Below are 144,179 nucleotides of genomic sequence, written 5' to 3' on the forward strand. Positions count from 1 at the left end.
CAATTAGGGGTAAATAACCCACATATATTAACGGTATCATGCACCTAAGGAAGGTACGAATCTACATAAAAAAACAAACATATATTAGTGATAAGTAAAAAGTAATCGAGATACATTACCATGAAATATTATATAACTCAATAAAAGAAATATGTTATACCACGCAACCTAAAGCCACAAAATAGAATTGAAAGCGGTTGCTATCTGTTTTCTTAATGGCTGTGAAGGTATTAGGATTTATTATTTGAATATTATGCAAGAATATTGGTAGATGAGAAAAGCTTCTTTCGGTGTAAGTACTCATATTCACAACCAATGAAAGTGTTTTACAATCATCACACAAATGCAGTTATAATTATATTGAAATTAGTGTTTCTCTACAGTTCATACTTCATAGTTCAACTGTTTAAATTCATAGTCAAAACAATTCATTTCATAGTCAAAAATCACTGACCGACAAGACAAGACAAGACAATGTACTGCAGTTCATAGTTCAACTTTTTGAATTCATAGTCAAACCAATTTATTTCATAGTCAAACATCATTAATCGACAAGACAAGGCAAGACAATACAATGTACTTGTCTGCATTTCGTAGTTCAAAATTTTCAATTCATAGTCAAACCAATTCATTTCATAATCAAACATCATATATTGACAAGACAAGACAAGACAACACAATGTACTTGTCTGCAATTCATAGTTCAACTTTTTGAATTCATAGTCAAACAAGTTCATTTCATAGTCAAACATAATTGTCTGTAATATAATTTCTTCTATAAATGGGTGTAAGTCGTTATGAGAAATTTATCTGAGAAAGTAACTCCTATTTAATAGAAAAATAAGGCTAATTGCATACTGCAATTGCGGAGGTGAACATATCGTTAGGATTTTGGGTACATCTAAAAACCCATGAAGATTGTTTTACGCTTGCCCATATTTGGTATCATGTTCTTAACGTCATTCATATTTAAACCCTCGTGTTTATATGGCAACAATTCTTACTGTCAATGTTTAAATTTACAGGGACCAAAATGCGGGTTTATCAGTTGGGTTGATGAAGAGATGGACCAATCATCTATGGTAATAGCTAAAGTAGCTAACTCTAATAATCTCTTTGAATCAGAAAATAAGAAGTTAAAGATAGCGTTGGTTTGTAGTTGGGTGTTGTTCTTGGCAGTTCTTGTTTACAAGTTGTAAGCTTTTTAATATTGTTTTGATAGTTTTGAAGTTGTTAGGTCAATAAATTGCTGTATTTGTTATTATGTTTACAAAAGTGTACTTGTAATGTTAAAACAAATGTTGTTGTCGTTCTTATGTTATAAGTATTGACAAATTATTAGTAGGACATTAATTTGTTGTAATTATTGTAACGTTAAAACTAAAAATAAACTAATAATCAAATCCAACATTAATTTACATATACAAAAATATAATCCAACTACATAGGACCAAGACTCGACCCCCAATAAATTTTTGTCATCCGTTGGCGAAACTCTAAAGCTGCGTTCTTTGGGTCAATAAGTTCACGTATTGGTTGAGCTGAAACTAATTGCTCCATAAACATACAAACAAAAACACTGCAATCTCCCAAATGACTACTTTGTTGGGGAACATTTTCTTCATAAATGAATTGCATATTAAACGGAATCCTTGGGATGTTCCTTCGGGCCCAATAGTTAATCTTGTCCAAATAATTTGCCACCCGAGATCCAAATTTGGTAAAGGTTCCATCAGATTTGAATTTTTCATAACTCACTCTACCGAGATTGTCATAAATATGGACTTCCATTGACGCCAATCGTAGTTCCCCAAATATCCAGTGATTAGGGTATGAATGAATTGGCAATAGGACCTGTATAAGGATCAGAAAATAAAATTGTGTTTTTGTATCACAATACAAAAACATAACGACAATAACAATAATATTTTCAATCTAAAAAATTAAGTTTACCGTATCGACATCCCACCAAGCAACCATGAAGTTGGGGTACGTAGCAATACCAGCCATAAACGCCCTCCAATCCCGCCCTTCTTCCAAAGCATGGCAAAGAAAAAAATTTGGAGGCATTATTGTATGTCGGTCGCTCTCAAACCGTCTCTCCATCAATGGTCTATACCAAATGTTTATATGTTGCACAAAATTATGATACTTTTGTTATTGACTAAAAAACAAATTACTTTTAAAATAATAAATTAACAATCATTTTACCGATGACTCCAACCATCCGTCGTGTGTATGCCCAAACAAGGCGCTCCAAAAATCTCTAACACGAAATTAAACAAACGATGTTGGACATCTTATGAATGAAATAAATAATTGTGGATGACAACCTCACCACCTGCTACATAAGGTTGCAGGCGCAACACGGAAAAGTCGTGAGCAACAACAAAAGCTGGAGGAGGAACAGGGCTTGTTGATTTAATATCAACCTTCTTTTTTGCTCTTCTTTTTTGCTTCGGTGTCGTGTGCAACTAAAAACAATATTCAAATGTTTAAATCTCTATCTTTCAAATAATTCACATAAACATAAAATTCTATTATTACGATATAAGTTTATAAATTAAACGAACACATCGGTGTAAGGAGGGCACAAATATTGTGATGGTTTTCGAGTCCTCGGTTTATCGGGTGTAACTTCTTTGCCATCAACACCATAAGCATCATAATAATCTACATTTCTCGTAATTATTACTTCATCTTCCTCCGACACCTAATTTAATAAGCAATACTCTCTAATTAAATAAATGTTTCAATCTACTAAAAACAAAATTAAAATAGATGTAAGTATAAGAACCTCTTTAGCTTCATTATAATCATTTATATCAAACACATCATCATCAAATTTGTTCCCCACATTGTAATTCCTCTCCTCCAAATCCTACATTAAAAATAACACATTATACTTATTAACAAAGACACATTAAAAATTAATTATTAAAATCGTAAATGTTATATTCTTAACAACCTTGTCGTCTTCAATATCACCAAAATTATTTTTAGTTGTATTATTTTTATTCATCACTTCATCTTGTACAACCTACATTTTCAAATATAAACTATGAACACAAATATTCATATATGTTAATAAAATAAAATAAATAATGTAGCATGTAACTAACCCGTTCATCATATTTTGTTTGGAATACTACAGGTTCCTCAAAACTGATGTCATTCTAAAATTCTTCATTGTTCAGTTCTTCAACAAAAACCTCTCTAGGTTCTCGCTTCGTAAAGACATGCTGCTCCAGTGCATGTAGCCGTTTCAACACCTTGTCTAGGTTGTGTTTCCCACTGCCCCTACCTCTACCATAAGAGCGACCACTGGACGACATACTAAACGAAGATTCGTCTTGTCTCCTGAAATGGTCTCGTATTAGGGATGAAACTGATTTCCGTTCACCATATACATACTCATGAAATGACATATAATAACAAGATGTCATCTCACCATCACTTGGTAACATGTTTTGTCTTGGTGGTTTTCCCTCATAAAAAATTTAACATATTATAATAAATGCATATAAAAGTATAATAATGAAGTTATTAATAATAAAAAATATTTATAAACCTATATCTTTGAAAAAATCTTGTTCACATCAACCCATTTCAATTTTTTTGTCCCACTCCATCGTTTCATCCGAGGCATGTCTCTATTTTTTCTCAATACAAATCCACATGCACGAACAGCCGGAAGCATCTCATATATCCATATCTACATTTTTTACAATTATAGTAATAAAAGTTAAAATTAAAATATAAAACATAACAATAAAACAATTTAAATATAAGAAAATTTTTATACCCTTATTGGAGCCGTAAATCCTGAGACGGAGTATTTTAAAGTTTGACGACGCTCAGGAAGTGATAAATATTTATTTATCTGTAGAAGCAAAATTGTAAAAGTCGAATATTGTGTTTGTATAGTTTCGCTTTTTTATGTTATTTTACTAAGTCAATTTTGTGCGAAGTGTAATGTTTAGACTTAGTATATTTTTTGTACACTCATGTTCCCTATAAATAGGGACCGAGGATAGAAGTAGACAAGGACTTTAAAATCGCAAATATCCTTTCTGCTTATTCTGTAATCAGTCTTCATCAATATAAGATCTGATTAATATTTACTCTTCGTGTTCATACTTTTTGATCACTCAAATCATATCTGTTTTCTAAATCTCGATAACAATTCTCATCAATTGGTATCAGAGCAGGATTCAAACTGCATCGATCTGATTTTCGTGTTAGAATCATTTGCTTTTTGAGTTGCAACTTTACTCAAAATTTTCCGCGCATTTTGGTTTTGAAAATAAAAATTGATCTTCAGATTTGAATTGATTTTGTCTTTGAATTGTTGAGTCGAGTAATCGATTAGTGATTTGTGATCAATTCAATAGATCAATTCTCAAATTCATCAAGTTTTTCAAGCTTTCTAAAATTTTCTGTGTTCATCAATGGTGAACTTCAACATGAATACAATGACTTCCTTCTTTCATTTGCTTGGTTCCTCAACCAAAATTCCGATGTTAATTCCAGAATACTATGATCGGTGGGCTGATAGAATGGAAGATTACTTAAATGGAATTGATGAAGAACTTTGGAATTGTGTCGATGGAACAGTGCAAGCTCCTGCTAATGTTCAACCAATTGGATCTTCTACTACATCTGCTGAAGTTGCTGATCAACAAAAACGGTTGAAAAATAATGAAAAGAGGTGCATGAGGGAACTAAGAGGTGCTCTTCCTCCTGTGGTTTATAATTACATTCGTAGTTGTAAAACAGCAAAGAAGATCTGGAACACTCTAAAAGAGAAGCATCAAGGTAGCGAAAAGACGAAGATCAATTCTGTGAAGCAATGTCTAGTTGAACTGAAGGAATTCAGACAAAAGGATGCTGAAACTCTTGAAAATTACTATGATCGTCTGAATGAGCTTATGTTTCGCTGTAATAGGTATGGAATCACTAGGTCTCTCATGGAGTTCAATTTAACTTTCATTATGCGCCTTCGCAAGGAATGGCGAAGTGTGAGCATGATGATTAAGAATCAACAGAGTTTTGATACAACTCATTTGAATGATCTCTACAATCAGCTGAAAACACATGAAAGTGAAGTTTCAGAAATGTATGAAGAATGAAAACAGAGTATTGGAGGTCCTTTGGCTCTTGTTTCAAAGATACCAGAAGTTGATGTTAATGAAAAAGATGGTTCAGATGATGAAGGATTTTTGATGAACTCTGATGATGAAGCTGTGGCATTCTACTCAAACAACAGAGTTAAGAAGTTTTTCAAAAAGCCTTTTAATCCAAAAGGAAAGGCTAGTGATGCGAAGAGTGGAGTCACAAAAACTGGAGGAGAGGAGAGGAAGAAAATGGAGAAAGCTGATGAGAAACAAAAAGATGCGAAAGAAATAAAAAAGCTGAAAGGTGACTCAGGAATCTACTGTCACTACTGCAATGGTGCGAATCACTTCGTATCAGATTGCATGTTGCGAAAGAAAGAAGAGAAGAAAGAAAAAGTTAAAGATGAAGCATACTATTCTGAAAAGATTGAAGAGTTGCGCGCTAAGACAAAAGGAGTGTCTTTAGTTGCGAAAGATGAATCTGCTAATGAAGAAAGTGGAACGTATCAGATCTGGTCATCAGGATCTGATGATGAAGAAATGAGGCACCCCACACATGGAGCCATGTTCGCAAGTTTTGAAGATTGCAAAGAGGACATTTCAGGGAGATGCTTCGTATCCAAATTCACAGAAAAATCACCCATGACCACCAAGGTACGTGCAATACTCGAATCTTTTAATATTCCTTTATCTGCTTATGATGCTGAAATCATTTGATGATACTGTGACTTATTTTGATTCTGTTATTGTGTCTGCTAGTACTGAAGCTCAAAAATTAAATATGCAACTAGGTGAGACACGAAGAGAATTAGAAATAAAAAGGAGCAGAGTAGAAAAACTTGAAATGCAGATCAAAAATGTAGATTGTGATAGGAATAATCTTCCAAATGATGTTAGGTTGTTGCTAGCACAGAGAAACATATATTGTAATTCTGCCAAAAGATTGTATGCAAAATTAATTGCTTTACATCATTCTTCTGACATTAGCAAAGAACAACATAGGAAACTTTTACCTTTTCTTGAGTATGAACGTGAAAAAGTTGATGTTGTTTCTTATGATTGTGAAAGTACAATTGCTCAATTTGACAAAATACCTGATGATAGATAGCCATATGGTATTGTCAAAATTGATGAATTTCTGAATGCTGATGAGTTGGTTAACATTGTCAATGAAAGTTTGACAAAGAGTGAACAAGTGAAAATCTTAAAGAAAACAGAAACTTCAACTCTTTCCTCTCAATTCAATTATGCTGATATTGATGACAATTCAGATAATGTGAGTGAAATCAGTGAGATAGAAGAGGAGAAGAGGTTGATTGTTCTCAATTGTCAATCATTAATATCACATCTAAGATCAAAGGTAAAGAAATTATTGTGGATTCGATAGTAGAGGATGAAATTGATAAACCTTCAACTTTGCAACTTTGTAAGTTTGATAATGTGGAAGTTGAAAGCTGGAAATCTGATGATACTGATGAAAACAAAGAAGAAGTGAAAGATTCACTTGAAACACCTCCACGAGTTGTGGTTGATCAAGTGTTTGAGAATACAAAAGAATTTGACAAAATTTTAAATGAAAAAGGCGCACATTATTTGGAAACCAATACTGTGGTATATCCAAATTTTGTATGTACTGATAAAACCATTTTTCCAAATCAAGTTTTTGTCACTACTGGAAATGCTGAGAAAATTCATCTTGAATTCAACAAAATGATTGGAAAAGATAATCTAAGGTCAACTACTGAAGGTTTTTTCGCAAATCAAAACACTGAAGAAAACAATTTAACTCAAAATCCTTATGTGTTTCAAAAACAAAAGTCATTACAAAAATGGGTGGTTAAAAGTGAAAAACCAAACAAAGTTTTTGAAAAAATTGAAAAATCATAGGCTGAAGTGAAATTAAATTCTCATGAATTCAAATTGATGGTTGGAAATTATTCAACAGAAAATAATGTTTCAAAAAGAAAAGCAAGAAAAGCAATTTTCTGGCAAGTTGTGTCAAATGAAAAACCAAGAGCTGAAAAAAAACAAATTTCAAAAACAACATCATCAAAATTTCAAAGCAAAAATAAACAAACAAATTCAAGTTTTCATAAACCAATAAATTCTGTTGACAAAATTCTATATGTTCGCAAATATGACAACAATCGAAAATTTGAGAATTCGCAAAAATTTGTAAATAATCAAAAGTTTCAAAATGTTTGCAAATTCACGAATACTTCATCAAGTTTGAAAGATTCGACTCAAGCAAAAGTGAAATTTTCACCAAAACAACCAAATTTTCCAAATCCTTCAGTCTCAAAACCGACCAAAGTTTCATATACAAAAGGAAAATCTGATGTAAGTACACTCAATCGTTGGTTTGAAGGGAAAGGAAGAAAATATCATAGTGGGAAGTTTTCAGAGCAACGAATCAAGAATGCATTTGACAAGTTTGCAAATAACTCTTCCACTGCTAGTTCCTCATCTCATCATTCGCAAGTTTCGGTTCAAAAATGGAAACCAATTATCAAAAATGCGAATGTTGTGAAGGATAAGATTACAATCAATGGAAATCCAAAACTATTGAACGACTATATTTCAATATCTAGATCTGATGATGTTGATATAATGGATTCTATCACAAACAAAGTGAAAACATGGTTTTTAAATTCAAAGAATTTGTTTCATTCTATTAATAATGGACCCAACAAGTCTTGGGTTCCTAAATTTTTCCAATAAATGCAGGTGATGTGTGACGAACAATATGATACGAAATGGTATATTGATAGTGGTTGCTCTCGTCATATGACTGGAAGAAAGGAAAACTTGCGAGATTATAGAAGCTTGGAAAATGCAGGAGTAGTAAAATTTGGGAATAATCACAAGTGTCAAGTGAAAGGCTATGGGAAAGTCACAAATGGACAATTCACTGTGAATAGAGTTGCTTATGTTGAAGGACTTCAACATAATTTGATAAGTGTGTCACAACTTGTTGTTGGTACTGGAAACCAAGTTGTATTTCATGAAGAAGGAAGTATCATTTCAAATGCGAAGTCAAATGAAGTACTTCTCAAATCCAAAAGATATGGTGATATGTTTACACTAGACATCAAACCAATCGTGGGAAAGCCTGCTGTGTGTTTACTATCAAAAGCATCTAATGATGTCAGCTGACTCTGGCATAGAAGATTGTCACACTTGAACTTTCGCAATATTAACAAACTTGTCACTGAAGATTTAGTTCGAGGGTTACCTGATGTGACAACCCCCATATTTTCCAAAAGCAATGTAACACTCAAAAGACAAATACAACAAAAACTATTTGGAATCAACGAAATTAACCTAAAAAAAATAAAGTGTTCAAATATCTAAATTGGGATGCATCAAATATTAGATATCGTGCCAAGGTTTCCAAAAACATAAAGAACATTCGAAACCGAGTTATATTGAAGAAATTATAACCACTCGAATATTTACGGCACACCGTTAAAACATTATTTAACGTAAAAAGTGAAATTAAAATAAAATGCATTTTAGCCTTAAGTATCTAAACAAAAGTTGTAGAGTTCGTTAAACTGTAAACGTACATAAAAAGATCGCCCAAATTGGACCTCGTATGAAGAAGTTACAAATTTTCTAAGTTTCGTAACACTAGTAGAGGGCTGAAAACTCGAATTGAAAATCGAGCGTTATTTAGCTATCGCAACCTAAACGAAAGTTGAAGACCTCCACAATAGGAGTAAAATGATAAAAAGACAAATGAAAACCGACGTCGAATAAAGAAGCTATGAATTTTTAACGAACTTTAGCAATCCCGGCCTATTAAAAATATATCATTAAAAATAAAGTCAAAACTAGCCGACGGAGTCTAAATGAAAGTTGTAGAGCATAATCTGACCTATGCGTGGATATAAAGAACACGAAAAACGAAGCCCGTACACGAAAGTTACGAAATTAAGAAGACTGAAGCCGGGATTACACCCAACGTAATATAGGAGTACGCCCAGTGTACTTAGGAGCAGGGTCGAGTCCCATCGGTTGCAGCTCTACGCCTATCTAGACTCGAGTCGTAAGCCATGACACAAAGTTACGCCCAGCGTAACCGAAGTACGCCCAGCATAACGCGTACGCCCAGCGTACTCCCGTGGTACGCCAACGTACTCGACTTTCCAGCACTATAAATAGAAGGCATGAGCTACGGGTTTTAGCACACCTTCTCTAAACTCTCAATCACTCTCTCATACTTTCAAGCTCCTGAAGATGTCCCAACGCCCTCGGTTTCCGCACCCGAGCCCCCGTAGAAGATTCTACGCTACTGAGATCCCCGAAGAGCTCGAAGACGCAGCTTTCCACGGTCGAAGTTCTGCTCGACTCTAGCCCCACTCTCTTCAAACCAAACAAGTGAGTTCATACCCCTACCTTTCAAATCTTTTCATGTTTTAGGGGGGAAATACAAGTACAATACAAGTAAAAGTATCGTTTTATAAACATAAATGTAACATCTATCTTATTGAATTATCGATACCAACATCTTTACGTATAAAGGGCTAGTATATCATCAAGTTATTTTCACTAAATGGAACATACTTTCTGAAAAACTATAATGGGTATAGTTAACAAGTTATTCATACATTTTTACATATACATCTTGAAAAACGAAATACTTTCAAATGAAGTAAAGTCTTTCTTATCGTAAATCTATTTATACTAAGCAATGTGAGATATTCAAACTTCAACGTACTCTTATGTATGCATTTCAAGTCATGTATTATATACCATAATCTCTTGGCGGGAGAGTGTGATACTTGTGTATATATATATATATATATATATATATATATATATATACGGGATTGACAACCCCGCACCTAAGCTGTTAGCTACAGTTAGACCGGCATGTCTGGGGTGACAAATGTCATAACACTACAACACCTGAAGAATGTTGTTACAATTAGTCAGTGTCAATAGTATGGTTATAAAACTCGCATGAAAGTATAAAAACAAGTTTGATTTACGAGATTCATATATGCATTCAGTTTTCTACATTATTTTTGAGCACAAAGTGTATCATTATTATTCAAGTACGAAAAACACTAACGCACTCCAACTCTGGGAACTTTTCAAACTATTTATAGAAAATATTGGATTTTCTGAAAACCTCTTTCATCGATTTGCTACCAAAGGGACATACTTTTCAATACAAAACACTTATGAACTCACCAACTTAATTGTTGACACTTTTTCGAAACCACTTGTATTTCTCAGGGAATCAGTAATACAGGTAACCCCCAGCTTTTGAAGAAGGAACGCTAAGGACGTTTATTATTAAACATTTACATCATCATATTGTAATATTCTTTTGGAAATATGAATAACGCAACAATATATATTTTTATTATATATATGATGGTTGTGTTACTTTATTTACAATATTGAATTGTTATGACACTACGTGAAGTCATCCACCCCCGAATGTTTCCGTCATTCTGGTTTGGGGGTGTGACAGATTGGTATCAGAGCATTGTTTATAGTGAACTAAGTATATCGAACCACATAAGATATACAAACTATAAATGCAAAGGGGACCATAAACCCTCTGACAAAACGTTTTCATAAACAATATATTTTCTTTTAAATATATATATATATATATACATTTTTACTCACATGTATTAGTCTCGTATCATGACAATTTTTCTAAAAAGTATTAAGGCAAGTTGCGACACTACGATTGAGCCTCGGGGTATGTAATCAAATCGAGAATAAATATAGCCTGATCAACTATATTTATCCTGGATTTGACCAATGTACGTCGAGGAATGGTCGTAGTGGACAACAAGTCAAAAACTTACCAAATAAAATTATTTTAGATTCGTCAATTTCAAATGCTATAGGAGTATTGTTATAAATAATAGTACAATGAAAAACTTGCGCCCCGTAAGATATAGTTAAACGTAGGATGTGGTTAAATAGAAATTTCTTTTCTTATAAAATTCTCATACCTCTATCCTAGTACAGACAAATGGCCGGATTCCATTTACCGGGAGAACCCTACTACCCAAACCAAGGCAACGGCGACTAGATAGAAGAAGACCCAGAGGAAGACCCGGAGGAAATCGAAGAGGAAGTCGAAGAAGAATTCGAAGTCGAAGTCGGAGAGGAATTCAAAGTCGACGAGGAGGTCGAGGAAATTACTAGTGGAACAGACTCCGAGCCGGAAGTAATCGACCCTCCCATCCCTCATCCTCCCGAAATCAGACCATATCAACCGGGACCCATTCCCATGTGGGGAAGCCACCTCTACTACTGGAGTCACCAACTAGGTGTACGCCCTCCTTTCGGCATGTGTCGAGATTTTTACAATGTCAGTGGGGGAGGCTCAGCTAACTGAGCACTTCCTGTTATTGTGGGCACTATAGCTACCAAGAACTACCATGCGGACAAGCAAGCAACCAGAGTTCGTGAGATCAATGCTGCTACACAGGGTAACGCCGCAGACATCCGTCGTCTAGAAGGACTACACGAAAATACCCAAATCTACATAGGGACACTTCATAATCAAATGGTGACAGCACTAGCAGAAATAAGAGAGGTGAAAGAACAACCAGCAGATCTTGAACGGCGCCTGATGGGGGTCAAGCAGTCGGATGCCGAATGCAGCTCCAAACGTACAACACGCCGCAAGTAGAACTTGCTCAACTCAAACAATTTTGATATAGCATAGGACCTCGGATAAAGTTTTTTTTTTCTTATTTCCTTTGTATCTGTAATCGGAGACCTCTAGATAGGCCGAATTTTCCTAAAACATGAAGCATAATGTAACACACCTTAGGTGTAACATATATATAAATATGATGTACTTCTTTATATACCTCTCGAAACTTATGGGATTAACTAAATTGCTATACCTACCTTGAAACCATAAACTAAAGTCAACACAAATTACAAAATACAACTAACCCTCTAGCACACGATTGTCAAAACATTAGAAACTTATAGTATTCATTCTTATTTTCTCTAACAGAACATGCCTCCTCGTAGATCAGCACGCGGAAACTCAACTCCAACACCACCTCCACCACCTCCTCCAATTATGGATGCCGCTATGTTCCAAACTGCTGTAACCGCAGTGATGGCTCAAATGAGCAACAACGGGTCGGGAGGAGGAACAAACAGCTTTACAAATGGCCAAGGTCAAGGCTGTTTAGGGGTATGCACTTACAAAGACTTCACCAATGGAAAACCTATTCCCTTTTATGGGACTGGGGGAGTATTGGCTCTATCCCAATGGATAGAGAAAATGGAAGCTGTATTCGAAATTTGCGCATGCCCTGAAGAAAGCAAAGTAAAATTTGTTGCTTTTACTTTCTCTGAACGCGCCCTGACATGGTGGAACGGCCACGTCAAGACACTAACCCTAGTGGTGGCGAACTCCATGGGTTGGGAAAAATTGAAACGAATGCTCCTTCGAGAGTACTGCCCAAGAGGCGAGATTCAGAAGCTCGAACAGGAACTGTGGGGCCTTTCGATGGTAGGCTCGGACATTGCAGGCTACACCAACAGATTCAGTGATTTGATAACACTTTGCCCAGGGATGTTGATCCTGGAAAGCCAAAAGGTGGAGAGGTACATCTGGGGACTATCACCCCAACTTCGAGGAAGTGTGTTAGCTTCCAAACCCATGACCTTCGACAGCGCCAAGGAACTGGCGCAATCTCTCGTTGATCATGGTGTCTGTTAAGGAGTCATGGATATCATGGCTGAACCAACCAAATGGAACAACAATGTAACAACCCGATATTTCAACTCTTTGTATTGACCTAAAAAGTCAAGTATTGTAACCATCTTGGGGTAATAAAATTTACTTTGGGAATAAAATGCCCCAAAAAGTATCTATTTAAATTCTTATTATGTGTAATATCATTAAACCGGGATCATACTTAAGGAGAATGCTCAAATCCGACTTCGTATATTGAAGTTATGATTTTTCCAAGTTCAGCTTAGCAACAGACAGCTAAAAACTCGGATCGGAGATCGAGTGAATTTTGGCCGGAATGACCTAAATGAGAATCGAAGGTCTCGACAATGGTATTTCAACAATGAAAAGTCTGTGTCACAACTGGAAATTTTGTGTCATGTAATCTATACATTCAAGCTAATGTGAATCAAAAACTTAAGAACATGTGTAACACCTATGATTATGACTTCAAAAACTTCAATCAAATACATTATACAAGTACTACAAATAGTCATCAAACAATTGGAGACCCTAGAAGTCCTAGTTTAAGACCATTTTGGACTAGGACTCCCTTATTGGATCCAAATGGACCAATAAGCTTCTAATTAGACTATCATGGGCTTAGAACCCTAATTGGGCTCTAATTGGACCCACATTCATTTATTTCAATATTATGGGCCATATTGGGCCTAGAATGAAATAAATTGAAAGCTTTGATCCATGATTAACCTAATCTAGCTTATTAAAGCATAAAAATCACAATTTTATTTTATAAGGCCAATAAATACCCAAGATTAACTCTAATAGTGGTCTTAGGGGCAAAGGCCCAATTTTTTTTCTTTCCCTCCCAAAAATCTCGGCCCAAGGCCCAACTCCAAGAAGATAAGAAGAGAGTTGACTTTAGTATGCCACCTCATTATTGTCCCTTGGATATCCATGCAATTTAGTCCATATTTCCATGCAACATCACTTCAAAATCACTTCTATCCTCTCCTCTCTCTCACTCTCGGCCATACTCACACACACACACTCACAAAAATCTCTCAAGCTCTCTCAAGAACATCCCTTCCTCTCCACTCAAAATCTCGAAAATTAGGAGGCTTTCAAGAGGATATTTCCACCAACTCTTCATCCAAGGTAAGGTTATGCTTGGATCTATGAATTAAATTCTTTGTTTTACCAAAATCCTTTCCTAATCTATGCAAAAATCGTGATCTTGCATCCTAGAACCATCTCAAACTCGAGATCTTCAAGAAAAGGGTGCTAAGGCCAAAAATCACCAAGTTTTCTTCCATCTTTTCTTCAAAAACCGAAATCACACACCAAGGTGAGCTTCATACTCCCTATTTTCTGTTTTTATGAGTTTTTTTTTTTTGGGGGGGGGGGGGGGAATACAAGTGAAAGTGTAGATCTATATGTGTTTTGTATGCTTTGTATCATTTCCATGCTTATAAGTGTGCTTTTGTGTGTTATAATGTTGGATCTAGCCATAAAATCCCTCAAAACCGAGATATACCTTAAGTTAAATGATTTTAGCATCAAATATATTTCTACATACAATATGTTTCTAGAAAAATAGCTACATGGCTTAGTAACAATTTCTTTGGGCTAAAAACACAATTTTTGGACTTAAAATGTGAAAAATACAAAATTTAAGGGCCCAAATTGATATATCACGAATTCTGATGAATGAGGTGTGTCAAAACAGTTTCAATAAAACAATTTCTGGAAATATACTCATTTAGAGGATTAAAAACATAAATTTCAAGCTTAATGGGCTAAAAATGACAATTTCGGCCCAATAAGGCCCATTATGCGAAATTTTCTGTTTTGGAGGGCCAAAACTGTATTTTTATGTAAAACAGTGGACTATAAGTGTTCCAAGTCCTTTTCAAAGGTTTAAATGCTTTTTAAATTTAAAAAGGACCAAAGTTGCAAAAATTTTACAATTTGGGCCAAAATTGTCAAAATTGCGAAAAAGAAGGGTATAACCGGGAAAACTGAAATTTCAGGGACTTAAGCTGTTTTCTATGAAAAATATGCTGGAAAATACTTATTTCAATAATTTTTGGTGTTAAAATGTCAAGAAAATTGATTTAAGGACCAAACCGGAAAGTATTTAAATAAAGGGTTGAAAAAGTAAATTTTACAAACAAGGAGGGGCTGAAAACAGAAAATTTTCAAGACTAATTCAATACATGCAATTTGACCAAATAATGGTACCACGACTATCGACAAAATACAATACATTACAACACCAAAAGTCGTTGTTAAACGAATTGGTTCGGTCTCGAACCAATAAAAATCCGAAACTACTAACACGACGACACTATGATACTTCAACACTACGATTCATACAAATAACGATTGGAAATTCATTATACATGCGAGTGTGCGCAGACGTCTACGCACCATCTTTGGGCCCCAAAAGTGTAAAATCTTGTTTGTTGAGCCTAGCTAGCCCAATGACCTGATCTTAAGGCCCGAAGACCTCTATCTTACGAAGTGTTGGGTTTTACCGATCGGACACGACGTAACCGGACTTTCAATGGTTTGTATACTACTGGTCCCCAAGGGTCCTTTGGTATCGCTAGTAAAGTCTACCTTTTATGCGAGGCGGGTCTGGGACCCCTCGTACCTTTTTATCCCCAACCGGCTAATGGAGTCATCGAGGCCTTCGTGTCCTCTTTCTCTTCGGATGTGGGACTACACGTAGTCAGGGCGGTTGGATAACGTGATTAGTACGGACGACGCCTACGGGATCGTTAGTATTGCTATAGACTAGTCGTTTGTGTAACGCGTGTTTGTAGCAGATAATCATGCTCAAAAATAATCCAATGTCGCCTGGTAATGATAACTTCATGCGTTGCAATGGTTTCAATGTAAATTCATGGAATTCAAAAAAATTAGGAAAACATCGGGTTTTCCTAGGGTTTTCAATACATACAGATTCGAAATACCTACAATTTCAATAAACAACCTTTTTTTTTTTTACAAGTATAGAAACAAACAAGCATACTTATGGATCTTCACAAACGTTTTCAAAAGCTTCTCTTTTCAGAAAATATCGGATTTTCTGGTGGTTTTCAAACGATACGAAACATTGCTTTTCAAATAAAACTTATGAACTCACCAACATTTCATATGTTGACGTTTTTCAAAATACTTGTATTCTCAGGGAACCAGTGAATCAAAGGAAATCGTATTCAGTGATGGCTTGCCGTTTATTTATGTACGAATCGAACAATTTATTTTGGGAATGTAATGGTTAAACAATGTACTTCATGTAAACTTTACTGGTTGTACAATATTAATGCATGGTGACGAATGTTGTTACGTTTCATATATATACAATGTTATGGTATTCAATTGAGTCACGACAGCCCCCGAACGTTTCCGCCGCCTGGTTTGGGGGTGTGACAGGTTGGTATCAGAGCTTTGTTTATAGTGAGCTAGCATGTCGAGCCACACATTGATATGCAACTATAAACCAAAAAGAGGGACTAACATAACTCTGAACAAAACAAGTAAATAAAACACGCTTGCTTGCATTAAGGATAACGACCTAACGCCGAATCAAACACAATAATGCTGGTATCTCGGTTAACTCGGGACTGTTCTTGGTGATACCAAGGAGTGAATGTAGCCTGATCAACTACATTCTCTCCAAAGTAAAACTAACACACGTCTTGATGAGATCGGGATAGCTAGGGAACCTAAAACTATACCCTTTATCATCAACAAGAGAACGTTTGCTTGGTCTGTACAATAGTCATAGCACCTAGGAATAATGTTAGCATATTTACGTACTCGCGCAGACAGCATGGCTGGTTTTCATCACCCTGGAGACCCCTATTTCCCTAATCAGGGAAACAACGGGTGGCTAGAGGAGGAGGAGCCTTAGGAAGAGCCTGAAAAGGAACCTGAGGAAGACCCCGACGAAGAATCTGACGGGGAACCGGAGGCAGAAGTCGAGGGCGAGCCTGCCGAACCCGAAGAAGACGAAGAGCATTTCGAAGAGGAGCTCGATGATAGAGAAGGGGGTGATTCGGACGCAGAGTCCGAGGTCATCGACCCCCCTTACCCGATCAGGGTGCCTGCTTATCGTGTGGGTCCTACTGGACCTACCCCTCCTTGGGGCATCGATCTTTGGAGATGGAGCAGACATCAGGGACAGCGACCCCCGTTTGGCATGTCACGGGAGTTCTTTGATCTGAGGGATGGAGGACCGGCCGACCGAGCCCTACCGGTCATGGTGAGACGATTACGGGACACCGGCGACCTTGCTCAGGGCACTGCTGATCAAGTGCGCCAATTGTGGACTAGGGTCGAGCGTGCGGAGCAGGAGACGCGTGACGTCCTCCGGGAGTTTCACATGAGGCAGGTAAGGTGGGAGTCTCGACTTCAGGACGCAGAACGCCTAGTGGCTCGTCTTCAGGGAGCATCCACATCTTCGGCACCACCTCCAGACGCAGCACATCGCGATTAGGGATGGACTTATCATGGTAGGACATTAGGAACCATATTATGTACTTCGGCTCTATGTTTAAGTGACTACACTACTCATGGAGCCGTTATGCTGTCGGATTAGTGTCACTTATGTATGCTCTTACGAGCAAATTTTCTTGTACTAAACGCGGATAATATAAAAAAAAAAAAAAACTTTTACGTGTTTTGCTATGATATTACAAGTCGTTATGTGTTGAGAAGTTATGATTGTATGCTTGATGATAGTAATGTTTAGATTCGTACCATACATCTAGTTAGTAGGATCACGACCTCACAGAGACCACATACACTCAACATCTCTCCGTTTCATGACAGAAAGATGCCTCGCCGAGCTACTTGCGGAAATCCCGAGCCAACTTCGCCCGAAGTCGACACCACTGCTTTCCAGGCAGCCGTGTCCGCTGCGGTCACCGCAGCTATGGCACAACTTCACCAAGGGAACAACGGAGGAGGCAATGGGCAAGGCTCCGGAAGTTCGAACAACGGGACGAATCAAGGACCCACTAAAACGTGCACCTACAAGGACTTTGCGAACGCTAAACCCCGGACTTTCAACGGCACTGGAGGGGTGATTACCTTGAAGCGATGTATCGAGAAGGTAGAGTCGGTGTTCGAGATATGCGATTGCCCCGAGGAGATGAAGGTGAAGTTCGCGGCCTGCACTTTTGTGGACCAAGCCCTCACTTGGTGGAACGGACACGTGGAAGCTATGACGCTCCCTGTCGCCAACTCTATCCCATGGGCAGAAATGAAAGAAATGTTAATGGCTGAGTACTGCCCCCGAGGCGAAATACAAAAGATGGAGCAGGAACTATGGAACCTCACGGTGCAGAATGCGAACATCGACGCCTACATCTCGAGATTCAGCGAATTATCTCTATTGTGCCCGGGTATGATCACGTCAGAAGGAAAGAAGGTTGAACGATTCATCTGGGGACTGGCATCCCCCATTCAAGGGAATGTGATAGCTGCGAACCCTGAAACGTTTGACAGTGCGAAGAGATTGGCCAAGAGGTTGTACGATCATAACAACAAAAGGGGCGAGAAGCCAGTAGAGACTGAGAAGAAAAAGGAGGGTGATGGCAGGAGAGGGAGGAACCCCAAGAGGAAGGGGCGTCAGGGCCCTGAGACCTCTAAAAAGCAGCAAACAGTGGCAGTTAACGCTGTCACCGCACCGGTTCCAGCCACACCACATGCTCCAGCCTCAGCTGCTTCAAATGCTTCAAGACCCTACTCCGGTAATCTTCCCAGTTGCAATAAGTGCGGCCTCCACCATCACGGCGAATGCAGGGAACTCCATTGCACCAGTTGCAACCGAAGGGGACACACTGCAAGGTTCTGCAGGACGTACCCTCCTCGGAACCAAAGTCAGGGAAACAACCAGAACAACAACAACAACTACCGCAATAACAACAACACTAATGCCGGCGGCAATAATGCAGGGCCTAGCCACACCTGCTTCGGGTGTGGAAGGACGGGGAATTTCCGCCAAGATTGCCCTAACAACAACTCAGGAAACAGAGGAGCAGGAAGAATGCTGACTATGGGTCAGAGTGATGCAGTTCAGGATCCCGCAGTTGTGACCGATACGTTCCTCCTAAACCACACTTATGCATGCATCTTATTTGATACCGGAGCAGAGCGAAGTTTCGTGAGCGAGAAGTTTAAACATTTATTAAAACAACAACCCCAGAAGCTAAATGAAACATATACGGTGGAAATGGCCAATGGGAAAACCGAATCCACTGAGGAGATCTACACCGGATGTACCCTAACCCTTAACCAGCACGTTTTTCGAATAGACCTAATGCCAGTATCAATTAGGAGTTTCGATGTAATTATCGGCATGGATTGGTTAAGCCCCCACCATGCTGAGATTTTGTGCCACGAGAAGGCCGTTCGCCTTCGTCTTCCGAATCACGAAACCCTAGTGATTTACGGAGACAAACCCAGTACGAATCTTCGCCTCATCTCGTGCATCAAAGCACAAAAACATCTGCGAAAGAACAATTTGGCGTTCTTGGCTCACATAGTGGATAGGACCAAAGAAGAAACTAACATCCAAGATATTCCGGTAGCGTGTGAATTCCCGGACGTGTTTCCTGAAGATCTTCCAGGAGTACCCCCAGAGAGACAGGTTGAGTTCCGAATCGACCTTGTTCCAGGAGCGACTCCTCACGCTAAATCACCATATCGGTTGGCTCCTGCTGAAATGCAGGAATTGTCCAGCCAACTCAGTGAGCTTCTGGACAAGGGATTTATCCGACCTAGCTACTCGCCGTGGGGAGCTCCGGTGCTCTTTGTCAAAAAGAAGGACGGATCTTTCAGAATGTGCATCGATTACAGAGAGTTGAATAAACTCACTGTTAAAAACCGCTACCCACTCCCACGAATCGATGATCTATTCGACCAGCTCCAAGGAGCTAGTTATTTCTCCAAAATAGATCTACGGTCTGGATACCACCAACTCAAGGTCCGAGAAGAGGATATTCCCAAAACCGCTTTCCGAACCCGCTATGGACATTATGAATTCGTCGTAATGCCCTTCGGTCTAACAAATGCACTTGCCGCATTTATGGACCTAATGAATCGAATCTGTCGACCGTTCCTTGACAACTTCGTCATTGTATTTATCGATGACATCCTCGTCTATTCTCGAAGCAAAGAGGAGCATGGCCAACATCTACGACAAATTCTAGACACTCTGCGATCGGAAAAGCTTTACGCCAAACTCTCCAAGTGTGAGTTCTGGCTTCGGAGTGTGAATTTCCTAGGCCATGTGGTTAGCCAAGACGGAATTCATGTGGACCCCTCTAAGGTCAAAGCTGTGGAAGGATGGGCAACTCCGACTACGCCCACAGAAATTCGTCAGTTCTTAGGCCTAGCAGGCTACTATAGGAGATTCATCCAAAACTTCTCTAAGATCGCCAAGCCGCTTACCTTGCTTACACAAAAGGGCGTGCCATTCAAGTGGACAGACCGACAAGAGATTGCGTTTCGAACCTTGAAGCAAGCTCTCTGTAGCGCTCCTGTACTATCTCTGCCTGAAGGAACGGAAGATTTTGTAGTCTACTGTGACGCGTTGAATCAGGGCTTAGGTTGCGTTCTCATGCAACGTGGAAGAGTGATAGCATATGCGTCCCGCCAACTAAAGACGCACGAGGTAAATTACACGACCCATGACCTAGAACTGGGAGCCGTGGTCTTTGCTCTAAAAATTTGGAGGCACTACCTGTACGGTACAAAGTGCACCATCTTCACGGACCACAAGAGCCTCCAGCACATCTTGAATCAGAAGGAGCTGAACATGAGACAGCGAAGATGGGTGGAATTGCTAAACGACGACGAATGCGAGATCAAGTACCATCCAGGTAAGGCCAACGTGGTAGCTGATGCATTAAGTCGGAAGGAGTACACTAATCGCCGTACGAAAACACACTCGATAACCATTCAATCTCATCTGGCCACTCAAATTGCATCAGTCCAGCCGGAGGCTATGAAAGCGGAAAATAGAATTAGCGAGGCATTGCGCGGGATGGAAAAGAACCTAGAAGCAAGAGAGAATGGGGTATACTACTTCATGAACCGTATTTGGGTCCCAAAAATCGGAGGATTTAGGGAGACCGTTATGAAGGAAGCCCACAAGACACGATACTCCATTCATCCTGGATCGGACAAGATGTATTTGGACATTAAACAACACTATTGGTGGCCTAACATGAAGGCGGAAATCGCGACCTATGTTAGTAAGTGCCTTACGTGCGCCAAAGTAAAGGTGGAGTACCAGAAACCTTCAGGATTGTTACAGCAACCGGCAATCCCTGAGTGGAAATGGGAGGGGATTTCTATGGATTTCGTGACCAAGCTGCCCAAAACGTCGGACGGACTGGACACCATATGGGTAATAATCGACCGACTGACGAAATCTGCCCATTTCCTACCAATCAAAGAGTCCTACAAGATGGAGAGACTGATGCGTTTGTACCTACGAGAAATCGTAAGACTCCATGGAGTGCCAAAATCTATCATCTCGGATAGGGACAGTAGATTCACGTCGCGCTTTTGGCAGTCACTCCACAAGGCAATGGGCACTCATCTCGATATGAGCACCGCATATCACCCACAAACGGACGGTCAAAGTGAACGAACCATTCAAACGCTTGAAGACATGCTTCGTGCATGTGTGATAGACTTTGGAAAGTCTTGGGATACCCACCTACCGTTGATCGAGTTTTCATATAACAATAGTTACCATTCGAGCATCAAGGTGGCTCCTTTCGAAGCACTGTACGGGCGTAAATGTAGATCACCGTTATGTTGGGCGGAAGTAGGTGACACCCAGCTAGCAAAAACGCATACGTCAAACAGGACACTAACGGGACCGGAGATCATTCGCGAAACCACAGAAAAGATCGTCCAGATCAGAGCTCGATTACAAGCATCGCGTGACCGACAAAAGAGCTACGCTGATAGACGGCGAAAGCCTTTAGAATTCCAGGTCGGTGATCGAGCATTGTTGAAGGTCTCACCCTGGAAAGGGGTTATACGTTTCGGAAAACGGGGAAAGCTGAACCCGCGATACATTGGACCTTTCGAAATCGTCGCCCGAATAGGTCCGGTAGCCTACAGACTACAACTACCCGCGGAGCTAAACGGTGTACACCCCGTGTTCCATGTCTCGAACCTAAAGAAGTGCCTATCAGACGAAACCCTTGTCATTCCTCTTGACGAAATCGAAATCAATGAGAATCTCCTGTTCGTCGAAGAACCAGTCGAAATCATGGACAGGGAGGTGAAGCGTACTAAACAGAGCCGCATCCCGATCGTGAAGGTACGGTGGAACGCAAAGCGTGGGCCAGAATTCACGTGGGAACGCGAAGATCAAATGAAGCAAAAGTACCCTCACCTATTCTAGCATTTTCAAATCTAGCTTTCAAACAGAATTTCCGGACGAAATTCCCTCTAACGGGGGGATGATGTCACAACTGGAAATTTTGTGTCATGTAATCTATACATTCAAGCTAATGTGAATCAAAAACTTAAGAACATGTGTAACACCTATGATTATGACTTCAAAAACTTCAATCAAATACATTATACAAGTACTACAAATAGTCATCAAACAATTGGAGACCCTAGAAGTCCTAGTTTAAGACCATTTTGGACTAGGACTCCCTTATTGGATCCAAATGGACCAATAAGCTTCCAATTAGACTATCATGGGCTTAGAACCCTAATTGGGCTCTAATTGGACCCACATTCATTTATTTCAATATTATGGGCCATATTGGGCCTAGAATGAAATAAATTGAAAGCTTTGATCCATGATTAACCTAATCTAGCTTATTAAAGCATAAAAATCACAATTTTATTTTATAAGGCCAATAAATACCCAAGATTAACTCTAATAGTGGTCGTAGGGGCAAAGGCCCAATTTTTTTTCTTTCCCTCCCAAAAATCTCGGCCCAAGGCCCAAATCCAAGAAGATAAGAAGAGAGTTGACTTTAGTATGCCACCTCATTATTGTCCCTTGGATATCCATGCAATTTAGTCCATATTTCCATGCAACATCACTTCAAAATCACTTCTATCCTCTCCTCTCTCTCACTCTCGGCCATACTCACACACACACACTCACAAAAATCTCTCAAGCTCTCTCAAGAACATCCCTTCCTCTCCACTCAAAATCTCGAAAATTAGGAGGCTTTCAAGAGGATATTTCCACCAACTCTTCATCCAAGGTAAGGTTATGCTTGGATCTATGAATTAAATTCTTTGTTTTATCAAAATCCTTTCCTAATCTATGCAAAAATCGTGATCTTGCATCCTAGAACCATCTCAAACTCAAGATCTTCAAGAAAAGGGTGCTAAGGCCAAAAATCACCAAGTTTTCTTCCATCTTTTCTTCAAAAACCGAAATCACACACCAAGGTGAGCTTCATACTCCCTATTTTCTGTTTTTATGAGTTTTTTTTTTTTTTTTTGGGGGGGGGGGGGGGGGGGAATACAAGTGAAAGTGTAGATCTATATGTGTTTTGTATGCTTTGTATGATTTCCATGCTTATAAGTGTGCTTTTGTGTGTTATAATGTTGGATCTAGCCATAAAATCCCTCAAAACCGAGATATACCTTAAGTTAAATGATTTTAGAATCAAATATATTTCTACATACAATATGTTTCTAGAAAAATAGCTACATGGCTTAGTAACAATTTCTTTGGGCTAAAAACACAATTTTTGGACTTAAAATGTGAAAAATACAAAATTTAAGGGCCCAAATTGACATATCACGAATTCTGATGAATGAGGTGTGTCAAAACAGTTTCAATAAAACAATTTCTGGAAATATACTCATTTAGAGGATTAAAAACATAAATTTCAAGCTTAATGGGCTAAAAATGACAATTTCGGCCCAATGAGGCCCATTATGCGAAATTTTCTGTTTTGGAGGGCCAAAACTGTATTTTTCTGTAAAACAGTGGACTATAAGTGTTCCAAGTCCTTTTCAAAGGTTTAAATGCTTTTTAAATTTAAAAAGGACCAAAGTTGCAAAAATTTTACAATTTGGGCCAAAATTGTCAAAATTGCGAAAAAGAAGGGTATAACCGGGAAAACTGAAATTTCAGGGACTTAAGCTGTTTTCTATGAAAAATATGCTGGAAAATACTTATTTCAATAATTTTTGGTGTTAAAATGTCAAGAAAATTGATTTAAGGACCAAACCGGAAAGTATTTAAATAAAGGGTTGAAAAAGTAAATTTTACAAACAAGGAGGGGCTGAAAACAGAAAATTTTCAAGACTAATTCAATACATGCAATTTGACCAAATAATGGTACCACGACTATCGACAAAATACAATACATTACAACACCAAAAGTCGTTGTTAAACGAATTGGTTCGGTCTCGAACCAATAAAAATCCGAAACTACTAACACGACGACACTATGATACTTCAACACTACGATTCATACAAATAACGATTGGAAATTCATTATACATGCGAGTGTGCACAGACGTGTCTACGCACCATCTTTGGGCCCCAAAAGTGTAAAATCTTGTTTGTTGAGCCTAACTAGCCCAATGACCTGATCTTAAGGCCCGAAGACCTCTATCTTACGAAGTGTTGGGTTTTACCGATCCGACACGATGTAACCGGACTTTCAATGGTTTGTATACTACTGGTCCCAAGGGTCCTTTGGTATCGCTAGTAGAGTCTACCTTTTATGCGAGGCGGGTCTGGGACCCCTCGTACCTTTTTATCCCCAACCGGCTAATGGAGTCATCGAGGCCTTCGTGTCCTCTTTCTCTTCGGATGTGGGACTACACGTAGTCAGGGCGGTTGGATAACGTGATTAGTACGGACGACGCCTACGGGATCATTAGTATTGCTATAGACTAGTCGTTTGTGTAACGCGTGTTTGTAGCAGATAATCATGCTCAAAAATAATCCAATGTCGCCTGGTAATGATAACTTCATGCGTTGCAATGGTTTCAATGTAAAATTCATGGAATTCAAAAAAATTAGGAAAACATCGGGTTTTCCTAGGGTTTTCAATACACACAGATTCGAAATACCTACAATTTCAATAAACAACCTTTTTTTTTTCAAGTATAGAAACAAACAAGCATACTTATGGATCTTCACAAACGTTTTCAAAAGCTTCTCTTTTCAGAAAATATCGGATTTTCTGGTGGTTTTCAAACGATACGAAACATTGCTTTTCAAATAAAACTTATGAACTCACCAACATTTCATATGTTGACGTTTTTCAACATACTTGTATTCTCAGGGAACCAGTGAATCAAAGGAAATCGTATTCAGTGATGGCTTGCCGTTTATTTATGTACGAATCGAACAATTTATTTTGGGAATGTAATGGTTAAACAATGTACTTCATGTAAACTTTACTGGTTGTACAATATTAATGCATGGTGACGAATGTTGTTACGTTTCATATATATACAATGTTATGGTATTCAATTGAGTCACGACAGCCCCCGAACGTTTCCGCCGCCTGGTTTGGGGGTGTGACAGTCTGGCAAAAACCGACATCAGATAAAGAAGTTATGAATTTTTAAAGAAATTCCTTAATCACGATGAGTTATAAAATAAATAATAGAAATAATTTCGGAATTTGCCAACGGAGTCTAAACGAAAGTTGTAGAGCGTAGTCTCACCTACACGTGGATATAAAGACCATCGAAAACGGAGTTCGTATGAAGAAGATATGAATTTTTGAAGTTTATTAAATAAATTATATATTTATTTAATTCAAAATTCGGACCTTATCCTAAGAGGAGTCAGCGTCCTCATCCGAGGTACGCGCTGCGTACCCCTGTACGCCCTGCGTACCCGAGAGACATGGCCCCTGATCGTCCACGTCGCCCTATCCGAGGCTTCCGACCCGTCCGACCCACCCGTCCGACCGACCCGTCCGACCCGCTGTCCCATCCGACCCGCCGTCCCATCCGACCAACTGCCCCATCCGACCCGTCCCATCCGAAGCCGAGGCAGTCGAGGCTTCGGTCATGCATGTCGTACGCGTACGCGCTGCGTACGAGCGTACGCCCCGCGTACGAGGCTTCTCAGACCCTCCTATAAATAGCATGCGAGGGCTTCCGAGAAAAATGCTCATTTCTCTCCTTTCTCTCACAATCTTGCCTCGTTTTCCGTGCCCGTTCAAACCCGAAGCTCTGGTCTTTTTGCTCAAGTCCCGAGGGTCGATTTTGCTCCCGAGATTCCCAAGAATCCCGAGAAAAGTCCGTTTCCCGAGGCGAAACTCTATCCGGTTTTCCATCTCGCTATCTTCAAAGTATCAGGTGAGTTCATATCCCCTTCGAACACTCTCTAAATACATTTTAAATGCTTTTATACTCTTTTAAGGGGGGGGGGGAATACAAGTAAACATACCGTTATTATCGTGTATTTCGTAAAAATCTCATTTACTCGTTTCTATCAAATGAATCACTTGTGATTTAGTTCTATTATGCGAAAACTCTTGCTATACTTTGCATGCAATAGATTTATACAGAGTATTTAGTAACACCAAAATATCTTTCGTTGTTAAACCGTTTCATATATTCTAAAAACTTGTGATTTATGTCGGTCAAACATTGTGAAAAAGGATAAACTTTGCATACAAAACTATCACTTTAATACAGACTTAGTTGAGAATCCATGAGACGTGTATATCTTCAAACACTGCCTTTTAGATAAAAGGTATCGCTACAAGTCCTGTCTATAACCAGAGTCTCCCGTTCGGAGAACGTGTCAAATGTGTATAGATCTATACGGGAAGTCATGATCCCGCACCCTGGCTGTTAGCTACAGTCCGTCTTTTGGGGTGACAGTTTGTCATAACGCTACGACGCCTGAAGAACGTCGCTACAGGCATATTATGTTCAGTATGGTTATAAAACTCATCGGATATACAACTACTATAGTACTTTTGAATAATGAATAAGTAGTTACTACGGTTATTCATTATCTAACAAGCTGAGAACTTCTAATAGGTTTATTATATAAATCTATGTTTAAAACTTTTCTAAAGCATGTGGATTGCTTCAAAATGTTAGCCTTGAACATTAAACAAACAACTATTAAGAAAATAAGGGATTTTCTTGTTTCAACTATCTACGTCTTTCTTTTTTTATATACCAATATTCTCATGCATTTCACACTTTTATAAGGAAATATGTGATTTTCTTGGAAGATATACACTCGCTTTTGAATGGCATTCAATGTTTCTAAATCACTTATGAACTCACCAACTTAATTGTTGACACTTTTTCTTTGAAATAACTTGTATTCTCAGGGAATCGTTAAGCAGGTTTGGAAAGCAACTTTTGGTGAATAACGCGCTGGCATTATTTACTTCTTTTGAAAGATGTTTATGCATTTATCTTTTGAACGTGTAATGAATACAACTATGTAAACATTTTTAAGAAAACCTTTATATATGGTGGTGTGTACTTTCCTTTCTATAAACTGTTATGATATTGAATATGACGTCCTCCGCCCCCGAACGTTTCCGCCATTCTGGTTTGGGGGTGTGACAGATTGGTATCAGAGCATCGTTTATAGTGAATTAAGTATATCAAAACCATTTTTGGTATACAACTATAAACTCAACTGGGAAAAAACACTCTGAGAAGAGTCATACTTTTGAAATTAAATTTATTTAGTTTTTGTAAAGTAAGCATGCATTCATTTCGTACTAATAACAGTTTCACATCGTACCATTTTAGAAGTACTATAAATAAGTTGTGCAGTACAGGTACGCCTTGGGACACGTAATCGGAACTAGGAAGGATATAGCCTGATCAACTATATTTGTCCGAGAGCCGACTAACGTGTGCCGAGGGGTGTCTGCAGTGGACAACAAACTTTAAAACTTACCAAACCGTTACTAGAATCAAACACAAGAATTTAAATACTATAGGAGTATTTGCTATCTAAACTAATTTAACTTACATGTTTTGCATGTTTCAACTTTATTCAATTCTTATAACCCTATTTCTCGTACAGTCAAATGGCTGGATTTCACCACCCCAATGACCCCTACTTTCCCAACCAAGGCAACGTAGGATGGATCGAAGATGATCCCGAAGAGGATGAGGAACCCATAGAATTGGGTGATGACTCCGGTACTGACTCAGAGCCGGAAGTGATCAATCCACCACCCATTCAACCTCCTGTCCATGTGAGGAACTTCCAAGGACCCACTCCCGTCTGGGGAAGTCACCTCCATCATTGGAGCCAACAACAAGGCATACGCCCTCCCTACGGCATGTGTCGGGACTTCTATGATGTCCGCGGTGGAAGTTCGGCTGATCGAGCACTCCCGGTAATGGTGGGTAAGTTAGCCAATCAGTCCTATCAGTCCGGAGTTCAAGCAAGCCGACTCCAGGATGTCAACGTGGAAGTGCAGGTTCACACTTCCGACATCCGTAGGCTGGACAAGATACAAGATAATGCTCAACTCCAGTCTGAGGCATTTCAGGCACAGATGATTGCAGCCCTAGCCGAATTAAGGGAGCAGCAAGCCGCTTTTGATCGGCGCCTAATGGAATCGAAGCAATCAGATGCGGAGTCAAGCTCCAAGCGCAACCTACGTCGCAAATAGTGCCTGCCAGGATTTCAAATTTTGTTATAAATTAGGACTTCGGATAAGAATATTGTTTTCTTTAAAACTTTCTGTAATCGGAGACCTTTAGAAAGGTCAAAAAGTTTTGTCTAAACTCGGATGTAACACAACTATATGTTTAATATATATAGGGCATATCTCTTTCTTGTTTTAATTATGTGTAGTCCGTTCAAATCATAAGTGCATCCATTCAAACGTTATTAATGAATCAAGCTCAAAACCCATTGTTGGTCAAACCAAATTATTAATCTATTTAAGGTAGTTAACTCAATATCATTCAACTCACCACCACCAAAACTCATAATATCTCATTTTTCTTTTGGCAGCGCAATGCCTCCTCGTAGATCAGCACGTACCAACGCAACCCCACCACCACCTCCACCACTAACTTATGATCTGGCAATGGTCCAGGCTGCTATCACAGCAGCAGTAGCAGCAGCCCTCTCTCAAATAAACTCCAATGCAAATGGAGGTACAGGAAGCAGCATGAATCATCCCAATCGTGGCACCGGCCAGGGCCATGTAAGGGAGTGTACTTACAAGGAGTTCTCCAACTCAAAACCAAAGACCTTTAATGGCAGTGGAGGAGTCATTGCACTAATGCAATGGTTTGAAAAGAACGAAACGGTCTTCGAGATCTGCTCGTGCCAAGAAACAAGCAAGGTTAAGTTCGCTGCTTGCACCTTCATAGACCGAGCCCTCACTTGGTGGAAAAGCCATGTGAACTCAGTGACGCTCACTATCGCTAACGCTATGAGTTGGGAAGAACTGAAGGTACTACTACTGGAAGAATACTGCCCGAGGGGTGAAGTGCAAAAGCTTGAGCAGGAGCTCTGGAATTTGAAAATGACTGGGTCTGATCTAGTCGCCTACACAGCTAGGTTCAACGATCTCGCTGCTTTGTGCCCTACCATGGTCAACCCAGAATCAAAGAAGGTCGAAAGGTACATTTGGGGGTTGTCACCCCAGATTCAAGGGCATGTCCTAGCTTCCAACCCTATCACCTACAACAGCGCTAAACGCCTGGCGCAACGACTCATCGACCACGGAGCGAAACAGAGTACCATCACAGCAGCCGCAAATCCACCTAGGGAGGCTCAGGGCCAGAGTAAGCCTTGGAACAAGAGGAGGGGACAAACCCTCCAGGAGAACCCCAAGAAACAACAAGTGATAGCGACCCACGCTATTACTGTACCTACCAACTCTGCCCCCACAAGTTCATACAATGGAAAACTACCGAAATGTAACCAGTGCAACTTCCACCACCACGGTCTCTGCCGTGACCTTCAATGCACCAGGTGTAATAAGAAGGGTCATACAGCCCGCTATTGCAAGGAGCCAACCCAACAATCCGCCCCCACTGCTAATACCGGAGTAAGCCACGCTTGCTTTGAGTGCGGAGACACAGGGCACTACCGCAAGGACTGCCCGAAGACAAACAACAGGAATACCGGCGGAAGAGGCCGAGTTTTCGCAATGGGACAAGATGAAGCCATTGCGGACCCTACTGTTGTTACGGGTATGTTTCTTCTCGATAACTCGTATGCATGCATTTTGTTTGATAGTGGAGCGGAAAGGAGTTTTGTGAGTCACGACTTTAAAAGCATGCTAAAACCAATACCAAAATCATTAAGTGAACCGTTCATAGTAGAAATGGCCAACGGGAAAACCGAAGGCACTAAGGAGATATACTTCAACTGCACCTTAACTCTAAACGATAATCTCTTTCAAATCAACCTCATGCCAGTCTCGATTAAGAGTTTCGATGTCATCATTGGCATGGATTGGCTGAGTTCACATCGTGCGGACATTCTATGTTACGATAAGGCCGTTCGCCTTAATCTGCCAACCGGTGAAACCTTCCTTGTCTTGGGCGACAAACCTAGTACCACACTTAGTATCATCTCAAGTATCCAAGCTCAGAAGTACCTACGCAAGGAGTGTCATGCATTTTTAGCGCATGTCGTAGACGTGAAACGCGAAGTCCGGGACATCAAGGATGTGCACGACGTATGCGATTTTCCCGACGTGTTTCCCGAGGACCTTCCAGGGATACCACCCGTAAGACAAGTCGAATTCAGAATCGATCTGATTCCCGGAGCTACCCCAGTAGCCAAAGCACCCTATCGATTAGCCCCGGCAGAGATGCAGGAGCTATCCAGCCAACTGAATGAACTACTGGGAAAAGGATTCATCAGGCCGAGCTTCTCACCTTGGGGAGCACCCGTGTTGTTTGTGAAAAAGAAAGATGGATTGTTCAGGATGTGCATCGACTACCGAGAACTCAACAAACTTACCATCAAGAACCGATACCCCCTACCCCGAATCGATGACTTATTCGATCAACTCCAAGGAGCCAACTACTTTTCCAAGATCGATCTGAGGTCGGGATATCACCAGCTGCGAGTCCTAGAGAGTGATGTTCCCAAGACGGCCTTCCGGACGAGATACGGACATTACGAGTTCGTAGTGATGCCGTTCGGACTAACCAACGCCCCGGCCGTATTCATGGATCTAATGAATCGGGTATGTCGTCCATTCTTGGATAAATTTGTGATAGTATTCATAGACGACATACTCATTTATTCAAAGAATAAAGAAGAACATAGTCAACACCTGAGACAAGTCTTAAAGACGTTACGGACTGAGAGACTTTATGCAAAATTCTCAAAATGTGAGTTTTGGATTAGAAAGGTGGACTTCCTCGGTCACGTGGTCAGCAAGGAAGGAATCCACGTGGACCCCTCGAAAATCAAGGCTATCGAAAACTGGTCTGCACCAACTACACAAACAGAAATTCGCCAATTTCTAGGTCTTGCTGGTTATTACCGAAGGTTCATCCAAAATTTCTCCAGCATCGCAAAGCCTCTTACCGCTTTAACCCAGAAAGGTGTGACCTACAACTGGGGAGAAAAGCAAGATGTTGCATTTCAAACCTTGAAACAAGCCCTTTGCAGTGCACCTATCCTTTCTCTTCGGGAAGGGACCGAAGATTTTGTGGTGTATTGCGACGCTTCAAAGAAAGGGCTGGGTTGTGTGCTAATGCAGAGGGGAAAGGTTATTGCATATGCCTCACGACAACTGAAAACGCATGAGGTCAATTGGAGCAGTGGTCTTCGCTCTTAAAATCTGGAGGCACTATCTTTACGGTACCAAGTGCACTGTCTTTACAGACCACAAGAGCCTCCAACACATCTTCGACCAGAAAGAATTAAACATGAGACAACGACGTTGGGTCGAATTGCTCAACGACTACGAATGTGAGATTCGCTATCATCCGGGAAAGGCAAACGTCGTAGCCGATGCCCTTAGTCGAAAGGAGTACTCTGGCCGAAGAGTGAAGTCATTAGCTATGTCGATCCATTCGCACCTATCAACGCAAGTCAAGGAAGCTCAAATAGAGGCCTTGAAACCCGAAAACGTGGCAGGTGAGGCCCTTAGGGGAATGGACAAGAACTTAGAAATCAAGAGTGACGGAGCACGCTACTTCATGAACCGGATCTGGACACCCAAGTTTGGTGGATTCAGAGAGGTAGTTATGAGCAAGGCACACAGGACCCCATACTCCGTACACCCAGGGTCAGACAAGATGTATCCAGATCTCAAGCAACTCTACTGGTGGCCAAACATGAAAGAGGAGATCGCTACTTATGTGAGCAAGTGTTTAACTTGCGCCAAAATAAAAATAGAACACCAGAAACCCTCAGGTCTACTCCAACAACCTAAAATACCTGAGTGGAAATGGGAGCAGATTTCCATGGACTTCATAACCAAACTGCCCAAAACTCAGAGTGGCCAGGATACTATTTGGGTAATCGTCGACAGATTAACCAAGTCAGCCCATTTCTTACCGATCAAGGAAACCGATAGGATGGAAAAACTATCAAGAACCTACATCCGGGAGATCGTACGACTTCATGGAGTACCGATGTCCATCATCTCAGATAGAGACAGCAGGTTCACTTCCAGATTTTGGCAATCATTGCAAAAATCCATGGGAACAAGGTTGGACATGAGTACAGCATACCACCCTCAAACTGATGGACAGAGTGAAAGGACGATCCAAACCTTGGAAGACATGTTGCGAGCATGTGTAATCGACTTTGGCAAGGCATGGGATATTCACTTGCCTTTGGTCGAGTTCTCTTATAACAATAGTTACCATACTAGTATCAAGACCGCTCCATTCGAAGCCCTTTACGGCCGTAAGTGCAGATCACCCCTGTGCTGGACGGAAGTGGGCGACACGCAATTGGCAAAAGGTCTAGTCCCTAATAGCACCCTCACTGGTCCGGAGGTCATCAGAGAAACGACTGAAAAGATCGTGCAAATACGAGAACGACTGAAGTCCTCAAGAGATAGGCAAAAGAACTATGCTGACAGGAGACATAAACCCTTGGAATTCCAGATTGGCGACCGGGTACTACTGAAGGTCTCACCATGGAAGGGCCTGATACGCTTTGGGAAGCGTGGAAAGCTAAATCCTCGGTACATTGGACCCTTCGAAATCATTTCGAGAGTTGGTCCAGTGGCCTACAAACTCCAACTTCCAATCGAGCTTAACAAAGTACATCCAGTATTCCACGTATCGCACCTGAAAAAGTGTTTGTCCGACGAAACACTTGTAATTCCACTCGATGAAATCGAGCTACACGAAAACCTTAACTTTGTGGAAGAACCCGTCGAGATCATGGATAGGGAAGTTAAACGAACTAAGCAGAGTCGCATTCCAATAGTAAAAGTTCGATGGAATGCTAAGAGAGGACTCGAATTCACATGGGAACGGGAAGACCAAATGCAACAGAAGTATCCGCACCTCTTCCTCAGTCCCTAAGACTACTATTTTGTATTAAAATTTCGGGACGAAATTCCCTCTAACGGGGGGATGATGTAACAACCCGATATTTCAACTCTTTGTATTGACCTAAAAAGTCAAGTATTGTAACCATCTTGGGGTAATAAAATTTACTTTGGGAATAAAATGCCCCAAAAAGTATCTATTTAAATTCCTATTATGTGTAATATCATTAAACCGGGATCATACTTAAGGAGAATGCTCAAATCCGACTTCGTATATTGAAGTTATGATTTTTCCAAGTTCAGCTTAGCAACAGATAGCTAAAAACTCAGATCAGAGATCGAGTGACTTTTGGCCGGAATGACCTAAATGAGAATCGAAGGTCTCGACAATGGTATTTCAGCGGTGAAAAGTCTGGCAAAAACCGACATCAGATAAAGAAGTTATGAATTTTTAAAGAAATTCCTTAATCACGATGAGTTATAAAATAAATAATAAAAATAATTTCGGAATTTGCCAACGGAGTCTAAACGAAAGTTGTAGAGCGTAGTCTCACCTACACGTGGATATAAAGACCATCGAAAACGGAGTTCGTATGAAGAAGATATGAATTTTTGAAGTTTATTAAATAAATTATATATTTATTTAATTCAAAATTCGGACCTTATCCGAAAAGGAGTCAGCGTCCTCATCCGAGGTACGCGCTGCGTACCCCTGTACGCCCTACGTACCCGAGAGACATGGCCCCTGATCGTCCACGTCGCCCTATCCGAGGCTTCCGACCCGTCCGACCCGCCCGTCCGACCGACCCGTCCGACCCGCTGTCCCATCCGACCCGCCGTCCCATCCGACCCACTGCCCCATCCGACCCGTCCCATCCGAAGCCGAGGCAGTCGAGGCTTCGGTCATGCATGACGTACGCGTACGCGCTGCGTACGAGCGTAGCCCCGCGTACGAGGCTTCTCAGACCCTCCTATAAATAGCATGCGAGGGCTTCTGAGAAAAATGCTCATTTCTCTCCTTTCTCTCACAATCTTGACTCGTTTTCCGTGCCCGTTCAAACCCGAAGCTCTGGTCTTTTTGCTCAAGTCCCGAGGGTCGATTTTGCTCCCGAGAATCCCGAGAAAAGTCCGTTTCCCGAGGCAAAACTCTATCCGGTTTTCCATCTCGCTATCTTCAAAGTATCAGGTGAGTTCATATCCCCTTCGAACACTCTTTAAATACATTTTAAATGCTTTTCTACTCTTTTAAGGGGGGGGGGGGGAATACAAGTAAACATACCGTTATTATCGTGTATTTCGTAAAAATCTCATTTACTCGTTTCTATCAAATGAATCACTTGTGATTTAGTTCTATTATGCGAAAACTCTTGCTATACTTTGCATGCAATAGATTTATACAGAGTATTTAGTAACACCAAAATATCTTTCGTTGTTAAACCGTTTCATATATTCTAAAAACTTGTGATTTATGTCGGTCAAACATTGTGAAAAAGGATAAACTTTGCATACAAAACTATCACTTTAATACAGACTTAGTTGAGAATCCATGAGACGTGTATATCTTCAAACACTGCCTTTTAGATAAAAGGTATCGCTACAAGTCCTGTCTATAACCAGAGTCTCCCGTTCGGAGAACGTGTCAAATGTGTATAGATCTATACGGGAAGTCATGATCCCGCACCCTGGCTGTTAGCTACAGTCCGTCTTTTGGGGTGACAGTTTGTCATAACGCTACGACGCCTGAAGAACGTCGCTACAGGCATATTATGTTCAGTATGGTTATAAAACTCATCGGATATACAACTACTATAGTACTTTTGAATAATGAATAAGTAGTTACTACGGTTATTCATTATCTAACAAGCTGAGAACTTCTAATAGGTTTATTATATAAATCTATGTTTAAAACTTTTCTAAAGCATGTGGATTGCTTCAAAATGTTAGCCTTGAACATTAAACAAACAACTATTAAGAAAATAAGGGATTTTCTTGTTTCAACTATCTACGTCTTTCTTTTTTTATATACCAATATTCTCATGCATTTCACACTTTTATAAGGAAATATGTGATTTTCTTGGAAGATATACACTCGCTTTTGGAATGGCATTCAATGTTTCTAAATCACTTATGAACTCACCAACTTAATTGTTGACACTTTTTCTTTGACATAACTTGTATTCTCAGGGAATCGTTAAGCAGGTTTAGAAAGCAACTTTTGGTGAATAACGCGCTGGCATTATTTACTTCTTTTGAAAGATGTTTATGCATTTATCTTTTGAACGTGTAATGAATACAACTATGTAAACATTTTTAAGAAAACCTTTATATATGGTGGTGTGTACTTTCCTTTCTATAAACTGTTATGATATTGAATATGACGTCCTCCGCCCCCGAACGTTTCTGCCGTTCTGGTTTGGGGGTGTGACAAACAACAACGAAATCAACGCCAACAACAACAGCAAGAAGAAATTCTGGAACAAGAGAAAGGGGCAAACTTCGCAAGAACCTTCAAAGAAACAAATGGTTGCGGTTCATGCTGTTACTGCTACCACCACAACTCCTGCTACCCCTGCGCCAACAAAACAATATGCGGGGAACCTGCCCAAGTGCAGCAAATGCAACTACCATCACCACGGTAATTGCCGCGAGATGCACTGTAAGAACTGCGACAGGAAATGGCACACAGCCCGTTTCTGTAAGGCACCAGCGTGACCAGTCACTCAATTTCCTGGTACTGGGATAAGCCAGGCATGTTATGGGTGTGGAGAAACTGGGCACTTCAAGAGGGACTGCCCCAAGACAAGGAACGTTGGCGGTGTTGGGAGAGTGCTGGCAATAGGTCAAAATGAAGCAAAAGCCGACCCAACGGTGGTTACGGGTACGTTTCTCCTCGACAACATTTATGCATGTATACTCTTTGACTGCGGTGCGGAGAGAAGTTTTGTGAGTCATAAATTCAAACACCTACTTAATCAAAGACCTCAACCACTCAATAAATATTCACTATAGAAATGGCTAACGGTAAAACGGAAAGCACAAGCGATATGTACGTAGGGTGCACATTAAATTTAAACGAACACTTATTTCAAATCGACCTTATGCCCATTTCGATAATAAGTTTTGATGTAATCATCGGTATGGACTGGTTAAGTCTTTACCGCGCCGATATTCTTTGTCACGAAAAGGCCGTTCGTCTCAATCTGCCCAACGGTGAAACTCTTGTCATATATGGAGACAAACCTAGTTCAAATTTACAAATCATCTCCTGTGTTAAAGCACAAAATATCTTCGCAAGGAATACCATGCCTTTCTAGCCCACGTAGTAGACCAGAAACAAGAACCAAAGAACATTAAAGACATTCCGGAAGTCTGCAACTTCCCAGATATTTTCCCAGAAGATCTTCCAGGAATTCCACCAGAGCGCCAAGTTGAGTTCAGAATCGACTTAATCCCCGGAGCTACTCCGGTAGCAAAGTCGCCTTACCGTTTAGCCCCAGCCGAGATGCAGGAACTGTCCAATCAATTAAACGAGCTGCTGAGCAAGGGCTTCATCCGACCGAGCTTCTCACCATGGGGAGCACCGGTCCTATTCGTGAAAAAGAAGGACGAATCCTTTCGCATGTGCATCGATTATCGGGAGCTGAACAAACTCACGATCAAGAACCGATATCCCCTACCGCGCATAGACGATCTGTTCGACCAACTGCAGGGAGCAAGCTACTTTTCAAAGATCGATCTAAGATTTGGTTATCACCAACTGTGAGTGCTGGAAGGAGACATCCCCAAAACGGCCTTCCGAACACGCTATGGTCACTACGAGTTTGTAGTGATGCCCTTCGGGTTGACAAATGCTCCAGCAGTGTTCATGGACTTGATGAACCAAGTATGCCGTCCCTTCCTGGATAAATTTGTGATCGTGTTCATAGATGATATACTCATCTATTCAAGAAGCCAGGAAGAACACAGCCAACATCTCCGCCAAGTTTTGGAAACATTGAGGGCAGAGAAGCTTTACGCAAAATTTTCAAAGTGCGAACTTTGGATCCGGGAAGTGGATTTCCTAGGACATGTAGTAAGCAAGGAGGGGATACACGTGGATCCTTCTAAGATCAAGGCAATAGAAAGTTGGACGACTCCAAGAACCCTTACAAAATCCGGCAATTTTTGGGACTCGTCGGGTATTACCGAAGGTTCATACAAAATTTCTCCAAGATTGTCAAGCCACTCACCACCCTAACTTAGAAGAGTGTGACCTTCGACTGGTGAGAAAAACAAGACGCCGCGTTTCAAACGCTAAAGCGAGCCTTATGTAGTACGCCCATCCTAACTTTGCCAAAAGGAACGGAGGACTTCGTGGTCTATTGCGATGCATCAAACCAAGGACTCGGGTGTGTCCTGATGCAACGAGGGAAAGTCATCGCCTACGCCTCAAGGCAACTAAAGACGCACAAAGTGAACTACATGACGCACGATCTTGAGCTAGGAGCAGTCGTCTTCGCTCTAAAGATATGGAGGCACTACCTCTACGACACGAAATGTATGATCTTCACCGACCATAAAAGCCTCCAACATATCCTCAACCAGAAAGAACTCAACATGAGACAAAGACGGTGGGTAGAACTACTAAATGATTATGAATGCGAGATTCGATATCATCCCGGAAAGGCTAACGTGGTGGCCGATGCACTCAGCCGGAAGGAATACTCGGGCCGCAGAGTGAAGTCTTTAACCATGACAATCCATTCACACCTGTCCACACAAATCAAGGAAGCCCAAATAGAAGCCTTACCATCTGAAAATGTGGCAGGGGAAGCCTTAAGGGGAATGGATAAGAAGCTTGAAGTCAAGAATGATGGAGTTTGTTACTTCATGGATTGGATCTAGATGCCAAAGTTTGGCGGATTCAGAGAAGTTGTCATGAATGAAGCCCATAAAACACGATACTCCATACACCCCAGCTCCGATAAGATGTATCTCGACATCAAGAAATTGTATTGGTGGCCGAACATGAAAGCCGAAATTGCTACCTACGTGCGTAAATGTCTGACATGCGCCAAAGTCAAGGTAGAATACCAAAAGCCCTCAGGATTGTTGCAACAACCAGAAATACCCGAATGGAAGTGGGAACGTATAACCATGGATTTCATAACCAAACTACCCAGGACGACAAGCGGACTCGACACCATCTGGGTGATCGTCAACAGGTTAACTAAATGAGCGCACTTCCTACCAATCAAAGAGACGGATAAATTGGAGAAACTAACTAGAACATACCTCAAAGAGATTGTACGACTACATGGTGTGCCCATATCCATTATCTCGGACCGAGATAGTAGATTCACCTCAAGGTTCTGGTAGTCACTAAAAAAAGCTCTAGGAACAAGACTAGACATGAGTACTGCCTGTCACCCACAAACCGACGGCCAGAGTGAGAGAACCATACAAACCCTAGAAGATATGTTGAGATCTTGCGTAATCGATTTTGGCAAAGCATGGGATACCCATCTACCCTTGGTCGAGTTCCCGTACAACAATAGCTACCATACTAGTATCAAGGTTGCCCCGTTCGAAGCCCTCTACGGCCGTAAGTGCAGGTCACCTCTGTGCTGGGCCGAAGTGGGGGACACACAACTAGCAAAAGGACAAGCAACAGACAACACGCTCACTGGACCAAAAATCATAAGGGAAACTACGGAGAAGATTGTTCAGATCCGGGAACGTCTAAAAGCATCAAGGGACAGACAAAAGAGTTACGCGGATAAAAGACGGAAACCCTTGGAATTCCAGGTTGGAGATCGAGTCCTACTAAAAGTATCGCCCTGGAAGGGATTAATACGCTGCGGAAAGCGCGGGAAACTGAACCCAAGATACATCGGACCATTCGAGATCCTTGCCAGGATCGGTCCAGTGGCTTACAAACTTAGATTACCTCAGGAGCTCCACAACGTACACCCTACCTTCCACGTATCAAACCTAAAGAAGTGTTTGTCCGATGAGACCCTTGTCATCCCTCTAGATGAAATTGCAATAAATGAGAATCTCCAATTCGTAGAGGAACCAGTAGAGATCATGGATCGGGAAATAAAAAGGACTAAACAAAGCCGCATACCTATTGTAAAGGTCTGCTGGAACGCCAAGCGAGGACCTGAATACACTTGGGAACGCGAGGATCAGATGAAACAAAAGTACCCGCATCTTTTTCCTAACCTGTAAACTCTATCTAAGATTAAATTTCGGGACGAAATTCCCCTAACGGGGGGATGATGTGACAACCCCCATATTTTCCAAAAGCGATGTAACACTCAAAAGACAAATACAACAAAAACTATTTGGAATCAACGAAATTAACCTCAAAAAAAATAAAGTGTTTAAATATCTAAATTGGGATGCATCAAATGTTAGATCTCGTGCCAAGGTTTCCAAAAACATAAAAAACATTCGAAACCGAGTTATATTGAAGAAATTATAACCACTCGAATATTTACGGCACACCGTTCAAACATTATTTAACGTAAAAAGTGAAATTACAATAAAATGCATTTTAGCCTTATGTATCTAAACAAAAGTTGTAGAGTTCGTTAAACTATAAACGTACATAAAAAGATCGCCCAAATTGAACCTCGTATGAAAAAGTTACGAATTTTCTAAGTTTCGTAACAGTAGTAGAGGGCTAAAAACTCGAATTGAAGATCGAGCGTTATTTAGCTATCGCAACCTAAACGAAAGTTGAAGACCTCCACAATAGGAGTAAAATGATAAAAAGACAAACGAAAACCGACGTCGAATAAAGAAGCTATGATTTTTTAACGAACTTTAGCAGTCCCGGCCTATTAAAAACATATCATTAAAAATAAAGTCAAAACTAGCCGACGGAGTCTAAATGAAAGTTGTAGAGCATAATATCACCTAAGCATGGATATAAAGATCGCGAAAAACGGAGCCCGTACGCGAAAGTTACGGAATTTAGAAGACGGAAGTCGGGATTACGCCCAGCGTAATATAGGAGTACGCCCAGCGTACTTAGGACCAGGGTCGAGTCCCATCGGCTGCAGCTCTATGCCTAGCTAGACTCGAGTCCTAAGCCATGACGCAAAGTACGCCCAGCGTAACCGAAGTACGCCCAGAGTAACGCGTACGCCCAGCGTACTCGACTTTCCAGCACTATAAAAAGAAGGCATGAGCTACGGGTTTTAGCACACCTTCTCTAAACTCTCAATCACTCTCTCATACTTTCAAGCTCCAGAAGCTGTCCCGACGCCCTCGGTTTCCGCACCCGAGCCCCCGACGAAGATTCTACGCTACTGAGATCCCCGAAGAGCTCGAAGACGCAGCTTTCCACGGTCGAAGTTCTGCTCGACTCTAGCCCCACTCTCTTCAAACCAAACAAGTGAGTTCATACCCCTACCTTTCAAATCTTTTCATGTTTTAGGGGGGAAATACAAGTACAATACAAGTTAAAGTATCGTTTTATAAACATAAATGTAACATCTATCTTATTGAATTATCGATACCAACATCTTTATGTATAAAGGGCTAGTATATCATCAAGTTATTTTCACTAAATGGAACATACTTTCTGAAAAACTATAATGGGTATAGTTAGCAAGTTATTCATACATTTTTACATATACATCTTGAAAAACGAAATACTTTCAAATGAAGTAAAGTCTTTCTTATCGTAAATCTATTTATACTAAGCAATGTGAGATATTCAAACTTCAACGTACTCTTATGTATGCATTTCAAGTCCTGTATTATATACCATAATCTCTTGGAGGGAGAGCGTGATACTTGTGTATATATCTATACGGGATTGACAACCCCGCACCTAAGCTGTTAGCTACAGTTAGACCGGCAGGTCTGGGGTGACAAATGTCATAACACTACAACACCTGAAGAATGTTGTTACAGGCAGTCAGTGTCAATAGTATGGTTATAAAACTCACATGAAAGTATAAAAACAAGTTTGATTTACGAGATTCATCTATGCATTCAGTTTTCTACATTATTTTTGAGCACAAAGTGTATCATTATTATTCAAGTACGAAAAAACACTAACGCACCCCAACTCTGGGAACTTTTCAAACTATTTATAGAAAACATTGGATTTTCTGAAAACCTCTTTCATCGATTTGCTACCAAAAGGACATACTTTTCAATACAAAACACTTATGAACTCACCAACTTAATTGTTGACACTTTTTCGAAACCACTTGTATTTCTCAGGGAATCAGTAATACAGGTAACCCCCAGCTTTTGAAGAAGGAACGCTAAGGACGTTTATTATTAAACATTTACATCATCATATTGTAATATTCTTTTGGAAATATGTATAACGCAACAATATACGTTTTTATTATATATATGATGGTTGTGTTACTTTCTTTATAATATTCAATTGTTATGATACTACGTGAAGTCATCAACCCCCGAATGTTTCCGCCATTCTGGTTTGGGGGTGTGACACCTGTACTAAAATTTGACAATGATTCTCTATGTGTAGCTTGCGAACAAGGAAAAAACATAGAAAAGGTCATTCGATTGTGATCGATTCAAAAATCGTAGAACCGTTGGAACTTCTTCACATTGACTTATGTGGACCGTTGACTGTTGCTACAATCAATAAAAAGCGGTACATTTTAGTTATTGTAGATGATTTTTCTCGATTCACATGGGTATTTTTTCTCAAGATAAAATCTGAAGTTGCTCAGAAGATGATTGATTTTATCAAAAAGATTGAGCTTACTCTGAAAAAGAATGTTCGCAAAATTAAAAGTGATAATGATTCTGAGTTTAAAAATCAAACTCTTGATTCTTTTCTCACAAGAAAAGCCATTTCGCATAATTTCTCATCACCATATACTCCGCAACAAAATGGTGTAGTTGAAAGTAGAAATCGATCTCTATGCGAAGCAGCCAGAACCATGTTAACATATGCGAATCTACCTCAATATCTTTGGGCTGAAGCAGTTTCCACAGCATGTTTTACTCAGAATCGATCATTCATTCATCGAAGATTCAATGTTACTCCATATGAAATAATTAATAATAGAAAACTTAATATCAAATTCTTTCATGTTTTTGGTTGCAGGTGTTTTATCATGAATCTCAAAGATAATTTGTCCAAGTTCCAAGCTAAAGCTGATGAAGGCATATTCTTAGGCTATTCGCATAATTCAGTTGCATACAGGGTGCTCAACAAAAGAACCAGAAAAGTTGAAGAAACTTTCAATTTAACATTTGATGATTACTATCTTAAACAAACAGATAGTAAATTTGAAAATAAATCCATTCTTGTTAATACAGATACACAAATTGATAATTCTGAAATAAATGATTTTGATTATGACTTAATTTTCGGAATACCTGACAGAGCAATTGAAGCGCAAAATAATGCTCCTGATAATCAAACGTTAGAATCCTCAAAACATACTGATGATTCGACAATTACTACAAGGTCAATATCTTGCGAAAGAATGCCTGATGCTCGTATGGAGGGGGAGCATACGATCAACAATGAATATTATCAGCCAACTTTCAAAGGGGAGAATGAAAATATGAATCATCAAGTTGAGGGGGAGCATTCGCAAAATCAACAGGACCATCATTTTGAGGGGGAGCATCAAGATGAATATCATGTTGAGGGGGAGCATGATGAAACAGAGACAATTAATCTTGATGAAAATGATGAGTTTCATGAACTAAATGATAATTTTTCTGTTGTAGGATCTAAAAATGAAGAAATGTATGAAGATGCACCGTTGGAATTTGATTCTAATTTTCCACCACTTGAGAAATGGACAAGAAATCATCCAAAAGAACAGGTCATTAGAAATCCACAAGATAGTGTGTTGACAAGAGCTCAAATTCGTACGAAAAATCAGGTACTGAATGCGAACCAAGAACTATGTATGTTTAATGTCTTTATTTCGAAAATAGAGCCAAAGACAGTAAAGGATGCTATGGAACACTCAGATTGGGTTGTTGCTATGCAATCTGAACTGGCTGAATTTGAACGAAACAAGGTTTGGAGATTAATTTCTAAACCTTCTGATGTTTCAATTGTCGGACTAAAATGGATCTTTAAAAATAAAACTGACAAAGATGGCAATATTATTCGCAATAAAGCAAGACTAGTGGTTAAAGGTTATTCGCAACAAGAAGGAATAGACTATGAAGAAACATTTGCACCTGTTGCAAGACTTGAAGTAGTTCACATATTTTTAGCTTATGTAGCTCAAAAAGACTTTGATGTTTATCAAATGGATGTTAAGTGTGCATTCTTAAATGGAGAACTAGAAGAAACAGTGTATGTTGAACAACCACCAGGGTTTATAAACGATGAACATCCTGATCATGTTTATATCCTAGATAAGGCTGTACATGGATTAAAACAAGCACCAAGAGCCTGGTACGCAACACTTACAAATTTCTTGAAACAATCTAAATTTAAACAAGGATCAGTAGACCCCACATTATTTCGCAAGAAAGTTGGGAATCATCTAATGCTTGTTCAAATTTATGTTGATGATATTATTTTTGGCTCAACTGACCCAGAATTGTCAATTGAATTTGAAAATCTAATGAAAAGTCAGTTTCAAATGAGCATGATGGGAAAAATTAATAATTTCTTGGTTTGAATATAAGATAGAACAGGGATGGAATCTTAATCAATCAAGAAAAATATACGAAGAACTTGCTTGAAAAGTTTGGAATGACAAATAGCACGAAACTAAGAGTACCAATGGCTGTAGGAACAAGACTAACTCCTTCGTTAGATGCTCCTGCTGTTGATTTAACACTTTATCGAAGCATGATAGGGTCTTTATTGTACTTAACTGCAAGTAGACCAGATATTATGTTTTCGGTTTGCAATTGTGCTAGATATCAAGCTAATCCCAGAGAACCTCATTTGACTGCAGTGAAAACTATTTTTCGCTATCTTAAGGGAACAGTTTCGTTAGGACTTTGGTATCCTTCGAAAACGGGGTTTATCATTCAAGCTTTTTTAGATTCTGATCTAAGAGGATGTACTTTGGATAGGAAAAGTACGAGTGGTGGATGTCAACTATTGGATGGGAAGTTGGTGAGTTGGCAATCAAAGAAACAAACTTGTGTGGCTATATCAACTGCAGAAGCTGAATACATTGCTGCTGCTGCTTGCACATCGCAAATTATTTGGATTCAGAGTCAACTTCGTGACTATGCTATAAACATGAAAAAGATTCCCTTGTATTGTGATTCGCAAAATGCAATTCGCATTTGTCATAATCCATTACAACATTCAAAGACAAAACACATTGCTCTTCGATATCATTTTATCAAAGATCATGTGGACGATGGGAATATTGAAATTCATTTTGTTAAAACAACTGAACAACTTGCTGATATTTTTACAAAACCTCTTGATGAAAAATCATTTGTTAGAATTTTAGCAGGTTTGGGGATGATCGATGCGAATTCAATTCCATAAATTCAAGCATGAAAGTTTTGTTCAGCTGTTATGAGTCAAACTTGTTCAGATGTTACTATTCATCCAGAGGCTTCGCATGGCTTCGCATCCACATCTTTTCGCATTTGCAATCATAACAACTAAGGTTAGGTTTACGATTCATTTTGTAGTTTTTAATTTTTGAAAAATCAAAAATCCAAAAAGATTTTATGTTTATTCATTTTTGTTTTTGAAAAATTAAAAATCCAAAAAGATTTTATTTTGTTATGTTTTTAATTTTGAAAAATTCAAAAATCACAAAAATATTTTTGTTTTATTTGATCTTTAAACATTGTGTGTTGTGAGTTTAGTACAGGGTTTAATGCGAAGAGGTCATGCTTATATGTTTCTACGGGAAGGTATCAATTTTATTTTAAAACTAGTTAGCATGTCCCTAGAAGCATACTGTTGTATGAAGACCAAAAGCCTCAACAAGACTCTATGTGTGAAAAAAAAAAACCTTAATGAAATTATCACATGAAAATTTCTTCCCAAAAGGCTTATATTCGCATAAGTCAAAAGAGCTACCATACTCTTCTCAAATGAGTTAAGAGTTTTCTGTTTTGTCCATTATAATAGAGGTACACTTCGATTCTTAACCAATCTTTTTATACCAAACCATTCTTTCAATCTAAATTGTCGAAGAGATTTGTCATTGAGGTCTTTGATCAAACCAATCAAAACCTAGATAAATCACAAGTCTGTGTTTATGATCTAACATCATGAGACCGTGATGGAAGTGAAACCAAAACATCATAAACCTTAAGGAATTGACGGGGAACATTGTTCCAGGTTTTAACGAAACTTTTGTTTCAGTACTAAATTTTCGAAACTCCAAATCATATTCAATTCGCATGTGTGGTCTTGATCATACATTCTCAACCCATGATGTTTGTTACCCGACAAGATCCAGTTCAAATTTTGTTATGAATATGATTTCGGTGTAAGTTTTATTCGCAAGTCCTAGTCATGATAAATATTTTCAAAAGTCAACTTGTCACTGACTACACTGGTCATACAAGTAATTTCATTTACAATTTCTCACCTTATGTTAAGGTTGATATGTAATGAAATTTAAAACCAACCCAAAATATCTTTTAAAAGAAGCCCTTCGATACTTATCTAAAAGTATTCGATTGTAATTCATGGGAAACTACACAAGCTGTTGATTATCTCTCTTGATGATTAACGAAGCAACCTTTGCCTGGGGTTTACCTGCATTCATGTCAAATTGAATTTTTGACATCACAGAATTCCAAAAAAGAAATTTCATCTTATTCTGTTGACACAATGCACACATGAAATCCTTGAGGTTCTGAGTAAAACCAACTCAGGCTGATGATTTCGCAAATCTGGCATATGACTTCACTTTACATCCCAAAAGTGAAAGAGCCTTGCTTCCATGCGAAGGGTTTTAACGATTCAGATTCTATAACGGGAAACTTGACAGGCTGTGTACTCAAGATGGTTGGTATTCAATCCGGTTTTCAAGGAGATGTGACAGTTACTTTTTGAAGCATGGTTATCTTTTGCAGTCATGATCCGATTTTCAAGGTGCCACATCGCATAACATTAAATGCATCCCGCTTTAATTTCAAATCAATTTGGGTAAACTATAAAAGGGGGATCAAGAACACTGTATATGGTTACGCGAACAGAATTCTCTCAAAACTCAAACGATTCAAACTTGTTTCAAACTTCATCTCTTTCAAACCCTAACAATGGTGGCCACTCAATCCAAAACTGATGAAGTTCTTTCTCAATCCCTAATGAAAATCCAAAGGACAAATTATCAAGTTGATCCGAATGTTTCTTCTTATCCTGAAGGCTTGAAGATGCTTATGGTTGCCCTGAAACGATCACCACTGTTAACCGCCATGTTTAGTTCATTCTCTGTTCCAATGACATGCTTATCCTTGGCAGCTTCAACGGCATCATACAACCATACTACTGATGTGATCACCTTCAACTTGATGAACAACAAACGGGTAAAACTTTCCACGAAGATGTTTATTGAATTCTTGCAGATTCCAAAAATTCCTCCATTTTTCAAACCTGTTAATTCTCAAATCATTCACATGTTCAATCAGATGGGCCATCAACCAGAGCTTGAGAAAATAAGTGACTTTCGAAAGTCTGGGTTGCTGTGCATATGGAATTTCTTGTTTGGTATTTTTCTCAGATGCCTAACAGGACGCGCAGTTGGTTTGGATAGGGGACGAATGGAAGTATATGCCATGGTTATGGGCTTGTACTATGATATCAGCGTCGATTATGCAACCCAGTTATGGAAGGAATTTGTTAAGAGTCTCGAAAATACAAATTTTGAAAAAGGGATTTCGTGTGCAAGGTATTGGAGCTTAATTTTGGAGAAGGTATATGAAAAAGAAGGGATTCCAGTCACGGAGGATGTTGAAGTTGCTGAATTTTCTTTATATCAATTTCCGAAGGTAGTGGAAGATGATGAAGAAGTTTTTACTCATGTTGCTCGCATTCCAGATGCGATGCTTCGCAAGGTTTCTCAAACTCACAAAGTCTTGGTGAGATATTTGAAAACAATCGATCAATCGATGCCTACTGGAGTGTTATTAGATGTTGCTGCACCATCAAAGAAGAAGAAGCCCACAAAGAAGGATGCGAAAGGTCCATCTTCGCAACAGGCTCAGGATGAAGATGTTCATATTGAAGAGACTTCATCTAAATCGAAGAAAGAAACAATAACTTCCAAGTCTGGGGTACTGAAAAAGATTCGCAAGACTGAGGTGAGCAGTAAAGGAGTTACCGTTCGCAATATTCCAGCTCTGGTCTCTCCAGGATCTAAGAGACAACGTGCTCAAGATGTTGCGAAACAGATGCAACAAACATTGCTGAAAAAGCAAAAGCTTATTATTCGCAATGCGTCCTCAGATGAAGAAGTGGTTCCTGACACCCCACTAATCTCTACACCGGTAACGGTTTTTGATCCTCCTGTTTCAAATTTCCAAGTTTTGCAAGGTTCTTCACAACCACTCGAAATAGTCACTACCAAATCAGTTTCTGAGGAGGTACCTATTTCTGATACGGTTGTCAACGTATCTGATACGGGGGCACCTATCATGAGTGTTGAAACCACTTTACCAATCACCTTACCCATTTCTTTACCACTTGTTTCATTTCTATCTAAAACTCTTTCCACAACCTCAACAATTTTTGATCATCCACTTCAAAACCCATTTACATCCCTTTTTCCCTCACAATCACCAGAAACTCCTCAACCTTTGCAACCTTTATCTGATAATGAAACTGAAGGAGGAGCCTTTGGAGGAGTATTTGAAGACATTCATTTTGATTCAGAGGAGAAGGATATCCCTGATCATATGCTTATGATAGGAAAGCAATTTAAAATCCTGAATCATAAATTGAATGCCATTATTCAGTCGCAAACTGATTCTGGCAGGATGTTTTCTATCTCAGCAATGTAGGTTGATATATTTCTTAAGGGTGCTGAGAAGCGTATAATGGAGAAGGTTGATCAGTCTGATAAAAACAATGAGCTTCGCATTAAAGCTCAAGGCAGTAATTTTTCTTCGGTGGTTCAGGACTTGAAAAATGTTGCAAAAGAACGCCATGTTCTATTTGTACAAGATGTGAAGAAAGTTTGGGAGGATGTCAACCTTTGAAGAATTGAAAATCGAACTTGCGAAGGAGCTAAAGGATATTACTTCTCAACATGTCGAACTTCAAAAGAAGATTGATGTGGTGGCTACAGAAGTGCAAAAGGTTGGTGTTGTCCCTATCCTTGAAGCAAATCAAAAAGAAACCCAGGAGAAGTTTGATCAATTGATCAAGTTGGTGACTGAACTGAAATCAGTGGTTTCGCAATCTTCATCTCCTCAGATTCTCACTCCTGAGTTCTTGTCTCTAAAGGTTAATACTTTAGAACAAGCAATTCAGAAAGCTCTCGCACCAATCGCAAATTTTACCTCTTTACTACCGAAGACTGCCCCACCTGCTTTCACAGGGGTGCAAGGGGGATAGAAGAATTCAAGTAAAGAAGAGGATGCGAAGACAGTGGGAAAAGTTATATCTACCCAGCTTAAATCTACTCTTCCAATAATTACTATGCCTATTTCCTCAACTACAATAACCACAAGACCGATTGCCAAAGGTATTTCGATTGGAGCAAAAGAAGGAGGTTCGAGTTCTAAACCTCAAACAGATGTTGTGGGAAAAGGAAAAGGGATATTGTACGAAAAATCGAAGGAGGAAAAGAAAGTTGAGGCTGAGGCAGAGCTGGAAAGGATGAGGCAAGTACAAAGCATCATGAGGCAAAGGGCAAGTGATCCTCCCACAATGAACAAAGGAGATCCTGCGAAGGTGTACTCTTACGAAACCATAGAGTCAAAAGTTGTGGGGAGGGAAATGTATGAATTAGAGAAGAAGCCGAAAAGAAGTTATGATATTGCGAATTCAGACAACTGTCAGCTAGATTTTCCAATCAACAAAATGCTCTTCATTACTGCTCAATACAAGATAAGTGAGAAGTTTGATAATGCTGATGATTATATACACATCAAAATCAGATTTCATGCTGTATTAGGGAAGAATCCGGATGAAGTTTGGTCTTTATTGAAAATCAAAAAGGTTTTAACAATAAAGAAAGATTCGATGTTTGAAGACATGCTTCAAAATTTCCGTTACTTTGTTATTAGAGCAGACAACAAGCAGTATGACTTCACTGCAGCTGACTTTCCTCTGATGAACTGCAACGATTTAATTCAAGTGGCTCTGATTTTGAAGCATATGGAAGAGAATAAGCTCAAAGGCTCTGAGACTGAAGTGTTTAAGATAGGCTTCGCACATGTTAAGACATTCATCGACAATTACTTCGATTGTTTGGCTCTTACTGATGAAGAATTGGTGAATGTGTTGGGAAGAGAAGTGAAAGTTCCTTGGGAAGAAACCTTATCCCAGTCAGCATTATCGAAATATGTTGTTGGGGAAATATTCCTGAAACCTTTCGGCATGGTGTTTTCAGGAAGAGATACGAAGGGGAAGCCCAAGAAATTCTTGTTTAAAGTCTCAGAGGTGGAAAGATATACTTCTTCGCAATATACGCACTTTATTGTTCGTATGAACAATTGCAAGAAGAACAATGAAGGAGACAAGAAGGATCTCAAGAATGTGATCTCCTGGTATGGAGAAGTGCGAAAGACAATTCACTCTGCTGTTCAAAAGCTTATGGATTGAATAGCTTCGACTGTTTACAAAGGGGGAGATTGTAGAAGCAAAATTGTAAAAGTCGAATATTGTGTTTGTATAGTTTCGCATTTTTATGTTATTTTACTAAGTCAATTTTTTGCGAAGTGTAATGTTTAGACTTAGTATATTTTTTGTACACTCATGTTCCCTATAAATAGGGACTGAGGATAGAAGTAGACAAGGACTTTAAAATCGCAAATATCCTTTCTGCTTATTCTGTAATTAGTCTTCATCAATATAAGATCTGATTAATATTTACTCTTCGTGTTCATACTTTTTGATCACTCAAATCATATCTGTTTTGTAAATCTCGATAACAATTCTCATCATTATCTTGTTCCATGTATCCTCAAGGTCATCATACGTAAAATCTCATAGATAGCTACCCCAAGCGAAACTAAGAAAACAAAAAAATTTAGTTATAATGTAAATTAACATTAATAATATAAAACTTTCAACGTAAACAAAAAATACTTGTTCCAGAAATCCAAATTCTCAGCAAAAAAAAAAAAAAAAAAAAAACCAATCTTCTAGCACCCGATCATTTATTTCTTTTCCTAAAAAACATTCACACAAAATGTATATCAAACATACTCTAACTGCATCGGCGTCGTCAACTTCTAAGAATGGTTGATTTAAAATAAAAAATTTCAGGTTGCCGATTTTCACCGAACTATTTTTATAGGTCGGAAATAGTAGCTCACGCAATAAACATCTTTTTTTACTAGTTACTATTTTTTCTGACACTTTTTTCCCGATGTTTTTTTGGATACTCCCCAAAATTGAAGCCGATTATCAAACAAAACTCTTCCGGCCCATATACCAATTTCGTATCGCCTACTCTAAAATATAACCGTTTATTCCATCGGGAGATAAAACAACGTCCGGCCGGATCTGATGAAGGTACATTTTGTGGAACAACAATCCGTCCCCTTGTATACGAGGGACGTCCAACAAGTAACCAAATACGGTATCTTTAAATATGTCACGACTGACATCATATAACACTTCAAATACTTTCCATATATTACACCCCGAGCCTTTTAAGTTTACAGTTGCTTTCACATTGAAATTATTAAAATCATGCTGCACAAAACACAATAACATATTAGAGAACTAAACAAATATTTTGTTTTAAAATAAATGATTATTGAGTGCAATAATAAAATAAACAATAATAACAATGCAAATACAAATATTTAATAAATAATTTATATATTTACGATAAAAAACAATAACATACACATAATATAACAATTTTTCAACATAAACAACAAATATAAAAACAATTTTCCAACTTATACGACAAATATACAAACAATTTTTATCTTTCTAATTATATAAAATAACATTTTCTAACCATATAAACAAACAATTTTTCAAATAAAACGACAACTAAATTAACAATTTTCCAAGTAATACGACAAATATACAAACAATTTTTAACTTTCATATTATATAAAATAACATTTTCTAAAGATACTATAAAATCTTTTCTACTAATACCACTATTGTAGACATATTATAAAATTTTCTAATGATACTATAAAAAAATTTATACTTCAAAAACAAATATATACAAAATTTCAACTTCAACGACAAATATATATACAAACAATTATTGTACACATACTGTAATTTAACCATTTTTCAATTTATAAAAACAACTACACAATAAGAATATACAATTTTTCAAGTTATACAACAATTATACAAACGACAAATAACCTATTATAACCATGCTATATCAATTTATCAACTTAAACCACTAACCAAAACATATTGTAAACATTATTCTAACAATTTATTTAACTAATAACTTAAAAAAATGAGTATATTCTAACCATTTTACTAAATGTACAACCACCCGATGCACACTCTACGTAGTCTCTACCTGTACATTCATACAACGACTAACAAAATAATATTTAAACTTCAAGTTTACTAATAACAAATATTAAAATTATCAAATACAACAAAATTACCCTATCACAAACAATATAATTTCATTTTTTTATACTAACTAATAAAATAAATAATAAATTAATAAACACATATACTAAATAAATGTTATTTAAAACATTAAAAGAGTTAAAATCTAACCATATTTGCGGGATTGTTGAAATAATCCTTCATTTTTCTCCAAACAATCGTCCAAAGGAATATCCCAGAGAGAGAGAGAGAGAGAGAGAGAGAGAGAGAGAGAGAGAGAGAGAGAGAGAGAGAGAGAGAGAGAGAGAGAGAGAGAGAGAGAGAGAGAGAGAGAGAGAGAGAGAGAGAGAGTTTTTGTGTATTGAAGAGTGAAAAATGAAGAAAAAAAATATTTTATAGAAATTTCTGTGGAAAATCGCAGATGAATAGTGAAAATCACAGATGGACTTTTCCATCTGCGAATGTACAAGTGCCTAAAGCACAGCTGTGTTGTGCTTTAGGCACTTGTACATTAGCAGATGGAAAGCCCAAATCGCAGATGAGGCTATTCCATCTGCGAAATAAGTGGCTAATTTTGCAATTTCAATTTTTTTGGGCTAAATTTATAAGGTCATTAGTAAATTAGGCTAAATTTGTCATTTTCTCTTTATTTAATTCGTTTTTATCCATATCGTTTAAACTATAGATACATTTATGGTCTCTCGTGTGTTTTTTATTTAACACAATATATCCTTCATACTACACTGTTGGTCCCTTTAACTATTTTCTAATAAAATCAACATACCCTTTCATAATAACTAGATGGCGAGCCCCGCATTGCTGGGGTCGGATGCGACAACTTTTTCCGTTGTTTGTTCTTTGTAAATGTTGTTTGATCAACTATTTGTTTATAGTTTGAGTATTATTATGGGGCAGTAATATTGTTTCGTCATGGATAATTTTTTTGTTGTCGGATAAGCTATTTATCGAAATATATACTTTATGGGTTTATCCTTTGGTTGATGGGATCGAACTGAAGAGCCGGATTCCACAAATCAAATACTTCATGGTTTTTTCCTCATTAAGTGTTGTCTAAGTATAACATTGGCTAGCTCAAAAAACATTTGATAAAATGACAACACACGTATCTAATAAAAGCAAAGTCACCACAGCAAACAAAAAAAATCAATTTGTTGATTAGTGTGTTACAGTATGTTAATAAGTTCAATTGTCGGCTTTCTTAGATCCATAAGCCCTGAGAAAAGAAAAGAAAAAAAACGTATCAAAACTTTGGGATGTTCAATCGTCGGGTTTGTTAGGTAACTTCTAAAATTGAAAATTAATCTAAAGTTCATGCATAACTTAAAAAATAAATAAATAAATAAATAAATAAATAAATAAAAATTAATCGGATGTTAAAATATGGTTTATTTACCTGATTCTTAGTTGAAGATTAGGCATCGAACAATATCTGTTGTTGCCCATGTGGCGAAATCTGTTGTAATAGCAACTGCAAACATTATATTTCAATGAATTACCAAACAAAAAAAAATATAAAAAAATAAAGTTCTATTTAATCAACTATTAAAATACATATTGATTAGCTGATAATGATGGTTAAATTTGTATCAAATAGGAATATATTTTTCTTTTTGGTAAAAAAAATGAAAACAAATTGCATAAACCAAATAAATGTGTAAATTCAAAGTATGTTGCTATTTAGTGTAGCTGTCAATTAAAAATGGGAAATTGACCAAATGGCAATGTATTTTGGTTTTTGGAAAAGGAAATGAAAACAAATCGCAAAAAACAAAAAAAAAAAGTTCAAATAGAAAATTTGCTGCTATATACTCTTGTTGCCACCTAAATTTGAAAAAAAAAAAACCTAAATCTAAAAAAGAATTGAAAGTGAGCCACTGTTAGATATGTATGGATTGAAAGTCAACAAAAACTTGTCATACTTTGCCTAAAAGTAACATCTAATATTTTATTAAGGTTATTCTAATGTAATTCTATTAAATTTGTTTAAGATTTTCAAATTCAGGTACTATAGTTAAACTGTATACACGGGAAATTTTCGTTAAAAACTCTTCAAGTCAGTAACTTTTACCAAAGAAGCTGTATGCAATGGCAGTTTGGTCAAAAACTATGAAATCATGAAGTTTTTAACCCAAAAAAGAGTATATGCGGTGGTTACCAACTTCCTTTGCCATTTTACATATTACATAAGAAAAAACATACCGCACACGTGTCATCAATATAGAAACATCTTTGCAAACAGAAATACCTCTCTCTAAGCATTGTTCAGTAACCTGTCATGAATGTAGAAACAGAATTGAAAAAAATAAAAAATAAAGATAAAAATTCTATTAATTCTAATAATCTTCATCAATTTTAATATGAGGTGTAACTCTACAAGTCGTTTTGTGGCTTCATCAACATTTCTACATAAAAATGTCTTTGAGGTATCAGCATGATAACCCTAATAAAAAGATGGATAAAAAAATATATAATATTTATATAAAAAAAAGAATATGATAATCTTACATCTAAGTAAACGGTGACATTAATATTTATAATATCTCCATCCTGCGACCTACATAAAAGAGTAACACCCAAATTGGAAGCAGGTGGAGAAAGCGAAGGAAGGCAGACGACAAATGCAGAAGAACAACATGCAGAATCAGTTAAAACACATAACCAAACCATTATAGCAGAATCGAGCAAAATTAACAATAAACAATTTGTGTTCTTAATATTGAATCTCAAATCACTAATCGAAATCAATAATTTTCTTACTCCTAGATTCAATAGAAAAAATTAGTTAAAGATAATCCTAAATTAATCACTCAAAATTGGAAACAGTAGACGTTTTTTACCTGCTTGTCCTTTTTCTATCCCTTGATACTATCGTTGTGTCGAATCAATTGTTGAAAGTCTAGCGATTCGTAGTCCTAGAGTAAAAAAAAAAACCTTTCCACAACTGTTGTGTTGAATGGAGTAGCCATATTTGTAGGGTGCTTCAAAATACATCTGAAAAATGTTACAGATAAAGCAAAATAATGACATAAAAATAATAGTATGTCACCTCTGGTTTGGAAGTCTAACCTAAAGCTGCAATTTTGGAAGTCGGTGTCAGTGGGATTTACCTGGTCGATTTGACGTGTATTTTGGCATATTTGTACCGCAAGAGGGCTATCAATTTTTATAAAATTGCAAGATTAGGGCAGGGAATATGAGAAACAAATAACCAAAAAGATTAAAAAAAAAAAAAAAAACAAAAAAAACAAAAGAGATAGAAGAGGGAGATGGTGTAGGTTTGGAAAAGTGTCCGATATTAGTAATGCATTTCACAACTTAAGGGATAACTAAAATCTTATTTCTGTTCATGCCTTCAACCTTCTTTGGCTTGGAATGTTTGTTGCTGCTTCTGTCCTGAAAGTTCAAACGAATCATATCTTTATCCGTTTGGTGACCTTCAAAGAAGGTTAAGCAACTGTTTATAGAACAATCTTTGTCATAATGGCTGCAAAGTATGTCCTTTCCTTGCTAGTAATGAAGAGAAAAAGAAAATAACGATTATTAAATTGTTTTATAGAACAATCTTGGGGTTCTCATACGTTGAAGAACCATATAGCGGCTGTTTTATAAGATGAAGATCTGAAAAAAAAACTCCATACAAAAATGAAACAAATTATCTATTCTTTTTTTTAAACAATTATAATTGTATAATCTTAATTCATAAATAACATAAAAATTAAATTAAATACTAAATAATAAGGACTGACAAATAGATACTTCCAATGGTGACAATTTCCAGTAGTTTTTTGTGACAAACCTGGTGAAATTAGGAGTATAGGAGAAGAAAATAGATGAATCAATGCCTCATGAAATTGGGTTCTGTAGCCGATATGGTAACATATCATAAACATTATAATTTTTAGTATGACAACATTGGAGGTGAACTGCAATGCCAAAATTTCAAGCTTATTAAGCAGAAAACAAAGTAGACAATATGTTTCAGCAAATAGAAGTTAATAAAATCTAATTCATATCCTCTTATGAGTCTCACATATCCCATGTACACTTTTCTTATCCCAAATTTAGTCACCACACTCAAGAAATACAACCCGACTACAATGTTTGATATCTGATCATTAAAAATATCACCATTTGTTAGTAAAAATGATCATATTTCTAAAGAATAAAAATGACATAAACTTACCCAATGCATTTTAGGTGATAAGGCAATTGCTTTTGCTCTAAAGCTCGAGGAAAAAAATCTTTGGAGATAACAGAGAAGGAAAAAGGCCAGAACCAACTGAAAATGATAGCATATACCAGAAGTATTAATAATAAATATGTTCACCTCAAAAAAAATTTGAAGGAAAAAAACATTTCTAACAATTTTATTGTACAATTGTTCTCTTTTTTTCACCAAATTATGATGTCATTTTGCAAAATAATCAAGTCATTTTGAAAAAAGTATTAAATTCTTTAATAAATTATACAGGCTGGAACATTAGCGTTTTAGAGATATGCAGCAACTAAGAAGCAGGCGTGGAAAATTTTATGGGCTTTTAAAAACGAAAAAATAATAAGATTCGGTTCAGGCATTTTATCGAGCAGGTGGTGTGCATGAATATTAGTTTCAAATTTCTGTGAAAATTAGATACATAGAAGAAAACCCCATTTAAGCTAAAGAAGAATATAGAAGAAAAAAACAAAGAAAATGTGAAATATACAGTCTAGCATCATCCTCTGATGTTATTTTAATATGTGCACATTCATGATTTCATCAGAATCTATCAACTTAATCACAAAGCTAATAAAATAAGGATCTGAACGGGTAATATAATATGCAAAACGTGAATAAAGTGTTGATGGAAACAATGAATAAATAATTAAATCTACGTATGAGTATGATCTGAATGGGTATGTATATAAGCATATACCAACTACATGAAGCATCAAGCTGTTATTTATTTCCACAACCGGGAGGTCTACCCCTTCGTCTCTTCCCTGAAGACGGTGTCGAAGATGAGAAGATGGCGGTGATGGAGTCCGAAAATCGACTTTGGGGAGTGGAATAAACCATCTATGGCTGTGGCTGATGGCAGTGATGGAGTCCGAAAATCGACTTAGGGGAGTGGAATAAACCGACCATATAGATTCTAAACCGAACCACTGCCCCTAATCGTGGAGGGTTGGGGTCAGGAGGTTGAAGAAGACGCACCAGACGAAACCTGATGAAGAAACGTAAGCAACGATGGTGGTGGCTGAATAGAAAAGACTGAAACAATTAGAAAGCGGTGGAAGCGGCGATTCACCTTCTCTAGCACCTCCGAAGGAAGAAAGAGAACGGAAGGTTTGGATGCTCATCTGAAAATTCGAAGATAAGGACGCAAGGGGAAAGATCCGGAAGGTAGAAGACGGATACAGATCTTTGAAGGCGGTGGGAAGGATCGGCAACCATGGTAAAGGAGAGTAACCCAAGGAATAGTAACCTGGTTCTGTTCCCCAACATTGTCCCTCTTCAATATGTGAAAAAAAAACACCTGCTAGCATGAGCACACTATTCCTAAGGATTGTCCAAGTTTAATATATATATATATATATATATATATATATATATATATATATATATATATATATATATATATATATATTCAAAATGAATATGTGTAACTTATAAAATATAAATCACTACAATATTAGAATACAATATACTGTCTATGTTATATTCGATAGTTAACGTCGTAAAATATACCTAGAAAATTATTTTCGATAAACGTATGTAATACAAAAATATCGTTACACTACTTGAGTGCACCATTGAATGTATTTAGACCAAATACATCGTATAACGTATATAGTGAGATTTTAAGTTCGTTATAACTTTTGTTAATATTATTTATCCTAAAAAATCTTCAATTTAAAAATGTTATTTTATCGATCTTCGATACTTTTATAACACGATTTATACAAATATTATATACTCATAATGCGTCTAAAATACTAAAAATTCATGTTAGGCAATTTTAAGCAAATCAAACACTAAAACCTCATATTACATGTTATCATGTTTCCGAAAATATAAAGAACATCCAAAACGAAGTTCTTATGCAAAAGATACGACAGTTCTAAGAAAACAAACAATAAAACACTCACTTTCATTAATTGCATAAAACAGAATCGATAGTTGAGGCACTTGCACACCTCCGATGGAAATTTCAAGAGCGTTTTTGGACTCAGACTATGGTCTAATATTTAATTTCATACTCAAAATATTTTTAACGAAAATATTTGCAAAAGTCTAAAAATCGAGCGTTACAGACCATTTAGACGCGAAACTTTAAACGAAATTTCCCAGAGTTCTGTAACTCAAAAATTTAATCCATTCAGGTTTTTCGAGTCCTTGAACCCGTCTCTATCTAACGACACTTTCGGAAAAATTTCATGACGTTGGGATCTCGATACACCAAAATATGATGATTTTGGGCAATTAAAGAGAATGTAACCTCAATGTGGAGCCACATGTGATACAAGAAGCAACAAAATGTGATCTTAGGCCTCTCCCTTCCCTCTCCCACACTTTCTTCCTTCCCTCCACCATCTTGGATTAAGTACATGGAAAGAGTACAATGCATGGGTGGAGGTATGGTCTCAAAGGGGTTGTGTATGTCTATTTCCTCCTATAAATTGAAACACATAAAACCTCATTTCTCACAAAAACTCAGCTACCATCTCTCTGTCGCGAGCTCTAAGTCTCTATCTCTCTTAATTTCTTAGATGACCACCACCCACAACCATAGAGCCTCCCTAATCCACCAACCAAACACTACCTTAAAACCTATCCCTTTGATCAAGATCACCACGTCAGCCCCTCTCCCACCCTTCGCTCATCATTTTCTGCCATGAAAAAAGAAGAAAAACATGGAAGCCATCTTGCTGCCACCATTCTCCACCTCAATGCCACCATCTCCCAACACCACCTCTGGTCGGAGTTGCTGCTATGTTGATGTCTTGGAAGGCTTCCCCACCATCGCCTCTGTAACGCTCTAAAAATCTCAACCAATTTAAAATTTTCAAAAACAGCTTAGGTTCATAAAGTTATTACAAAAAGGTTTTCAATACAATCATTATCAGAGTCTTCCCAGAACCACAACATAAAACATAATCATGAGGAGCGGTACGATCACGTCTTTGCCTTGCCACGATCTCCTGAAGAACCTGAAATACATTAAACCACAACTGTTAGCCCGAAAGCTTAGTGAGATACCCCTAAAATACCAACCACATATACCATACACGCACAACATGTCATATCATAACAGAACACAGAACAACCATGCACTTTGGGTCTACTATGTGACTGGTCCGCCGCACCGGCCTTCAGTCCACCTGGTCCACCCTCCGAGTCTAGCCATACATATCGAGTCTATAGTGTGATTGGTCCGCCCGCACCGGGCCTTCAATCCACCTGGTCCACTCTCTAAGTCTACAGTATGACTGGTCCGCCCGCACTGGGCCTTCAGTCGGCCTGGTCCACTCTCCGAGCCTCGGCACGTCTGGTCCGCCCTCTTGGGGCCTACAGCCTATCCGGACCACTCGCTGGGCCTTTGGGACAACCGGTCCGCCCTGGGTATGTTGGCCTATAGCACAAAGCAGGATCCGCCTCAACCCAACCTCAGTCCAACAACCATGTGCACATAAACATTCAATCATACAACAATTCACATTCAATCAAGCCGATCTAGCAGATCACATAACATAACATCATCCTAACCAGGATACCAACCTAACCGGTCACTAGCATAGCATCATCCTATATACCAGGGTACAAACATAGCAAATAAATAACATAACAATGATACCCGGATCATATTCCGATAAAGGGTCGGCCTTGGTGGCTTAGACCCTGTTAATATAGTGAGCATAACTCACCTCGCAACTGCCGACTGAAAAGATAAGACCAAGATGCTCCGACCACTGATACGATCTCCACCACTAGCCAACACCAACACTGAACTCAAAACAAATGCCAACAGTTACAAAATGCCCCTGGAAGTCAACTGGTCAACCCTTGGTCAAAGTCAAAGTCAACCTCCTAACTGACTCTGCTCGCCGAGTCAACCCGGTGACTCGCCGAGTCTCACAACTCTGAGTCCCCTCACAATCAACTCACCGAGTCCTCCCTTGACTCGCCGATTCATGGCTCAACCAGAAGAAGGTTAGGACCTCACGACCAGACTCGACGAGTCCAAGAACAGACTCGCCGAGTCCAAGGCTATCTTCAACCTACTCGCCGAGTTGTTCTTCCAACTCGCCGAGTTCCTGCCCATCCTCAAGCAACTCGCCGAGTACACCTTTGTGACTCGCCGAGTGCCTCTAGATCTTAACCCATACAGAAGCCTTCCAGGCCATGCAGTTGATCCAAACCATAGATCTACCATTCTACAACCCATCCATTACATAAAGTGGCAAACTTTACGTGAATCCAAAGAGATCTAGGCATTTTACACTCTAGGGCTAGGGTTTGGGACAAGATGGTTTCACCAAGCACTCATGAACAGGGACTTTAATGCACTCTAGACCTTCTCCATTCCAGCACTGAGGTAGCAACCTCAGATCCAACCTCCAAAGTCAAACTACCACAAGCTAATCTTTCCAAATACTCCAAAATGATGAATCTAGATCAATAACAGCCCAAGCAATGAAATAATACCTCAAAAGGAAGCTCCAACAGAAGAGAAATCTGAATCTTTGCAAAGCCCCTTGCTCCAAACCTCTTAACTCTCAAAGATCTCCTCCAAAATCCCTTCTCCAAGGTTCAAATGCTCTCAAATCCCTCACAAATGCGACTTAGGGTTTTCTGGACTTCAAGGGAGGGTAAAGAGGCTGGGGAGAGGGTATAATGTCCTTTAAATAGGGCTCATCCTCCGAAATTAGGGTTTTCTCCACTCAGCACCTACTCGCCGAGTCCAGACTCCGACTCGTCGAGTTGGCCACTTAACACGCGACTAGAGTCACGACCCTACTCGCTGAGTCCACCCATGGACTCGTCGAGTTGCCCTTCCACATTTACACTTTGAACCTTGAACTTGCACTCCTGAACTTGGGATGTTACAATTCTCCCCCACTTAAATTAGGCTTCGTCCGCGAAGCCTGCGACAACTCAACTCCAGAACTACTCCTGTAATGCACCACCTGGCATTAACCAGACCAGATTCGTCAAAACACAACCCCTGAAACTCAACTCTTCTCCTGCGGCATTCTGACCACCGCCTCAAGCCGGCCACCAGCCTCATCCTCAGATAACTCCACTTAACAGCCAAGTACCATTCCATGATACTTCACTTGCTCCAATCACGCCAATCACTTGACTCATTCGAGCTAGAAATAACCCTGAACCACCAGAATCCTGATCGGAGTCCAACTCTATCCACTATAGGTTGACAGAAGGACACATCCTTCAGTCTCAGAGCAACTCCCATGAGTTCTCCTCCGCAATCTCATACCCATGCTGGACTGGTTCTAACATCCCCGGGTTAGGAAAACCCGATGCACTAACGACACCTCCAAACATCCCCTAGGATGAATTACCACTACATACACAATTCCTTGATCAAAATCAAGCTGGGAATCCAAGACTCCATCCTTGCATCCCTTCCGAGCCTCTTGGCTCTACACCCTCGGAATTCCCTCTGTGACCTCGGCAGACATCCAAACCGGATGTGATTCCATACCACTGCCGCAAACACGCCACTCAATGACCATAATTGGATCACTCCAATCATAACTCCGCACTACTGCTTTCACTTCCGTGAATTTACACTCCCTCTCGGAGCTACATTGCTTTCCTTTTCCTTACCAAGGAAATCCACTTGGCTGCCTTGACACTATCACAAGTGCCACTGTGCTCACCCAATATTACACCATTTCTTATAGCATAACCGCTATCCCATGCACCACACATACTCTGAATCTGATCGCAAGGACTCTAGAGTCCATGCACTACCTCCACTAATCAAGATCAATACCCGGGGCCAAACCCACAGATGCTATCACATCATGACGTACTCATTCCATATCCTCATACAGATCTATCAACACATGCAGAGTCTTCAGCATGACTGGACCGCCTTACCAGGCCTTCAGCCCATATGGACCACTCTTAGAACCTTCAACAGGTCTAGACCGCCCTCTAGGGCCTTCAGCCTGTCTGGACCGTTCTCCAAGCCTTCGGCCTGACTGGTACGCCCACCGGCCTTCAGTCTATCCGGACCGCTCAACTAGCATTCATCATCCCGCGTTATCCCTCCAGAAAACTCTCCCATGCATACCGTTCTAGCCCTCTAGGGGTTCCGAACTCTATCTCCACCCTACATACTCAAACCCGGCCTGATCTCAGGCCTTCCACAATCAATCACCCTTGGTCTACATCCCGCCCCGTCTATCCGACACTTGCTCATACCAGCCTACGCTCGGTTGTCAAAACCGCTGTTAAATATCAACAGTTAAACAACCTCTCATGCTTATCGATCTTCTGGAGAATTCTCCAATTCTCCCCCACTTAGAGCACTGACTATCAACCACCGGTCGCTGTCACCGACCTCCCTCGACAACCCTACACAACACAAATCCTTACATGCGAACTGATTCCCACCAGAACGAGTAACCTTCACAAATTTACATAACAACAAAGATCATCCCGGGCTCGAAAGAAACTCGATCTTTAGCTAACCACTCCTCAGACTGCAGATGCTACCCAACATTTTGACAAAAAGCCAGATTCCCACTAATAATCCTCATGAATGCTAACCAACGAAATTTCCAACACCAAACCCATAACCATACAACAACCCTTAAGGAACAACGAATACCATACCAAAAATCACACAACGAGACTAGCAAAATAAACAATACTCCACAATAATCACCAAATATCAAGACATCAAGAAAGAAACATACCCGCAAGTGCATCCGGCACTGCCCTGACCTCCTTCGCTGTAAGCTGAAAAGAACGACCCTGAGCCCTTGGGGGCTCCGCTCCACCCTGACCTCCACCCGTAATCCTCAAAGTGGCCGGTGCTGGAGCCTGCACCGGTCCTGCAGCAAGCTGGGGACAGTTGACCCTCAAGTGTCCAACCTGATGGCAATGATAACAAATCCTCAAATCCCGAACCGGGGCTATCTGCCGACAATCCCTCGCATAGTGCCCCTCCTTTCCGCACTTGCGGCATGCACCACCGGACCTACAAACTCTGGTGTGACCCTTCCCACACTTCCCACAAGTGTGGTTGCTCGGATATCCCAATCTAGAATCAACGGTCTTGGACCGTTTCGGCGCCGGCTGCGACTGCACCGGAGCCTGCCTCATCTCTCACAACTGCCACTCAATCTCCAACTCATGCCGCCTGGCGGCCTCCTACAATTCTAACAAGGTCTCGCACCTTAGCGTAGACACAAACTGTCTTATATCCCTCTTAAGCATACTTAGATATCGGGACATCTGAGCCTGCTCCGAGGCGAACTCAGGGCAAAACATCGCCTTCTCAGTGAACATCCTCGTGATCTCCGTCACCGACTCCGAATCCTGCTCCAGCTCAAGGAACTCCTGAGCCAATCTCTCCCTCTCAACCCGTGGAACATAACGAGTGTTGAACATCTCCCGGAACTGATCCCATGAAACCGAAGCTCTGTGCGCATCCGAATATGACCCCGTAGTTAATCTCCACCAATCATTCGCCCCGAGCCTCAACAGGTTCAGAGCACACCTCACCCTCTGATCAGCAGGGCATGAACACGTGAAGAAACACCCCTCCACGTCCGACAACCATCTCATAGCAACAATTGGGTCCTGAACCCCATTGAAGGTAGGAGGCTTCGTATTATCGAATTCCCGATACTGAAAACCTCGACCGACTCCTCCCCCTGCCGCTACTACAGCCGATGTAGTCGCCGCGGCAGCCGTCTCTGTGAGAGCAACATAGCGCTCATCAAAATACTCAATCATGGCGGTCTTGATCGACCCGAACAGTTCCGGCAACTCGGCCCGGAACAACGCAGCAACCTCATCATGCAGGATCTCACAAATCCTAGCGTCTAACTCGCTTGTGCTCATCTGACCAATAACCTCGGGCGGTACTGACCCACCCTGACCGCCCTCTCCTGCTCCCGATCCTGACCCGGATCCGCTCCCAATATGCCTCGTAACCACCATACTGAAAAACACCACAAGATCTCATATACTTCCCACAAACCCGGGAACCAACTCCCAACCCAACCCTAGAGGTCATGGTTTCTTTGATATGCGTATGGGTCCTGTGCTTTCAGTAGTACGGGCCCATACTACCTTCCACACCTACCCATATTTGTATCAAGTATTACCACAACACCCTAGCAAAAAACATACATAACAAGCGCTCAACCCTCACTCCTAGAGGAACACCAGAGATCTCCCACAGAGGAACCCTAGGCTAGCAGGCATCATAAATCAGGCAACATTATCATGAAATCCTGAAGATCCCTAGCCTAGTACTAGCATGCTGTTCTATCAAAGCTCAAAAACAAATATCATGTATGGTATTTTGGGGTTACTTACTGGCTCCGGCTGATCGTACCTCCGCGTCCTCCTTTACTCATTTTTGAAAACCATTTTAAATTCTCTTTTAAAAACTCTCCCTGATTTGAGACTGGATTTACACGAATCGCAGATGAGCTTTAGGCACTTGTACATTAGCAGATGGAAAGCCCAAATCGCAGATGAGGCTATTCCATCTGCGAAATAAGTGGCTAATTTTGCAATTTCAATTTTTTTGGGCTAAATTTATAAGGTCATTAGTAAATTAGGCTAAATTTGTCATTTTCTCTTTATTTAATTCGTTTTTATCCATATCGTTTAAACTATAGATACATTTATGGTCTCTCGTGTGTTTTTTATTTAACACAATATATCCTTCATACTACACTGTTGGTCCCTTTAACTATTTTCTAATAAAATCAACATACCCTTTCATAATAACTAGATGGCGAGCCCCGCATTGCTGGGGTCGGATGCGACAACTTTTTCCGTTGTTTGTTCTTTGTAAATGTTGTTTGATCAACTATTTGTTTATAGTTTGAGTATTATTATGGGGCAGTAATATTGTTTCGTCATGGATAATTTTTTTGTTGTCGGATAAGCTATTTATCGAAATATATACTTTATGGGTTTATCCTTTGGTTGATGGGATCGAACTGAAGAGCCGGATTCCACAAATCAAATACTTCATGGTTTTTTCCTCATTAAGTGTTGTCTAAGTATAACATTGGCTAGCTCAAAAAACATTTGATAAAATGACAACACACGTATCTAATAAAAGCAAAGTCACCACAGCAAACAAAAAAAATCAATTTGTTGATTAGTGTGTTACAGTATGTTAATAAGTTCAATTGTCGGCTTTCTTAGATCCATAAGCCCTGAGAAAAGAAAAGAAAAAAAACGTATCAAAACTTTGGGATGTTCAATCGTCGGGTTTGTTAGGTAACTTCTAAAATTGAAAATTAATCTAAAGTTCATGCATAACTTAAAAAATAAATAAATAAATAAATAAATAAATAAATAAAAATTAATCGGATGTTAAAATATGGTTTATTTACCTGATTCTTAGTTGAAGATTAGGCATCGAACAATATCTGTTGTTGCCCATGTGGCGAAATCTGTTGTAATAGCAACTGCAAACATTATATTTCAATGAATTACCAAACAAAAAAAAATATAAAAAAATAAAGTTCTATTTAATCAACTATTAAAATACATATTGATTAGCTGATAATGATGGTTAAATTTGTATCAAATAGGAATATATTTTTCTTTTTGGTAAAAAAAATGAAAACAAATTGCATAAACCAAATAAATGTGTAAATTCAAAGTATGTTGCTATTTAGTGTAGCTGTCAATTAAAAATGGGAAATTGACCAAATGGCAATGTATTTTGGTTTTTGGAAAAGGAAATGAAAACAAATCGCAAAAAACAAAAAAAAAAAGTTCAAATAGAAAATTTGCTGCTATATACTCTTGTTGCCACCTAAATTTGAAAAAAAAAAAACCTAAATCTAAAAAAGAATTGAAAGTGAGCCACTGTTAGATATGTATGGATTGAAAGTCAACAAAAACTTGTCATACTTTGCCTAAAAGTAACATCTAATATTTTATTAAGGTTATTCTAATGTAATTCTATTAAATTTGTTTAAGATTTTCAAATTCAGGTACTATAGTTAAACTGTATACACGGGAAATTTTCGTTAAAAACTCTTCAAGTCAGTAACTTTTACCAAAGAAGCTGTATGCAATGGCAGTTTGGTCAAAAACTATGAAATCATGAAGTTTTTAACCCAAAAAAGAGTATATGCGGTGGTTACCAACTTCCTTTGCCATTTTACATATTACATAAGAAAAAACATACCGCACACGTGTCATCAATATAGAAACATCTTTGCAAACAGAAATACCTCTCTCTAAGCATTGTTCAGTAACCTGTCATGAATGTAGAAACAGAATTGAAAAAAATAAAAAATAAAGATAAAAATTCTATTAATTCTAATAATCTTCATCAATTTTAATATGAGGTGTAACTCTACAAGTCGTTTTGTGGCTTCATCAACATTTCTACATAAAAATGTCTTTGAGGTATCAGCATGATAACCCTAATAAAAAGATGGATAAAAAAATATATAATATTTATATAAAAAAAAGAATATGATAATCTTACATCTAAGTAAACGGTGACATTAATATTTATAATATCTCCATCCTGCGACCTACATAAAAGAGTAACACCCAAATTGGAAGCAGGTGGAGAAAGCGAAGGAAGGCAGACGACAAATGCAGAAGAACAACATGCAGAATCAGTTAAAACACATAACCAAACCATTATAGCAGAATCGAGCAAAATTAACAATAAACAATTTGTGTTCTTAATATTGAATCTCAAATCACTAATCGAAATCAATAATTTTCTTACTCCTAGATTCAATAGAAAAAATTAGTTAAAGATAATCCTAAATTAATCACTCAAAATTGGAAACAGTAGACGTTTTTTACCTGCTTGTCCTTTTTCTATCCCTTGATACTATCGTTGTGTCGAATCAATTGTTGAAAGTCTAGCGATTCGTAGTCCTAGAGTAAAAAAAAAAACCTTTCCACAACTGTTGTGTTGAATGGAGTAGCCATATTTGTAGGGTGCTTCAAAATACATCTGAAAAATGTTACAGATAAAGCAAAATAATGACATAAAAATAATAGTATGTCACCTCTGGTTTGGAAGTCTAACCTAAAGCTGCAATTTTGGAAGTCGGTGTCAGTGGGATTTACCTGGTCGATTTGACGTGTATTTTGGCATATTTGTACCGCAAGAGGGCTATCAATTTTTATAAAATTGCAAGATTAGGGCAGGGAATATGAGAAACAAATAACCAAAAAGATTAAAAAAAAAAAAAAAAACAAAAAAAACAAAAGAGATAGAAGAGGGAGATGGTGTAGGTTTGGAAAAGTGTCCGATATTAGTAATGCATTTCACAACTTAAGGGATAACTAAAATCTTATTTCTGTTCATGCCTTCAACCTTCTTTGGCTTGGAATGTTTGTTGCTGCTTCTGTCCTGAAAGTTCAAACGAATCATATCTTTATCCGTTTGGTGACCTTCAAAGAAGGTTAAGCAACTGTTTATAGAACAATCTTTGTCATAATGGCTGCAAAGTATGTCCTTTCCTTGCTAGTAATGAAGAGAAAAAGAAAATAACGATTATTAAATTGTTTTATAGAACAATCTTGGGGTTCTCATACGTTGAAGAACCATATAGCGGCTGTTTTATAAGATGAAGATCTGAAAAAAAAACTCCATACAAAAATGAAACAAATTATCTATTCTTTTTTTTAAACAATTATAATTGTATAATCTTAATTCATAAATAACATAAAAATTAAATTAAATACTAAATAATAAGGACTGACAAATAGATACTTCCAATGGTGACAATTTCCAGTAGTTTTTTGTGACAAACCTGGTGAAATTAGGAGTATAGGAGAAGAAAATAGATGAATCAATGCCTCATGAAATTGGGTTCTGTAGCCGATATGGTAACATATCATAAACATTATAATTTTTAGTATGACAACATTGGAGGTGAACTGCAATGCCAAAATTTCAAGCTTATTAAGCAGAAAACAAAGTAGACAATATGTTTCAGCAAATAGAAGTTAATAAAATCTAATTCATATCCTCTTATGAGTCTCACATATCCCATGTACACTTTTCTTATCCCAAATTTAGTCACCACACTCAAGAAATACAACCCGACTACAATGTTTGATATCTGATCATTAAAAATATCACCATTTGTTAGTAAAAATGATCATATTTCTAAAGAATAAAAATGACATAAACTTACCCAATGCATTTTAGGTGATAAGGCAATTGCTTTTGCTCTAAAGCTCGAGGAAAAAAATCTTTGGAGATAACAGAGAAGGAAAAAGGCCAGAACCAACTGAAAATGATAGCATATACCAGAAGTATTAATAATAAATATGTTCACCTCAAAAAAAATTTGAAGGAAAAAAACATTTCTAACAATTTTATTGTACAATTGTTCTCTTTTTTTCACCAAATTATGATGTCATTTTGCAAAATAATCAAGTCATTTTGAAAAAAGTATTAAATTCTTTAATAAATTATACAGGCTGGAACATTAGCGTTTTAGAGATATGCAGCAACTAAGAAGCAGGCGTGGAAAATTTTATGGGCTTTTAAAAACGAAAAAATAATAAGATTCGGTTCAGGCATTTTATCGAGCAGGTGGTGTGCATGAATATTAGTTTCAAATTTCTGTGAAAATTAGATACATAGAAGAAAACCCCATTTAAGCTAAAGAAGAATATAGAAGAAAAAAACAAAGAAAATGTGAAATATACAGTCTAGCATCATCCTCTGATGTTATTTTAATATGTGCACATTCATGATTTCATCAGAATCTATCAACTTAATCACAAAGCTAATAAAATAAGGATCTGAACGGGTAATATAATATGCAAAACGTGAATAAAGTGTTGATGGAAACAATGAATAAATAATTAAATCTACGTATGAGTATGATCTGAATGGGTATGTATATAAGCATATACCAACTACATGAAGCATCAAGCTGTTATTTATTTCCACAACCGGGAGGTCTACCCCTTCGTCTCTTCCCTGAAGACGGTGTCGAAGATGAGAAGATGGCGGTGATGGAGTCCGAAAATCGACTTTGGGGAGTGGAATAAACCATCTATGGCTGTGGCTGATGGCAGTGATGGAGTCCGAAAATCGACTTAGGGGAGTGGAATAAACCGACCATATAGATTCTAAACCGAACCACTGCCCCTAATCGTGGAGGGTTGGGGTCAGGAGGTTGAAGAAGACGCACCAGACGAAACCTGATGAAGAAACGTAAGCAACGATGGTGGTGGCTGAATAGAAAAGACTGAAACAATTAGAAAGCGGTGGAAGCGGCGATTCACCTTCTCTAGCACCTCCGAAGGAAGAAAGAGAACGGAAGGTTTGGATGCTCATCTGAAAATTCGAAGATAAGGACGCAAGGGGAAAGATCCGGAAGGTAGAAGACGGATACAGATCTTTGAAGGCGGTGGGAAGGATCGGCAACCATGGTAAAGGAGAGTAACCCAAGGAATAGTAACCTGGTTCTGTTCCCCAACATTGTCCCTCTTCAATATGTGAAAAAAAAACACCTGCTAGCATGAGCACACTATTCCTAAGGATTGTCCAAGTTTAATATATATATATATATATATATATATATATATATATATATATATATATATATATATATATATATATATATATATATATATATATATATATATATATATTCAAAATGAATATGTGTAACTTATAAAATATAAATCACTACAATATTAGAATACAATATATTGTCTATGTTATATTCGATAGTTAACGTCGTAAAATATACCTAGAAAATTATTTTCGATAAACGTATGTAATACAAAAATATCGTTACACTACTTGAGTGCACCATTGAATGTATTTAGACCAAATACATCGTATAACGTATATAGTGAGATTTTAAGTTCGTTATAACTTTTGTTAATATTATTTATCCTAAAAAATCTTCAATTTAAAAATGTTATTTTATCGATCTTCGATACTTTTATAACACGATTTATACAAATATTATATACTCATAATGCGTCTAAAATACTAAAAATTCATGTTAGGCAATTTTAAGCAAATCAAACACTAAAACCTCATATTACATGTTATCATGTTTCCGAAAATATAAAGAACATCCAAAACGAAGTTCTTATGCAAAAGATACGACAGTTCTAAGAAAACAAACAATAAAACACTCACTTTCATTAATTGCATAAAACAGAATCGATAGTTGAGGCACTTGCACACCTCCGATGGAAATTTCAAGAGCGTTTTTGGACTCAGACTATGGTCTAATATTTAATTTCATACTCAAAATATTTTTAACGAAAATATTTGCAAAAGTCTAAAAATCGAGCGTTACAGACCATTTAGACGCGAAACTTTAAACGAAATTTCCCAGAGTTCTGTAACTCAAAAATTTAATCCATTCAGGTTTTTCGAGTCCTTGAACCCGTCTCTATCTAACGACACTTTCGGAAAAATTTCATGACGTTGGGATCTCGATACACCAAAATATGATGATTTTGGGCAATTAAAGAGAATGTAACCTCAATGTGGAGCCACATGTGATACAAGAAGCAACAAAATGTGATCTTAGGCCTCTCCCTTCCCTCTCCCACACTTTCTTCCTTCCCTCCACCATCTTGGATTAAGTACATGGAAAGAGTACAATGCATGGGTGGAGGTATGGTCTCAAAGGGGTTGTGTATGTCTATTTCCTCCTATAAATTGAAACACATAAAACCTCATTTCTCACAAAAACTCAGCTACCATCTCTCTGTCGCGAGCTCTAAGTCTCTATCTCTCTTAATTTCTTAGATGACCACCACCCACAACCATAGAGCCTCCCTAATCCACCAACCAAACACTACCTTAAAACCTATCCCTTTGATCAAGATCACCACGTCAGCCCCTCTCCCACCCTTCGCTCATCATTTTCTGCCATGAAAAAAGAAGAAAAACATGGAAGCCATCTTGCTGCCACCATTCTCCACCTCAATGCCACCATCTCCCAACACCACCTCTGGTCGGAGTTGCTGCTATGTTGATGTCTTGGAAGGCTTCCCCACCATCGCCTCTGTAACGCTCTAAAAATCTCAACCAATTTAAAATTTTCAAAAACAGCTTAGGTTCATAAAGTTATTACAAAAAGGTTTTCAATACAATCATTATCAGAGTCTTCCCAGAACCACAACATAAAACATAATCATGAGGAGCGGTACGATCACGTCTTTGCCTTGCCACGATCTCCTGAAGAACCTGAAATACATTAAACCACAACTGTTAGCCCGAAAGCTTAGTGAGATACCCCTAAAATACCAACCACATATACCATACACGCACAACATGTCATATCATAACAGAACACAGAACAACCATGCACTTTGGGTCTACTATGTGACTGGTCCGCCGCACCGGCCTTCAGTCCACCTGGTCCACCCTCCGAGTCTAGCCATACATATCGAGTCTATAGTGTGATTGGTCCGCCCGCACCGGGCCTTCAATCCACCTGGTCCACTCTCTAAGTCTACAGTATGACTGGTCCGCCCGCACTGGGCCTTCAGTCGGCCTGGTCCACTCTCCGAGCCTCGGCACGTCTGGTCCGCCCTCTTGGGGCCTACAGCCTATCCGGACCACTCGCTGGGCCTTTGGGACAACCGGTCCGCCCTGGGTATGTTGGCCTATAGCACAAAGCAGGATCCGCCTCAACCCAACCTCAGTCCAACAACCATGTGCACATAAACATTCAATCATACAACAATTCACATTCAATCAAGCCGATCTAGCAGATCACATAACATAACATCATCCTAACCAGGATACCAACCTAACCGGTCACTAGCATAGCATCATCCTATATACCAGGGTACAAACATAGCAAATAAATAACATAACAATGATACCCGGATCATATTCCGATAAAGGGTCGGCCTTGGTGGCTTAGACCCTGTTAATATAGTGAGCATAACTCACCTCGCAACTGCCGACTGAAAAGATAAGACCAAGATGCTCCGACCACTGATACGATCTCCACCACTAGCCAACACCAACACTGAACTCAAAACAAATGCCAACAGTTACAAAATGCCCCTGGAAGTCAACTGGTCAACCCTTGGTCAAAGTCAAAGTCAACCTCCTAACTGACTCTGCTCGCCGAGTCAACCCGGTGACTCGCCGAGTCTCACAACTCTGAGTCCCCTCACAATCAACTCACCGAGTCCTCCCTTGACTCGCCGATTCATGGCTCAACCAGAAGAAGGTTAGGACCTCACGACCAGACTCGACGAGTCCAAGAACAGACTCGCCGAGTCCAAGGCTATCTTCAACCTACTCGCCGAGTTGTTCTTCCAACTCGCCGAGTTCCTGCCCATCCTCAAGCAACTCGCCGAGTACACCTTTGTGACTCGCCGAGTGCCTCTAGATCTTAACCCATACAGAAGCCTTCCAGGCCATGCAGTTGATCCAAACCATAGATCTACCATTCTACAACCCATCCATTACATAAAGTGGCAAACTTTACGTGAATCCAAAGAGATCTAGGCATTTTACACTCTAGGGCTAGGGTTTGGGACAAGATGGTTTCACCAAGCACTCATGAACAGGGACTTTAATGCACTCTAGACCTTCTCCATTCCAGCACTGAGGTAGCAACCTCAGATCCAACCTCCAAAGTCAAACTACCACAAGCTAATCTTTCCAAATACTCCAAAATGATGAATCTAGATCAATAACAGCCCAAGCAATGAAATAATACCTCAAAAGGAAGCTCCAACAGAAGAGAAATCTGAATCTTTGCAAAGCCCCTTGCTCCAAACCTCTTAACTCTCAAAGATCTCCTCCAAAATCCCTTCTCCAAGGTTCAAATGCTCTCAAATCCCTCACAAATGCGACTTAGGGTTTTCTGGACTTCAAGGGAGGGTAAAGAGGCTGGGGAGAGGGTATAATGTCCTTTAAATAGGGCTCATCCTCCGAAATTAGGGTTTTCTCCACTCAGCACCTACTCGCCGAGTCCAGACTCCGACTCGTCGAGTTGGCCACTTAACACGCGACTAGAGTCACGACCCTACTCGCTGAGTCCACCCATGGACTCGTCGAGTTGCCCTTCCACATTTACACTTTGAACCTTGAACTTGCACTCCTGAACTTGGGATGTTACAATTCTCCCCCACTTAAATTAGGCTTCGTCCGCGAAGCCTGCGACAACTCAACTCCAGAACTACTCCTGTAATGCACCACCTGGCATTAACCAGACCAGATTCGTCAAAACACAACCCCTGAAACTCAACTCTTCTCCTGCGGCATTCTGACCACCGCCTCAAGCCGGCCACCAGCCTCATCCTCAGATAACTCCACTTAACAGCCAAGTACCATTCCATGATACTTCACTTGCTCCAATCACGCCAATCACTTGACTCATTCGAGCTAGAAATAACCCTGAACCACCAGAATCCTGATCGGAGTCCAACTCTATCCACTATAGGTTGACAGAAGGACACATCCTTCAGTCTCAGAGCAACTCCCATGAGTTCTCCTCCGCAATCTCATACCCATGCTGGACTGGTTCTAACATCCCCGGGTTAGGAAAACCCGATGCACTAACGACACCTCCAAACATCCCCTAGGATGAATTACCACTACATACACAATTCCTTGATCAAAATCAAGCTGGGAATCCAAGACTCCATCCTTGCATCCCTTCCGAGCCTCTTGGCTCTACACCCTCGGAATTCCCTCTGTGACCTCGGCAGACATCCAAACCGGATGTGATTCCATACCACTGCCGCAAACACGCCACTCAATGACCATAATTGGATCACTCCAATCATAACTCCGCACTACTGCTTTCACTTCCGTGAATTTACACTCCCTCTCGGAGCTACATTGCTTTCCTTTTCCTTACCAAGGAAATCCACTTGGCTGCCTTGACACTATCACAAGTGCCACTGTGCTCACCCAATATTACACCATTTCTTATAGCATAACCGCTATCCCATGCACCACACATACTCTGAATCTGATCGCAAGGACTCTAGAGTCCATGCACTACCTCCACTAATCAAGATCAATACCCGGGGCCAAACCCACAGATGCTATCACATCATGACGTACTCATTCCATATCCTCATACAGATCTATCAACACATGCAGAGTCTTCAGCATGACTGGACCGCCTTACCAGGCCTTCAGCCCATATGGACCACTCTTAGAACCTTCAACAGGTCTAGACCGCCCTCTAGGGCCTTCAGCCTGTCTGGACCGTTCTCCAAGCCTTCGGCCTGACTGGTACGCCCACCGGCCTTCAGTCTATCCGGACCGCTCAACTAGCATTCATCATCCCGCGTTATCCCTCCAGAAAACTCTCCCATGCATACCGTTCTAGCCCTCTAGGGGTTCCGAACTCTATCTCCACCCTACATACTCAAACCCGGCCTGATCTCAGGCCTTCCACAATCAATCACCCTTGGTCTACATCCCGCCCCGTCTATCCGACACTTGCTCATACCAGCCTACGCTCGGTTGTCAAAACCGCTGTTAAATATCAACAGTTAAACAACCTCTCATGCTTATCGATCTTCTGGAGAATTCTCCAATTCTCCCCCACTTAGAGCACTGACTATCAACCACCGGTCGCTGTCACCGACCTCCCTCGACAACCCTACACAACACAAATCCTTACATGCGAACTGATTCCCACCAGAACGAGTAACCTTCACAAATTTACATAACAACAAAGATCATCCCGGGCTCGAAAGAAACTCGATCTTTAGCTAACCACTCCTCAGACTGCAGATGCTACCCAACATTTTGACAAAAAGCCAGATTCCCACTAATAATCCTCATGAATGCTAACCAACGAAATTTCCAACACCAAACCCATAACCATACAACAACCCTTAAGGAACAACGAATACCATACCAAAAATCACACAACGAGACTAGCAAAATAAACAATACTCCACAATAATCACCAAATATCAAGACATCAAGAAAGAAACATACCCGCAAGTGCATCCGGCACTGCCCTGACCTCCTTCGCTGTAAGCTGAAAAGAACGACCCTGAGCCCTTGGGGGCTCCGCTCCACCCTGACCTCCACCCGTAATCCTCAAAGTGGCCGGTGCTGGAGCCTGCACCGGTCCTGCAGCAAGCTGGGGACAGTTGACCCTCAAGTGTCCAACCTGATGGCAATGATAACAAATCCTCAAATCCCGAACCGGGGCTATCTGCCGACAATCCCTCGCATAGTGCCCCTCCTTTCCGCACTTGCGGCATGCACCACCGGACCTACAAACTCTGGTGTGACCCTTCCCACACTTCCCACAAGTGTGGTTGCTCGGATATCCCAATCTAGAATCAACGGTCTTGGACCGTTTCGGCGCCGGCTGCGACTGCACCGGAGCCTGCCTCATCTCTCACAACTGCCACTCAATCTCCAACTCATGCCGCCTGGCGGCCTCCTACAATTCTAACAAGGTCTCGCACCTTAGCGTAGACACAAACTGTCTTATATCCCTCTTAAGCATACTTAGATATCGGGACATCTGAGCCTGCTCCGAGGCGAACTCAGGGCAAAACATCGCCTTCTCAGTGAACATCCTCGTGATCTCCGTCACCGACTCCGAATCCTGCTCCAGCTCAAGGAACTCCTGAGCCAATCTCTCCCTCTCAACCCGTGGAACATAACGAGTGTTGAACATCTCCCGGAACTGATCCCATGAAACCGAAGCTCTGTGCGCATCCGAATATGACCCCGTAGTTAATCTCCACCAATCATTCGCCCCGAGCCTCAACAGGTTCAGAGCACACCTCACCCTCTGATCAGCAGGGCATGAACACGTGAAGAAACACCCCTCCACGTCCGACAACCATCTCATAGCAACAATTGGGTCCTGAACCCCATTGAAGGTAGGAGGCTTCGTATTATCGAATTCCCGATACTGAAAACCTCGACCGACTCCTCCCCCTGCCGCTACTACAGCCGATGTAGTCGCCGCGGCAGCCGTCTCTGTGAGAGCAACATAGCGCTCATCAAAATACTCAATCATGGCGGTCTTGATCGACCCGAACAGTTCCGGCAACTCGGCCCGGAACAACGCAGCAACCTCATCATGCAGGATCTCACAAATCCTAGCGTCTAACTCGCTTGTGCTCATCTGACCAATAACCTCGGGCGGTACTGACCCACCCTGACCGCCCTCTCCTGCTCCCGATCCTGACCCGGATCCGCTCCCAATATGCCTCGTAACCACCATACTGAAAAACACCACAAGATCTCATATACTTCCCACAAACCCGGGAACCAACTCCCAACCCAACCCTAGAGGTCATGGTTTCTTTGATATGCGTATGGGTCCTGTGCTTTCAGTAGTACGGGCCCATACTACCTTCCACACCTACCCATATTTGTATCAAGTATTACCACAACACCCTAGCAAAAAACATACATAACAAGCGCTCAACCCTCACTCCTAGAGGAACACCAGAGATCTCCCACAGAGGAACCCTAGGCTAGCAGGCATCATAAATCAGGCAACATTATCATGAAATCCTGAAGATCCCTAGCCTAGTACTAGCATGCTGTTCTATCAAAGCTCAAAAACAAATATCATGTATGGTATTTTGGGGTTACTTACTGGCTCCGGCTGATCGTACCTCCGCGTCCTCCTTTACTCATTTTTGAAAACCATTTTAAATTCTCTTTTAAAAACTCTCCCTGATTTGAGACTGGATTTACACGAATCGCAGATGAGCTTTAGGCACTTGTACATTAGCAGATGGAAAGCCCAAATCGCAGATGAGGCTATTCCATCTGCGAAATAAGTGGCTAATTTTGCAATTTCAATTTTTTTGGGCTAAATTTATAAGGTCATTAGTAAATTAGGCTAAATTTGTCATTTTCTCTTTATTTAATTCGTTTTTATCCATATCGTTTAAACTATAGATACATTTATGGTCTCTCGTGTGTTTTTTATTTAACACAATATATCCTTCATACTACACTGTTGGTCCCTTTAACTATTTTCTAATAAAATCAACATACCCTTTCATAATAACTAGATGGCGAGCCCCGCATTGCTGGGGTCGGATGCGACAACTTTTTCCGTTGTTTGTTCTTTGTAAATGTTGTTTGATCAACTATTTGTTTATAGTTTGAGTATTATTATGGGGCAGTAATATTGTTTCGTCATGGATAATTTTTTTGTTGTCGGATAAGCTATTTATCGAAATATATACTTTATGGGTTTATCCTTTGGTTGATGGGATCGAACTGAAGAGCCGGATTCCACAAATCAAATACTTCATGGTTTTTTCCTCATTAAGTGTTGTCTAAGTATAACATTGGCTAGCTCAAAAAACATTTGATAAAATGACAACACACGTATCTAATAAAAGCAAAGTCACCACAGCAAACAAAAAAAATCAATTTGTTGATTAGTGTGTTACAGTATGTTAATAAGTTCAATTGTCGGCTTTCTTAGATCCATAAGCCCTGAGAAAAGAAAAGAAAAAAAACGTATCAAAACTTTGGGATGTTCAATCGTCGGGTTTGTTAGGTAACTTCTAAAATTGAAAATTAATCTAAAGTTCATGCATAACTTAAAAAATAAATAAATAAATAAATAAATAAATAAATAAAAATTAATCGGATGTTAAAATATGGTTTATTTACCTGATTCTTAGTTGAAGATTAGGCATCGAACAATATCTGTTGTTGCCCATGTGGCGAAATCTGTTGTAATAGCAACTGCAAACATTATATTTCAATGAATTACCAAACAAAAAAAAATATAAAAAAATAAAGTTCTATTTAATCAACTATTAAAATACATATTGATTAGCTGATAATGATGGTTAAATTTGTATCAAATAGGAATATATTTTTCTTTTTGGTAAAAAAAATGAAAACAAATTGCATAAACCAAATAAATGTGTAAATTCAAAGTATGTTGCTATTTAGTGTAGCTGTCAATTAAAAATGGGAAATTGACCAAATGGCAATGTATTTTGGTTTTTGGAAAAGGAAATGAAAACAAATCGCAAAAAACAAAAAAAAAAAGTTCAAATAGAAAATTTGCTGCTATATACTCTTGTTGCCACCTAAATTTGAAAAAAAAAAAACCTAAATCTAAAAAAGAATTGAAAGTGAGCCACTGTTAGATATGTATGGATTGAAAGTCAACAAAAACTTGTCATACTTTGCCTAAAAGTAACATCTAATATTTTATTAAGGTTATTCTAATGTAATTCTATTAAATTTGTTTAAGATTTTCAAATTCAGGTACTATAGTTAAACTGTATACACGGGAAATTTTCGTTAAAAACTCTTCAAGTCAGTAACTTTTACCAAAGAAGCTGTATGCAATGGCAGTTTGGTCAAAAACTATGAAATCATGAAGTTTTTAACCCAAAAAAGAGTATATGCGGTGGTTACCAACTTCCTTTGCCATTTTACATATTACATAAGAAAAAACATACCGCACACGTGTCATCAATATAGAAACATCTTTGCAAACAGAAATACCTCTCTCTAAGCATTGTTCAGTAACCTGTCATGAATGTAGAAACAGAATTGAAAAAAATAAAAAATAAAGATAAAAATTCTATTAATTCTAATAATCTTCATCAATTTTAATATGAGGTGTAACTCTACAAGTCGTTTTGTGGCTTCATCAACATTTCTACATAAAAATGTCTTTGAGGTATCAGCATGATAACCCTAATAAAAAGATGGATAAAAAAATATATAATATTTATATAAAAAAAAGAATATGATAATCTTACATCTAAGTAAACGGTGACATTAATATTTATAATATCTCCATCCTGCGACCTACATAAAAGAGTAACACCCAAATTGGAAGCAGGTGGAGAAAGCGAAGGAAGGCAGACGACAAATGCAGAAGAACAACATGCAGAATCAGTTAAAACACATAACCAAACCATTATAGCAGAATCGAGCAAAATTAACAATAAACAATTTGTGTTCTTAATATTGAATCTCAAATCACTAATCGAAATCAATAATTTTCTTACTCCTAGATTCAATAGAAAAAATTAGTTAAAGATAATCCTAAATTAATCACTCAAAATTGGAAACAGTAGACGTTTTTTACCTGCTTGTCCTTTTTCTATCCCTTGATACTATCGTTGTGTCGAATCAATTGTTGAAAGTCTAGCGATTCGTAGTCCTAGAGTAAAAAAAAAAACCTTTCCACAACTGTTGTGTTGAATGGAGTAGCCATATTTGTAGGGTGCTTCAAAATACATCTGAAAAATGTTACAGATAAAGCAAAATAATGACATAAAAATAATAGTATGTCACCTCTGGTTTGGAAGTCTAACCTAAAGCTGCAATTTTGGAAGTCGGTGTCAGTGGGATTTACCTGGTCGATTTGACGTGTATTTTGGCATATTTGTACCGCAAGAGGGCTATCAATTTTTATAAAATTGCAAGATTAGGGCAGGGAATATGAGAAACAAATAACCAAAAAGATTAAAAAAAAAAAAAAAAACAAAAAAAACAAAAGAGATAGAAGAGGGAGATGGTGTAGGTTTGGAAAAGTGTCCGATATTAGTAATGCATTTCACAACTTAAGGGATAACTAAAATCTTATTTCTGTTCATGCCTTCAACCTTCTTTGGCTTGGAATGTTTGTTGCTGCTTCTGTCCTGAAAGTTCAAACGAATCATATCTTTATCCGTTTGGTGACCTTCAAAGAAGGTTAAGCAACTGTTTATAGAACAATCTTTGTCATAATGGCTGCAAAGTATGTCCTTTCCTTGCTAGTAATGAAGAGAAAAAGAAAATAACGATTATTAAATTGTTTTATAGAACAATCTTGGGGTTCTCATACGTTGAAGAACCATATAGCGGCTGTTTTATAAGATGAAGATCTGAAAAAAAAACTCCATACAAAAATGAAACAAATTATCTATTCTTTTTTTTAAACAATTATAATTGTATAATCTTAATTCATAAATAACATAAAAATTAAATTAAATACTAAATAATAAGGACTGACAAATAGATACTTCCAATGGTGACAATTTCCAGTAGTTTTTTGTGACAAACCTGGTGAAATTAGGAGTATAGGAGAAGAAAATAGATGAATCAATGCCTCATGAAATTGGGTTCTGTAGCCGATATGGTAACATATCATAAACATTATAATTTTTAGTATGACAACATTGGAGGTGAACTGCAATGCCAAAATTTCAAGCTTATTAAGCAGAAAACAAAGTAGACAATATGTTTCAGCAAATAGAAGTTAATAAAATCTAATTCATATCCTCTTATGAGTCTCACATATCCCATGTACACTTTTCTTATCCCAAATTTAGTCACCACACTCAAGAAATACAACCCGACTACAATGTTTGATATCTGATCATTAAAAATATCACCATTTGTTAGTAAAAATGATCATATTTCTAAAGAATAAAAATGACATAAACTTACCCAATGCATTTTAGGTGATAAGGCAATTGCTTTTGCTCTAAAGCTCGAGGAAAAAAATCTTTGGAGATAACAGAGAAGGAAAAAGGCCAGAACCAACTGAAAATGATAGCATATACCAGAAGTATTAATAATAAATATGTTCACCTCAAAAAAAATTTGAAGGAAAAAAACATTTCTAACAATTTTATTGTACAATTGTTCTCTTTTTTTCACCAAATTATGATGTCATTTTGCAAAATAATCAAGTCATTTTGAAAAAAGTATTAAATTCTTTAATAAATTATACAGGCTGGAACATTAGCGTTTTAGAGATATGCAGCAACTAAGAAGCAGGCGTGGAAAATTTTATGGGCTTTTAAAAACGAAAAAATAATAAGATTCGGTTCAGGCATTTTATCGAGCAGGTGGTGTGCATGAATATTAGTTTCAAATTTCTGTGAAAATTAGATACATAGAAGAAAACCCCATTTAAGCTAAAGAAGAATATAGAAGAAAAAAACAAAGAAAATGTGAAATATACAGTCTAGCATCATCCTCTGATGTTATTTTAATATGTGCACATTCATGATTTCATCAGAATCTATCAACTTAATCACAAAGCTAATAAAATAAGGATCTGAACGGGTAATATAATATGCAAAACGTGAATAAAGTGTTGATGGAAACAATGAATAAATAATTAAATCTACGTATGAGTATGATCTGAATGGGTATGTATATAAGCATATACCAACTACATGAAGCATCAAGCTGTTATTTATTTCCACAACCGGGAGGTCTACCCCTTCGTCTCTTCCCTGAAGACGGTGTCGAAGATGAGAAGATGGCGGTGATGGAGTCCGAAAATCGACTTTGGGGAGTGGAATAAACCATCTATGGCTGTGGCTGATGGCAGTGATGGAGTCCGAAAATCGACTTAGGGGAGTGGAATAAACCGACCATATAGATTCTAAACCGAACCACTGCCCCTAATCGTGGAGGGTTGGGGTCAGGAGGTTGAAGAAGACGCACCAGACGAAACCTGATGAAGAAACGTAAGCAACGATGGTGGTGGCTGAATAGAAAAGACTGAAACAATTAGAAAGCGGTGGAAGCGGCGATTCACCTTCTCTAGCACCTCCGAAGGAAGAAAGAGAACGGAAGGTTTGGATGCTCATCTGAAAATTCGAAGATAAGGACGCAAGGGGAAAGATCCGGAAGGTAGAAGACGGATACAGATCTTTGAAGGCGGTGGGAAGGATCGGCAACCATGGTAAAGGAGAGTAACCCAAGGAATAGTAACCTGGTTCTGTTCCCCAACATTGTCCCTCTTCAATATGTGAAAAAAAAACACCTGCTAGCATGAGCACACTATTCCTAAGGATTGTCCAAGTTTAATATATATATATATATATATATATATATATATATATATATATATATATATATATATATATATATATATATATATATATATATATATATATATATATATTCAAAATGAATATGTGTAACTTATAAAATATAAATCACTACAATATTAGAATACAATATATTGTCTATGTTATATTCGATAGTTAACGTCGTAAAATATACCTAGAAAATTATTTTCGATAAACGTATGTAATACAAAAATATCGTTACACTACTTGAGTGCACCATTGAATGTATTTAGACCAAATACATCGTATAACGTATATAGTGAGATTTTAAGTTCGTTATAACTTTTGTTAATATTATTTATCCTAAAAAATCTTCAATTTAAAAATGTTATTTTATCGATCTTCGATACTTTTATAACACGATTTATACAAATATTATATACTCATAATGCGTCTAAAATACTAAAAATTCATGTTAGGCAATTTTAAGCAAATCAAACACTAAAACCTCATATTACATGTTATCATGTTTCCGAAAATATAAAGAACATCCAAAACGAAGTTCTTATGCAAAAGATACGACAGTTCTAAGAAAACAAACAATAAAACACTCACTTTCATTAATTGCATAAAACAGAATCGATAGTTGAGGCACTTGCACACCTCCGATGGAAATTTCAAGAGCGTTTTTGGACTCAGACTATGGTCTAATATTTAATTTCATACTCAAAATATTTTTAACGAAAATATTTGCAAAAGTCTAAAAATCGAGCGTTACAGACCATTTAGACGCGAAACTTTAAACGAAATTTCCCAGAGTTCTGTAACTCAAAAATTTAATCCATTCAGGTTTTTCGAGTCCTTGAACCCGTCTCTATCTAACGACACTTTCGGAAAAATTTCATGACGTTGGGATCTCGATACACCAAAATATGATGATTTTGGGCAATTAAAGAGAATGTAACCTCAATGTGGAGCCACATGTGATACAAGAAGCAACAAAATGTGATCTTAGGCCTCTCCCTTCCCTCTCCCACACTTTCTTCCTTCCCTCCACCATCTTGGATTAAGTACATGGAAAGAGTACAATGCATGGGTGGAGGTATGGTCTCAAAGGGGTTGTGTATGTCTATTTCCTCCTATAAATTGAAACACATAAAACCTCATTTCTCACAAAAACTCAGCTACCATCTCTCTGTCGCGAGCTCTAAGTCTCTATCTCTCTTAATTTCTTAGATGACCACCACCCACAACCATAGAGCCTCCCTAATCCACCAACCAAACACTACCTTAAAACCTATCCCTTTGATCAAGATCACCACGTCAGCCCCTCTCCCACCCTTCGCTCATCATTTTCTGCCATGAAAAAAGAAGAAAAACATGGAAGCCATCTTGCTGCCACCATTCTCCACCTCAATGCCACCATCTCCCAACACCACCTCTGGTCGGAGTTGCTGCTATGTTGATGTCTTGGAAGGCTTCCCCACCATCGCCTCTGTAACGCTCTAAAAATCTCAACCAATTTAAAATTTTCAAAAACAGCTTAGGTTCATAAAGTTATTACAAAAAGGTTTTCAATACAATCATTATCAGAGTCTTCCCAGAACCACAACATAAAACATAATCATGAGGAGCGGTACGATCACGTCTTTGCCTTGCCACGATCTCCTGAAGAACCTGAAATACATTAAACCACAACTGTTAGCCCGAAAGCTTAGTGAGATACCCCTAAAATACCAACCACATATACCATACACGCACAACATGTCATATCATAACAGAACACAGAACAACCATGCACTTTGGGTCTACTATGTGACTGGTCCGCCGCACCGGCCTTCAGTCCACCTGGTCCACCCTCCGAGTCTAGCCATACATATCGAGTCTATAGTGTGATTGGTCCGCCCGCACCGGGCCTTCAATCCACCTGGTCCACTCTCTAAGTCTACAGTATGACTGGTCCGCCCGCACTGGGCCTTCAGTCGGCCTGGTCCACTCTCCGAGCCTCGGCACGTCTGGTCCGCCCTCTTGGGGCCTACAGCCTATCCGGACCACTCGCTGGGCCTTTGGGACAACCGGTCCGCCCTGGGTATGTTGGCCTATAGCACAAAGCAGGATCCGCCTCAACCCAACCTCAGTCCAACAACCATGTGCACATAAACATTCAATCATACAACAATTCACATTCAATCAAGCCGATCTAGCAGATCACATAACATAACATCATCCTAACCAGGATACCAACCTAACCGGTCACTAGCATAGCATCATCCTATATACCAGGGTACAAACATAGCAAATAAATAACATAACAATGATACCCGGATCATATTCCGATAAAGGGTCGGCCTTGGTGGCTTAGACCCTGTTAATATAGTGAGCATAACTCACCTCGCAACTGCCGACTGAAAAGATAAGACCAAGATGCTCCGACCACTGATACGATCTCCACCACTAGCCAACACCAACACTGAACTCAAAACAAATGCCAACAGTTACAAAATGCCCCTGGAAGTCAACTGGTCAACCCTTGGTCAAAGTCAAAGTCAACCTCCTAACTGACTCTGCTCGCCGAGTCAACCCGGTGACTCGCCGAGTCTCACAACTCTGAGTCCCCTCACAATCAACTCACCGAGTCCTCCCTTGACTCGCCGATTCATGGCTCAACCAGAAGAAGGTTAGGACCTCACGACCAGACTCGACGAGTCCAAGAACAGACTCGCCGAGTCCAAGGCTATCTTCAACCTACTCGCCGAGTTGTTCTTCCAACTCGCCGAGTTCCTGCCCATCCTCAAGCAACTCGCCGAGTACACCTTTGTGACTCGCCGAGTGCCTCTAGATCTTAACCCATACAGAAGCCTTCCAGGCCATGCAGTTGATCCAAACCATAGATCTACCATTCTACAACCCATCCATTACATAAAGTGGCAAACTTTACGTGAATCCAAAGAGATCTAGGCATTTTACACTCTAGGGCTAGGGTTTGGGACAAGATGGTTTCACCAAGCACTCATGAACAGGGACTTTAATGCACTCTAGACCTTCTCCATTCCAGCACTGAGGTAGCAACCTCAGATCCAACCTCCAAAGTCAAACTACCACAAGCTAATCTTTCCAAATACTCCAAAATGATGAATCTAGATCAATAACAGCCCAAGCAATGAAATAATACCTCAAAAGGAAGCTCCAACAGAAGAGAAATCTGAATCTTTGCAAAGCCCCTTGCTCCAAACCTCTTAACTCTCAAAGATCTCCTCCAAAATCCCTTCTCCAAGGTTCAAATGCTCTCAAATCCCTCACAAATGCGACTTAGGGTTTTCTGGACTTCAAGGGAGGGTAAAGAGGCTGGGGAGAGGGTATAATGTCCTTTAAATAGGGCTCATCCTCCGAAATTAGGGTTTTCTCCACTCAGCACCTACTCGCCGAGTCCAGACTCCGACTCGTCGAGTTGGCCACTTAACACGCGACTAGAGTCACGACCCTACTCGCTGAGTCCACCCATGGACTCGTCGAGTTGCCCTTCCACATTTACACTTTGAACCTTGAACTTGCACTCCTGAACTTGGGATGTTACAATTCTCCCCCACTTAAATTAGGCTTCGTCCGCGAAGCCTGCGACAACTCAACTCCAGAACTACTCCTGTAATGCACCACCTGGCATTAACCAGACCAGATTCGTCAAAACACAACCCCTGAAACTCAACTCTTCTCCTGCGGCATTCTGACCACCGCCTCAAGCCGGCCACCAGCCTCATCCTCAGATAACTCCACTTAACAGCCAAGTACCATTCCATGATACTTCACTTGCTCCAATCACGCCAATCACTTGACTCATTCGAGCTAGAAATAACCCTGAACCACCAGAATCCTGATCGGAGTCCAACTCTATCCACTATAGGTTGACAGAAGGACACATCCTTCAGTCTCAGAGCAACTCCCATGAGTTCTCCTCCGCAATCTCATACCCATGCTGGACTGGTTCTAACATCCCCGGGTTAGGAAAACCCGATGCACTAACGACACCTCCAAACATCCCCTAGGATGAATTACCACTACATACACAATTCCTTGATCAAAATCAAGCTGGGAATCCAAGACTCCATCCTTGCATCCCTTCCGAGCCTCTTGGCTCTACACCCTCGGAATTCCCTCTGTGACCTCGGCAGACATCCAAACCGGATGTGATTCCATACCACTGCCGCAAACACGCCACTCAATGACCATAATTGGATCACTCCAATCATAACTCCGCACTACTGCTTTCACTTCCGTGAATTTACACTCCCTCTCGGAGCTACATTGCTTTCCTTTTCCTTACCAAGGAAATCCACTTGGCTGCCTTGACACTATCACAAGTGCCACTGTGCTCACCCAATATTACACCATTTCTTATAGCATAACCGCTATCCCATGCACCACACATACTCTGAATCTGATCGCAAGGACTCTAGAGTCCATGCACTACCTCCACTAATCAAGATCAATACCCGGGGCCAAACCCACAGATGCTATCACATCATGACGTACTCATTCCATATCCTCATACAGATCTATCAACACATGCAGAGTCTTCAGCATGACTGGACCGCCTTACCAGGCCTTCAGCCCATATGGACCACTCTTAGAACCTTCAACAGGTCTAGACCGCCCTCTAGGGCCTTCAGCCTGTCTGGACCGTTCTCCAAGCCTTCGGCCTGACTGGTACGCCCACCGGCCTTCAGTCTATCCGGACCGCTCAACTAGCATTCATCATCCCGCGTTATCCCTCCAGAAAACTCTCCCATGCATACCGTTCTAGCCCTCTAGGGGTTCCGAACTCTATCTCCACCCTACATACTCAAACCCGGCCTGATCTCAGGCCTTCCACAATCAATCACCCTTGGTCTACATCCCGCCCCGTCTATCCGACACTTGCTCATACCAGCCTACGCTCGGTTGTCAAAACCGCTGTTAAATATCAACAGTTAAACAACCTCTCATGCTTATCGATCTTCTGGAGAATTCTCCAATTCTCCCCCACTTAGAGCACTGACTATCAACCACCGGTCGCTGTCACCGACCTCCCTCGACAACCCTACACAACACAAATCCTTACATGCGAACTGATTCCCACCAGAACGAGTAACCTTCACAAATTTACATAACAACAAAGATCATCCCGGGCTCGAAAGAAACTCGATCTTTAGCTAACCACTCCTCAGACTGCAGATGCTACCCAACATTTTGACAAAAAGCCAGATTCCCACTAATAATCCTCATGAATGCTAACCAACGAAATTTCCAACACCAAACCCATAACCATACAACAACCCTTAAGGAACAACGAATACCATACCAAAAATCACACAACGAGACTAGCAAAATAAACAATACTCCACAATAATCACCAAATATCAAGACATCAAGAAAGAAACATACCCGCAAGTGCATCCGGCACTGCCCTGACCTCCTTCGCTGTAAGCTGAAAAGAACGACCCTGAGCCCTTGGGGGCTCCGCTCCACCCTGACCTCCACCCGTAATCCTCAAAGTGGCCGGTGCTGGAGCCTGCACCGGTCCTGCAGCAAGCTGGGGACAGTTGACCCTCAAGTGTCCAACCTGATGGCAATGATAACAAATCCTCAAATCCCGAACCGGGGCTATCTGCCGACAATCCCTCGCATAGTGCCCCTCCTTTCCGCACTTGCGGCATGCACCACCGGACCTACAAACTCTGGTGTGACCCTTCCCACACTTCCCACAAGTGTGGTTGCTCGGATATCCCAATCTAGAATCAACGGTCTTGGACCGTTTCGGCGCCGGCTGCGACTGCACCGGAGCCTGCCTCATCTCTCACAACTGCCACTCAATCTCCAACTCATGCCGCCTGGCGGCCTCCTACAATTCTAACAAGGTCTCGCACCTTAGCGTAGACACAAACTGTCTTATATCCCTCTTAAGCATACTTAGATATCGGGACATCTGAGCCTGCTCCGAAGCGAACTCAGGGCAAAACATCGCCTTCTCAGTGAACATCCTCGTGATCTCCGTCACCGACTCCGAATCCTGCTCCAGCTCAAGGAACTCCTGAGCCAATCTCTCCCTCTCAACCCGTGGAACATAACGAGTGTTGAACATCTCCCGGAACTGATCCCATGAAACCGAAGCTCTGTGCGCATCCGAATATGACCCCGTAGTTAATCTCCACCAATCATTCGCCCCGAGCCTCAACAGGTTCAGAGCACACCTCACCCTCTGATCAGCAGGGCATGAACACGTGAAGAAACACCCCTCCACGTCCGACAACCATCTCATAGCAACAATTGGGTCCTGAACCCCATTGAAGGTAGGAGGCTTCGTATTATCGAATTCCCGATACTGAAAACCTCGACCGACTCCTCCCCCTGCCGCTACTACAGCCGATGTAGTCGCCGCGGCAGCCGTCTCTGTGAGAGCAACATAGCGCTCATCAAAATACTCAATCATGGCGGTCTTGATCGACCCGAACAGTTCCGGCAACTCGGCCCGGAACAACGCAGCAACCTCATCATGCAGGATCTCACAAATCCTAGCGTCTAACTCGCTTGTGCTCATCTGACCAATAACCTCGGGCGGTACTGACCCACCCTGACCGCCCTCTCCTGCTCCCGATCCTGACCCGGATCCGCTCCCAATATGCCTCGTAACCACCATACTGAAAAACACCACAAGATCTCATATACTTCCCACAAACCCGGGAACCAACTCCCAACCCAACCCTAGAGGTCATGGTTTCTTTGATATGCGTATGGGTCCTGTGCTTTCAGTAGTACGGGCCCATACTACCTTCCACACCTACCCATATTTGTATCAAGTATTACCACAACACCCTAGCAAAAAACATACATAACAAGCGCTCAACCCTCACTCCTAGAGGAACACCAGAGATCTCCCACAGAGGAACCCTAGGCTAGCAGGCATCATAAATCAGGCAACATTATCATGAAATCCTGAAGATCCCTAGCCTAGTACTAGCATGCTGTTCTATCAAAGCTCAAAAACAAATATCATGTATGGTATTTTGGGGTTACTTACTGGCTCCGGCTGATCGTACCTCCGCGTCCTCCTTTACTCATTTTTGAAAACCATTTTAAATTCTCTTTTAAAAACTCTCCCTGATTTGAGACTGGATTTACACGAATCGCAGATGAGCTTTAGGCACTTGTACATTAGCAGATGGAAAGCCCAAATCGCAGATGAGGCTATTCCATCTGCGAAATAAGTGGCTAATTTTGCAATTTCAATTTTTTTGGGCTAAATTTATAAGGTCATTAGTAAATTAGGCTAAATTTGTCATTTTCTCTTTATTTAATTCGTTTTTATCCATATCGTTTAAACTATAGATACATTTATGGTCTCTCGTGTGTTTTTTATTTAACACAATATATCCTTCATACTACACTGTTGGTCCCTTTAACTATTTTCTAATAAAATCAACATACCCTTTCATAATAACTAGATGGCGAGCCCCGCATTGCTGGGGTCGGATGCGACAACTTTTTCCGTTGTTTGTTCTTTGTAAATGTTGTTTGATCAACTATTTGTTTATAGTTTGAGTATTATTATGGGGCAGTAATATTGTTTCGTCATGGATAATTTTTTTGTTGTCGGATAAGCTATTTATCGAAATATATACTTTATGGGTTTATCCTTTGGTTGATGGGATCGAACTGAAGAGCCGGATTCCACAAATCAAATACTTCATGGTTTTTTCCTCATTAAGTGTTGTCTAAGTATAACATTGGCTAGCTCAAAAAACATTTGATAAAATGACAACACACGTATCTAATAAAAGCAAAGTCACCACAGCAAACAAAAAAAATCAATTTGTTGATTAGTGTGTTACAGTATGTTAATAAGTTCAATTGTCGGCTTTCTTAGATCCATAAGCCCTGAGAAAAGAAAAGAAAAAAAACGTATCAAAACTTTGGGATGTTCAATCGTCGGGTTTGTTAGGTAACTTCTAAAATTGAAAATTAATCTAAAGTTCATGCATAACTTAAAAAATAAATAAATAAATAAATAAATAAATAAATAAAAATTAATCGGATGTTAAAATATGGTTTATTTACCTGATTCTTAGTTGAAGATTAGGCATCGAACAATATCTGTTGTTGCCCATGTGGCGAAATCTGTTGTAATAGCAACTGCAAACATTATATTTCAATGAATTACCAAACAAAAAAAAATATAAAAAAATAAAGTTCTATTTAATCAACTATTAAAATACATATTGATTAGCTGATAATGATGGTTAAATTTGTATCAAATAGGAATATATTTTTCTTTTTGGTAAAAAAAATGAAAACAAATTGCATAAACCAAATAAATGTGTAAATTCAAAGTATGTTGCTATTTAGTGTAGCTGTCAATTAAAAATGGGAAATTGACCAAATGGCAATGTATTTTGGTTTTTGGAAAAGGAAATGAAAACAAATCGCAAAAAACAAAAAAAAAAAGTTCAAATAGAAAATTTGCTGCTATATACTCTTGTTGCCACCTAAATTTGAAAAAAAAAAACCTAAATCTAAAAAAGAATTGAAAGTGAGCCACTGTTAGATATGTATGGATTGAAAGTCAACAAAAACTTGTCATACTTTGCCTAAAAGTAACATCTAATATTTTATTAAGGTTATTCTAATGTAATTCTATTAAATTTGTTTAAGATTTTCAAATTCAGGTACTATAGTTAAACTGTATACACGGGAAATTTTCGTTAAAAACTCTTCAAGTCAGTAACTTTTACCAAAGAAGCTGTATGCAATGGCAGTTTGGTCAAAAACTATGAAATCATGAAGTTTTTAACCCAAAAAAGAGTATATGCGGTGGTTACCAACTTCCTTTGCCATTTTACATATTACATAAGAAAAAACATACCGCACACGTGTCATCAATATAGAAACATCTTTGCAAACAGAAATACCTCTCTCTAAGCATTGTTCAGTAACCTGTCATGAATGTAGAAACAGAATTGAAAAAAATAAAAAATAAAGATAAAAATTCTATTAATTCTAATAATCTTCATCAATTTTAATATGAGGTGTAACTCTACAAGTCGTTTTGTGGCTTCATCAACATTTCTACATAAAAATGTCTTTGAGGTATCAGCATGATAACCCTAATAAAAAGATGGATAAAAAAATATATAATATTTATATAAAAAAAAGAATATGATAATCTTACATCTAAGTAAACGGTGACATTAATATTTATAATATCTCCATCCTGCGACCTACATAAAAGAGTAACACCCAAATTGGAAGCAGGTGGAGAAAGCGAAGGAAGGCAGACGACAAATGCAGAAGAACAACATGCAGAATCAGTTAAAACACATAACCAAACCATTATAGCAGAATCGAGCAAAATTAACAATAAACAATTTGTGTTCTTAATATTGAATCTCAAATCACTAATCGAAATCAATAATTTTCTTACTCCTAGATTCAATAGAAAAAATTAGTTAAAGATAATCCTAAATTAATCACTCAAAATTGGAAACAGTAGACGTTTTTTACCTGCTTGTCCTTTTTCTATCCCTTGATACTATCGTTGTGTCGAATCAATTGTTGAAAGTCTAGCGATTCGTAGTCCTAGAGTAAAAAAAAAAACCTTTCCACAACTGTTGTGTTGAATGGAGTAGCCATATTTGTAGGGTGCTTCAAAATACATCTGAAAAATGTTACAGATAAAGCAAAATAATGACATAAAAATAATAGTATGTCACCTCTGGTTTGGAAGTCTAACCTAAAGCTGCAATTTTGGAAGTCGGTGTCGGTGGGATTTACCTGGTCGATTTGACGTGTATTTTGGCATATTTGTACCGCAAGAGGGCTATCAATTTTTATAAAATTGCAAGATTAGGGCAGGGAATATGAGAAACAAATAACCAAAAAGATTAAAAAAAAAAAACAAAAGAGATAGAAGAGGGAGATGGTGTAGGTTTGGAAAAGTGTCCGATATTAGTAATGCATTTCACAACTTAAGGGATAACTAAAATCTTATTTCTGTTCATGCCTTCAACCTTCTTTGGCTTGGAATGTTTGTTGCTGCTTCTGTCCTGAAAGTTCAAACGAATCATATCTTTATCCATTTGGTGACCTTCAAAGAAGGTTAAACAACTGTTTATAGAACAATCTTTGTCATAATGGCTGCAAAGTATGTCCTTTCCTTGCTAGTAATGAAGAGAAGAAGAAAATAACGATTATTAAATTGTTTTATAGAACAATCTTGGGGTTCTCATACCTTGAAGAACCATATAGCGGCTGTTTTATAAGATGAAGATCTGAAAAAAAAAAAAAAACTCCATACAAAAATGAAACAAATTATCTATTCTTTTTTTTTTAAAACAATTATAACTGTATAATCTTAATTCATAAATAACATAAAAATTAAATTAAATACTAAATAATAAGGACTGACAAATAGATACTTCCAATGGTGACAATTTCCAGTAGTTTTTTGTGACAAACCTGGTGAAATTAGGAGTATAGGAGAAGAAAATAGATGAATCGATGCCTCATGAAATTGGGTTCTGTAGCCAATATGGTAACATATCATAAACATTATAATTTTTAGTATGACAACATTGGAGGTGAACTGCAATGCCAAAATTTCAAGCTTATTAAGCAGAAAACAAAGTAGACAATATGTTTCAGCAAATAGAAGGTAATAAAATCTAATTCATATCTTCTTATGAGTCTCACATATCCCATGTACACTTTTCTTATCCCAAATTTAGTCACCACACTCAAGAAATACAACCCGACTACAATGTTTGATATCTGATCATTAAAAATATCACCATTTGTTAGTAAAAATGATCATATTTCTAAAGAATAAAAATGACATAAACTTACCCAATGCATTTTAGGTGATAAGGCAATTGCTTTTGCTCTAAAGCTCGAGGAAAAAAATCTTTGGAGATAACAGAGAAGGAAAAAGGCCAGAACCAACTGAAAATGATAGCATATACCTGAAGTACTAATAATAAATATGTTCACCTCAAAAAGAATTTGAAGGAAAAAAACATTTCTAACAATTTTATTGTACAATTGTTCTCTTTTTTTGACCAAATTATGATGTCATTTTGCAAAATAATCAAGTCATTTTGAAAAAAGTATTAAATTCTTTAATAAATTATACAGGCTGGAACATTAGCGTTTTAGAGATATGCAGCAACTAAGAAGCAGGCGTGGAAAATTTTATGGGCTTTTAAAAACGAAAAAATAATAAGATTCGGTTCAGGCATTTTATCGAGCAGGTGGTGTGCATGAATATTAGTTTCAAATTCCTGTGAAAATTAGATACATAGAAGAAAACCCCATTTAGGCTAAAGAAGAATATAGAAGAAAAACACAAAGAAAATGTGAAATATACAGTCTAGCATCATCCTCTGATGTTATTTTAATATGTGCACATTCATGATTTCATCAGAATCTATCAACTTAATCACAAAGCTAATAAAATAAGGATCTGAACGGGTAATATAATATGCAAAACGTGAATAAAGTGTTGATGAAAACAATGAATAAATAATTGAATCTACGTATGAGTATGATCTGAATGGGTATGTATATAAGCATATACCAACTACATGAAGCATCAAGCTGTTATTTATTTCCACAACCGGGAGGTCTACCCCTTCGTCTCTTCCCTGAAGACGGTGTCGAAGATGAGAAGATGGCAGTGATGGAGTCCGAAAATCGACTTTGGGGAGTGGAACAAACCATCTATGGCTGTGGCTGATGGCAGTGATGGAGTCCGAAAATCGACTTAGGGGAGTGGAATAAACCTACCATATAGATTCTAAACCGAACCACTGCCCCTAATCGTGGAGGGCTGGGGTCAGGAGGTTGAAGAAGACACACCAGACGAAACCTGATGAAGAAACGTAAGCAACGATGGTGGTGGCTGAATAGAAAAGACTGAAACAATTAGAAAGCGGTGGAACCGGCGACTCACCTTCTCTAGCACCTCCGAAGGAAGAAAGAGAACGGAAGGTTTGGATGCTCATCTGAAATTTCGAAGATAAGGACGCAAGGGGAAAGATCCGGAAGGTAGAAGACGGATACAGATCTTTGAAGGCGGTGGGAAGGATCGGCAACCATGGTAAAGGAGAGTAACCAAGGAATAGTAACCTGGTTAGGTACTGTTCCCCAAAAAAAAACACCTCGCAAATTAGCATGAACACTATTCCTAAGGATTGTAACAGCCCGGAATCTCAGGTATTGTTAAATTATGTTTTTGGGGTGAGTTAAGAGGGGACTCGGCGAGTTGGAGCCTAGACTCGCCGAGTAGGATCGCAGACTTGGTCGCGGGTTCGCGACTGGACTCGACGAGTCCGATATGGACTCGGCGAGTCTACGTTGTTTAGCGAAAATCCTAACCGTTCAGGTTTGGGTCGTATATAATGCACTTATAGGCCGTCATTGTCCATCTTTAGTCGACTGAGAAGAACCCTAAACGGCTGTGGGCATCTAGAGCAAGATTGAAGGATATTAGGGCTTGGAAGAAATTGTTGTGCAAGGAGGAGAAGAGCTTTGGGCTAAAGGAACAGCAAGGGATTCGAGTTCTGCGGTTTGGGGACACAGAGAGTGCATATCTCAGGTAATATTTCGGATTCCTTTGTGTATTTCGGGACGAAACTTATCTCAGGAAGCAGTTTGATCGACTGCATGGCATGGACTTGCCGAGTCAGATGAACAGACTCGGCGAGTAGCTTGGAGATTGACTGGAACTCGTCGAGCTGTTCTTCAGACTCGGCGAGTGGAGTCGGGGTGGCCCCGCGATTCTTCCAGGAGTAACTCGTCGGATCAAGAAGAATACTCGACGAGTAGATAGGGACTCTCAGAGAGTTGGAGAACGTCTAGACTCGCCGAGTCGCCATGGCACTCGCCGAGTCCGGTCGAGTTGACCGTTGACCGTTGACCAGAGTTGACCTAAGTCTGACTACTTAGGGATAGTCACACTTAGAAGATATAAGTGTTAATGAGAGATATGTGATGTTATAGGGAGGTTGTAGCTCGTCGGATTGTGCACGAGTGATTTCAGGATTTGCTAGCTTTCAGCATTTACGAGGTGAGTCTTCTCACTACACTGTACCCGGAAGGGTTTGACTTTGTGACCGGAAGGTCAGATATGATATGTGATATGTATGCTATGTGTGGTAAGTTATTTGTTATATGTGTGTTATGCATGTTATGTGGGCCGGAAGGCAATATGTTATGGGCCGGAAGGCGATTATGTTATGGGCCGGAAGGCGTTGTGTTGAGGACCGGAAGGTCAGGGCCTGGAAAGGCGTATGTGCGTAAGTGTATATTGGGGGACTCACTAAGCATTTATGCTTACAGTGGTTATGTATGTGTTTCAGGTACTAGCGAGGACCGTGGGAAGGTGCCGGCGTGATCGATACACACTGAAGAATGTTTTTATGATCTTGGGATTTAGACAGTTTGTATTTGACATGACACTTAAACCATTTATGCCTTGTTTTGAATGAAATTACTCTATTTATAAAAAGAAAAATTTGTTTGAAAATTTGAGTTGTTACACACTTGCACACCTCCAATGGAAATTTCGAGAGCGTTTTTGGACTCAGACTATGGTCTAATATTTAATTTCATACTCAAAATATTTTTAACGAAAATATTTGCAAAAGTCTAAAAATCGAGCGTTACAGACCATTTAGACGCGAAACTTTAAACGAAATTTCCCAGAGTTCTGTAACTCAAAAATTTAATCCATTCAGGTTTTTCGAGTCCTTGAACCCGTCTCTATCTAACGACACTTTTGGAAAAATTTCATGACGTTGGGATCTCGATACACCAAAATATGATGATTTTGGGCAATTAAAGAGAATGTAACCTCAATGTGGAGCCACATGTGATACAAGAAGCAACAAAATGTGATCTTAGGCCTCTCCCTTCCCTCTCCCACACTTTCTTCCTTCCCTCCACCATCTTGGATTAAGTACATGGAAAGAGTACAATGCATGGGTGGAGGTATGGTCTCAAAGGGGTTGTGTATGTCTATTTTCTCCTATAAATTGAAACACATAAAACCTCATTTCTCACAAAAACTCAGCTACCATCTCACTGTCGCGAGCTCTAAGTCTCTATCTCTCTTAATTTCTTAGATGACCACCACCCACAACCATAGAGCCTCCCTAATCCACCAACCAAACACTACCTTAAAACCTATCCCTTTGATCAAGATCACCACGTCAGCCCCTCTCCCACCCTTCGCTCATCATTTTCTGCCATGAAAAAAGAAGAAAAACATGGAAGCCATCTTGCTGCCACCATTCTCCACCTCAATGCCACCATCGCCCAACACCACCTCTGGTCGGAGTTGCTGCTATGTTGATGTCTTGGAAGGCTTCCCCACCATCGCCTTTGTAACGCTCTAAACATCTCAACCATATTAAAATTTTCAAAAACAGCTCAGGTTCATAAAGTTATTACAAAAAGGTTTTCAATACAATCATTATCAGAGTCTTCCCAGAACCACAACATAAAACATAATCATGAGGAGCGGTACGATCACGTCTTTGCCTTGCCACGGTCTCTTGAAGAACCTGAAAAACATTAAACCACAACTGTTAGCCCGAAAGCTTAGTGAGATACCCCCAAAATACCAACCACATATACCATACATGCACAACATGCCATATCATAACAGAACACAGAACAACCATGCACTTCGGGTCTACTGTATGACTGGTCCGCCGCACCGGCCTTCAGTCCACCTGGTCCACCCCTCCGAGTCTAGCCATACATATCGAGTCTATAGTGTGATTGGTCCGCCCGCATCGGGCCTTCAATCCACCTGGTCCACTCTCTAAGTCTACAGTATGACTGGTCCGCCCGCACTGGGCCTTCAGTCGGCCTGGTCCACTCTCCGAGCCTCGGCACGTCTGGTCCGCCCTCTTGGGGCCTACAGCCTATTCGGACCGCTCGCTGGGCCTTTGGGACAACCGGTCCGCCCTGGGTATGTTGGCCTATAGCACAAAGCAGGACCCGCCTCAACCCAACCTCAGTCCAACAACCATGTGCACATAAACATTCAATCATACAACAATTCACATTCAATCAAGCCGATCTAGCAGATCACATAACATAACATCATCCTAACCAGGATACCGACCTAACCAGTCACTAGCATAGCATCATCCTATATACCAGGGTACAGACATAGCAAATAAATAACATAACAACGATACCCGGATCACATTCCGATAAAGGGCCGGCCTTGGTGGCTTAGACCCTGTTGATATAGTGAGGATAACTCACCTCGCAACTGCCAACTGAAAAGATAAGACCAAGATGCTCCGACCACTGATACGATCTCCACCACTAGCCAACACCAACACTGAACTCAAAACAAATGCCAACAGTTACAAAATGCCCCTGGAAGTCAACTGGTCAACCCTTGGTCAAAGTCAAAGTCAAAGTCAAAGTCAACCTCCTGACTGACTCTGCTCGCCGAGTCAACCCGGTGACTCGCCGAGTCTCACAACTCTGAGTCCCCTCGCAATCAACTCACTGAGTCCTCCCTTGACTCGCCGATTCATGGCTCAACCAGAAGAAGGTTAGGACCTCACGACCAGACTCTACGAGTCCAAGAATAGACTCACCGAGTCCAAGGCTATCTTCAACCTACTCGCCGAGTTGTTCTTCCAACTCCCCGAGTTCCTGCCCATCCTCAAGCAACTCGCCGAGTACACCTTTGTGACTCGCCGAGTGCCTCTAGATCTTAACCCATACAGAAGCCTTCCAGGCCATGCAGTTGATCCAAACCATAGATCTACCATTCTACAACACATCCATTACGTAAAGTGGCAAACTTTACGTGAATCCAAAGAGATCTAGGCATTTTACACTCTAGGGCTAGGGTTTGGGACAAGATGGTTTCACCAAGCACTCATGAACAGGGACTTTAATGCACTCTAGACCTTCTCCATTCCAGCACTGAGGTAGCAACCTCAGATCCAACCTCCAAAGTCAAACTACCACAAGCTAATCTTTCCAAATACTCCAAAATGATGAATCTAGATCAATAACAGCCCAAGCAATGAAATAATACCTCAAAAGGAAGCTCCAAAAGAAGAGAAATCCGAATCTTTGCAAAGCCCCTTGCTCCAAGCCTCTTAACTCTCAAAGATCTCCTCCAAAATCCCTTCTCCAAGGTTCAAATGCTCTCAAATCCCTCACAAACGCGACTTAGGGTTTTCTGGACTTCAAGGGAGGGTAAAGAGGCTAGGGAGAGGGTATAATGTCCTTTAAATAGGGCTCATCCTCCGAAATTAGGGTTTTGTCCACTCAGCACCTACTCGCCGAGTCCAACCTCCGACTCGTCGAGTTGGCCACTTAACACGCGACTAGAGTCACGACCCTACTCGCTGAGTCCACCCATGGACTCGTCGAGTTGCCCTTCCACATTTACACTTTGAACCTTGAACTTGCACTCCTGAACTTGGGATGTTACAATTCTCCCCCACTTAAATTAGGATTCGTCCTCGAAGCCTGCGGCAACTCAACTCCAGAACTACTCCTGTAATGCACCACCTGGCATTAACCAGACCAGATTCCTCAAAACACAACCCCTGAAACCCAACTCTTCTCCTGCGGCATTTTGACCACCGCCTCAAGCCGGCCACCAGCCTCATCCTCAGATAACTCCACTTAACAGCCAAGTACCATTCCATGATACTTCACTTGCTCCAATCACGCCAATCACTTGACTCATTCGAGCTAGAAATAACCCTGAACCACCAGAATCCTGATCGGAGTCCAACTCTATCCACTCCAGGTTGACAGAAGGACACATCCTTCAGTCTCAGAGCAACTCCCATGAGTTCTCCTCCGCAATCTCATACCCATGCTGGACTGGTTCTAACATCCCCGGGGTGGGAAAACCCGATGCACTAACGACACCTCCAAACATCCCCTAGGATGAATTACCACTACATACACAATTCCTTGATCAAAATCAAGCTGGGAATCCAAGACTCCATCCTTGCATCCCTTCCGAGCCTCTTGGCTCTACACCCTCGGAATTCCTTCCGTGACCTCGGCAGACATCCAAACCGGATGTGATTCCATACCACTGCCGCAAACACGCCACTCAATGACCATAATTGGATCACTCCAATCATAACTCCGCACTACTGCTTTCACTTCCGTGAACTTACACTCCCTCTCGGAGCTACATTGCTTTCCCTTTCCTTACCAAGGAAATCCACTTGGCTGCCTTGACACTATCACAAGTGCCACTGTGCTCACCCAATATTACACTATTTCTTATAGCATAACCGCTATCCCATGCACCACACATACTCTGAATCTGATCGCAAGGACTCTAGAGTCCATGCACTACCTCCACTAATCGAGATCAATACCCGGGGCCAAACCCACAGATGCTATCACATCATGACGTACTCATTCCATATCCTCATACAGATCTATCAACACATGCAGAGTCTTCAACATGACTGGACCGCCTTACCAGGCCTTCAGCCCATCTGGACCACTCTTAGAACCTTCAACAGGTCTGGACCGCCCTCTAGGGCCTTCAGCCTGTCTGGACCGTTCTCCGAGCCTTCGGCCTGACTGGTACGCCCACCGGCCTTCAGTCTATCCGGACCGCTCAACTAGCATTCATCATCCCGCGTTATCCCTCCAGAAAACTCTCCCATGCATACCGTTCTAGCCCTCTAGGGGTTCCGAACTCTATCTCCACCCTACATAATCAAACCCGGCCTGATCCCAGGCCTTCCACAGTCAATCACCCTTGGTCTACATCCCGCCCCGTCTGTCCGACACTTGCTCATACCAGCCTACGCTCGGTTGTCAAAACCGCTGTTAAATATCAACAGTTAAACAACCTCTCATGCTTATCGATCTTCTGGAGAATTCTCCAATTCTCCCCCACTTAGAGCACTGACTATCAACCACCGGTCGCTGTCACCGACCTCCCTCGACAACCCTACACAACACAAATCCTTACATGCGAACTGATTCCCACCAGAACGAGTAACCTTCATAGATTTACATAACAACAAAGATCATCCCGGGCTCGAAAGAAACTCGATCTTTAGCTAACCACTCCTCAGACTACAAATGCTACCCAACATCCTGACCAAAAGCCAGATTCCCACTAATAATCCTCATGAATGCTAACCAACGAAATTTCCAACACCAAACCCATAACCATACAACAACCCTTAAGGAACAACGAATACCATACCAGAAATCACACAACGAGACTAACAAAATAAACAATACTCCACAATAATCACCAAATATCAAGACATCAAGAAAGAAACATACCCGCAAGTGCATTTGGCACTGCCCTGACCTCCTTCGCTGTAAGCTGAAAAGAACGACCCTGAGCCCTTGGGGGCTCCGCTCCACCCTGACCTCCACCCGTAATCCTCAAAGTGGCCGGTGCTGGAGCCTGCACCGGTCCTGCAGCAAGCTGGGGACAGTTGACCCTCAAGTGTCCAACCTGATGGCAATGATAACAAATCCTCAAATCCCGAACCGGGGCTGTCTGCCGACAATCCCTCGCATAGTGCCCCTCCTTTCCGCACTTGCGGCATGCACCACCGGACCTACAAACTCTGGTGTGACCCTTCCCACACTTCCCACAAGTGTGGCTGCTCGGATATCCCAATCTAGAATCAACGGTCTTGGATCGTTTCGGCGCCGGCTGCAACTGCACCGGAGCCTACCTCATCTCTCACAACTGCCACTCAATCTCCAACTCATGCCGTCTGGTGGCCTCCTACAATTCTAACAAGGTCTCGCACCTTTGCGTAGACACAAACTGTCTGATATCCCTCTTAAGCATACTCAGATATCGGAACATCTGAGCCTGCTCCGAAGCGAACTCAGGGCAAAACATCGCCTTCTCAGTGAACATCCTCGTGATCTCCGTCACCGACTCTGAATCCTGCTCCAGCTCAAGGAACTCCTGAGCCAATCTCTCCCTCTCAACCCGTGGAACATAACGAGTGCTGAACATCTCCCGGAACTGATCCCATGAAACCGCAACTCTGTGCGCATCCGAATATGACCCCGTAGTTAATCTCCACCAATCCTTCGCCCCGAGCCTCAACAGGTTCAGAGCACACCTCACCCTCTGATCAGCAGGGCATGAACACGTGAAGAAACACCCATCCACGTCCGGCAGCCATCTCATAGCAACAATTGGGTCCTGAACCCCATTGAAGGTAGGAGGCTTCGTATTATCGAATTCCCGATACTGAAAACCTCGACCGGCTCCTCCCCCTGCCGCTACTACAACCGCTGTAGCCGCCGCGGCAGCCGTCTCTGTGAGAGAAACATAGCGCTCATCAAAATACTCAATCATGGCGGTCTTGATCGACCCGAACAGTTCCGGCAACTCGGCCCGGAACAACGCAGCAACCTCATCATGCAGGATCTCACAAATCCTAGCGTTTAACTCGCTTGTGCTCATCTGACCAATAACCTCGGGCGGTACTGACCCACCCTGACCGCCCTCTCCTGCTCCCGATCCTGACCCGGATCCGCTCCCAATATGCCTCGTAACCACCATACTGAAAAACACCACAAGATCTCATATACTTCCCACAAACCCGGGAACCAACTCCCAACCCAACCCTAGAGGTCATGGTTTCTTTGATATGCGTATGGGTCCTGTGCTTTCAGTAGTACGGGCCCATACTACCTTCCACACCTACCCATATTTGTATCAAGTATTACCACAACACCCTAGCGAAAAACATACATAACAAGCGCTCAACCCTCACTCCTAGAGGAACACCAGAGATCTCCCACAGAGGAACCCTAGGCTAGCAGGCATCATAAATCAGGCAACATTATCATGAAAACCTGAAGATCCCTAGCCTAGTACTAGCATGCTGTTCTATCAAAGCTCAAAAACAAATATCATGTATGGTATTTTGGGGTTACTTACTGGCTCCGGCTGATCGTACCTCCGCATCCTCCTTTACTCATTTTTGAAAACCATTTTAAATTCTCTTTTAAAAACTCTCCCTGATTTGAGACTGGATTTACACGAATGTTCTTCCAATTCACTCAAACGCAGGCTCTGATACCAACTTGTAACGCTCTAAAAATCTCAACCAATTAAAAATTTTCAAAAACAGCTCAGGTTCATAAAGTTATTACAAAAAGGTTTTCAATACAATCATTATTAGAGTCTTCCCAGAACCACAACATAAAACATAATCACGAGGAGCGGTACGATCACGTCTTTGCCTTGCCATGGTCTCCTGAAGAACCTGAAAAACATTAAACCACAATTGTTAGCCCGAAAGCTTAGTGAGATACCCCCAAAATACCAACCACATATACCATACACGCACAACATGCCATATCATAACAGAACACAGAACAACCATGCACTTCGGGTCTACTGTGTGACTGGTCCGCCGCACCGGCCTTCAGTCCACCTGGTCCACCCTCCGAGTCTAGCCATACATATCAAGTCTATAGTGTGATTAGTCCGCCCGCACCGGGCCTTCAATCCACCTGGTCCACTCTCTGAGTCTATAGTATGACTGGTCCGCCCGTACTGGGCCTTCAGTCGGCCTGGTCCACTCTCCGAGCCTCGGCACATCTGGTCCGCCCTCTTGGGGCCTACAACCTATCCGGACCGCTCGCTGGGCCTTCGGGATAACCGGTCCGCCCTGGGTATGTTGGCCTACAGCACAAAGCAGGACCCGCCTCAACCGAACCCCAGTCCAACAACCATGTGCACATAAACATTCAATCATATAACAATTCATATTCAATCAAGCCGATCTAGCAGATCACATAACATAACATCGTCCTAACCAGGATACCGACCTAACCGGTCACTAGCATAGCATCATCCTATATACCAGGGTACAAACATAGCAAATAAATAACATAACAACGATACCCGGATCCCAATCCGATAAAGGGCCGGCCTTGGTGCCTTAAACCCTGTTGATATAGTGAGGATAACTCACCTCGCAACTGCCGACTAAAAAGATAAGACCAGGATGCTCCGACCACTGATACGATCTCCACCACTAGCAAATACCAACACTGAACTCAAAATAAATGCCAACAATTACCAAAATGCCCCTGGAAGTCAACTGGTCAACCCTTGGTCAAATTCAAAGTCAAAGTCAACCTCCTGACTGACTCTGCTCGCCGAGTCAACCCGATGACTCGCCGAGTCTCACAACTCTGAGTCCCCTCGCACTCAACTCACCGAGTCCTCCCTTGACTCGCCGATTCATGGCTCAACCAGAAGAAGGTTAGGACCTCACGACGAGATTCGCCTAGTCCAAGAACAAACTTGTCGAGTCCAAGGCTATCTTCAACCTACTCGCTGAGTTGTTCTTCCAACTCGCCGAGTTCCTGCCCATCTTCAAGCAACTCGCCAAGTACACCTTTGTGACTCGCCGAGTGCCTCTAGATCTTAACCCATACAGAAGCCTTCCAGGCCATGCAGTTGATCCAAACCATAGATCTACCCTTCTACAACCCATCCATCACGTAAAGTGGCAAACTTGACGTGAATCCAAAGAGATCTAGGCATTTTACACTCTAGGGCTAGGGTTTAGGACAAGATGGCTTCACCAAAGACTCAAGAACAGGGACTTTAATGCACTCTAGACCTTCTCCATTCCAGATCTGAGGTAGCAACCTCAGATCCAACCTCCAAACTCAAACTACCACTAGGTAATCTTTCCAAATACTCCAAACTGATGAATCTAGATGAATAACAGCCCAAGCAACGAAATAATACCTCAAAAGGAAGCTCCAACAGAAGAGAAATCTGAATCTTAGCAAAGCCCCTTGCTCCAAGCCTCTTAACTCTCCAAGATCTCCTCCAAAATCCCTTCTCCAAGGTTCAAATGCTCTCAAATCCCTCACAAACGCGACTTAGGGTTTTATGGACTTCAAGGGAGGGTAAAGAGGCTGGGGGAGAGGGTATAATGTCCTTTAAATAGGGCTCCTCCTCCGAAATTAGGGTTTTCTCCACTCAGCACCTACTCGCCGAGTCCAGCCTCCGACTCGCCGAGTTGGCCACTTAACACGTGACTAGAGTCGCGACCCTACTCGCCGAGTCCACCCATGGACTCGCTGAGTTGCCCTTCCACATTTACAGTTTGAAACCTAAACTTGCACTCCTGAACTCGGGATGTTACAGTCTCACTCTCTTTAGTCAATTCATCAACGAAATAATGTAGAAAATGACAGTAGGAGGTTGTCGGAACCTCTTTCTACCACCATCAAGCACCCACTACCATCCTTCTCCACTGCCGATCACCACCATCTTCGACCTCCATCGCCACCGTAAATAAGTCCCCTCCACCCTCCTTTGTTGTTCCTTTGAATTTGAGGCCAAAGCGAGAATTGAAAAACTTTTTTATTCTTTTGTTGATACATGCACTCGACGGGTAAACAAGTGGTGATGACCTCCTATTCCAAAGTTCCATTTTAAATCTCAAAAATCCACCTTCACTTTCGATTTTTATTATAAAACAGGTCCCAAACTTTCAAACTACAAATTAAAATGTTCATAACTTACCCACTCAAAAAATTCTGTGAAAATAAGTCTAAAGTAATTAAACTCATTTTATTTAAATAGATTACACCCATCCTTGAGAATGTTTTGCAAAATAAATCCAAAAATCAAGCTTAGAATTTAAATAAATTAATTTAGTCCCTTATTTAAAAATTATTAACAAACTTAGTCCCATTCATTTTATTTAAATTTGTAAAATAACCATATGCTTTAGATAAATTACTAAACAACCCTCCACATATTAATTTATATTAAAAAATTCCTAGGAAGCAAAATTAATCTCGGAGGTTCGTGTTCAAGGAAACACATCTCGATTTATCGCATCAAATAGTCGAAACAACCCTACAACCGTACTCTATGGTGAGTATTTTATATTTTTACATGTTTTGGGGGAGAATACATTTGCTATAAAATATTAATTCATACAAAATACACATAAATATCATCATTTTATGTAAATACTAGACTAGTTTATAAAACAATGGTTTAAAATTTATATGTTGTAAATACATTAACTAGTTCCAACATTAATATGTCCATTTGTTATATTGTTAGAATAATAACATACACCGTGTTACTACAAAGCTTATACAATAAACATACTTAGTTATAAAAGCTAGTGCCTTATACTATACATGCATACCAATTATGCTTGGCTTTTATAAACTCCTTACAAATTCATTATGCCTAATAACTTATCTACTTATAAATTAGGGTTGATAGCTTTTCACCTACCTTAGTGAAAGGCCTTTTAGTGAGACTATATTCATTAACTTAGTCTAAACACACTTAGCATACCCACACTACCATAACCGTTAATCTTCGGAGCGAGACACATATGTATAGATCTATATGGGGTTGCATGTCCACCTTTGGTTGCTAGCTACAACTTCAAATGATAAATCGAAGCAGGTGACAGGTGTCTACTATCGTTACTACGACTTATAATGAAGTGATGTAGTGGATTTTTGTGGGTTGTTTGAAGAGATGATGTGAAGATTCCAAGCCTAAACACTTGAATGAGGTTGATGAACTTCTTGGAAAATGATCGTACCCTAAGAGGTTTAACACCTAATAATACGTGTAAATAATATGAAACTAACATGAAAGTGTAATAAAACACTAGATTAGTGGGATAAACTCACCAAAATTCTAAGGATGAACTTGGAGCTAAAATCCTTTGAAACTTGGAAATGAATTCTTAAGAGAAGAAGGAAAGTAAAGAGGAAGTAGGATGAAGAAATGGTGGGGTTTGTGGTATGAATTCGGCCTTTAGATAACGTGGTACATGATGGGATGTTTACTTTGATAACTGGGGGATAATTGCTTGGAAGTTTTCTAGGTATTAATCTACATGGTAAACCGATGAAGTATCCTATCACAAAGTCACCTAACCTTATCCTTTTGCTCCTCTTAAACCGAAATCCCTTTCAAATTTCCTTAATATGGCCGAAATCTCAAGTGATTTCAGCCTAGACTTGGTTTGATTTCGGCCTAGGTGGTCCTAGGCTTGTGATTTCAGTCCTAGACCTACTCTAGCTTGTGTTTTCGGCCATAGTGGGGTTCTAGGGTGGTGTTTTCGGCCTAGGGTGCTCTGGGGGGGGGGGGGGGGGGAGATTTCGGCCTTAAGTGGTCCCAAGCAAACCGATATTCCAAGGTAGGTGGGGTACTAGGCCATAAACTATAAAGCAAAGTATTAATTCATGATTTATGTTCCAACTATTTGATTTGTCTTGACTTGTTATAGTCTGTTTACTTTAAAGAGCTTGTTATAAATATGATTTCCAAGGTATATATATACTCATATAACTAATGCCCTTTAAGTGCTTACTTCAACCAAGATTTTCAAAGTATGCATATATACTTACATATATACTTGTCCTAATAATGTCCTTTTTGATTTCAAAATTTTTATGGCAACAATGTTACATTGTGGTTGTACTTATACATGGCTACATTTTAAACCTTGCTTAATCCAAAATTTTCCAGTTGTCACAAATGTTATATATATATATATATATATATATATATATATATATATATATATATATATATATATATATATATATATATTAGTTTATTGTGTGGATGGTAACTATTATGTGGATGCAGGATTGATTGTGGACCAATTATTCCTAACTAATTAAATGAAGAAGTATATTAAGAAATTAAAAAATACATTAATATCAACAAAATGATTGTCAACGGTTCTCTAAAGGTATTTGTATACATTTAGCATCCCCATTTTATTAGGAAAAATTGGTATATGTTAATAACGGATTTGATCATCCCCAAATATCGCATAAACCGTATCACTAAACATTTCCATCAGAAGAGAAAAAGAATGAAGATAATGTAGAATCAACCTCAAAATCGGGTGATTCTGTTGATCAAATTTATATAATGATCGATTATTGTTAAGAGCATTCTTGAAGAAGTATTGTTCCTTGATTTCAGAGAACATCGACTGTGGAATACTGAGGAATACAAGAGCTAGTTCTTTCAAGTCAAAATTCAAGATCATCGCCACAACAATGTTCAATCTTCATGATGACGATGATGATTTCATTTCTCCACCACAAGGTACGGTTTTGGCATCTTTTTACTTTTTGTAGTTTCGATTGTGTCGATAAATTCCGATAGAAAATTAGGGAGTAGAAATTTTATTTTTTTTGATAAGAAATGTATTGGTGAAAACCGATGAAATCGAACTAGTATACTTGAGTGTGTGATCAATTTTATGGTTTTGTTAGGGTTTCTAAAAACGAAGGAACCGAAAATTCTATGAGAATACATGTCACTGTCATGGGTTTGTAAAGGTATTTTGTATGATTACGTTAAAAAATCCTGATAGAATAATGTGAAGGACAAATGTATTGATTTTGCCAACAAATGTATGTTAGATATCATTGAAAGTGAACGATTCTATTCGAACTGGTGGTCAATTTTATGTCTTTGTTAGAATTTGTTGAAATTGAACTAACCCTTAATTCTTTTAGAATACATGTAATTGTCATGAGTTTTATTAATAGTTTTTTGTTTGATTCCATTTGAATATTATGAAAGGAATGTCAAAGTTATAATTCATTTGCTATGGGGATTTTTATGCTTTTAGTGTGAATTTTTCTTTTTATGAAATTTTATGGGTTGTGTTACTTGTAGAAAATTTATATGGGAATATTCTGCAAGAGCAACACCTAAAAGATAAATGAAGGATTCTATGAGATCAACACCTGAAAAGAAGAAAGAAAAAAATAACTCCATCGATGAAACTTCTTAAGAAGAAAGCATCTGATGAATAATATGAAGAAGAAAAAGTATGGTAGGAAAAATGTATATGATATTGTTATATATAGATTATTATTCTTAATGAATTTATAAATAATTGTCTAAACCAAAGAGAATTGTTTTTAGATAATAATCAACTTAAATAATTTAAAAATATTAATTAATATGTAAATTTACACTATTACCTTTTTAATATGATTGGTGCGCAATCAATTATACATCCACACAATAGATAGATAATACACTTGAACTCATATATATATATATATATATATATATATATATATATATATATATATATATATATATATATATATATATATAGGTTCAAATGTTTGTCACATCTATTGTGTGCTAGAATGCACCAATAAAAATTTAGTAAAAAATATATGTATATTAAATGATCTACATAGTTATAATTCGCTTTATGGAAAATAATTTAATTCGTTATTAATGTCAACAATAATATTCTTTTAGAATGAATTCGTATATAGAAGAATAAGAGTGTATTCTAACAGAATTAGAGTGTATTATAGTAAAATACACTCTCGTTTTTCATATTCCATGCAACTTTATTGTATTTTAAGTGAATGAGTCCAGAAACAAACAACAAACCCATACATAAACCCTAAGTATTAATTAATTCCGAAAGAATGTTATTGCTGACATTTATGACGATTTTAATTAGTTTCTATAAAAAGAGAATTATAATTATAAATATCATTTAATATATATACATACAATTATTGAAATCATTTAATATCTATTTTTATTTAATTAAATAATTAGTGCAATCTAATATACAATAATGTAAGAAACATATTAACCTAGCCCCCCTCTCTCTCTCTCTCTCTCTCTATATATATATATATATATATATATATATATATATATATATATATATATTATATATATATATATATATATATATATAGAGAGAGAGAGAGAGAGAGAGAGAGGAGAGAGAGAGAGAGAGAGAGAGAGAGAGAGAGAGAGAGAGAGAGAGAGAGAGAGAGAGAGAGAGAGAGGAGAGAGAGAGAGAAGAGAGAGAGAGAGAGAGAGAGAGATGAGAGAGAGTAGAGGAGAGAGAGAGAAGAGAGAGAGAGAGAGAGAGAGAGAGAGAGTTCCACCCAAAACTAACAAAAGCGAAACTCATGACATATTAATATAACATGTACAAAGGGAATGAAAGCAGGCTAGGAGACAACTAATAGCAACTGAAGCATAGAGGTGATGGGTTTATACCTAACATCTTTTTAGACTCTTGAAATCAGATGGTGAACTAAATCTTTTATGGTGGACCCTTACGCATCAAAGTTAAACACACAAAGGACTCCGGCACTAACAAAGTCAAACCCGTAAAATGCTGCACTTGATGTTCTAAAGGTTATCAGGATAATCATTTCTAGGTCTTTTTCTCTTTCACTATTACTAAATGTATTGCATAAGCTCACTGGAAGTGATGTTGTTAGCCAGTTTCGATGTCGTTTCTATTGGATGTTGAATCCTTGGGGCAGCCAGGGCCCTCATGATGACCCGCCAATAATGGGTTGTAGCAATACCACCTTGACCAGAAAAGGTAGTTAAAGAAGTTTACGAAGCTTAGACCAGCTAATAACCAGTAGAAAAGGTCTAATCTGTCGTTGTTGAGGTTGTTGTCGCTGAGCCATCCACCATGGCCGGACCTAGAAGTGACCTTGTTCACAAGGGATACCAAGATAGAACTTATGTAGAATCCAAATGAGTATGAGCAATACGTCATTGCTGTCAAAAAAGATTGCATGCCTTCTAATGATTGCTTATAAAAGAATTCGATTAGCCCAACTGCAGTGAACATCTCTGAGACCCCAAAAACAAGAAACTGTGGTGCGATCCAAAAGATTGAGAGGGTTTCTCTCGGATCTCTCAAAGCCATTGTTCTTCGCTTGTTCTCAACTACTGCAGCTGAAACCATGGAGAATGTTGCAATGAAGAGCCCGACACCGACCCTTTGTAGTGGAGAGATTCCTGAGTCATGCCCTGTGATTTTGCGTGCAATGCGGACAAAGGCTGTCTCATAGAGAGGGACTAGGAATACTAGCATGACGTATGGGATGGATTGGAGGGATGCTGGAGGAATTTCAAAGTTTGAGGTGAGTTTGGTATTCATAATGCTACCTTGTTGAACAGAGAACGTTTGGAGTTGTGCTAAAATGGTGTTGAAGATGATGGTGCAGGCAAAAATGGGAACTACTGATATGAGTATCTTCACTTGCTCAACTTGGGACATAGTGCACAACCTCCATGGACTTTCATTGCTTCCAGTATCGTCTTGAATCTTAATACATGCTTTGTCCAAGAACCTGTAAGGAATTGGGGATGCAAAAGAAAGATAAAACTCATGAGTACCCTTTAATGACAATGAACGCGTTATCTCAATGCACATATTGATCCTTAAGTTTTGTAAACAAGACCTGAACTTATCGGTATGGAGGAGGCTGCTACCACCATGTGACTCGGTTGAGACATTATGGTGTAGGATGACTGTACTTTGGCTTCCATGGAGCATCTTAAAACTTGAAGGGCAAACTTGTTTCCTCTTCGTAATTGCAGCTACAAAAACCTGAAATAGAGGGGAGAAAAAGTAAGCACAACTGCATGTATGAAGCTGCGAAGAAGAAAAGAGTTTAACATAAGATGTTATGTGTTGATTACTTGAGCAATCGGAGTGAATATACTTCCACAAGTAGGCTTGTTCCTATAAAGAGAAGTCCCCGAAAGTAAGCATATCAATCCGACAGCCATGGCAGCAGCTGAAACACCAAACCCTATATCCATCCCAGAATTTGTTTGCACCCAAACTAGAACCGTTAGTGCTATGAGCTCACCGATGCAAAATGCAAAATAGGCACAGTTGAAATAAGTCGATAGCTTCCTCGAGTCCTTTTTCCGGAATTGGTCAGCTCCAAGAGAAATTATATTTGGTTTTAGGCAACCACTTCCTAAAGCCACCAAATAGACGGCTGCGAAGAATATGAACTCCTTGAGACCTTGTGCTTCCTCACATTTGCTCACACTCGACGTCATGTCACATTTTGGTGGTCTAAGTTGAGGCAGATGAGCTTGTATAGATAGCAATATAAATCCCTACACATATAATGTAAAATGAAAATCGTTTTGTTGCAATTTTATTATTATTTGAATAGCAAACATGAAGATTTAATCATCATATACAAACATATAGACTTACACATAGCTCAATGAAGCCGAAAAGTAACATGGTACGGAAGCTACCGAGGTAGGAGTCAGAGACAAAGCCACCAAGGAGAGAAAGTAGAAAGACGGTGCCAACAAAGTTTGTGACAACGTTGGCAGACTTGGATAAAGGGAAATGCATCTCATTGAACACATAAGTGATAAGATTGTTTCCAACCGCAGCAATAGCCATCATTTCGAATGACTGAAGTCCTGATCAAAAACATCAATTACATCTATTAGCCAGCAAAGATTCACACCACATACTACTAGATCTACATATTAGTCACAATATGCACGCTATCAATAACTTAAAGCTCAACCAGGATTCATATGGCTACAGTTCAGGAGGAGAATTACCGAGGATGGCAAGAGCAGCACGCATACCACCATGTTTGCCGGGCTTACAAGGTCTGCCTTTGGAATCAACATAGTCATCCACACATGGTTCTTGTTTGCAATTCTCCCTATTCATTATCTTGTTTACAGAGGAAGTTATGGGCTTTTTTAAGTGAGGAAGTGTGTCCCTAGTTTGCTACTTATAATACCGTCCATGTTACAAGTTGCATAATTTTTGTGGATCCACAATTGACAAACCCGTCAAGAATACTACTTTTTAATGCATTAAGAATGAGTGATGGTAACCCGAGTGAGCCAAATTGAACCACGTTAAATGAACAGACCGGTACTATGTTTCTCATACTGCGCCATCTTGACTTCTGGGGGTTGACTTTTTTATAGTGCTATAGTGTGACCCACAATTATCCCATTAAGCTTAGACTTCAAAACACTCACTTGCTACCTTTAATCATCGCTACGCCATTAATTGTATATACCACTTTTCTTTCCAAAAGTAAGATTCAACTTTGGGAAGTCAATTAATGAAATCCAAAAATTCAAAGTAGATAGCCCATTTTGTTAGTTTTTTTAGTGTTCTCTATACCTTTAGGTGTAAGTAAATTTTATATGAATGCTAAAGTAGACTCAAATTACAATATAATACAAGTTTGGTGGTGCGGAGTTGTCAAGACAGATATAGAAAATTTTTGTCAAGACATATATAAATAGTTTTTGTCAAATATTTATCTTTTATCTCTTTATCCCTTTTTAGTTGACTGTGTTTAGATAAGTTCTAATTCCTTTTTGTTAGCCTTTTGAAGATGTATTTATGATGAAAGATTCTTGAATGAAAAGCAAGGTTTGAACCAAATATTTCATGGAATCATAGGTTTAAGAAACATAAAAATATCTTCGACGGTCAAGCCTCTTCAATGGCCCAGAAGATTGAGCCAAATTTGTCGTTCTACTTTAGTCCTCAAGATCGACCATGGGATTTTATCATTCCAACCCGACTTTGTGTGGACAACTATATCAACTGAGCTGGCGATATTGCAACCATACTAGAAGCACGCCAAAAGTTCGGTTTTCTGGATAGAACAATTCCAAAGTCGGTGCTTCCATGCACTCAATCAAATTGGGACACCATGAATGTAATAGTGGTGTAATGGATACTAAACGAAAGCCTAATATTTAGTTACTCATGGTAGTAAATAAGCATACAAAATCATAAAAGTTCGACATTGCTAATCTAATGCAAATTGAATGTGATGTATAGTCTTCAATCTTCAATTTCCAAACGATATCCTCTTCTAATAGTTGAATTTCGCAAGTTTCTAACCTCTAAAGTCCACTATCTCTCCAGAATATCTCCAATCCAACTCCTCAAAGTCGATATGCTAAGGGATATTGATCGTTTCCAAAAATCACATCTCATGTTGTGAGAATTTAGGTATCACGTCGTGATCTTAGTGGAATTCGTTTTCGGCAAGGAAAATGCATTCTATGTAGCTATGTTCTAGAAGAATCAATCTCACATCATGATATTATACTCCTCACGTCGTGAGAACTTGAAATTAGAATTTGGAAGAAAAACAAGAGTCATCTAAAATTTTGTCTAGTTTTCAGATCATTTTGAAGCTCGTCAATCGGAGTTACGAGTCATGAGATATGGTCAAAATACTGATCGGTCAAGATGTCCAAAAACATCATTTTCGTATCTTTTTCAGCTCCAATCCTTCAAGTATGCAACTTTTGTCGGTTTTGGTCATTTTTCTTCAAGAATATCTGCTTTTGTCTGAATAAGTACCAAATTTCTTTACAATTAACCAAATTATAGCTTAAAATGTATTAACTATTGCCTAGAAATGTGTATAAATAAAACATTATCAAACATCCAATAAGAGAATAATATATGAAGACTAAACTTCTTCAGGTAACAACAAAGATCTATCTCACATCTCCTATACCCATTCTACTGCGTGAAGTTATCAAACATCATGTACCACTGTCTTGTAGCTTGCTTCAACACATACAAACCTTTTTTCAACTTGCACACTAGATTTTCCTTGCCAATTGTAGGAAAACCTTCTGGTTTTGCCATATATATGTCTTTTTCTAAGTCACCGTGAAGAAAAGTTGTTTTTACATCTAGCTGCTCAAGATGGAGATCTTCTACAACCACAATACCCAAGACCAATCTGATAGTGGTCATCTTCATAAATGGAGAGAATGTCTCACTATAATCAACCATAGTTTTTGTTGAAACCTTTTGAACACCAATCGAGCCTTGTACTAATTGATGTCATCTATCTTATTTTTGAAAAAAAAAAACACCCACTTGTTTTGTAGCGCCTTCTTCCCTTCTGGTAACTTAACCAAGGATCAAGTCATATTCTTGTCAAGTGAGCTGAATTCTTCTTCCATGGCTTTCTTGCAATGTACGAAGTCTTTCATCTTAAAATCCTTCGAATAACATTCAGGTTCACCATTTTCTATCAGCAATAAGTAGTTTGTTGATGGGGAATATTGCACTGGAGGTCTGCGGACTCAAGTGGATCTACGGAGTCCTCCTGTTGTTGACTCTATGGCTATGTATTTACTATCCACGACTATTCTTTTAGGGCCACTCCCACTCATTACAAATTCTTCGTCTTCTTTCTGAGCTCCCATTGCTCCGCGAACTTTCACTTATCTCAAGGGTGCTGATATGTTTTACAATGTCGTCATCTAAAATTTCATCAAACTCAACTTGATATTTTATTTTTTGGTTTCTTTTTGCTCTTGAGGCTTGTTGAAATTCTATCCTTGGATAAGGCACTTTCATTAAACGCCATATATTGGCTTCTGATGAGCCTTTTATTTTGGTTATTGTAGAAGGGGTAACCCATGACATCCAGTTTGTTGCCTATGAAGGTACACGTTCTTGCCTTCGCCACAAGCTTATCTCTTTCCAAATCCTTGATTTTGACATAAAAGACGCAACCTAACACTTTCAACTATTTGAGAGACATTTCACGACCTTGTCATTCCTCTTTTGGAACTCTAAACCTTATGGGGAGTGAAAATGATATGCTATTTTAGGGTCACTCCCACTCATTTAAAATTCCTCCTCCTCTACTGAGCTCTCACTACTTCCTGAACTTTCACCTACTCAGGGGCGCTGATAGGTTTTACAATGTCATCATCTAAAATTTCATCAAACTCAACTTGACCTTTTCCTTTTTGGTTTCTTTTTGATCTTGAGGCTTGTTACAAACACATCCTTGGATATGGCAATTTCATTGAAAACCACATTTTGGCTTCTGATAACCCTTTTATTTTGGTTATCCCAGAAGCGGTAACCTATGTCATCCAATCCATACCATATCAAGGTACACTTCCTTTCCTTTACATCGAGCTTATCTCTTTCAGAATCCTTGATTTTGATGTAAGAGGCCCAACCCAACACTTACAAATGTTTGAGAGAAATTTCATGACCCTGCCATTCCTCTTCTGGAACTATGAACGCTATAGGGGTTGGGGGTCCTCGGTTGATTAAATATGCTAATTTCATGATCAAATCTACCCACAACATCTTGGGCAGTCCTGTATGTAGTCTTATGCTCTTTGTCTTCTCGCTCGGTGTACGATTCATTCTCTTAGCCACACCATTTTGTTAGGGCATTTCAGAAACTGTTTTTAGCATTCCGATCCCCTGTTCAACATAATAATCAACAAATTCTTTATTTTTGTATTCTCCCCCATTATTTGACTTTAAACACTTGATATCTGTTTCTTTTTCCATAGCAACTCTACATTTCTTAAATGTACCGACTACCTTATATTTGTTCTTCAAGAAATAAACCCAAACATTTCTTATGTAATCATCAATTAAAGTGACATAGAACCTCCCATTGAAGAGACAAAACATGGATTGTAGAAATCAAAATGCACTAACTCCAACTTCCTAGTCTTAGGTGGTTGACCCATCTTTGCAAATGTAACTTTCTTCTGTTTTCCCCGATCACATGGCTCATATGAGTCAATTGTCACATTCTTCATGTCTGAAATCTTCCCTTTGGAGACAAGCATCTTCATCGACTTCTCACTCACATTCTTCCAATTTCGTTCTCATTCCTTTGCGTGGGAACAAGGTCATCATAGGCATGGATTGCTTGAGCCCTAACAGGGCGGTGATCGAATGTGAGCAGCAGTTGGTTTGTGTCAGCACCCCAAGTGGGGGAGAGTTGGTGATTCAGGTAGAGAGGTCGCAGCATAGGCTGACCTTGTGTTCAGCAGCGAGAGCTAGGCGCTCCTTTCAACAGGGTTGCGCAGGTTAAGTCGCCGATGTTATGGATACTCGGGAAGGAGGTAAGGCGAACGTGAGTGATTTCCCGTTGTGCGGGAGTATCCAGATGTGTTCCTAGAGGACTGCCTGGGATACCTCCAGAGAGATAGGTGGAGTTCAGAATTGACCCAGTTCCTGGTGCGACATCGATAGCCTAGGCACCATATCAGTTGGCTCCTCCCAAGATGCATGAGTTGTCTACATAGCTGTAGGAGCTGTTAGACGAGAGATTTATCAGGTCGAGCAGTTCGCCTTGGGAGCTTCGATTTTGTTTGTGAAGAAGAAGGACAGGTCACATCAGATGTGTATAGACTGCCGGGAGTTGAACAAGGTAAAGGTGAAGAACTGTTACCCACTCCCTAGGATAGACGATCTTTTCGAATAGCTTCAGGGGGCATCTTGGTTTTCCAATATCGATTTATGTTCAGGCTATCACCAGATGAGAGTCAGAGATGAGGATGTAAAAAAGTCTGCTTTCCGGATTCACTATGGTCATTACGAGTTCGTGGTGATGCCCTTTGGGTTCACCAATGCTCCTTCCGCGTTCATGGAACTCATGAACCGCATATGTAGACCGATGTTGGACCGATCTGTGATAGTCATTATTGATGACATCTTGGTTTACTCCAAGACTAGGAGCAACACAAGGAGTACTTGCGAGAGGTTTTGGATACCCTGAGGAGGGAGAGGTTGTACGCCAAGTTCTCGAAGTGCGAGTTCTGGTTGCACAAGGTGTAGTTTCTAGGGCACCTTGTCAACCTGAATGGTATTCTGGTCAACCCGACCAAGGTGGAGGCTGTGATGAGATGAGAGGTTCTGAAGTCTCCATCTGAGATTCAGAGTTTCCTCAGTTTAGCAGGATACTATCGGAGATTCATTCAGGATTTCTCCAAGATAGCGGTACCCCTGACCCGGCTAACGAAGAAGGTTGTTGTTTTTCGCTGGGGTCCTGAGCAGCAGACAACGTTCGAGACTTTGAGGTACAAGTTTTGCGAGGTGTCGATCTTAGCCCTGCCAGAGGGGGTTAACGATTTGGTAGTATATTGTGATGCGTCTATTTAGGGTTTGGGCACAGGTTTGATGCAGAGGGGGAACGTCATCGCTACGTCTCGAGGCAGCTGAAGCCTCACAAGGCGAATCACCCGACGCACGAACTGGAGTTCGGGGTGGTTGTTTTTTCCCTCAAGATTTGGCGACACTACCACTATGGGGTTCGTTGTACCATTTACACATATCATAAGAGTTTGAGGTAATTGATGGACCAGCCAAATCTGAACATGTGGCAGCAACGGTGGTTGGACGTGGTGAAGGATTACGATTGCGAGATCCTCTACTACCCGGGAAGGCCAACATTGTGGCCGATGCACTTAGCCGCAAGGCATTCGCAACTCCGATCAGAGACACCTTCATGAGAATGACAGTAGTGACCTCGCTTTTAGAGTAGATTTGGGAGGCCCAATAGGAGGCTATGAAGGAGGAACACCGGAAGAGTGAGGGTGTCGTGGGTCAGATTTTCTCCTTCTACTATGATAGCCACGGGCTGTTGACACTCCACCACAGAGTGTGGGTACCGTACGCCGGCGGTGTGTGCCAAATCCTAATGGAGGAAGTGCAAAATTCTAGATTTTCCATCCATCCCTGGGCGTCGAAGATGTACAGAGATCTCCTTCCTGATTACTGGTGGCCATGCATGAAGCGGGATGTAGCCTGGTATGTCGAGAGGTGCTTGACCTGCTGGAAGGTCAATGCCGAACACCAGAGACCCCATGGCAAGACGCGGCCGTTGGATATCCCTGTGTGGAAATGGGAGGATATTACTATGGATTTCGTTATAAAGCTTCCCAAGACCGCACAAGGGAGTGCATTCAATTTGGGTCATCGTGGATCGGTTGACAAAGAGTGCCCATTTTATTCTGATTCAGGAAAGTATTTTAGATGAGAAGCTGGCTGACATCTACATCAGGGAGGTAGTAGCTCGACAAGGGGTGCCAGTTTCCGTGATTTCTGACCGAGATGTGCAGTTCACTTCTAGGTTCTAAAACAAATTTCATGACGAGTTGGGTACTCGTTTACACTTCAGCATGACTTTTCACCCGTAGACAGATGGTCAGAGCGAGCGAGCCATCCAGAACTTGGAGGATATGTTGCGGGCGTGTGTTCTAGACTTAGGTGGTAGCTGGAATGCCTACCTTCCCTTGGCAGAGTTTTCCTATAATAATAGCTACCATGCCAGCATCGACCGTCCTCCCTTGAAGATGCTTTATGGGAGGAAGTGCAGAACCCCGATACGTTGGGGTGAGGCTGGACAGAGGGTCATGGGGAGTATCGAAATGGTACGCACAATCACGAAGAAGATCCAACAGGTCTAGACCGGGCTTCGGACTACTTAGAGTCGGCAGAAAAGCTATGCTGACAAGTGCCGATCAAACCTAGAGTTTCATGTAGGGGATATGGTCATCCTGAAGGTGTCACCTTCGAAAGGTCTCATCTAGTTCAGGAAGCGGGGCAAGTTGGGTGTGACAACCAAAAAATTTCCGTTAGTTTTAACGTCGAAATTAATTACGTCAAAAATTAGCCAAATTTATCCCGAAAATACTTTTGAACGGATTTAAACCCGTTGGAATATTTTAATTAATATTCATCAAGCGAAAATAAAAACACGTAAATTACCTTTCCATTTATTTGGAAAAGTTTATTTTTATCTGCGGCCATTTAACCGGGTAAAATTTTAAACCTCGTTAAACATAAGTATCGGGTAGTCGTACACCGGGTACAACACCCAAGCCCTATATAAGGGTGGGTGGACACTCCTTAAAAGCCTTTTCCCACCTTAGATTCTCTCTCTCTCTCTACTTTCTCTCTCTACAAATGGGTTTTGGTCAAAAATCGCCCCTCCGAGCCTCAAATCGGTAAGTAAACCTACCTAGCTTGTTATCTAACTTATCTAGCTTGCAAATTCTAGACTTAATCATCCAAGAACCCCAAGAACATGAGTTTACGGTCTTGGGAGCCTCCTAAAACCGTAAACCCCTTTGAAGAGGGTTTTAATACTCAAAAACCCTTCCCAAACACTTCTCATGCTTAGCAAGGGCTTAGAGGCTTACCCGAAAGGACTTAGAACACCAAAATCGGACCAAATGGTGAGTAAACATGAGTTTACGGTCCAAGAACATCCTTAGACCGTAAAACCAAATGCATGGACCATAAACACTTGTTTAAGTGTTAAACTACCCCTCAAACACCTCCAAGGGCTTCCATGAACTCCCTAGAGTGCATAGAACCTTATTTTCCTTCATGATATGCACCAAAGCATACAAATTTGTGTCACACTTGAGTTTATGGCCCAAGAAGGTTCTTGGACCGTAAAAACCTATTCTTAGACCATAAACACCCCCAAAGGGTGTTAAAGTGCCCTTAACACTTTGTATGGCTTGGAATTAGACCTAGAACTTCGTATGCTTAACCTACAACCACCAAAACATAGGATTCATGGACAAAATGAGTTTACTACCGTAAAATCATGTGTTTAAGGTAGTGAACTCCCCAAGAACATCTTCTTAGACCGTAAATACCTTTCCAAGGTGTTTAAGTGCCCTAAACACCTTCCTATGCTCCTAAAAGTGACTAGAACCTTACATGCATGAGTTAGAACCACCAAACAACAAAAGTAATGGACCAACATGAGTTTACTACCGTAAACTCATGTGTTTATGGTCGTAAACTCCTCAAGGAGTATTCATAGGCTGTAAACTCCTTTAATGGTCCATTTTGAAGCCTTAAACCCTTCATAAGCCCTAAAATTGAACCTAGCCTAATTCCACTAGTGTTATAAGACCTTAATGCATCAAAGAACGCACCATCCATGATTTTACGGCCGTAAACTCATGGGGACAAGGTCTTAGGGCCGTAAAATCTATAAAGAGTTTACTCTTGTAGAGTAAACTCCCTATCTAGGCCATACACACCCTTAGATGTTACCCGGGACACTCCTAGCACTTGACCAAAGTGTTTTCCGCATTTTAGGATGCGTATACGTGTTTAATTAGTATTATATTTACTAATTGTATGTAAACATATGTCATCATATGTTAATAGGTCACTAAGTGTGCGCAAGTCTTTGTTTGACACCGAGCACCCAACCGACACTTTCATTCGATCCGCTTACAACATGTGAGTTCATACCCCTGAATTAACCTTTTAGATGTTTTTACATGCTTTTATGGGGGGGGGGGGGGGGGGCGAATACAAGTTAAAACATGCCAATTATCATATCAATCACATGTGATTGATAACTCGCATGCACAAGGATTTATTACACTATTAACTGTTTTACCAAGTATGATACTGTAAATGGTTTTCTAAAACGTCCTTACTTGTTGAAAGCTTTTCTCAAACAGACTCTCGCGCTGTATGTTTTACTTCAGATTTAGTTACAACAGTATTTTAAACAAAGGATTTCTTTACTTATAATGTTTTATCAAAGTTTCATTCAAAACTTGTTTATGAAAGGTTTTCAAAGGATTTCTAAAGGTTTTCAAACTTGTTTTACAAAAGAATACCAAGTCGTGATTTTCTTAAGTGTAAAGGGTTTCCAAAGTTTTCAACAAAGTTTTCTTCCATGTTTTATACTCCTACTTCGTTAGATACTACTGCTTCGTTATACTTCTACTTAGTTAATGCTCCTACTTAGTTAAATGCTACTACTTTGTTAACGCTTCTACTTGGTGATATGCTCCTACTTATTAACACTTCTACTTCATGATACGCTTCTACTTGTTAACGCTCCTACTTGGTAACCGCTCCTACTTATTAACGCTTCTACTTGTTGACGCTTCTACTTCGTTAAATATTTCTACTTAGTTAAATGTATGCATGTACTTGTATAGTTATATAAATAATGTTTAAAGGACTTAGGAAGGCTAGTTCGCCCTATTTCCTTTTCCTCATTGGGATGTGGTCTGGTGGGATCAGATATCCGTCCGAAGGTCGTTTGATCATTAATTATATATTATGTATACATGTATAGACATATAGGTTTACGTCGGTCAGTTTATTTGTGAGTCTCTATCATTAGTCCAATATTTACATTAGAACTCACTACACGAGCATCTTCAGGACACGACCTTCTCCGTTGTCTAGTTGGTAACCAGAGTCTCCTATAGGGAGAGCGGACATTGTGTGTATACATCTATACGAGATTGACACCCCACACCCTGACTACTAGCTACAGTCCACGGCCTACCAAGCCAAGGGGTGACAAATGTCACATTCTTTCCGACGCTTGTAGGGCGTCAAGTTCTCTAGTGTCTATTAGTATGGTTACCAGTATCTCGGGGTTACCTTATAATTCATGACCTTAAGGTAACAGGAATTAACATTGTATTCACTGTTTTTAGACCTTGCTAGACGTATCATTCATTTGATACTGTCTGGGGTCTGTATTCACTGTTTTTAGAACTTGCTAGACGTATCATTCATTTGATATTGTCTGGGGTCTGTGTCTCCTTTCGCTAGACTGAGCCAGGCGTGTTGTTCATTCGATACTCTCCTGGAGTCTATGATTTCTTTTGCCTTAGTCAGCAGTATTTCCTGCCGGGGCCTATGTTATTTTTCCTGATGCTTTTACTTGTGATATCCTTCTACTTTATTTAAAGTCAAATACCGTATTTTGGTAAGGATAATATTTTAGTGAAATTCTCTTTAAAACATAACGCTGTCGGGTCTTGGTATAAGACTACTTTTATTTAGAAAATATAGGATTTTCTGGAAAGGGACTCTAATACACCGTTGATTCTAAACTACTACTTTTTATAAAGTTATTTGAATAAAATGAAACTAAATACTTATGAACTCACCAACATTTATAAAAATGCTGATACTTGCTTTCAAATAACTTGTATTCTCAGGTCAGCAATAGACAGGTACATCCCAGGAGCTTTTGGTGAAGACAATTTAGTACCAAGCTGCACCTATATTATTACTTGTATTACTTTGATGTTTCTATGTAATATAAACTATGTAAAACTAGCACTATTAATGCAATGGTTGTTGCACTTTGATTACTATACTGCATATGTTGTGATACTTGACATGACATCATCCACCCCAGAACGTTTCCGCCGTTCCGGTTTTGGGGTGTGACAGATTAGTATCAGAGCATTGTTTATAATGAGCTAAGTATATCAATTCATAAAAGATATATAGCCTATAAATACATAGGGATAAAACACTCTGACCAAGAATTATACTTTAAAATATAACCATATTTTACCAAAGTATAAGAACATCCAGAATCTAAACACTCGAACAAAAGTATCACAAGAAGAACAAGAATAAAAGTCTTCGGATGTTGAGCATTACCGTCAAACCTGGGCAGTTATGTAATCGTAAGCTGGAATAAATGTAACCTGATCAACTACATTTATTCGAGATGCGATGAACGTGTGCTTGGGAGTGATAGTGGTGTTGCAACGAGTCTGAAACTTACGAACTAGGGATGATAGAGCCAAACATAAAGTTTAAAATACTATGGGAGTATTTTGGAATACTAAAAGACTCACATTAATCCCCGAATCAAATTCAGAAGATAAGAAACAAACAAGAAATTAAAATACCATAGGGGTATTTTAGGATCCATAGATAACCTTGTGTGAAGAACTAAAAAGATCCTTATTGATATACCTACAATTACAGAGGGTATACTCCCAAGGTTATATATAATAAGGATCCCATAGGATAAGAATGTGTGGTTTCGCTCTACTTCCTTTTCCTCGTTGGGATGTGCATATAGAGTAGTATCACATATTCAAAGGCCTATCGGATCTAAGCTATATATGATTTGTGTACCCTATGTAATCGTAGTAGGACTCAATATGGATCACCCAGTGAAATGTTAATAATCTCTTAGGATTCTTTAGACATTTCCATTCTCGCACGAACCCTGTAGAAAACCCTATCCACTTCAGTACTCGGCAGAAGAGTTGATTCAGACCCCGAAGAGGTTCATTGAGAAGATTTCCAGTTCGGAAATAAATGAACTAGGTCGAGACTATTGAAATCACGAAGTGCCTATATCTTTTTAGGGACATCGGTGAGAAATTCGCCTAAACTTCCGAGATTTCCAACCATCCATCATGATGTGATGACACCCAGAGTCGGATTCGGAAGTAAGGCAGAGCAAAAATTCAATATGTCTTCACGAGAAAAGAACCAAAGGTAACTATCCGAAGAAAACCAACGCCGGTCCCAGTCAGGGATACGAGGTAGACAGAGGGAGCCAGTACATGGAACCCGAGAAGTGTCTTTTCCTCATGATTTGTCATGCTAATACACCCATAAAATAATACAATTTAGTGAGTTAGTGATCACACGACTCACGCTATGTGTTAGGTAAAACGCCTTTTCCCGTTGCAAGTAATACGATTAGAGCGGATCCCCGCACCTCTATTGAGGATGTTTAGCCATAAGTCTTCATGAGCCTTTATTCCCGCGGTCTTTGTTCCGAACTTTTCTCAAATCTTTCCAAGCCGGAGAGTGAAACCTTTCACAGTATAAAGGTAACTTAGTAGGAACGACTCCCATCTTATGGCTTTTTCCGATACTCACACTCCTACCTTAAATACCAGGACTACATCATAGGGATATAGGTCGACACTCAGATAACCAATATCCGAAGCACGGGAAAATTTTATGCCTAATACAGTAAGGACAGTTATGTCCGGGGTTAATCATCGTCTCTCATCAGCTTGTGCTCTTTTCCGTATAGGAAAACCATGCCTCCGAAGAAGCGTAACCCATCTACTGGCAAGAAACCAACTCTCATATTCGATGAAGCTACTTTCCAGGCCGCAGTCTTGGCAGCCGTTGCAGCTGTCATGGCTCAACTGAATGCTAACAACGCCAATGTTAGCAAGAGCCCTATCGAGAATTTCGATCCTAGTAAAGGACAACAGCAACCAACCTCTGTGTACCCAGCCACCCGAGAACCTCAACCAAATCCACTGAAGAGAAAACTCAAGATCGAGGAGGGAAGTACCTCAGCTCAAGGACCTTTCGAAAGGCAACGAGCTGAGATAGTCAATACCCCTACCAGCCTTTCCATCCTGACTTCAAGAAGACCATACCTAGGAAGCCTTCCCCACTGCGGCAAGTGTAGCTACCATCATCATGGTATCTGTCGAGAACTCTTCTGTGCTAGGTGCAATAGGAAGGGACACACCTCTCATACCTGCAGAGCCCCGGTAGATTTCATTACATCAACCACCAATGTGGCGGCCAATCCAGTTTGCTGTCTATGTGGTGAGATTGGACACTTCAAAAGGGACTGCCCAACTGAAGGAAACGACAAGGACATAGGAGGAGTCTGACTCTACTGCTTAGGGAGAAGCATCAAGGAACCAGGTAGATTTTGGTACGTCTCTCAATCTCAGATTACTAACCGAAAACATTAAAAGGCTAATTCTAAATGTAATTATTTCCCCATTAAGGCGAAAGGCGCAACACTGTTATAAAATTTAAAATTTCATCAGGTAAAACTATAATGGCTAGATATATACATTACGACCATGTATAATTGAGATGGATAGACCTAGAGTGAGTGAATGCCACCTCATTTCCTGTTCCTCATTTGGTTGTGGATTTAGGGTGGAGTCGCTCAGTCAGCAGTCCTTCCCACCTTAATTATACATGACTAGTATATACTAGGCGATTATGGAAATGCCACGTGAGAATCCATTCATTAAAAGGTACTCTACTCAGAAACATTCAGGACCCTCTATAGTTCCGCGTCGACTCTATCGGTCCAAGTATCCGCGACAATGATACACGGGACGAAACCCGAGACACCTAGAACTGGTGTGCCCGTTCGACACAGGACTCTATCGACCCTCATTCTATATCAGGTCGAAGTATGCCAACTTCGACACCTCTATTAATCATGGTTCGACTCTGTGCAACCATGTGTAAATCCTTAGTGCTTTGTAAAAACAGAACTTTCTCCATAGCCATTTTGACAAATAAAGGTTCTTCCGAACCTAAACAAAATAAGAATAATAAAACCTAATGCGATCCGTCAGTCGTCACTCGTATTTCAAACCGTCCGAAGTACCCAGGAGAAGGGTACCGAGCGCTGTTAACCAACCCTTCTTAGACAGAAAGAAACCGAAGCGAAAGACACTGCAGGCATTCCAGAAGACGATAACCACCCGAAGCAGACACCGTAGGATCCCAGAAAGACCCTTCGCACCTCGCAAATCAGGTTCGTGAACCCAGAGGATAGAACTCATGGGACTGACTACTATATCTGAGTATATGCATAAGAGTGGTATATAATTGAGATCAAAATGATTTAAGATGTGTGCTTCCTCCCTACTCCCGGTTCCACGTTGGGTTGTGGGTCTGGAGTGGAGTCGCAAAACTGAACATCCTGCCGACCTCAATTATATACGGTGTGTATAAACCAAGTATTAGTGGTTAACGCAAGTATGAGCTCTACCACGAACCTCATAGTAAAACCCTTCATCCTATCCCAAGGAATGGGAGCTAGAGTCAAGAGAAACACGGTGGGTTGAGCTACTATAATGACCGCAAATCCGAAATTTGTTGTCATCCCGGTTAAGCCAACATAGTAGCTAACACCCTCGGTTGGTAAAGAAATCTAAGTCGTAAGAGTCAAGGACATTGACTACGACCATCCACTCACGCTTAATCCCACGAAGTAAGCATCTCAGCAGATATCCCGGAACCCTGGAAGCTACGATAAGTTAAACTCTGAGAAGAATGGATGAGGAGATTAAAGTTCCGAGTGATGGAACCCTATACTCATTAGATTTGACCTAGATCGAGAAAACTCAGAACCTTCGGGAAAGTAGTTGTAGAAGATGTTCGCACTACTTAGGCACTTCGTCCACCCCGTTACCGACGAGTAGTGCCTAGGACCCTCCGCCCTCTCGCATGGAGGAAAATCACCATCGCCCTGTAGACGATAGACTGCATTCTCCGAAGTGAACACTAGAATACCGAGAACCACATGATAACCTCCGTAGCCAAGAATACTTGAATAAAGTTTGAAAGTAGGTTGCGTTAGGCCTTATAACCCAGATCCCGAAGAGATTATAGACTTGACACCAGTCTAGGTGTTAGTTGATGGGTTATACAAGAGCACGCGCTTTCCGCAACTAAAACAAACCAACGCATTGGAGATTAGGACATGCCTTAGAGATTCATTGGGCTACTAGGTGTTCCACGAATACTATCTCGCACATAAGTAGAACCACCTCCCGAGATAGTCCAACACTCGTCTGGTGAAACCCTACCTCCCCGACCCTGAGGGTTTCCGTTAGAAATATCTCAAGAATCAGAAGTGCAGGTTCATTTTGCACAAGATTGAGATAGACACTTTGCAACAAACAGATACCCGTAGACACGCAATCCATCTGATGATCTAGAAAACCTCGGAGAGCTAATGAACTGGAAACATGAATCCAAGGACAACCCGAACTTTTTAGAACCATCCCGAAGGACTACACTTCCAGTATGAAAGAGAACGTTTGGAACTTCAGAATGGCGATCACGCCAGTGACGATCTCGCCATAGAAGTACACTATGTTCTAAGTACTGAAAAGCTCTACCCTTCCGAGAGCTTAGGACCATCCGAGATTCTTTACGAAGATTGGTCCAACCCTCGTCAGACCACTACTACTTTCGGAAATTCCACAAGCTTCACCCCAGAACAATCCACTTCTTAGACTTGATAAGTGTTACGTCACTCTTTGTATTCCACTCATCTTGATAGAAACCATTGGGAACCCTAACTATGTAGACGAACCTGTAGGAATCGCTATTGGCACGAGGCAGAATCCGCATCCCGTAAGTGAAGCTTTGTTAGAACGCCAAGCAAAGGCTAGAGTTCACTTGGGAGTGCGAGGACCAACCGAATAGGAAGCGCCCTCATACCTCTACTCAATCATTCCTACCGACTTCCTTGCCTAAACCTGAATTTCGGGACAAAATTCCCTCTAACAGGGGGATGATGTGACAACCCAAAAATTTCCGTTAGTTTTAACGTCGAAATTAATTACATCAAAAATTAGTCATATTTATCCCGAAAATATTTATGACCGGATTTAAACCCTTGGAATATTTTAATTAATATTCGTCAAGCAAAAATAAAAACACATAAATTACCTTTCCATTTATTTGGAAAAAGTTTATTTTTATTTGCGGCCATTTAACCGGATAAAATTTTAAACCTCGTTAAATATAAGTATCGGGTAGTCGTATACCGGGTACAACACCCAAGCCCTATATAAGGGTGGGTGGACACTCCTTAGAATCCTTTTCCCACCTTAGACTCTCTCTCTCTCTACTTTCTCTCTCTATAAACGGGTTTTGGTCAAAAATCGCCCCTCCGAGCCTCAAATCGGTAAGTAAACCTTCCTAGCTTGTTATCTAACTTATCTAGCTTGAAAATTCGAGACTTAATCATCCAAGAACCCCAAGAACATGATTTTACGGTCTTGGGAGCCTCCCAAAACCATAAACCCCTTTGAAGAGGGTTTTAATGCTTAAAAACCCTTCCCAAACACTTCTCATGCTTAGCAATGGCTTAGAGGCTTACCTGAAAGGACTTAGAACACCAAAATCGGACCAAATGGGGAGTAAACATGAGTTTACGGTCCAAGAACATCCTTAGACCGTAAACCCAAATGCATGGACCATAAACACTTGTTTAAGTGTTAAACTACCCCTCAAACACCTCCAAGGGCTTCCATGAACTTCCTAGAGTGCATAGAACCTTATTTTCCTACATGATATGCACCAAAGCATACAAATTTGTGTCACACTTGAGTTTACGGACCAAGAAGGTTCTTGGACCGTAGACACCTATTCTTAGGCCATAAACACCCCCAAAGGGTGTTAAAGTGCCCTTAACACTTTGTATGGCTTGGAATTGGACCGAGAACTTCGTATGCTTAACCTACAGCCACCAAAACATAGGATTCATGGACAAAATGAGTTTACTACCGTAAACTCATGTGTTTAAGGTAGTGAATTCCCCAAGAACATCTTTTTACACGGTAAACGCCTTTCCAAGGTGTTTAAGTGCCCTAAACACCTTCCGTTGTCTAGTTGATAACCAGAGTCTCCTGTAGGGAGAGCGGGCATTGTGTGTATAGATCTATATGGGATTGAAACCCTCACACCCTGACTACTAGCTACAGTCCACGGCCTACTAAGCCAATGGGTGACAAATGTCACATTCTTTCCGATGCTTGCAGGGCGTCAAGTTCTCTAGTGTCTATCAGTATGGTTACGAGTATCTCAGGGTTACCTTATAATTCATGGCCTTAAGGTAATAGGAATTAACACTATATTCACTATTTTAGACCTTGCTAGACGTATCATTCATTTGATACTGTCTGGGGTCTGTATTCACTGTTTTTAGACCTTTCTAGACGTATCGTTCATTTGATACTGTCTGGGGTCTGTGTCTCCTTTCGTTAGACTAAGCCAGACGTGTTGTCTATTCGATACTCTCCTGGAGTCTATGATTTCTTTTGCCTTAGTCAGCAATATTTCCTGCTGAGGCCTATGTTATTTTCCCTAATGCTTTTACTTGTGATATCCTTCTACTTTCTTTAAAGTCAAATACCGTATTTTGGTAAGGATAATATTTTAGGGAAATTCTCTTTAAAACATAACACTGTCGGGTCTTGGTAGAAGACTACTTTTATTTAGAAAATATAGGATTTTCTAGAAAGGGACTCTAATACACCGTTGATTCTAAACTACTACTTTTTATAAAGTTATTTGAATAAAATGACACTAAATACTTATGAACTCACCAGCATTTATAAAAATGCTGATACTCGCTTTCAAATAACTTGTATTCTCAGGTCAGCAATAGACAGGTACATCCCAGGAGCTTTTGGTGAAGACAGTTTAGTACCAAGCTGCTCCTATATTATTACTTGTATTACTTTGATGTTTCTATGTAATGTAAAATATGTAAAACTATTACTATTAATGCAATGGTTGTTGTACTTTGATTACTATACTGCATATGTTGTGATACATGACATGACGTCATCCACCCCAGAACGTTTCCGCCGTTCCGGTTTTGGGGTGTGACATTGGGCCCCAGATACATTGGTCCTCTCAGGGTCTTGGCTCGGGTGGGTCGAGTTACATATCGACTGGATCTGCCAACAGAGCTTAGTCAGATCCACAACATTTTCCATGTCTCCCAGTTGCGGAAGTGCTTAGTGAATGACTCTGCAGTTGTGCCTTTGGAGGATATGCAGGTGGATGACAGCCTGAACTACATCGAGAGACTAGTATCCATTCCCAATAGGAAGACAAAGGATCTGAGGAACAAGAGGGTAGAGTTGGTGAAGGTGCAGTGGCAGCACCGCTAGGGCTCGAAATGGACATGGGAGCCGGAGGATGAGATGAGGGAGCACTACCCAGAGCTATTTCCAGACGCAACAGACTTCGAGGACGAAGTCTAAGATAAATGGGGAAGATTTATAACGCCTAGTTTCTGGTATGTATTTAAAATCATAATTTATTAATTTTTGTATAGAAACTCTACGAGTTGGAGGCCCCAAACTCGTCGAGTAGGGACAGATTGGGATGCAGGTTAAGAAATCTACTCGACGAGTAGGCTGGCATAATGAAACCCTAATTTTTAGGGTTTTGCACCCTATTTAATCACGTTAACCTCCATAAGTTGGCCTCTTTTATAGCCTCCATTGTCCCAAACCCTATCCATGAAACCCTAATTCACTTTTGGGAGCTTTGAGCCAACTTTTGTGCATTCTTTGTGATTTGAAAGAAAAATGTGCTTGAATAAGGAGCAAGGTCGTGAATGAGGAGGGTAGATCTAGAAGTTGGGCTTCATTTCTAGTTCATCTGAGGTATAAAGCTCCTACCTTAGTTATAGCATGCTTAGATCTATTTTTAGGATGCTTACTTCATGTTTTGATCCAAACATGTTGGTTTTTGGGATTTCGACGTCCCATGTGGACAAACCCTTCATATCTAGGGTCTTGAGGGTACTTCATGGCATAAAGGTGCCAACTTTGTGGCCATGGAAGTCCCATGCAACTTTTAAACCATCTTTTTGGTCTTTTGAGCCAAGTAGGTCATGAATGCAAGTGAAGATAGGAAAATTACGAGAGAAAATCGTCCCTAGAGTCCAAATCTATGACCTCATGCCTTATCTTGAAGTTTTGATGGCTTTTGGAGTTAGATCTAAGCCATTTTGTGTTACGGTTGGGGCACATTTCTTCTAGGATGGGTCTTAATGGCTAAAGTCGGAAACTTTACCCTCCTAGATGTGTATTCGGCCCAGATCTGGAATATGGGACATAGATTCGAAGAATGATGGATTAATACATTAAGAAGGCCTAACATACTGAAGAGCTCAACGAGTTTGTAGAGGAACTCGACGAGTTGGGATGAAGTATCCCAATTCTATTAAAAGAAAGAACTCGACGAGTTCAAGGACGGACTCGAAGAGTTGATTTTGAGAAGTCCAATTCTGTTGATAGGGAGGAACTTGACGAGTTCATGAAAGAACTCAACAAGTTGGACCGCGATTCTAGGGTTTTATAATTTATGGAACTCGGCGAGTTGAGTCAACTTGGAATGTTGACTTTGACCAGAATATTGACTTTGACTTTGATATTGACCAAAGTTGACCCTTATGGGGTTATGAGTATGAAAGGGTAATTAAATGAAATATTTTATACATAGGAGTTTGAGTGGGGTTGATTTCGGAGCTGAGGACCGTTCAGCTACTTTACAGCAGTTGAGGTGAGTTACCTTCCAGTAGAAGTGGGTCGAAGGCACCCATGACGTCCCACTAGTAGCTGATTATAGTAGAGATGATTGTATTTGTGATTATTATCTGGTTTGGCACTATCTGTTATGCTTTATGTGATAGTATGCTATGATATTATGTGCTAGTGATAAGAGGGATGGAATAGTCCCTAGAACCGGTTCAAATAAACCGGAGGGTAAGTCGGGCACTCATATATGCTTGACAGTATGTTTATGCTATGTATTATGTGGTAGTGGTAGGGGTGAAATAGTCCCCATAACGAGTTGAGATAAACTGGAGGGTAGGTTGGGCACTGAGATATGCTTGACAGGGTAGGTCGGGCACCCAGATATTCCTTAAAGGGTAGGCCGGGCACCCATATATGCCTGGTAGTATGTGATTATGTGGTATGACGGCGGAACTCACTAAGCTTTGTGATTACTGTTTTCAGTTTTGGTTTCAGGTACTTCTTCTTTGAAAGGAAAGGAGCCGACATGATTGCAACGTATCACACCATGATTTCTGCACATGAGATGTCTGGGAGTTATACTCTGATGTTGTTTTATCATCACATGTTTTGACTATTGATACATTGGTTTTGATATTAGTTGATACTATGGATGTTTTCAGACGAATGGTTTTATAATTATTAAATTAAAAACGTTTTGTCTTAAATTTTGGGATGTTACAATGATCCATCAAATATCCTGTTGATCATGAAAACATCGTGTTTTTTTGTATCCTTTATACTTATTGCTAAATATGTGAAAGACATGCTTTTAATGTTTAGGAAGTTAGAGAAGTTTGAAGGGAATGATTTCAAATGCTAGCAGAAAAAGATGTATTTTGTGTACAACTCTGAAAAGTATGTATGTGTTGGAATACCATATACCATAAGTGGTAAAATGTGAGACATTAGAACACACCATGAAGCAAAGTAAGTCGAGAATGGTGACTACACACACACTCGAAACAAAGTACATTGATAAAGATGCTTTTATTAAAAGTTTTCGGTTAGTGATTTCAACAACTACAAAATGGTTGATTTAAGGTTTGTAATGAAACATTGTATAGTTCTTTTACGTTTTAGTTCAATTTACTAAACTATAATCTCTTATGCAACGAAGCTGCAACTTTCATATGCCATGCGTCGAATGTTGTATTAATTTGACTTATGGATATGTGACATAATCTCTATATATCTTGGTAATTATATGGCACATATAGCTTTTGTAATGTACAACTTGTGGTTTCTACAAGTGATTAAAATACAACACTCATCTTGTTCATATAGATTTGTTCTTCATATTTATGGTTTTCTGTTACTTATGTATTTTCTCATTTAATTTCGCACATTACTAGACTAACGTTTTTTTTCAAAAAAAATTAGATTACCATTATAAGAAACTGTGGTTTCTAATATTTCTAAGTTTCAATGAAAAAAACTAAGTTTACCACCTAGCTCATTTTTTTCACAACAAAAAAGTGATGATGATATGCAAAACGAATACTCCATGAATGTGGAAAGTAATTTTGGTGGCTCCAATGGCGCTCCAATAATAAAGAATACCACCATTAAACCGTTCATATTAGTATCTATTTAAAAGGAAAAGAAGGGACTTATGGTTATCTATTGAAAAAAGGGATGCCATGTTCATGTTATTTCTCCAAGGAACAATGACACTCTAAACAAACTTATAATGGTACTGTATAGTTGTCTTATGGATTCCCTCCTTTAATTTTTTATATCAATTTAGAGTTGTACCACTACACAACACATATTGAAGCAAGAACCACATAACGAAAACATGCTTCTCCCATATCAAAGGTCTCTAAGACCGTAATTCCCAAGTTACTTACTCCTAAATCACCAATATCGAAGGTCATCATGTCTATAATTGTCACACCGCGCTGAAGTAGAAACACAAGGTGCAACAATACAAAGGTTCTTATTGCAAAAGTTAAAAGACAACACCAATCATAGAATTACAAAGCATTACAATTTTCAATGAGTTTGAACAATATAAATTTTTTTACAATGTATTTGAAAAACAACCTATGCGAATGCTCCAACAAGTGATGTGTCCTAAGTGCCATCTTATAGATATGTTCCTGAAAAAGCATGTAAAATGAGCGGTTAACTATTGAAATACTTGGTGAGTTCACAAGTTTATAGCATAACATAGTTTTCAATGATGAAAATCAAAATATTGATAAAAGTTTCCATAAATGGAAGTTCATTGCTAAAATGAGTAATAAAGTTTCCAATAATAGAAGATTGTTGCTATAATGAGTAAACAAGTTTGCATAACAAAGTTCGTTGCTATCATGAGAAATAAAGTCCGTAACCATCATGAGAAACAAAGTTCGATGCTAACATGAGAAACAAGTGTATATTTGTATAATAAGTGTGTATATGTATAATGAACAAACAATAAGTTTTTAACCAAGCATATGACTGCCACCCTATCAAGATCTATGCTTATCATTCCAAAGATAAATATGGTACTATGCACTCAAGCATTCAAGCAGGTGTGGAGTTGTCAATTCCTAATATCGCTATCCATAGTGATTATTTGCTCAAAGAGTTAATGGTTGAAGTAAAGTGTAAGGGACTTAGACGATAAGGTCTCATGTTTCACAAGTGCATACACATACATGAAAATTTAGAAACCAAATTTGTACAAGTTAAATTACATACAATGGACATAAGTAAATAATGGATATGCTTTTCCACCCCAAAACGTAAAATCAAAAATAGGGGCTAGGAATAGTCACAACTTATCTCATGAAGATGCTAACGATGCCTTGAACTAAATTTCACTCGTACCACTATCGATGTCCTACAATAATGGTATACACTAGTGAGTCTCTAATCGGAATCTAAGACTAGTATACTTATCTTATACAACATAATTATGCTAATAACGTGTCAGAAGTTTGATTTTGAATAAGTCACCACATTTTTCTATGAAATTTAGATTCCCATGAATCAATTGGTTAAATAACAATTTTAAGTGGAAAATTCCATTTTTGCCATGTTAATTGTAATGTAATTTTAACATTTTAGAACGTATTTCAAAGGTTAAATATTCAAAAATCTAACCAAACTTGGTTTAAAATTTTCTAAACTTTTAATTTCAGTTTTAACTGAAATGAATGAACTCAAGATAGTAAATATAAATCATACAACTTTTTATTTTTGGTTTATCTGTAATAAAAGAATTTTTGGTAATTTTTTATGATTTGTGGACAAGGGTAACTATTTTTCTATTATTTAATCCTTTCAATATATATTAAATATTGAAAAAAATAGGAAAAAGGTTATGGAAAATTCTCCATTATTTTTTGTGAAGGTTATATAATCTTTAGAAGTTGCGCAAAATAGTAGATGTGGTTTCTAAAACTCAGAATCCAAATTTTGTTATTTATTTGTGTTTAATAACAATAAAATCTAAAATAATTGTAAATAGTAATAAAAATTGCTCAAACTTAATGGAATATGTTTATTTATAATAAAGGTCATCCAGAATTTATAGACTAGTGTGAGTATTTTAAATGATTTAACAGCCTATTTCCTAATTATTTCTATATAAAAATAATGAAAAGATATTTGAAGCTGAAAATCTCCAAATGTATCTTCATGCCATCTTATAACTGGGAAAAATCGGATTTTTCACTTTTCATGTCGAAAAGATGCCCTTAAAACATAATATATTATAAGAAAAACTTGGTTCTTGTGATTTTCGTAGGCATATTGGTGTTACTTTGAGAATTTTTATAGCCTGTTCAAAAGACTTTTGAATCAAGATCTTTTTTACCCCCTAACTTTATGATATTAAGTACTCAAATTAATTTTTTCTAAGATTTTTATTGAGCAATAAGTTCTTTGAAAATGCAACACAAACTGGTAATCACAAGAAAAGTGTTGTTGGAGCAACAATTTTATAAAAATTGATACAAATCAAAATATTAATGTTTTGCAGTAAGACCACCCGGGTTGGAAAGCTAACTAAGAGTATTATAATTCTGAAAAATAATATAGAATTTTGTTTAAGAAATGAGTGAGATATGGCAGTTCAAATTCTGGTAAAGGAATCTGACAGATTGCATGCATGATGACAGGTTAGAAAAATGAGTTTTCATCATTACTTTGAGTTAATCCTTTGAAATATTTTAAATATATCATTGATAGATTCATGTTATAATCATGTTTCCAGAGTTCAAATGATTTAAAATCATAAAATGCATACATGCATTTATGAACAAAATTTTCTTTCTCAAAACTCTTAACTTGAGTTCGATGTTTTGATCCTTAAAAATTGATTTTGCACTAAGATCATGAACATGAAAACTTGTTTTTCATACATGCATAGTGTTAAAACACATCCATGATATTATAAAACAATTTTAACCATAAGAAAACAATTTTGAAGAATATGAAGGAGTAGAAGTTGATTTTTGATGTTATATGCACATGCGTGGCTTAAATCAAGATTTTAACGTAGGTTTAATCATGGATTTTCACAATTTTCTACACATGAAACATGTGATGTTGAAAATTTAAAAAAATTTAAGATATAATAAATGGTTCTAGTCCTAGGAAGGACATAAAATCCGGAAATCATGAGAAAACATGTTAAAACTGGCATTAAAATGAAGAGGATGAAGGATAGAATGAAGTCTCTTACTTAGAATCAATTTTTGGGTTCAAGAATACCTAAGAGCATCATAAATTCCATGGGTTTAGGGTAGAATATGAATGATTTTCGTATGGGTTTTAGATAGTTTTAGGAGAGAATTGATTCTAGGAAGAAGAGAGAAAAGTTGGAGTGAAGGAAATGGTTAAATGAGTGGAGATCATAGCTTTTAAAGCATGAGAGGCTCTAAGGTACATGGGTAAGTGAATGGACAGTTTTGGGAGGAGAGAAGAGAGCAAAAGGCTTCTTTGTAAATTGAAATGTTTAAAAATAATGAATAGTTTATTTTTATAAAGATTTTTAAACAAGAAGAATGCCATTAAGAAAATTTATTTTATAAAGTTTTATGGCTACTTTCTTGATTTTTAATCAAGTAGATTGCCATTAAGAAAATATGTTCATAAATATTGTTTTCTATTTCTTTATTTTGTTAAATTAATTAGCTTATATTTTATATTTTATAGACATAAGTTTTATAATCACATAACAAAATAAGAGTTTATAAAATAAGAATCTAGGGTTAGGTAAATGTTTGAATTTTGCTTTTATGGCTTTTAGGATATTATGAACTAGTTGGACTTTTGAAAATCATAATTGAATAAATTTTGGAATTTAGATTAACGTAGGGTTTCCTAATACCTTTTTCAGTTGAGAATAATGTTTGTAATTCGTTTTGGTCAGATTATTAACATTCTATGTAGTGTTTTGAGATTCAAGTGAAATTTAACAATCAAGTATACTAGTCTAATTTTTCAACTTTGACTTAAGTTCCTATAAGACTCTGACCTAATTTTTGTTGTTAGAGTAAGTTTATTATGTGTCTACATGATTCATGCAAAGATGTTCAAGTTAAGGAATGACCTAAATTTGACAGTTGTTATAGTTAAAGTAGTTGTAGAAGTCAAGAAATCTAAGTACACTATCCCTCTTTTCTAATTGTTTCCAAATTTCTAGTAGGTTATAACTTAGCTTCTAGCTACTAATTCTAGCATGTGTCATGCCTATACATACAATTAAGTTTATTCAAACCTAGAGCTGACTCGAATTTTGGCAGTTGTCACAATAATCATGTCCCTCAAGTCTATTGATTGAAAGTCCAATATTTTGACTATTGGGAACAAAACCAATACAAATGGCATGGGATAAATTTCTTTGGAGTCTCATGTTTAAGGATCTAGACTCTTGGATCAAAAGTATTATGTTCGAAAGAAAAATCTAGTTGAGGAGAAAATAAAACACACTCCTTTTATGAAGCTTGTTACTCATGTAAAATATGAATGGTAAGTCAATAAATCTTCATTGAACTTCTTTATTAGAAACGAATACTATATTATGATTCCTCCCTTAAATTCTTAGAACTATTAGGGTTGAGAAATCTGAAAACAAAGATATAGTCATGAAGAGTCTTAACAAAGTGAGAAAACTGAGTGGATAAATTTAACACCACTCCTGATATTTTTTCAATTATACCTATGCAAACTGTGTATGTGGTGTTTGTTATTAAAAGTTCTTTATATGCTCATAAAACCATACGCCCTAATATGTTTGGATTCCTAAACTAACTTTTTGATTTTTCATAAATTGTGCAAATAGGATGACGTCAAATAATTAATAATTGATATCCCCTTCTTCTTACACATGACTGACATGTTAGAATACTTACGTGACTACAAGACAATCACAAATAGAGGATTTGTAACATTGGGAAACATCAAGAATAGAAGCACCAACAAATATGATGTACTAACAAATAGGAACTTTACTAATCATTAGGTTTCTTTTGTTATTGTCTTGAAGCCTAATTTGATTGGTGTAAGTTAGCTCTGCTTTACATGTTATCATGTAGAGTTTGATTAAATATATAACTACATCATGAAAAGGAACATAAAATATTTTTTATCATCTCTTAGCACCAATAAACAATGAACCCCTTAGACATTACAATAATCATAGGAAAACCTCAAATTTTTTCTAGTCAAGAGTAGTCTTGGAGGTCGTTTTAGCTATGACATTGTAAACTTTGCCACATCAATTTACAATATATAAATAATCTTGCCACCAGAGAAATGATGTGTGGAATGCCTATCATTAATTTGGATATAAAACATGTTCCTATGAATGTGGGAAGAAACGCAAAGAGGAGGCATCCCCTGATTCACGACTCCACCATCACCGATCCTCTCTAACTTCTTCAAATCAACCTTTCTCGAACTTGAAATGAAAAAAATTCTCACAAGAAATGTATCATTTTTAGTTTTGACAAATTAACTTGGTTTACATGAAGATTTTTCTGAAGCATTAAATCAAAAAGTTTGTAGAAACTCTTAAACGTTATTAAATTTGTTGACTTGCATTCTAAGTTGTCAGTTTGAAATATTAAAAGTAACAACTGAATAAAATTCACAAATCGTACACATAATGATTTTATGGTTTACATAGGAATTTATCATTAATTATCTTCCCTTACACCCTGCAATAAAATGGTGTTGTGGAATGAAGAAATATAGTCATGTTGAAGTTATTAGATCTATACTTAATTTTTCCAATCTGCCTCTCTACATTTGGTCTAAAGTTATCTCTGCGAGATGTGTTGTACAAAATCACAGTATTCTCAATAAGTATCTAAAAACAACCTTCGATAGTTTGAGGAACTAAAAGTCCAATATTAAATTCTTTTTCATTTTTGTAGGTTAGTGCTTTATCAAGAACAATCGAAACAACCTAAGTAAATTTGAACAAAAATATGAAAAATGCATCTTTTTTGGGATACTCAACTAACAATGTATCGTACACAGTTTAAAAAAGGAATGTAAAAATAATTGAAAAAATCGTCGCCATTGAATTGATGTTATTTATGTGTGTAATACCAAAGATATGCATCAAACCACTTTTATTATTGAAACAACTATTCTACCTTCCCTTGGACCTACTCACTTCATAAAATTTAATCATGACTCCTTATTTGATCCTTAAAAGTCTAAAATAAGTCTCATATGCTTCCGAACATCAAACTACCACATCAGGACCATATTAATCTCGAGACTCATCGATTGGGCATCTTACCTTATAGGTTTATATGGAGACTTTAGCTTTTCGGATTCCAATGATTTATGTAACCTTCGAGTATGAGGATAGAGAAATTGCTCATGATTAAGAGGAGCCTTCACATGGTGGGGGCATCTTCAATTTTGAGGACGTATTGATTTCAAAGTATCAAAGGTTAATAAAAAAGGAAATATTCATTACAAAGTATGATGTTCAAAATGGTCAAATAGTTTGTAAAGTTTGGAAGAATGCATAAAGAAGAAAGTCATAATGGAAATGATGGTTGTTACCGTTATGGAAAATAGGAAATGAGGAACTTGAATGTTGGAGTAAAAACATGTGGAAAGTTGAGTGTTATACTTGTCACGAGTAATATAATATTAGTACGAAATGGTCAAACAAAGCAACATAAGAATAAGGAGGAACCAAAGAACGTATCAAAATAGATTCCATTGATATTTGAAGGAAATAGGGAGGCAATTAAATGACGCATCTTAAAATGATAAGAAAAATTTACCATTACTAGCTTAGGCTAAGAATGTATTATATTGAAAATTTGGGTTTTTGACATAAAGCCCCCAATTTACATAAAAAACCCGGTTATGCCCAAAGTCGTTTTTTCCACAGATGCCTCAAATACTTGAAACTTTGTTCGATTTTACCCTTTACCTTGATTTTACCCTCTATGGCTGACAGCCCACCCAGAATTCTTCTTAACACAAAGCAACCACCACCACATGTGTGTAGCCGACCCCCACCTACCACCACATTATGCCATCACCACCATTTTCCAGCAATAACATTGTCTTGTAGCACTAGCCTGCTACCACCACCACTACCACTATCCAACATCAACCACTCCCATTTGTTCACCACCATTTGGAAATTGAAACAAACACAAGGAAACCACCACCACCCCCATCATCCTAACCACCATAATCACCCTTCATTTCATCCACCCTTATCCACCCTTATATCCACCAAATCAACCACCATCACACACTAAACCATCACTACTACGGCCACCATCAGTCACTTGTTTCATCCGAAAACCATATAGACCCCAATAACACAACTCATCTCCCTCACTCCATTCATAGCCTCTACCATGAACCACCCATCTCCACCATTCCCACCTTCTACGACCACAAACCATCAACCTTGAACCTCTACCATTACCATCATTGCAGCATGAAAACCCTTCTCTATCTGCAACCTATTAACCTGTAGAAAACACGAAAAGGAAAGAAGGATGAGGACTTGTGATTGAATCAAGAAGGGTGAAGATGGGGCATACCTGAAATCAAAAGTTCATGGAGGATTACTTTAATCCTATCGATTGACTTTGAAGAGGAGTAGTGATTTTCACTTTTTGTAGGTGGAAGAAAGAAATGAGAAACAAAAAGAAGATGAGGTCATCTCAGTTCGATTTCCTTGAAGCTTGCCTTCGATCGAATTAGAAGCAAATCCATGGCAGTAGGAGGAGGTCATCTTCTCTGGTAAGACCTCTTTCTCCAATCCAACCATCTCAATAGGAGGAGGTTGGCGGTGATTACATTTGGGTCTAAATCCACCATCAGCGGAGCTTGCTAGGCTTCAACGACGATGAACAAGAAGGTGCGACAATAGGAGTTGGGTTTCGACAGCGACTGACGGAATACGGGGGTGGGGGTATGGGGAAGAAGGGTTATGAGGGTCAAGCTTACCGACTATTTGTTCAAAAGCTATTAAAAATTCAACATGAGCAAAATTAGATAAATGTTAGGCATCTGTGGGAAAAAATCGATTTTGGGCATAATCGTTTCTTTTGTGTAAAATTAAGGACTTTTATGGCAATAACCCTAGAAATTTCATGAGGAAAAGTTAATCAGTTTTATATTAAGTGTGTATGAGATGATAAATTTGAAAATAATAAAGATTTTTGTGAATGACTACCTAAAATAGGCCTTAAAGTATCTTGAATGTCTTGATGAAAAATATAGTATTGAGTAAAGAGTAACAAATCCAAAAGCTTTTACATGATGTATAAAGACAAAAATGAATGGAAGAAAAATGATGAACTATGGGTTATAAGGATGTAAATAAAATTACTCATTTCAACTTTAATTAAGGGAAGGAACCACAAGCCAATCTTTAAGTATTTTGGTAAATATTTTAAAATAACGAAAGTACTTTAATTGAACATCTGGTGTAACAAAGAAAGAGAATACTGGTCATAAGGATCAAGGTAATGAAAATTAAAGAATACATATAAATAATAAGATGAAGAATCATTATAACAGAAAGCAAAGCTTGATTATCCAAATTAGAAAAGAAAGAAGATAACTAGTAAATGAGAGATTGAAGTAAATGTAGATTACTATACAATAATTTTAAGTTATAAGGGAAATTTTTTCTTTGCAAAAAGGATTGGAATATCTTTTATGCACATAATTTTTATTTACAACTACAATGGAGAAAATTGTAAGTATTGAAGAAACGTGAACGATAAGAAATTAGAAGTATATATACACCCAATAAACTAAAAGATGGAAATAACGATAAAATAGATGAGGAATTATCGAAAGGAATCAAGATGATTTCATAATGCATTATATTCTATAAAGAATGAAAATAAATGACAACAAAATTAAAGGAAGGATATGTAGAAAAAGGTAATTATTCTAGTGAATTTCAATAAGATCCTAAGGATGGAATCCCTTTTAAAGGGTGAGCATTTGTAACATTATGAAAATTCTAATTTCATGATGATGATGTAATATTAATTATCAGTATTGAATCCAATGAATAAGTTGTTATGTGTTAAGAGTTATGAGAATGAATAAATGATGGAAGAAAGTTGAAATATTAAAAGTATGAGCACTTATTATGTTTCATAAAGAAGAATATATAACGATGGAGATTATATATGTCATTATATATATATATATATATATGTTTGTAAGTATACATGAATAGTGATTATAACAAAGTATTGATAAGTATTTAAAATATGTTAAAACCTAGTGAAATTTGGGACATTTTTTGTGTAACGCCAAGAAGCTATTGTAACATCTCAAACTTCCAATAAATTTTTTTAAATTATAATTACAACAATTCAAAACCCATTTTCATAAAAGTTTAGAAAATAGCCACCAAGTCATCATCATGAAATCACTCAAACACACACACACATACACACACACACACACACATATATATATATATATATATATATATATATATATATATATATATATATATATATATAGAGAGAGAGAGAGAGAGAGATAGATAGATAGATAGATAGATAGATAGATAGATAGAGAGAGAGAGAGATTGTGGAAATCCAAAAACATAATATATCAAGATGCATATACAGTCAAATTGTGCCCTTCTCTTTCTCGTTGGGAAAACCTAAAAACTATTTGACTTTAATCAGTATCCACAAACTGTTGGGTATGTGATTTGAACACTAGTGTATGAATAAAATAGAAACTCAGAGTAAACACAAGCATTCAACAAATGAAAACCACAATAAGTCGAAATATCAAATCAGAGTATTAATCAACATAAACTACGGGATGATGTGTACAATCACGCCTTCTCTTTTCCACGATTATCAGAAGTACCTGAAACATTGAAATCAAAACTGTAAACTAAAGCTTAGTGAGCTTCCCAAAATATGTCGTAACACAAAAAATACAGATACAGTTCAAGCATGCATATAGGGTTTGTTGGTCCTTGACCTCAACCCAACCATACCGGCTTTGTTGATGTACATCACGAGCAGTAAACCTCAACCTAACCATTCATCATTTGTTTGCACGTGGCCTCAACCCAACAATCTATGGTTGTTGGCACATTACCTCAACCCTACCATATCGGGTTTGTTGGAATGTGGCCTATACACAAACAATTCATACATAAAACTACCATAGCAACCTTACATCCTTGGATATATGTAAATTTAAGAAATGGGTCAGCCTTAGTGCCTTAGACCCAATTACATAGAGAGATGTAAAACCCTGATCTAGGTATTAGTCTAAAACACAAGATTAGTCCAGAATCCTAATTAAGTGATAAACACAAAACAATAAATACGAATCAAGAACACAAACACAAATCTTCGATGCACATTATTATTGATTAATAGTTGGGTACATAAGATCAAATGATTTCTCTCTAGTAAAATCGAATGACTAACTCTCTTCATGGCTGAAAATAACACATTATATACTAATACCTAATTACTAAAGCCCAACCCAACCGAAAACATCATTAAGCCAACCGAAATCACATGGTGATTTCGGTCCAAGTACCACAGAGATCATGGTGATTTGTGTCCTAAACCGAGAACTCTAAAAGCCTTGAGAAGCAAAGTATAAACCATAAATTTGTATCCTAACAATCTCCCCCTTGGTTTATAGCTTTCTTTTCTTTTCAGTCTTCCTTGATCTTGACTTTCAGCTCTTTCCTCGATCTCTTCACGAATTGACTACAAGATGTACATAAGAATCTTCTACATGAATTACTTCATCCTTAGTAGTTGGACTTCCTTCAAAATTTGACTTTTATAACACACTAGGCGTGAAGGATTCTTGTATAGGTTCTTCAAGATCAGCACGTTCAACTTTAAATTTCTTCCTTGATAATTACATAGTGTTCGATTCTTCTTGATCACTTCAGCAGGTTCACAGATAGTAGCAAATTGATTGAGGAGGATTGAATGCAATTCGTCACATAACTTCAAAAACAACGTCACCTTGCTTCAGGGGTTGAAAGGCTGTGTGTTGAAAAACAATTTTCACTTCTTGTTCCTTTGAATGAATATTCTTCATCGATCACAGATGCGTCTTGAAAAGTAACCATAAAGACCCTTCTCACCACAGTTGTTCAAGGACCCAGCCTTGGCTCAGATGGAGACTACTCGCAGTATTTGTGTGAACACGGAGGAACATTCGTGTGAATCCAGTCTCAAATCAAGGAAAGATTTTCAAAATGATTTTTAAACGGTTTTCAAAATAAGTAAAGGAGGATGTGAAGTGTACGATCAGTCGAAGCCAGTAAGTAGACCCCAAAATACCATATAGTTATTTGATTATGTAATATGTTAGAACAGCATGCTAGTACTAAGCTATGAATCTTCAGGAATTGCATGATAGAATTGCCTGATTACATGATGCATGCTAGCCTAGGGTTTCCTTTATATGAGATTGAAATCATTACTGTAGTTATTTAGTGTGTGCATCATGGTTATACATAATTAAGATCTTATAGCCTGAGAATATTTGATTTGGCCTGATGTTCTGTTCTTGTTTGATTAGGGGCTTAGGGTAGGATTGGATATTCGAAAGTCTATGGGGGTCCAATGTAACAGCCCGGATTTCCAGGTATCTTTATTGTTTATGATTTTGGTGTTTTGAGAGGGGACTCGGCGAGTTGGAGCTCAGACTCGCCGAGTAGGGTCGCGATTCTGGACGCGGGATTCGCCTGGACTCGGCGAGTCCAGGATATGGACTCGGCGAGTCCGTGTTGTTTAATGAAACCCTAATTTATCGGGTTTGGGACCTATTTAAAGGGCCTTATGGCCGTCATTTGTGCTCACCAGTCCCTTGAGTGAAACCCTAATCGAGTGTGAGCGTTTGGAGCAAAGTAGGAGGCCATTATTGATCTTGGAGGTGTCATTTTGCAAGGAAAGGGAAAATCAGCTAAGGGGAAAGCAAGAGGAGCCATCTTCTGAGGGTTTGGAGTCCAGAGCATCACTATTGTGGTAATACCTTCGAGCTATCCTCTTCTATGTTGATGTTTACATTGATTTGGGGTTTATTGAACCCTTTTGTGGCTATATCTTGTGCTCCCTTGGTCCCTTAAGCGAT

General features: G+C 39.0%; 5 protein-coding genes and 1 long non-coding RNA gene across 101 annotated transcripts; 1 reads left to right on the top strand and 5 right to left on the bottom strand.

Moving 5' to 3' along the window:
• Positions 1-52,982: 52,982 nt before the first annotated feature.
• LOC128133319 (uncharacterized) lies at positions 52,983-57,527 on the bottom strand. Of its 27 annotated transcripts, none has more exons than XR_008231820.1 (9): positions 57,267-57,527; positions 56,892-57,182; positions 56,162-56,257; positions 56,009-56,086; positions 55,775-55,901; positions 54,816-55,371; positions 54,224-54,248; positions 53,372-53,446; positions 52,983-53,191 (listed from the first exon to the last, which is right to left on the bottom strand). XR_008231820.1 is itself a non-coding variant. In XM_052770570.1 (4 exons), exons 1-4 carry the CDS (start codon positions 54,643-54,645, stop codon positions 53,161-53,163), a joined length of 324 nt encoding a protein of 107 aa, XP_052626530.1. In that variant the 5' UTR covers positions 54,646-54,809; the 3' UTR covers positions 52,983-53,160. The 27 variants fall into 27 exon arrangements, 2 of the variants coding, with proteins under 2 accessions (XP_052626530.1, XP_052626529.1); XR_008231831.1 differs by having other exon boundaries at positions 54,816-54,969; positions 55,045-55,131; positions 55,336-55,371; positions 55,775-56,257; XR_008231830.1 differs by having other exon boundaries at positions 54,816-54,969; positions 55,045-55,131; positions 55,336-55,371; positions 55,557-56,257.
• A 7,664-nt stretch (positions 57,528-65,191) lies between these two features.
• On the bottom strand, positions 65,192-69,736 carry LOC111899276 (uncharacterized). 27 transcript variants are annotated; one of them, XR_008231844.1, is made up of 9 exons: positions 69,476-69,736; positions 69,101-69,391; positions 68,371-68,466; positions 68,218-68,295; positions 67,984-68,110; positions 67,025-67,580; positions 66,433-66,457; positions 65,581-65,655; positions 65,192-65,400 (listed from the first exon to the last, which is right to left on the bottom strand). XR_008231844.1 is itself a non-coding variant. In XM_052770571.1 (4 exons), exons 1-4 carry the CDS (start codon positions 66,852-66,854, stop codon positions 65,370-65,372), a joined length of 324 nt encoding a protein of 107 aa, XP_052626531.1. In that variant the 5' UTR covers positions 66,855-67,018; the 3' UTR covers positions 65,192-65,369. The 27 variants fall into 27 exon arrangements, 2 of the variants coding, with proteins under 2 accessions (XP_052626531.1, XP_042757292.1); XR_008231853.1 differs by having other exon boundaries at positions 67,025-67,178; positions 67,254-67,340; positions 67,545-67,580; positions 67,984-68,466; XR_008231852.1 differs by having other exon boundaries at positions 67,025-67,178; positions 67,254-67,340; positions 67,545-67,580; positions 67,766-68,466.
• Positions 69,737-77,430: 7,694 nt separating this feature from the next.
• LOC128133320 (uncharacterized) lies at positions 77,431-81,975 on the bottom strand. Of its 27 annotated transcripts, none has more exons than XR_008231863.1 (9): positions 81,715-81,975; positions 81,340-81,630; positions 80,610-80,705; positions 80,457-80,534; positions 80,223-80,349; positions 79,264-79,819; positions 78,672-78,696; positions 77,820-77,894; positions 77,431-77,639 (listed from the first exon to the last, which is right to left on the bottom strand). XR_008231863.1 is itself a non-coding variant. In XM_052770573.1 (4 exons), the coding sequence occupies exons 1-4, from the start codon at positions 79,091-79,093 to the stop codon at positions 77,609-77,611; spliced, it is 324 nt and encodes a 107-aa protein (XP_052626533.1). In that variant the 5' UTR covers positions 79,094-79,257; the 3' UTR covers positions 77,431-77,608. The 27 variants fall into 27 exon arrangements, 2 of the variants coding, with proteins under 2 accessions (XP_052626533.1, XP_052626532.1); XR_008231874.1 differs by having other exon boundaries at positions 79,264-79,417; positions 79,493-79,579; positions 79,784-79,819; positions 80,223-80,705; XR_008231873.1 differs by having other exon boundaries at positions 79,264-79,417; positions 79,493-79,579; positions 79,784-79,819; positions 80,005-80,705.
• Positions 81,976-89,669: 7,694 nt separating this feature from the next.
• LOC111899278 (uncharacterized) lies at positions 89,670-94,086 on the bottom strand. 17 transcript variants are annotated; one of them, XM_052770582.1, is made up of 11 exons: positions 93,573-93,696; positions 92,843-92,958; positions 92,690-92,767; positions 92,456-92,582; positions 92,229-92,268; positions 92,008-92,043; positions 91,731-91,817; positions 91,502-91,655; positions 90,910-90,934; positions 90,059-90,133; positions 89,670-89,878 (listed from the first exon to the last, which is right to left on the bottom strand). In XM_052770582.1, the coding sequence occupies exons 1-8, from the start codon at positions 93,586-93,588 to the stop codon at positions 91,577-91,579; spliced, it is 579 nt and encodes a 192-aa protein (XP_052626542.1). In that variant the 5' UTR covers positions 93,589-93,696; the 3' UTR covers positions 89,670-89,878; positions 90,059-90,133; positions 90,910-90,934; positions 91,502-91,576. The 17 variants fall into 17 exon arrangements, 8 of the variants coding, with proteins under 8 accessions (XP_052626542.1, XP_052626539.1, XP_052626536.1 ...); XM_052770579.1 differs by having other exon boundaries at positions 90,059-90,118; positions 91,502-91,817; XM_052770576.1 differs by having other exon boundaries at positions 91,502-91,817.
• Positions 94,071-95,516, top strand: LOC128133321 (uncharacterized). 2 transcript variants are annotated; one of them, XR_008231889.1, is made up of 3 exons: positions 94,071-94,210; positions 94,429-94,592; positions 94,997-95,513. It is a non-coding gene; the product is annotated as an uncharacterized LOC128133321 (long non-coding RNA). The 2 variants fall into 2 exon arrangements; XR_008231890.1 differs by having other exon boundaries at positions 94,097-94,210; positions 94,408-94,592; positions 94,997-95,516.
• Positions 95,517-108,986: 13,470 nt separating this feature from the next.
• On the bottom strand, positions 108,987-111,601 carry LOC111899275 (protein NRT1/ PTR FAMILY 4.4). The gene is made up of 5 exons (XM_023895133.3): positions 111,444-111,601; positions 111,079-111,296; positions 110,544-110,975; positions 110,303-110,451; positions 108,987-110,191 (listed from the first exon to the last, which is right to left on the bottom strand). The coding sequence occupies exons 1-5, from the start codon at positions 111,556-111,558 to the stop codon at positions 109,318-109,320; spliced, it is 1,788 nt and encodes a 595-aa protein (XP_023750901.1). The 5' UTR covers positions 111,559-111,601; the 3' UTR covers positions 108,987-109,317.
• Positions 111,602-144,179: the final 32,578 nt, after the last annotated feature.

This window comes from Lactuca sativa, chromosome 4 (genome assembly GCF_002870075.4).
Source record: "Lactuca sativa cultivar Salinas chromosome 4, Lsat_Salinas_v11, whole genome shotgun sequence".
Classification (NCBI taxonomy): Eukaryota; Viridiplantae; Streptophyta; class Magnoliopsida; order Asterales; family Asteraceae; genus Lactuca; species Lactuca sativa.

Excerpts from the sequence above, each read along its gene's own strand:
- LOC128133319 (XM_052770569.1), bottom strand. The coding sequence starts at position 54,645 with ATGGTTTGGTTATGTGTTTTAACTGATTCTGCATGTTGTTCTTCTGCA. Across the intron at positions 53,447-54,177 it reads ATATTGATGACACGTGTGCG|TTGCTATTACAACAGATTTC; the intron begins GTATGTTTTTTC and ends TAATGTTTGCAG. Across the intron at positions 53,192-53,371 it reads AATCTTCAACTAAGAATCAG|GGCTTATGGATCTAAGAAAG; the intron begins GTAAATAAACCA and ends TTCTTTTCTCAG.
- LOC111899275 (XM_023895133.3), bottom strand. The coding sequence starts at position 111,558 with ATGAATAGGGAGAATTGCAAACAAGAACCATGTGTGGATGACTATGTT. Across the intron at positions 110,452-110,543 it reads TATTCACTCCGATTGCTCAA|GTTTTTGTAGCTGCAATTAC; the intron begins GTAATCAACACA and ends CCTCTATTTCAG. Across the intron at positions 110,192-110,302 it reads CTCCATACCGATAAGTTCAG|GTTCTTGGACAAAGCATGTA; the intron begins GTCTTGTTTACA and ends AATTCCTTACAG.
- LOC111899276 (XM_042901358.1), bottom strand. The coding sequence starts at position 66,854 with ATGGTTTGGTTATGTGTTTTAACTGATTCTGCATGTTGTTCTTCTGCA. Across the intron at positions 65,656-66,386 it reads ATATTGATGACACGTGTGCG|TTGCTATTACAACAGATTTC; the intron begins GTATGTTTTTTC and ends TAATGTTTGCAG. Across the intron at positions 65,401-65,580 it reads AATCTTCAACTAAGAATCAG|GGCTTATGGATCTAAGAAAG; the intron begins GTAAATAAACCA and ends TTCTTTTCTCAG.
- LOC111899278 (XM_052770579.1), bottom strand. Across the intron at positions 92,583-92,689 it reads GAAAAGTGTACATGGGATAT|TTCACCTCCAATGTTGTCAT; the intron begins GTGAGACTCATA and ends TTGGCATTGCAG. Across the intron at positions 92,269-92,455 it reads TATACTCCTAATTTCACCAG|ATCTTCATCTTATAAAACAG; the intron begins GTTTGTCACAAA and ends TTTTTTTTTCAG.
- LOC128133320 (XM_052770572.1), bottom strand. The coding sequence starts at position 79,093 with ATGGTTTGGTTATGTGTTTTAACTGATTCTGCATGTTGTTCTTCTGCA. Across the intron at positions 77,895-78,625 it reads ATATTGATGACACGTGTGCG|TTGCTATTACAACAGATTTC; the intron begins GTATGTTTTTTC and ends TAATGTTTGCAG. Across the intron at positions 77,640-77,819 it reads AATCTTCAACTAAGAATCAG|GGCTTATGGATCTAAGAAAG; the intron begins GTAAATAAACCA and ends TTCTTTTCTCAG.